We start from the raw sequence: 102,550 nt of genomic DNA, 5'->3' as shown, positions 1-102,550 counted from the left end.
CTCTCGGCCGATTTTTTGCATTGAGTTGATAGAGTAATTTGAGTTAACGAGCTCCTTAACGAGCTCGGTCTCAGAACGAATTAAACTCGTAAATCAAGGCCCCACTGTTCTCAGGTGTGTGGCTCAAGCACATGAGGGGCCCATGGTGTGGCCACCATCAGCAGACCTGGCCGCCATCTGCAGGCCCTGCCTCCAGCTTCCGTCACTTTCTAGCCTGTGACCTTGGACAGGTCACTTGACGTCTGAGCCTCAGCTTCCCCGTCTGTACACAGGGTTGGTAATACTGGTACCTGTTTCACCGGGTAGCAGGGAGGGTGAAGGAGTTATTGCAGGAGGACATGCGGGGTCCACGCTGGCCCTGACCATGCATGTGAGGCCGTGTGCCACGTGTGTGGCCCAGGCCTGGCACACACCTGCCCCAGAGCTGCCGCTGTTTGCACAGCACGCTCCACGGCCTCGGGACTGGATTAAAACGGGCAGTTTGGAATTCTTAAATCTCTGGTTCTAACAAATAACACCTAGCAAAGAGTGGTTGGCTGGGACTGTTTCCTCTTAGGACGTCCTGCGTGGGGGCCTGTGAACTCGGCCAGCCCGGTGTCAGATGGGCACCGGGACCCAGGGAAACCCACCTGGTGGTTGAAAGTGCACGGTCCGCTCCCCTTGGTCCACGGCCCGGGAGACAGCCCGCCAGTGTTCCCGGTGCTTTTCCCATCGTTGATTAAACACCCACCTTGGGAGACGAGCCAATGGCATCGCGGGGCCCTGGCGCGGGGACGGCTTTTCCCACCCTGAGCAAACCTGAATGAGCCTGGGCCTGCGGGCAGGCTGGAATTAACACTCAAGGCTCGGTTTCCCGTTTGTTAGCGGCAGAAAACTATTTATTGGCTTATTTCAAGCCAGACGGAGAGACGCCTGGGGCCTTGGAGCAGAAGGTGCCGAAGTCCAGTGTGCCCTGCCTGTAAGGTGGTACATCCCTCGCGATATCCCCACCCTGCAGTGAAGGAGGGTAGACCCCGCCACCCGAGAGCCCACGTAGGAGCCCTCGGTCCTGCTGTCCCCTGGGGTCAAGCGTGCACCCAAAACGGAATAGCGTTTTCAACCGAGGCCTTTCCTTCTCCTGGCAGGTGGCCCGACAGCTCCAGCCGTCCGTGGTGTGGATCGGAGACACGGAGAAAACCTTCTACAAGAGAGTACCCAACGCCGAGAGGATGGTGAGGCTCCCCCGGCGTTGCTTAGTCTGGGCTCTGCTTTTCTCCGAGGGGCCCCTTCCCAGGCTCCCTCTCCTTCTCAAGAAGGTCTTGCTTTTTTGAGGGAGGAAGGAAACGGGGCGGGGGGGCGCAGCCCTCTCCCTGGGCCCTCAGTGCTTGTCCGTGTCTGAAAGGACGCAGCGGGCTGATTTTATGAGGCATCGTTTAGGAGCAAATGAAGGGCTGTGTGGAAGGAGGGAGAGGGGAGCTAAAGCCCTATCACCTGCATCAGAGGGAGGGCACGTTTTAGGGAACTCGGCTCCGTTAGAGCAAATGGCGCACACAGGGGTTATTATTAGGACTTCCTATTGTTCATAACAACAAATAGCAGAGGGCCTGAAACTTAGGGACAAAGGCCATCAATGGAACTGTGAGAGCAGCGCCCGGGCCTCTGGGGAGCCCTCTTTCAATTGCTTCCTTCCTGCTTTTCTCTCCTTTCAATGGCCCCCACCCCCCGCACTTCCCCCCACAGATCACCGCAGATTTCCCACACGTTAAAAAAAATGTGCAGATATACATGATTGTTATTCCACATCAATTTGCTCCAAAGCAAATAGTGGTTAACTGCGAATTCCTGATTAAATTCGTAAGGATTTTAATCACTTTGGATCCTTATGTATTATGCATCCCTGTTAGCAGGTAGGGATGATTTGGATGAAGAATGAAAGCTCAATCTTTCCTTCCCCACAGGGGCCTTGATTGGCCTGTCATTTTAGAGACTCGGGAGGACTCGGTTATTATTTAGTCTGCGAACCTAGTGGTTAGCTCCCTCTGCTGGCGAAGCTGTACATGTGAAAAAAACCCACATAGAGGCCAACTGGAAGGCTGGGGTTACTAGGAACCAGACTGAATCTGAAGAGAAATGCCGGGCGGTGTTTAACCCACGCTGCCACCCACCTGATGCCATCGGACGCTTTGTCTCACTCATGGGCGAGGGCTACTCGACGTCCCACTGGACAGCAGCCTGGGGAGCAGGAGGACGGTGGGCAGCGGGGACTCGGGAAGCAAGGGTTCCTGGCCGGCTCTGTGTTCACCTTAGCGGGCTGTGTGTCCCTAAGCAAGTACCTTAACCTCTGCACTGGAAGAGTCTATCGCAGGAGGAATTCACTGCACTGACAACCATGGACCATGCCCTGGGGGGAACCCTAGGCCGCCTGATGAGCACAGCAGAAGGTTCCCTGAGCCCCATCATCACAAGGCCAGGCGGTGTCTGAGCCTTCCCCAGCACAGTGGGGTCCAGCCCCAGCGCCCCCTTCCTCCCTCCCGCCCCACCCCAGGAGAGCAGGGCCCCAAGGGGTGCTGGGCCTGCCCCTTGGAGAGCAGGGCTGAGGGGTTCCTGTTGCCTCAGGGACTCAGGGCCAGGGCTGGGCCAGCTCTGCTCTCCAGGCCCCCAGCTCTGACTTTTTCCCTCAGCCAAGTCTCTGGGCCCGGGGCAGCCATGAGCAAGCCAGCCACGCTCTGAAGGTGACCACCGAATGCCGAGCTGCATCACAGAGGAGAGCAACCACGAGGCATCGCTCGGCTCCTCACGGCATCACTCGGCGACCTCAGGAATTCATCTGTCCCGGCCTCTGCCCCACAGGCCCCCTTGATCCCAAAGGCACTGAGGCACAGAGAAGAATTCCACCTGCAAAGAAACCGGAGCGGCGGTGCTTCCCCACCCACACCCAGCCACAGCACAAACAGCACCCGGCAGTTGCCCCCTGGACGGGAGGGATTCCTGAATCGCACTGGGAAAAATCTCACCTGCAGTGACTGACTCCACCCTGGATGCCTCCACCGCAGTGAAGGTCACTCAGTGGTCAAATGCATGAGGCTCTCCGAGCCCTAAGCAGGGAGGCAGGGAGGAGAGCCAGGCAGCGTGCGGACACCAGGACGGCTGAGGCAGCCGCAGAGGCCCCGGGGCACCCCATCTGTGTCAGGGAAGCGGCCCTTCTGTTTTGCAGAAGAGGACGAAGGCTCTAAGGGGCACACAGCTGGCGGGGGTCGCCCTGGGACCCAGACACAAGTCTTCTATTTGGATGCAGAGGCCACACCTTTCTCCCCACCTGGACCGCACCTGAGCACCAGCACCTGGTTTCCGTCTGTCCATCCGCCCCCATCCTCATCCCTGGGGCCACTAGACCACATCCTGAAAACCGCCATGGGCCCTCTCGTCTTAGAGCCAGAGGTGCGGGGCTCCAGGATCCCCACATTCCCCACGACACCCCTGTCCTCCACACCCTGGAGAAGCCCTTCCACGCCTAGACTCTCAGGATGGCTCCCCGTACACCGCACCCTTGCCCAGGGGCCTGCACAGGGCCCTCCCCTCCTCCTCCTGCTGGGAGCATAGCCGTTCTCCACCCTCTGTGGCTCCAGCACAGCCGGTCAGCAGTGTTTGAGGCACAGGCAGTGAGGAATGAGGCACTGTCTGGGCTGCGTTTTCTGCACCATTACCCTTCCTTCCTTCATCTCGCAGCAGCCTTCCCGGCATCGCAGTGGGGCCTCCTGGAGGGACTGGCCAGCCTTGGAGCTGGCTGTGCCGTGGTTTTGAGGAGCTGACTGCAGAAAAGCACACTGCCATCGCTGTGGGGATGCTGGGCACTCCTTTGAAATTGCCCACAATGCCAGGTTTGCAGGCTGCAGGCTGCAGGCTAACGGCAGGGGCACGGCTGTGGAGTTTGCACTGGGATGTTGGCTAGTGTGATGGATGAGCATGAGGACATCCTGCATAATGGATGCAGCTCTGAACCAGAACAGGGGTGGCCCGAGTGCAGGGGAGCACTGACTGAATGGACTCACCTTTCACTCCGCCCTCCCAATGGGGCTGCGTCTCACCACCAGCAGGAATGTCACTCTGGACACAGCCCAGAATCAACATTTGATATCTAAACAGGCTAATTAAGTTCAGATGTCCCTGTCATTTCAGGACTGGTAGCAATACCATCTTCTGCCCTAAGAACAGGAAGAACTGCCCCATCGTCACCATGGCAACTAGGCTGCTAGAAAGGGGCTCAGACTGTGCAAGTGGGTCTCTATGCCCACAGAGTGGCAGTCTCCACCTTCGCCAGGACCCTGGGATCAGTTCTCCCACCAAACTCTGGGAAGCTCCCATGTGGCCCGTCTTAGATAGGACACTAAAAGCTTAAGCAACAAAAGAAAAATTAAATAGTATCTCATCAAAACTAAAAAAACAATGTTTGCTGTAAAGCACATCATCAAGAAAGTGCAAAGAAAACTCACAGAATGGGAGAAAATATCTACAAAATCATATACGGCTAAGTGACTTGTATCTGGAATACATAAAGAACTCTTACAACTCAATAGTAAAAAGGCAAGTAACTTAAGGAAAAAGTGGGAAACGATCTGACTACACATTTTCCCTAAGAAGATATGCAAACGGCCAATAAGCACATGAAAAGATGCTGAACTTCGTTAGCCACAAGAGAGATACTAACCAAAACCACCGCGAGACACCCCTTCACACCCACAAGGGTCGCCAGCGTTAAGTGATTGAGCCCACACCCCCACACCGCGCGCTAAGAGGAGCACCTGCAGGCGGCACTCAGGGGGGGCCACACACTGGTATTAGTATTATTACCCTTGGAGACTTACAGCTGACTGGCAGAATGGGTGAGTGCAGGGGGGTTGTTAGGGAGAACTGAGTCCCTGTGCTGTCCTTGGGGCACCCCAGGTGTCTGCAGCCTCCATCGGACTTCTCCCAACAGCCCCTCCACCCGGGTCCTGCACTTCCGGCCCAGGCTCTCCCTGCACCTGGGCAGCCAGACAGAGAACTTGGCCTTCTCCCAGTCAAGCAGGAAGGAAGAAGGTGAACAACCACGTGGCCGCTGCGTGGCCGACAGCCTCACAACGGGAGTGGGCACCTGTGCCCAGAGCCCAGTCCAGCCGCCCACCCAGGGCGCCCTCGCCTTCCCTGGAGGACTCCTCCCTCCCCTCTCTGCTCCGCTCCCCTGCCCTCCAGGGTGCACTGTCGCTGTGCAGAGCAGCGTGACCACCTGGGCCTGACTCCCAGCTCTGCGGGGCCGGACTCGGAGAGACACTGGGCTGCCCGTGGGCCTGCCATGGAGCAGGGTTCTAGAGCCCAGCAGTGTATCATCCCAAAGGCCCCACAAATCAAGCATAACTCTGCCCCCCTCACCTCCACCCCCGTACCAGCTCTGTCACCCCACCTGCTCTTCACTTTTCCTCCTGAGAGTGGCATTTATCAAACGCCCACTCCCTTCCCTGGGTGCCTGGCCTTTCCTGCAGGCAGGGCTCTCTCCCCAGGGGGTTGGGGGTGGGGGGAGGGGGGTTGGGGAGGCAGGGAGGGTGCGGACACACAGGACCAGACACAGGTGTGGTCTCTGCCGGGGTCCACAGGCCGCTGCAGGGAAGCCGTGCGTGGTCTTTAGCTCAACATTCGTATCGTAATTCACTCCATTGTCCCTGAACCAGCTGAGAGCAGAACTGGTCAGGACGGAGCCTGGGTGTCTGTCCCTGCGCAGACTGCTCACCCGGCGTCCTCCTCCTCCCTTCCCCCTGGCCCTGGGTCTGGCCAGGTTCCCTTAGAGCCCTGGTTCCGTGGCGACCTGGCCAAAGCTGGCCCCTGGGGTGGAGGTCATCCTCCCTGGGCCAAGTCTTGCTTCTCTCCCTGGTTAGTGCTGAGATGCCGCTAAAATCGCAGGTTCACGCGGTTTCCGAACTGCCGCAGAGGCAGCAGCTTCACCCTCACGTAACCGGGCGTTTTCAGACGTGAGATCCAGGACCTCGTCCCTCCTGTCCCTGCGGCCAGCAGAGGAAACCTCGGGGTCCCCTTCGGAACAGCTCAGGGGATGCGGAGCCCCGCAGGCAGACTGTCAATCCCAGCCAGCTCCCCTGCGCTGGGAACCCCACCGCCGTTTCCCGTTCTCAGGGCCGAGGTGCTGGAATGCCTTGCAGGTGCTTCCTTCCTACCCCTTCCAACTCCGCATGCCGGAGGCTGAGGACAGGAAGCGCCTGCTGTCAGGGCACCCAGACCAGGGAGCGGGCCCTGCAGCCCAGGCCAGGCTGGGGCGGCCGTGCTTAGAGAGCTGGTGTCACCCTGCCTAGGCTGCAGGGCCTTCCGCTTACCCTTTTCTCTGCACGTGGCTCATTGTCTCCCCTCTCTTTTCCCCAGAACGAACCCAAACGCCTGAAAAAACATCTTCCCAAAATCCTGAAGCTCCTGAAACCCGACGACAGGGTTCTGATCGTGGGGACCACACGCCGCCCTTTCGATGCCGAAATTCAGTCTTTCTGCAGAGTCTACCAAAAAATCATCTTGGTTCCCAGACCAGACTATGCGTCCAGATATGGCAAGTACCCCGGCCGCCCCTGAGCAGTGGCCGAGGCTGGGCTGTCAGGTGCTGGGAGGGTGGCCCAGGCACCCAGTCATCGCCAGGTGATGTCCCTAGAGTGGCGTGCGCACCCATGTCAGCTGAGCTCGGTGCCACGAATGCAATTCGCTGGGTCACAAGGGCAGAACGTGCATCTCTGCTCTGTTGTTAACACTTCTTTTTACCCGGGAGCTAAGGACACTGGGCAGCGATCAGCATTTCGGGCCTTGAACGTGACAAAGCCCTCATGGGTGCAAATGTTTCTCATGAAGGGTAGAGTGGGGTCACTCGTCTCGTGTTGTACCCACGGTGACGGTGTCTTTCTCGTATAAAACCATTTCTTTACACCGGGTCGCTCTTGTTATTTTTCAGTCTTGAAGAGTGAGTCTAGGAACATGTTGACTCACTTAAAATAAACACTAAATACAACAGAAGCTTACTTTTTCAATTTTTTTTATTCTTGAAAAGATACATTCAAATTCCACTTCTTTTGAAACGTTTTTGACGGGAACAATAGGAGGAAGAGACCCTGAGGGCAGTGGGGCCAGACTGGAAAGAGCCAGGACGGGCTCAGACAAGGAACAGTGGGGTGACCTTGACACCTCAGTTGACTTTTGAGACACCATGTTCTCTGCAGAGCAGGGGAATGGTTGTCTCAGGGCCGTTGTAGCCCCGGCCAGAGGTGGTTGGCAGAATGTCTAGCACCAAATCCGACCCCAGAAGAGCATGGGCTTGGTGATGGAGAGGGAGGAAGGCAGTCCGTGGGGTTGAGGAGGGGGGCTCTCTGCAGCTGTGAGTAACCTCCCCAGGGGTTGAAAACAACACGATCTGCTCTCGTCCTGAGGGCCCACAGGCTCAGCTGGGGAGTTCTCCCTGAGCTTCTCAGCACTTTGCTGTCAGATGTCAGGTGGGGCTCTGCTCATCGGGAGACTGGACAGGCTGCAACTCCGAGGTGGTTGGAGTTGACGGAGTTGATACTGGCCATCACTGGCTCAGCTGTCAGCTGGACAGCTGTTGCCTGGACAGCCTCTACCTGTCCTCCACGTGTGGCTTAGCACAGCACAGCCGCTGGTCCCAGGGGGAGCATCCTAAGAGCAGCATTTTGAGAAGTCCAGGCAGATGTGGAAGGATTCCTGTGGCCCGGTATCGGAAGTCACAGAGTCACTCTACCACCTCGGACTGGTCAAGAGCCACTCGTAGGGCCAGCCCACATTCAAGGGCAGTAGGTACACAGGTGTGAACACCACACATGTGGCTCATTGAGGGGTCACCTTCACCTCCCACAGTGGCAGGTGGTGGTGGTGAATTCGGTGTCGAGATGGTGATGGGGTGGCAGTGTGGCTGTAATGGAGATGATGGGGGTCACAGTGGCGGGAGAGGTAGAGGAGACGGTGGCCATGGTGACATGGTAGCAGTGTTTAGTATTCATGATAATTATAAAAAGGACTAGGTCAGACTTAGTTTCTATTCATCCTTAGCCAGTCACAGTAGCACCATCAAAATAGAGGGGATATGGGGTCCTTTCTGGTTGGTCTTGAACTCCTGGTCAGCTAAAAGCACAACTCTCTCCTCTCCACCTATTACAAACTCTTAGCTTAGCCACCCCATTTGCAATGTCGCTCATTTCTGTCTTGATAAGTTATGGTCCTGGCTTCATAAATCTATGTTATACAAAAAGTACAGGAGGACTCAGGTCCCAGTTCTTTCTCCATCCATCTAGTGACTTCTTCATCTTCTAGGACCTCCACTCAGTCCTTTGCATCCAACCAGCATCAAAGGAAAGGGAGAAAGACAGTATGGACGGTCTCAAAGGAGATTTTAGGTACCGGACCGGGAAGGCCAACTGTTCTTCCACCCATATTACATTGGCCAGAATGAGTCGCATGGCCCCACAAGGTTCAGGGGGGAGGGGTGTGCAGTCCAGCCAAGGAAGCGTCAGCACAGAAATGGGTGAGCACAGCCGTGTCAGCCCACTGACTCCGTGTGGAGGGCCCCATGCTCCTGGCCTTATGGAGCTTTCCCACTCATTCCTCACCCCCTTGGCCAGGTGTCCTTTCTTGCGCCTTTTTCTCCTCCTCCTCCTCCTCCTCCTCCTCTTCCTCCTCTTCCTCCTCCTCTTCCTCTTCTCTCTCTCTCTCTCTCTCTCTCTCTCTCTATATATATATATATATATATATATATATATATATATATGTATATATATACACATCGTCTTAATGTTATCTTAGTGGAATAAAATAGGGTATTATCCTTCACTTTGGGTTGAATAGTTTCTATTGTTTGACAAAACCATGGGCTCTTTAAAAGTGAAGCTATTTGGCTACAAAAAAGACAATTGTGTTCTTTTAATAAAATGCCAGTCACCCCTAAGGACTAGATCTGCAGATTCCCACCTGAGTCTCTTCAAGACAGCGTCATGGGGGAGGGAGGAGAAAGCGTCCCGTACCTGAGGGCAGGTGGCCATCCTGCACATGGGAGTTGTCGTGGGCCCAGAGCTCTGTCCACTACAGCACACGCTTCTCACGGATTTCCTTCTTGGGGGTGATTTGTTCAGGCCGCCATTTTTCAGGCATCACAAATGCTGCCCAACATTTCCTCCAGTGGCTGCGGAGTGTTCCTAGCCACCGCGGCTGGGACATCCATCTCACAGAAAGACTGTTCCTGTCTTTGCAGTGATCAAAAATGGTCTCTTCCAGCCCATAACGCACAGGCTGCAAATCCATAATGGGGGCCTTTGCTCAGCCATCCATCTCCCGGCCCAGAGCCGAAGGGGTAAGGAGCAGTCCCAGCCCCACCGTCACATCCTTGAGGCAGCATCAAGGAGTGACTAGGCCGAGCGCAGACGGGTGGGTCAGCCCAAGGAAGCGCAGTCCTGAAGGTTTACCAGATCTAACTCAGTATCTACCTTCTTGCCCCAAATCAAGCTATTTCCTCCCAAATGTCTCTGCAGAGAAAACCCACCCCAAGGTTGATTAATGCCTGTCTGGTCCCCAGAAATCCCTTTGGGCTTCCTTCTCTCCGCTTTCCTAATGCTGCTCCCCTTGCCTCTCTTCCCTGGGGTCTGTTTTGCTAATAACCCAATTCATCACAGGCCCCCATCCTGGACCTGGTGTCTGCTCGGGTGAGTCCTGCCCACATCTGATTTTCCTGGACTTCTAGGCTGCAGCGGCCAGAAGCTCATCCGTAGTATATTACTTACCCCTCATCCTTCTGCGCAATCCCAAAGAAACACGAACTTTAAGTTACTGTGTCATGGAGCGCCAGCCAGGGTGGAATCAGTTTGGATTCAGAAGCAGAAGAGGAGACCCGAAGCCCCGATGCCTGGTCCCTTCCAGTCCAGGGAGTGGGGAGGTGTCCATTAGCTGGAGAACTGAGGTGCTTTTTGCATCTGGGAGAGGAAAGTAAATAATACATCGCTCGGTCGTGAGGGCCCCTCTGCTGCCTTCAGCCCTCCCGCCCTCCGCTCCCTGGCCCCAGTCCCCACGGCCACGCTCATTGTCGGCCCTGGGCCTGTCCTGCTCTTGTGTTCTCCGTGGACTAAAGACTCAGCAGCCTGCTGGTGGCTCCCGCAGCCTCCATGCGCCCACCAGGCTGTGACTCACCGTCCTCGGCCGCCTCGCAGCCGCACAGCAGCTAGTTAAGGTCAAGAATGAGCCCGTGGCTTTGTCAAAGCAGTGAGGCTGTTCTTTCAAAGGCTGATACATCCAGTTCATCTAACATGAAAAGGACGTCAAACTTGGTTGCCTTTCCCTCTCTCTAGATCTGGGATCTAAGTATAGAGACAGCTCTGGGCCAGAGGGCAGTTCCCACGGTAACCGTGATGCACCCCAGAGCCCCTTACCGCGCCTCCATTAGACACTGGTGAGCCTTGAAGTAACCAGTCTTGAGGAATCTTGATCAAATTCTACACAAGTACCAAGAATCACACACTTAGATGGTCAATGGTGTGTTTACACGTACAAGCCAGACCAGAGTCTGTGTAGGTCTTTGCTCCACGGTTCATGAATCTTTACTTGTAGACATTCCTCATGTCGGAAGGCGGATGGCAGGGTCTGTCGGAGCCTAATGGTTGGCAGGGGTAGTGCGGAGTGTTTGCTGTTGGTGCCCTTGGCCAGTCAGTCCACTCTGTGCTGCAGGTGGGCATTGGCCCATGGGTGCCCATGGCTGAAGTAGTTCTGGGTTCCCAGCCTGGAGTATCCACCGGTCCTCAGCTTTAGGGACTACCCCTGAGACTCACCCATACAATGCGCTCCCTTCTCGGCGTCCAGTCAGCACTCCAAGCTGCTGCACTTTTTCAGATGCCATGAATTTGGGCAGGAGATAGGCCAGATCCCTGGAACGATGCTGTCTGTCTGTGGTGGTTTATTTTGACCATGGGCTGTGGCTTCTGGTGTCTCACCCTCCAGCAGTCATATTCTGATAAGGGCACTTCCTACCTCTGCAATCTGTCTTTACACAGTAGCTTTGAAATAGCTTTTAGTGTATTTTGCATGATTTCCTATAACTGATGTGTAATGAGCAGTAGGGAACTTTGGCACAAACCAGAATGACTAATAATAATTATTATTATTATTACTAAAACAACACTGACGCAGCTACGGAAACAACGTGCCCGCCCTGCGCGAGAGCAGCAGTCTCCCAGGTGCTCGGCAGACATCCTGATTTCTCACGCAGCCTTCCCCCGCCATGTTCCAGGGAACCCCAAGGCAGGCTGCAGCTCACACACACCCACCAGGCAGTAGGTCGGGGGAGTGAGATGTTGCTGTAGGGGCCAATTTGCGGCCCTTGGAGCCCTGGCTGCACCTCTTGCCCTGACTCTCCACCCTTGAAGCCTAACCTTCCACATTTTGGAGACATCGGCAGGCCCCGTGGCAGAGCGTCCCCTCCCAGCACCTCAGCTCACCACCGGACCGAGGACCCCCGCCAAAGAGGACAGTGGAGGTGAAGCGTTGGCATAACTCATGGCCCCAATGCCAGGCTCCAGTGTGGTCACAGTGACATTGGCCATCATTCATTCCTTGGCAGTAGTTAGAACTTTGCGTTTCACTGAGCTTTTTTGAATCCACCTGGTTGAATGACGTGGTCACTTCATAGACCCAACGGTGCTCAGATCAGTTGGCAACGGTCGCCTTTGTAAAAAGTTTTAAATATTCCTCCAAGAAGGTCAAAATGTTTTAGAGACGTTTGAGCAGATCTTTCCGGTTCTGAGGCAGGTGGCCTTGCTGTTGGCCTCCCGTCTGCCTGCGGGCGCACCAGTTACCATGACCCTCATGCACACCCTGTCTTTCCAGAACGGGCATGGTTCTCTAAGTGTAGCGTTATCTCCAATGGAGCGTGGCGTCCATTCTCTTACGTTAAGTAAACCTCAAGAGTCACTTCAAAATTCATGTCCACGACACCCTGTGTCCTGAGATCTCTCGGTTGCCCCGGGTCCCACTCACCCAGAGAACAGCTGGGCTCCCATCTGGTAGGTCAGTCAGGCTGCGTGTGTTCACAGTTGTTGGGGGCAGAGAATAAGGGTCGAATTGCTCTATTTAATTCAAGGTGTCTCACACCCACAGGAACCTGAGCCTATCCAGGCAACGCAGCTTTATGCAGAGAACCGGATTAATCCTGCCTTCTCTGTTCTCTCTGTCTTTCCCACCATCTCTGAAACAACAGTTTTGTGGCAGCAGATCATTCAGCGCCATGGAGGGGTCATTACGAGTGCCTTGAACATAAGTTGCCTGGCGAAGGTCACCGATGGCTTCACCCAGGGACACATCGTCCGGGTGGTGAGAAGTGTGCTCACTGACCGGAGACTCCGGCAGCAGCAGCAGAAGCCGCTCATCGCCATGGAGTTCATGGGGGCTCTCAGCACCATGGACCCCATATACCAAGAGGAAGAAGACAGCTTTAAGGTAAATGGAGCCCATAAGGTCTCAGCAGCCAACCCGCCCTGAATGGCAGGAATTTGAACTCTGCCATATGCAATGGAATTTGTGGGTCACAAAATCTTTCCATCCTTAGCAGTAAAACATGTGCCTTCCAAATTTTAAGAACATCATGGTCCGTGATCTTATAAATTAGCAGCCAGACTGCAGAATTGAGTAGCAGCATCAATACTATTGGGTTCATAAACACACACACTTGCACACATGCACACATGTACACACATGCCTGCACACATGCACCTGCACACACGCCCTGTCTTGTTTCTCACTGGTTTTTACTTCATATTTCAGGCAATGGAACAAGTCTCGCATAGAGAAGACCATTCCCTCTATTACAAACAATGCTGTTTCTGTCCCATACTTGCCGTGGTCCACTTGAATTTTCAGGCACCAGCAATAGGAAATCACACCTATTGGGAGAACACACAAAAATTTAGTTTTCTAATGTTTGAATACATTCTGAGATGTTCAGACTTCCCTAGATCTGGAGGACCAACTCTTCCCAATCTGTCTTCTATAGGAGGAAAGGGAGTCACAGAGGCGATGTCCCTCCTTATCCAAGCTCATTAGCAGCCTGCCCCCCGAAGCCAGGCAGCGGGCACCCCTCAAAGTGCTTTTCATCCAGAGGAATGCAATGTCCTCTTTCTGGACCTGCACATAGTTCTTGCCCGACTGGGAAGACAAGGGAGGAAAATGATACCCATGCAGTGTTGCCCACGCCGGTATCACACACCACCGTTAGAGAGAGGATCTGAATTCTCCCTCACCGCAGGCTCTGGAGCTTGAGATTAGGAAAAGTCCCTCACACTGTAACCCTGTCCCACCCACTCAAAAACTGTGTTTCCCTCCTGCTTTGCCACGAATGCCTCAAGGGAAGGTGGGAAGTAGTCACAATGCTGATCCCCTGGAGGATGACCTGGCACGGCGCTTGGCAAACTCTTCCCGTACAGCAGCTACTTTAGGCTTTGAGAGCTATGCAGTCCCTGTCACAACTGTCCGATTTTGCATCATGGCGCAAAAGCATCCACCCACAGTAGGTAAATGATGGACATGGCCGGGTTCCAATAAAACTTTATTTGCAGAGACAGGCAGCAGGCCAGATCGGGCTCATGGGCCATAGTTTGCTGAGCCACGTGCCAGCAAAACTGGAAAAAGATATTTCCACTCCAAGCTGAGTTTTTGCCAGGCATTTGCATTCCTATTCTTGTTAACTATTCAAGCCTTGCTGGTATTAATGATAAATATTTACCCTCTTCAAGGGATATATCATATTTTTCTCTGAAATTCCAAAATTTTCTTTTCCTTTTTTCTAAAATATCATTTTCTTCCTTATTTGGAGGAGCCAAGTTTAGGGTGATAAAGTACCTATGCAATCTCTGAGCCATGTTTTCCACTTTGCAAAATGATCCCTTGATTCCTGGGGCCCAGTAACTACCATATAACTGATCATACAACTCAAGAGAAGTAAATGCTACCATTTTATACCCTGGCATGAGCACACATAGGTTTCTCACATTCGTTCTTGGCATATTTGGTCACTTCATTGTTTAAGGAAACTATATCATTTTACCACCATCTTCCTCCCCCCCGCCCCAAATTCACTTCTGCTGCCCATTCATAGCTGCAGGGCTGGGCACAGTGCCTGCCCCATCTGCCTGTTAACAAACTTGTTTAGGGGCAAGTTTCCTGAGCAGATAGATAGATGGGGTGGCCCTGTCACACTCTTGAATAATGTGACACTGTGGCTCTAGCTGCTTGTAACCAGCCGGTCACTTCTGTCCTGAGAAACCTGACCTGTGCTCTGACAACGTGTCAGACTGAGGTCTCACGGAGCCTCCAAACGCGTTGTCCCTGCTCCGTAGACATGATGGAGGAAATACTGAGTGGTAACAGTGCAATAATCAGAGTACTGTTAGCTCATACATATTGACTACTTATGTGCCAAACACTCTATAACTCATTTAGCCCCCTATTTTACAAATGAGGAAACTGAGTGATGGAGATATGTGGGAGGCGGAATAGTGGCCCCCCAAAGACATGTATATCCTAGTCCCTGAAGCATGTGAATATGTGAGTTTACCTGGGAAAGGGAGATTCAGGGAGCAGGTCAAATTAAGGTTGCTAAGTAGTGGACCCTACAATGGGAAGGCTATCCTGGCTTGTCCTGGGAGTCCACTGTGATCATCAGAAGTAAGAGGAAGGGATCAGAAGAAAGAACCAGAGAGAGAGCAACAGGAGAAAGACTTGGGTGCCCAGTGTCACCAGCTTGAGGACGGAGGGGGGCCCACAAGCCAAGAAAGCGGGTGGTCTCTGAAAACTGCAGAGGGCAAGGGAGCTGCCCTCCCCTGGACCCTTCAGGAGGGAGCATGGCCTGCAGACCCCTGATGTCAGCCCAGGGAGATCCATTTTGGACATCTGACCTGCAGAAATAGAAGATAATGTTCTGTTTTAAACCACAAAGTTTGTGGCACTTTGCTACAGAAGAAAAAAAAAATAAGCAAGAGTCAAAGGGACTTTTGTTCCAGGTCACACAGCTAGAAAGGAAGAACTGAAATTCAAACCTTATTCCAAAGCTAAAAGCCAATTCCATTACCCATATTCTCTACTGTGTCCCAATGAATCATCACCTAAGTACTTGGCCACCTCCCCTTACATGTTAGCCAAAGTTCAAAGAAGGATGAGAAGATCCCCAGGCGCCAGAAACGAAGAAAAGTCTCCAATGCAGGAGCAGTCAGAAGCCTGGTGTGCAGCAAAGAGGGAAACAAGGCACAGAACACAAATGAGATTGAGTCGTGGCAGATGAAGTAGCAGCCCTGCTGCTTCTGTGGCTGGCTCTCTGATCTCCCCATGTCACCCAGGAGGACCCGCTTCCAGACGCCATCAGCATCATCATAAATTCTGTATCTGGGTTGAGAGGCCTGGGTAGGAACAACTGCAATACTGCTAGGGTGGGAGGAGTAACGAGAGAGGAAGAGACCAAAGCAAACCCTCCTACTCAGAATGCATCTGAAAATCAAAATTCCAAACATTTTAGGAAATATAATTCTAAGCATAATCTGAAAAAACTGGAATTTATAAATTCAGATGTTCAAGAAAATAAATGAAGGCATAACTTTCCATTAGAGGTATACACAAAGTTTTGAAACAAAGATGGAGAAATAGAATAAGAAGAGATCATTATGAAAACAATTGCAAAAAGAAAATGTAGAAATTAAAAATATAGTCACTAACATATATGGGGGAAATAAAAGAGGTATGAACTCTAGACTCGACATGGTCAAAAGCAAATTAGTGAACTGGGCATGGTCCTGGGCACTGCCCAGAAGGCAGCACAGAGAAACAAGATGCTAACACCTATGAAATGTAATCAAGAGCCTTTAAAGGCATTACACCCAACTAAGAGAAGATTTTTGAAGAAATAATTTGAAGAACAATAATTTTGAAGAAATACTAGCTGAGAATTTTTCTGAACTAAAGGCATGAGTTTCAGATTAAAAATATACTCCAAGGCTCCAGCAGAACAAATAAAAATAAATCTACTCCTACATCCATTATTGGAAACCTGAGAACAAGACCACAGACCAGTCTTAAAAGATACCAGATTACCTACAAAGAAACAACATTTAGGAAATCAGACAGCTCTCTGACCACAATAGATGCCAGAAAACACTGAGGTCATTTCTGCAAAGGGCTGCGGAAAAACAACTGTCAACCTAAAATTACATCCAGCTCAGCTCCCATCCAAGAGACGGGAGAAAATAACATCTCAAGACATACAGAGACTGAGGTAGTTTCCCACTCACAGCCGCTTCAGAGAGCAATCTGAACATAGTAAGTAAATTAAAGATGCTCATGACCTACAACCCCAGGAATCCGATTTCTATGTATGTGCCCTAGAGACGTTTTCTCATGTGTATAAGGAGATATGTAAAAGTTGTGAATTTCAACATCATTCATATTAATAAAAAATTGGAAATGACCTATATGTCAGCAACTAAAGCATTGATAAATAATGTATAGTATAGTCATTCAGTGAAATATTACTACTACAGCCCAGCCGGCGTGGCTCAGTGGTTGAGCATCAACCTATGAACCAGAAGGTCATGGTTTGATTCCCGGTCAGGGCACATGCCCAGGTTACAGGCTCAATCCCCAACATGGGATTTGCAGGAGGCAACCGATTAATGATTCTCTCTCATCATTGATGTTTCTCTTTCTCTCTCTCTCTCTCTCTCTCTCTCTCTCTCTCTCTGTCTGTCTCTCCCCTCTGAAATCAATAAAAATATATTTTTTAAAAAGAAAGAAATATTACTACTACAAAGTTTATAAACCAAAATGTTTCTCAGGTTTCAAACAAAATGTGAAGGCTGAGGAAAATGCCATCACAGGCCCGAGTGCAATTAATTACTGCTTTGTTGATATTTTGGCTCCAATATTCCTGCCATGTTTTCAGTGGTCTCCCTTAGAGTGTTCGTCTGATCTCCCATGGTGCAACACAGCCACCAGTCCAGCTTCTAGCAGCTTCTGTGCATCAGAGGGGCCATTCACAATAGCAAGAAAACCCACACCCTGGGATAGAGTAAGACCCCTGGGAGACAGGTGACTTCATCAGCAAGCGCTGTTGGTTAGATTCGGCCTGTGGTTCTCTGAAACCATTAACTCCTTGAGTAGAAGCCCCAAATCGTATAGAAATACCAGTGACAAAGAATTTGTATTAAACATACATTAAATGCCCAAAGTTTAATGGCAGCTTGCCCCTTCCATCTTAGCAAGATCTTCTCTGTTTTTTAAGAGTATTCCAGTGCATTCGTGTCATTTTGACATTTTCCTAAATATTTGTTTTGTTTCAGAACTGGTATGCCAAAACCCCTATGGGTAAAAAGCGTGCCTTGGCAATGACGGGAGGGAACACAGGAACTGCAAAGGATAAAGGACAAAAGAAGGGGAAAAAAGAGAAAAAGGAGAAAAAGAAGAAAAAGTAATGCCTTTCTGAGGAGCCATCCTTGAGTCTCTCTCGGGGATGATGGTGGCCCCAACTCTCCAGTCTGAAGAAGACCCACGCTCATGTCGCAAGCTCCTCAGCCTCTGACTCGCTTGGCTAGACCTTTGCTGGGCTGTACACCAGGCTAGCTGTCCGTGGCAACTGTTTCTAGAGCTTGTAATTGTTCCTTAGTCCATGTGAAGTTTGTACATAACCAAAACTCAGTCTTCACACTCCATGACGTTTTCAAGTTGGATACTTCATCTCATCAGTACTAGTTGCCAAATTTAAAATTTGATAGTTAGGAAATACTCTAATTTGACAACTAGTAAGTAACTAGAATCTATTATGAGAACACTAGCTTTTTATTAATCCATATATAATGTATATTCTCTTGCACATATTTTAATAAATTAATTCTTTGCTCTATTAATAGACCTTTTATAATGGAATAAAATTCTATTGTCCTTTAACTGACTCAGTGATTTGGTTGCTTGAGCTAAAAACAAACAAAAAGAAAACAAAACTTTAAATTTAACTGTGTCAATCTTCTGACTTTGAAGATGGGGAAACTAAGACCCAGAATCATAAAGAAATAGAATAAGAAGAGATAATTATGAAAAATATCATAGAAAGCTTAGAAGTTAAAAATATAGTAATTTATATAAAATGAAAAAAATAAAAGAGGTGTGAACTCTAACTAGACATGGTCAAAGAGCAAATTAGTGAACTGGAAGACGGTCCTGGGGGAATTAGCCCAGAAGACAGCACAGAAAAATAAAAAGATAAAAATCTATAAACTACAGTTAAGAATCTTTAAAGACATTGACACCCAACTAACCGAATTCCTAGAAGAAATATCAGAGAAACAATAATTTGAAGAAGTACTTGCTGAGAATTTTCCTGAAGTAAAAACATGAGTTCTCAGACTTTTAGAACATTGGGACTGACGTAATTGCTCTTTAGTTCCCTGTCTACTACTCTTGCAAAGCACCGGAACAGTGACAGGCCAATGCTAGATGAAAACTATGACATAAAAATAGGATAAATGTGGAGAAGAGAAAACCTAAATGAATAAGTAAAAAAAAGTTTTTTAAGCTGAATAAGAAACCAAATAAAGAATAGAAAAACAAGGATTCAAAAGGAAATTTGAATTTTATATGAATATGAAAGGAGTGGAAGATACACCCATTTCTCAATTGTGGTGAGAGCACAAGAAGGAGACTCACATGGAGGTGGGATGAATGTAATTTGAGATTTAGCTCTACCACAGAATGTGGTACAGTCCCCTCCTCTGTAGACCACAGTAGATGTCACAGTTTTCCTGGATTCCCAGGAGGTTGGGATTCAGTGCTCAGAACCACCAGTGGTTCCAGGTATCTCCTGGCCACCAGGACATGCCCCTCAGCGGTGTGTGTGCGGGAGACCAATGCCGTGTAGGACAGAGGGAGGCGGCCGCAGGCCACATGCTCTGGACACACCTGAGTGCACCAGGAAGCGCCTGAGTCTGTCCTCGGAACAAGCGCTGCTTTCCGAGGGCCCTGCCATGGACTTGCCTCTCACACCACAGGACCCCAATTTCAGGACGGCGGGCCTGACCGCCCCCCTGACCACTTCACACTGTCTCTGGCCAAGGCCCAGAGTGACCCAAGAGAGACAGACTTTCCACCCTGACCTCAGAGCGCAGTTTGGTCTCTCCTGGGCAGCAGCACCAACACCCTTCCCGTCATTCATCATGGGAATCAGACCCAGGGTTATGACCCAAGAAGAGAACTTCAAGACTCTATGATTTGATATTCTTTGCAAAATAATAGGATCTGGATAATAAAAATGGTATATTATAAGGAAATGGACATTATGAAAATGTTAAAAAGTAGACAATACCATTGAACTTGGTCTCAGTTTAATAACAAGTATACTTTATCAGAACTCATACAAAACTGCTAGAGCTGAATAAGCGGTCATTAATAACAAAACTTTAACCGAGGCTTGGGCTCTGGAGCAGCCCCACCCAATAGGATTCCTGCAGGGGGGACGTGGTCTGGATCTGTGCTGTCCCTTGGGGGTAGCCAATAGTCCCGTGTGGCCATTCAGCACTGGCACTGCGGCTGCTGCAACTGGATTTATTTTTTAAGTTAATGATCATTTGCATTTAAATCACTACATATGGCTAGTGTGACTGGTGGATTCAAACATGTAACTTGAGTCTTAAACATTGAAAAGATGGCCTCAGTATGGCCTGGGCATGCTTCCTCTCTCAGGGACCACTCATATTGAGCTGTGATCACACTGGTAGCTCTGTCTTCTCCCAGCTGTGACCGCTTGCCCATTCTATAGCTAAGTTTTCTCGCCAGGTTCATGGGTCACATCAGCCAGCCCCACCCTCTGGTTTCCAAGGACCATGATGTTGCCTCCCTCCCCAGCGGGCTTTGCCCCCTCCTCCCCCTGCCAACAGATGCCACCGACTCTGTGCTGAGCAGACCCCCTTTGTATGTCAGTACAGACTCCACAAGATTCTGACAGGCCACAACCCAGCACCTATGGCATTTACACCATGGCCTCCTATATTGTGAGGGTGGCAGCGATGTATAGATATGTGGACATATACAGTCACAGAGACATATATTCCACTTTTTAAACCTAAATGTAACATGTCCTACCCCCTTGCTCTTTTCACTCAATAATGTATCTTGGGGGTTGTTGCGTATCCGCACACAGATTGGCCTCGATTTATCTGAGCTACACAATCCCCCACTTTATGGAAAGCACATAATCGATTCGGCCAGGCCCCTCCTGGGCAGACATTTAGGTTGTGCCCACCCTCTAGCTCTCCTGTCAATGCCACAGTGAATTCCTTTAGACATCCTCTTTTGTGGGCATGTACAGGGAGGAGGATCTGCAGGATAAATTTCTAAAAGCGATGTTACTGGGTCAAATTACCTGTGGATTTTTAACTTTGGCAGCTCTGGCCAGACTGCCCTCTGAAGAGGTGCTCCTCATGGCCTTACACAGGCCAGGTGCCCCTTCCCTCACCACCCATGGGGCAGGGTCCCTGGAAGGGTGATGCAACAATGGCTGCGGCTCCCTGGCACTGACACGGAGACAGGAGACAGGAGAAGCGGCAGCTCTGATGTGAGAGGAGAGACAGGAGGAGCTGGCGTGGGGTGGGGTGGGGACTGGAACCAAGAAGGAGAGACGTGCTCTTCCTGGAGTTCTACCCGAGTCCGAGCTATGCTTGAGCCCGCGTGTGACAATTAGCTCCTCTCGAGCACGTTCTTGAGTGAAGAGGACAGTAATTAATGTCATTAACCCTCGTTAATGGAGCATTCGGTGGAATGAAACCTGATGAGAGTGGAATTAGAACTGGGGGTGGGGCCGGCACTCCCCGCCCCGGGACCAGCTGGCTCCAGGTCCGGGACCCTTGGTGGCAACGTGCTCCTGAAGAGCTGCCCGAGACCCGGGGCTTGAACACCTCCACCCAGGACTGGCACCGGCAGGTCACCCGACGCTGAGGAATCGACACCCAGAGGCAGTCACTGTGGTAGGTTCCCTGGCTCTTCACGGGACTGACACCAGGGAACCCAAACCACCCAGGGGCGTGGCCTCTGATGTCCTGAAGGAGGGGCAGTCACCGCTGTCATGCCCCTGACGTCATCACCCGCAGCGCAGGGCATCGGCTCGGTGATGAAAGTGAAGATTCTGATGGGAGAGAGGCAGGGCTAGTGAAAGGGCTATCACAGGACCCCAAAGCAACGGCAGAAGAGCTGGCAGCCACCTAAATGGTGAGATTCGGAAAACCAAAGGGACGTGGGCCCAAACCTGTGTCTCCAAGCACCGGAACCTTCCCCGTGAGCATCAGACATCTGCCGCACGGCCTGTCGCTGGAACCCGACAGGCTCTCTCCTCCAAGGAGCCCACGTCCCCGCCCAGTGGCAAGCAAGCTCTTTCTTTTGGCCTCAGGACTCAGCCTCTTAGAAATTAAGTCTAGTGTTAAGCAAAGGCCAGTCACCACCACTCTCACCCTGGCCGGCTCTGCACACACCACGTTTTCTACGCTCACGCATTCAGCCTCTGCCTCCCTGGCTGCTGCGAGGAGGAAACCAGCCAGGACCCGGGCCTTCCGCACAGCGCCTGGCCCACGCTCTCGGCAGCCCTGCGGGGGCAGGTGCTGTAAGCCTGGTCTCTGTTGTCAGGAAAGGCCCTCGCTGTGCTGCGGTGACGGAGGGCCCGGGAGGGGAGCTCCCGCCTCCTCAGGGCCTGGGCAAAGGGTCCCTTGAGAAGCAGGTGAGGCACAAGCTGGGGCCTCTCTGTGGGGACCCCCCACCACTCTTCATCTCCAACCCTTTCACTCGCTGTTTCCCTGTAGGGACCCTGAGCTCCTAGCTGGCCTTGCTGTGCCCTGTCCTCGGGCCTCAACCCAGGCTGACTGGGAAGGGAGACCAGCCAAGGAGCTGGAAAGAGAGCTCTAGAGTCCTGGAAGCTGGACTGTCCTGGTTCACAAACCAGCCTTGTGACCTTGGACCCGTGCGGTCACACACATGAATACGCATGCATATCCATGCGTGCACATGTATGTGCATGTGTGTATACACACCACACATGCACAATACAAAATGCATAACATATGCAACACATATATACATATGCAGACATATACCTGCGTGTACACATACACACATGCAACAAATGCACACTATACACCACATGTAAATGGGAACACACAGAGATACAGGTATACACACATCCCACTCATACACCCTACACAAACACACATATGTAACAAACATACGCACATTCACATGCATACACACACACTGCACATGCTGCACATACGCCTCCCACAGCCCCATTTCCTCAATAGAGCTGACAGCATATGCCGTGGCCGCAGCGTCCCTGAGCCTCAGGCCCACCGGGGGCCGTAGGACCAGAGCAGCAAACAGGGAGGATGCTCAGCAGGTGCTTCTGGGCCCCAGAGCGCGGGGGGGGGGGGGTGTTTACTGTCTACACCTAGTGAGTGTGCGCTGAAAACATCCGCTTCCTGCTCCTTGGGGAGTCGGGGAGACCCAGCTGCAGCAGGAAAGGCTGACGCAGACCCCGCTGCCCCAGCTGCATGGGGGTGGGGGCCAGGAAGGGCCGCTGCCGCTGCCCTGGAGAGCAGCCGAAGTACCTCTCCACCAGAAACCAAAACCACTATCCCCACTTACCCACAGGGCCCAGCGAGGTCAGGGGCCTGCTCAGAGGCACACAGCTGCTCTGACACCACAGGACAAGCACAAGATTTGGAGGAAGGAGCAAGAAGGAGTCTGTGTACCTGGTGATCCGGGGCTGGTCCTGTGTTCCCCGGGGAGCCGTGTGTATTTCCTCCTAAAGATGGGGTGAACTCCATAAAGGTCCTCCAAGCTCCAAGTTCCTGCGGCCCCGAGGACAGAAGCTTCCCAGAGATGACAGATCTGAACATCCTTACCCCCAACTGTGACCATGACCAAGGTCATCGTTTGTGAGAAGGGAGCCACGGTCAGGCTCACCACAGCTCCCAAACGACTGGGCTCCAATACATCCTGGAGGAGGCCCCCAGTAACACCGGGCAAAGTCCTTCCCACGCCCCCAAACGTGCAGCCCGCACACAGCCATGGAGCCAGCGTGGCCAGAGCTTTCTCCTGAAAGAGGCCAGACCTGGTGCTTCTGGGGAAGGGAAGCAGCAGGGCTCAGAGCTGGGGCGCTCCCCTTATTTTACATCCCAGAGTGACAGCCCTAGCGCTGCAGCCCTGTCTGGTCAGAGGTCACCTCGTCTTGGAGGGCAGGGGCCACATGTGTCCATGACACACTGACTGGTCAGAGCCGGGGACCCCACGGTGGGGCTCTTCGCACCAGCCTCGCCTCTTGCTGGCGCTGCATAAAACACTTTTAAAAACTATGACAAGCCAGTGCAAATTCAAAGAAAGGAAATCGCCATCTGCAAATGGAGGCTGGACCATGACAGCGCCACGTGTGAAAGGCTGCTGGCGAGACAATGGCTTTAGATATTCCTCGGATTTAAAAGATGTAGCAAAGCAAATTCTATAGCATCTCCACCTGCTGCCAATTTTAACGTTAATTTTTGTACTAAAACTTTAATCTCTACACATCCTCAGAGAGCTTATCTGGAATCCTAGGGTGAGTTTTTAAAAAGTGGATAACGTGGTAAACAATGAAAAATGTGACTTTTAAGGAATCGAGCAATGATGAGAAATGTAGGAAGCAAGCACATTTTACCCAGCTCAACAAAGGTCCGGAAGAGGACATGATCGCCCTACCAGATCCGAGACCAGACACTCAGGGGAGAAACAGGAGGAGAGGCCACCCTTTTAATCACTGGACACCCCACCTCAGCCCCGTCGGCAGCCACTGTCCCCTGCAGGCCTGGCTGGGCATCGTGTCACACTCCAGGCCTACAATCGTGTGTCCACGTGTGAGCTTACATCATAGAAGACACCCAGGGAGCTAAAGGGGGTCCCTAATAACCCCCCCCCACATTCCTGCCCAGCTGCCAACCCCACAGTCTGGCTGGTGCCAATTTCACGTCCTCTATGTGGTCTTGATTCTGAGCCCAGGTCTGCTTAACCGCGATCATCTCCTCCTGCCACAGCAGCCCTCACGCCTGCAGGACCCCCAGGCAGTGGGAAGACTGGATGCAGAGCAAGGCCACTGGAAGACATGGCACCAGAAGGATGTGACGATGAAGGGCCAGCCCAGAGGTGGGGGTGCCAGGCAGGGCCCCACCCCCCACCCTGACTCTGAGACCTGTGGCCTGCGATAGGGACAAAGTTGTGGACCCAGACCGCAGGCAGTCCCTACACCCACCGTGATTTTGCAGAACCACCCCTTGCAACACTTGTCCACTGGGTGTGGAGCAGCAGGGCCACCTCCAGTGCCATCCACCAGGGGCATGTGGCGCATTGCCCGTGTTTACAGGGCACAGAGGGTGGGGACACCTCATTGTGTGGTGGGCGCTCCAGCAGGACCGACCTGAGCAGAAGCTGATACTAACCAGGAACCTGGAGCTCCCTGGCTCACAGCGGGGCTGTGCTCAGCGGCCCTGACCTCGGGGGGCCCGGGCTCGCCCTGCTCACGGAGCACGCAGGAGAGTGGGGTGCCTGCCTCCACAGCCGAAGCAGGATGACATCCCACCTCTTGAAAGACAGATTTTACTCCAAGTGGAAATTAATTGATTCTGCCTCAGCAACTTTCCCAATTTGCGAGAATTCTACCACTGACAGACCAGCTGATGGGGAGTGTTGCCTTTATTATCAGCCAGTTAGCCACGGTCTTCAAAGCCTTCTCGAAGGCAAATTTAATTACATCCTCCCCAACCAGACATCCCAAACACCCTCACTTAGCTTTTGTGTGTGTATTTATACCAAGCACAATGCCCACGTCCTGCGACATTAGTATTTCTCTTCACATCATCGAAAATATGAGTACTTTGCAACCGGTTGGAGCAAATTATAATGCACCCAGCCAGGGCCCTTTGTTCCCGGGCCCTTCAAAGGGGGTGCCTGCCTGGCCCTCTGAAAGCCGGGGGACGACTGGGGTTCATTTGAGAACACTCTACCCCAAGTTGGTCTTGCAAATTATTTCTGCCCTATGCAGAGAGCCTTTTTCTTTTCCTCACGCATCCAGCGACTTTGAATCTTGCATAATGCATACTCGCGCACACTCGGGGACGGATTACCGTGGCGCCAGGATGAAATGATGCTCACGATAACGAGTGCCAGAAAATGGAATGACTGAGGTTTTGTGTCGGTCCCTGGAGCCCGGTGGTGCCACGTCCCCCGGGGAAAGAACCGACCCTCAGGACTGCCAGGGCTCAGGCTGCCCCTGCGGAATCCGGGCTGTGCCGCCCTCCAAACGCCCCGCCGGGTTGGGCTGCCTTTGGCCCCGGTGACGCCCATTCCTGCCTTTTCTCCGGGCCGGGGAAAGGGGAACATGGGAAGTATTACAGAGGTCAACCGATGCTAAGAGGATGACCAGACCACACAGGATGTCTGCTGCTACCGTGTGGGTCTGGCTTCCACGGGCCAACGCCAAGGCGCACCGACCCCACCCCATCCCCAGACCCTGGGCTCTGTGAGGAAGGGAGATCCAGCCTCTCTCCCATGGATCACTGACCAAACTGGGGATCAGCACCATCTGGGCAGCCCCGGAGAGCTCACCACGCCTGCGGAGAGAGATCGGCACCAACGCTTCTCTCTAGTGGCCAAGGACGTCAATGCAAAGACGTGCCAGTCCCGGGGCTCCCGGCCTCCATCCCTGAGGAGCATGGGAACGCCTCTCATTCCTCAAGGAGCACATTGGGAGAGAGAGTGACAAAGAGGTGGACGGGCCAGGCACCTGCCCAGGGGGTCCAGTTGAAAGGGACGCCAGAACAACGCTGGGATCACAGTGCCCTCAAGTGGACATTTGAGAGCACTGCTCTTCATCAATTTCCAGATTAGGAGCATGGAAGGTTCTGCACCAGGAATGTCTTACTCTAAGTTCAAAGATGGCGGTGTGTCATTTCATGAGTAAGTATGTTTATTATTAGAAAATAAGCTGTTCACCCTCTCTAATGAGTAAATGATGTGCAGACGTTTACAGAATGCCTGTATTTAGCCTTGTGGGGTGCACCCACGTCTCCCCTGTCCCTGCCGTCACGCCTGTTCTGAGTGTGCGTGCAGGGATGTCTCCTCCTGGGACCGTGGGACATCAGGGAGGTGGGCAGGTACAGGCAGAAGACGGAGGGAAGGGTGACCAAGAATGATAAGGGACTCATTGAACAAGCAATTCCTTTAGACCTATTTTGCACAAGGCACAGGTATCTCTCAACCTCTTGGCCCAGGGAAAGGCCACAGGGAGAGGCCGTGGGAAGGAAGGTTTCAGCCAACAGCTCAGCTGCTGCCGTCCGAGCCCCACCCTCCTCTGTCTGATAGGGAACACCTGTCCTCCTGTGTGTTTCATGTGGTCCTCCCCAGTGACATCTTCCATCCATGACTGTCACCAGCCAGGGGCTGCCCGGGAGGATTGGTTTAAAAGACAGATCAACCTGTGGCTTTTGCTGGCTGTTCCCTTGGCGACTGGAGGGCACATTCTTTCCTGAAGGAAGATCTGGCTGAGCTCCACAGCGGCCTCAGGGTTCTTAACCTCACAGCAGTATTATTATCAGCTGACCCGCTGGGCCACGGCCAATTACGCCACAACAAATACCCTTTCATGCTTAGCTTCATTCACCTATATCTGCTAGATTCCCAAAAGTGGCCCAGCTGGGTCAAAGTTCATGCATACAGCAAGTGGAGTGGGGGGGTGAAAGTCATACACTAAGGGGCCCTGGCCTCTAGAGGGGGAGTTGTCCGGGTCATGAACAGTGGAGGATGCCTGTCAATCATTTCTGCCATCACAGAAGTTGGCTGAGGCAGGTGGCTGCACATGGGACAGCAGGACCTCCTTGGAGACATTCTCTGAATCACCAAAGTCTCAGATGCCCTCAGGGGATTCCAACGCTGCCGATAGTTCTACCGTCTCCCAGGCCTCTTTCCAATGGGCACAGCAGGCCAGCCATGATGCTCGTTTTGCTGTGTGTCTAAAAGGCCCCAGATCTGAGAGGGAAGGAGGAGGGGCAAGGAAGCCATTGTCAGGACAAGGTTGACATAAATGCCAAATGCTTCCATCGAATTCTCGTTCCCGGTGGAATGAACCTCTCTGAGAGGCAGCTCCCTGGAAGGTTGCAGAAGGGAGCTGGGCACGTGTGCACGTCTCAGCCCTGCTCCTGATGGCTACAGAGGCAACCTGCCCCGTCACGCCCATCATGCTGTGGGATGCTGAGCTGGATTGGCAAACATCCAAGTTTAATGGAACTGAGGCAATGGGTGGAGAGAGAGGGGACTGGGGTTTTAATCAGAGGCATGAAGTTTCAGTGAAGCGAGGCAAATCGGCTCTGGAGATCCGCTGTACAACGCTGGCCTGTGGTCAGCAAGACTGTAACGAACACTTACATGTGTCAAGAGGGTGGATCTCATGTTACGTGTTCTTGCAACAATAAAATATGTTTTAATTCTCACCAAGAATATTTTTTCCATTGATTTTTAGAGAGAATAAAAGGGAGGGGGTGGGAGAGAGAGAGAGAGAGAGAGAGAGACATAAATTCAAGAAAGACGCATCAATTGGTTGCCTCCTGCATGCACCCCATCCTTGACCCTCGACCTTTGGGTGCTTGGGCCAACGCTCTAACCACTGAACAACATGGGACAGGGCTAAAATACAGTGTTTAAAATGAGGTGAACATTTCGACTACAAGAGCTAGAAAGTCACCATCTTGAGAATTCACAGTGAGGCTTAAAATACACTCTACAAATGGCATTTTAAAGGAGGGTCCCTCAAAAATTGGAGAGTGCTATACAGGGCAGCTAGCTCAAGGGACAGAGACCTGCAGTGACTGGCCCCTGCCTGTACCCCCTCCCACCCCCAGGCTGTGACTGGTGCACCCAGGATGGAGAGGAGATGCTTGATGGCAGCTCCGTGGGACTCTTCTCCTGCGAGAAGCTGAAGAGGCAAACCCTAGCCCCAAGAACCCAAGAATAGACAAATCCATCTAAAGCCATCCTCCTGAGGCCTGACCCCCAAGGGACTATATAGCATGTGCATCATGGGAAGAAGACAAAACCCCACTCTGAGGACAAACACTCTGACAGTCAAGGGAAGACGGATGCAAGCACGCTCCCCTGCCCTCCTAAAGACACCCCACTTTATTCCAGGGTGTGGGCTGTGATGGTGGGGAGAAGGGGCTGCAGAGGGAAAGAGTTATGCAGAAGGAGCGGGCGTAACCTACTTTAACCGCTGTGACAACTTACGCACAGTAATATTAGTGAATGAAGACTGCAAACACACATTTTTAAAGATATATTTTTATTGGTTTCAGAGAGGAAGGGAGAGGGAGAGAGAGAAACATCAATGATGAGAGAGAATCATCGATCGGCTGCTTCCTGCATGTCCCACACTGGGTATCGAGCCTGCAACCTGGGCGTGAGCCCTGACCTCCTGGTTCATAGGTCGACACTCAACCACTGAGCCACGCTGGCTGAGCCAAACGCCAGATGTTTTAAGAGGCGTAATGCTAACCAGACAGGCTTAATATTCAAATGATTTGGAAGAAATGAAAGAGAGTAGAAAACTTGACATCTGCCCCTTCTCCTTCTCTCCTTGTCAGAACTAGGGATCTGACATGCCTTCCCTGAAGCTAAATAAATCTGCGATGCCTGTGACGCTCTTTCTGTCTTGGCCAATTATGTTACAATATGACTGCTATGCTCACCTTACCAAACCATCTCACTGCCATCTCCAGGCGCGTGTGTATGCATGTGCGCGCACACACACACGCATCTCAGCTGACAGATATAATTTGGAAGCGTTACATCCTAATGACTCCCACTGACTGGGAGGAAGAGCTGGGGCCCCTTGAATAGCATGCATTTTTCAAAGCCTTCCTCCTGGTTGCCTTGGTGAAGCCTATGGAATGGAGATTGTCTTGGTGATGAGGGGAAGCCAAACCAGGAGAATGGAGGAGATATTCGTATATTGGGGCCAATAAATCCTCTTGAAGGTTGGTTTCTTAGAGACAAGTTGAGGACACCACAGTGCTTTCGCCCAGGTGTCCTGCTGGCATTATTAGGTCAATAAACTCTGCCCAGATTCTATGAGCCAAATGGTCTCTCCCTGCACATTCCCCCGGGAGCCCAGGGCGGATTTCCGTGAAGGGGAGGGGTGCCGGCGGCTGAGACAGATGCAGTGGGTGTTGCGTGGCCACCTCCAGAATGCCCCAGGGCAGCGGGAGGTCAGTGAAATGTCCTCAGACCCTGCCTGGCCCCGCAGACCTCTCTGCCTGCGGTCCCTGGAACTTGGGAGAGGACAGAGCTCACAAGGTGGGGAGGTGGGCCGCTGCACACTGATGCCTTTTAGCAGGGAAGAGTTCACAGGGGGCCACAGCAGAGTGGGGAGAGTTTATGCAGCCAGGAAACCAACCGCCAGGGAGGGGAGGGGAGGAGGAAGGGGGGTGGAGCATCAGGGTGGCCTGAAGGAAAGAGAATGAATGATCGAGATTGGCCTGGACGCACCTGCGCGGCGCCGGGGCACTTGAGGGCTCCTGGCAGAACCTGGTGTCTGCAGGATGGTCACCTGCAGCTCTGGGCGCCTGCAGGGGTCGCGCTGTTGCCTCCCTGAGCGTGGCCTCCTTGTTGGGTGTGCCCTAAAACCTCCTGAGGATTCTGCAGACATGCACACTCCTTGTCGGTGGGTCAGGGTTGGGCCCAAGATTCCACCTTTCTGACAAGCTCTCAAACAATGCTGTGCAGCTGGACCCAAAAATGCTATCAGAAATAGAGCAGCCGGGGCTCCAGCCCAGACCTACTGGATCAGAATCTGCAGCTCATTTCACCCCCAGGCAACTCTCGTGCACATAAAATTTCACAAGTTCTGTTCTAGGCACCACTGATGCTCTGGCAATCAGAGAGAGGGCGAGGGCATTGCATCTGTCCACACGGGACCCTCTTCACTGCTGAGCAGCGCCCCACGGCATGGACATACCGCGATTTGTTCACCACGTCCCTGCTGACGGACGTTTGGGTTCTTTTCAGTCTGGGGTGTTACAAGTGGAGCTGCTGGGAATGTTCGCCTACAGGTTTCTGTGTACCTACTTTCACTTTTCTGGGATAAATGCCCAGTGTAAACTGTCTGGGCCCACGGATGTTGCATTTTACTGTTATAAGAAACTAATGGCCTGGTGCACGGATTCGTGCATATTGAAAAGGAATCTGGTGCGGGTGAACCAGATTCGGGGCTGACAGGGCCCCAGCAACAACCTAACCTACTGGTTGGAGCGTCTGTCCCCTGGTGGTCATTGCACATCATAGCCACCGGTTGAACGGTCAAATGGTCAAATGGTCGCTTAGGCTTTTATATAGAGAGAGAGATTGCCAAACTGTTTTCCAGAATGGCGGCACTATCGTACATTCTCAGCAGCAGTGGGTTTCTCTGCATCCTCGTCAGCATTTGGTGTTGTCAGTATTTCTTATTTTAGCCAGTCTGATGAGCGTGCAGTGGTTTCTCAATGCCACTTGAATTTGCATTTTTCTGATGGTTCACGATGTTGAACATCTTTTTATGTGGTTGTTTGCCATCTGTGTCTCCTCTTTGATGAAAAAGCTGCTCCTATCTTTTGCCCACTTTCCCTTTTTTCTTTTTTTTTAACTAAATTTAATTAGCTAAAAAATTCAGTGCTGCTTCCAGAGAAACAGTCAGTCTGTATCCCTGCCAAGGAGAGGTGAATCCACCAACATCTATGAAGTGATGTACAGAAATAGCCACAAAAATCAGCTGAACTTACGAACAATGATTGCCAAACACCGAAGCCAAAGCCTCCATTGTTTGCCAGATTTCTGAAGGCTCTGGAAGAATATTGTCTATATTGCTCCTCAGCAGGTTGATATCTGTATGGATTAGGGGGTGGGTGTGTTCACTCCATGCTGTGTGTCCTAGAGGCTCTGCTAGGGTGGTGTCCTAGTCCTAATGCCCAGTGCTGACTCCCATACCCGGTGCTGCGAGCTGCACAGTGCTTCTATTTGGGTAGAAATGGACACTAAGGAACTGCTGGCTTATGGCTTCCGACCGCAGTCGTTTCTGCTCTGCTCTGCAAGACACCGGGGTGTTTGAGAAAGTGCATAGAGTGAGTGCTTTGTTCTAGAGAAGTCCCAGCTCTGGGAAGAGGCACTTGTGGGGCCCCTCTGAGCAGGGGGCAGGGGTCCACAGGGAAGGCCAGGCACAGGCGGGCTCCTTACGTGTGCATACCCGTATCCCCAGCAGCATTATTCACAGTGGCCCAGAGGGGAAGCAATCCAATTGCCATAGACGGATGAACAAAATGTGCCCCGCCCATACAGTGGAATATATTCAGCCTTAAAAAGGAAGGAAATTCTGACACCTGCTACCACATGGGTGAACCTTGAGGACATGATGCTGAATGAAACAAGCCAGCCATGCAAGGACAGATACTGTATGATCCCACGTACATGAGGTCCCTAAAGCAGGCAGAGTGAGAGACAGGACGTATAAGGGTGGGGGACAGGGAATTAGTATGTGATGGGGACGGAGTGACAGCTTGGGAAGATGAAAGAGTTCTGGAGATGACTGTGGGTGATGGTTGCACAACAGTGTCAAGGTATTTGCAGCCGCTGAGCTGAACATGTACAGATGGTTTAAATGGCACATTTCATGTTATGTATATTTCTCTCATTTTTAATGGGTCCTTTACTTTCAGACACGCTTTGACCTGGTCTTGCAGGTCTCTGCTCAGAAGCAGCCCTGCCTTCACCCCCAAACCTTCAGGAAAGAGCAAACCTGGCAACTGGTTCTCGTGACCTTGTGAGTAGACTGTTCTCCTGTTTGCCCGCAGTGGGTGAGCTCAATCGGGTGCCCCCAACAATGCTGCTGGCCGTGGGCGAGCACTGCTCTCATATCAATCACAAGAAAGTGCCAGGTTCTTCCCATTTTATGGATGAGACAACTGAGGCACCTGAATTATTGCAATAACCTCATGTCTCCCAGGTTCTCCCATCATCCCCTGCAGCCCACCCTGAGCTCAGCAACTAAGCCAGGTGAGTCACCTCTCTGCTTCAGACCCTCCGTACCTTCCCATCTCCCCCAGCAGGAGCCAAGGTCCTTACAATGACCAGTGAGTCCTCCACGACCTAGCCCAGCCGTGGGCAAACTACGGCCCACGGGCCGGATCCAGCCCGTTCGGCTGTTCTATCCAGCCCGCGGAGCCGAAAGAGCGGAGGGTTCTCTTGCTCTCCCCTCCACTCCTTCACCAGCAGCAGTGTTAACATGTATTAGTTCACACAAACACTCCATCCATGCTTTTGTTCCGGCCCTCCGGTCCAGTTTAAGAACCCATTGTGGCCCTCGAGTCAAAAAGTTTGCCCACCCCTGACCTAGCCCCACTCGCTCCTGGCTCACAGCACTCAGTGGTAACATGGCCATTCCCCAGGCACACCTAGCATGCTCTCTGCTCAGGGGCCTTTGCACCTGCTGGTCCGTTAGCCGAGGATGTTCCTCCCTGATATCTGCATGGCCCTCTCCTGCCCTTCTCTCGGTGTTTGCTCGCCTTGCCTTTGACCTGCTGTGTCAAAAGCATTCTCTACGTTTATGACCAGTTGTCCGGTTGCCTTGCCAATCACATGACAAAGCCTCAGGAGGGGGATTGTGTGGTGTTGCCATCTTCACTCTCCACCTCCTTATAGTGCTGGGAACAGGAAGGCATTGAGCAGATGGTTAAATGTGGTAACTCTCTGTTTTGCCCTGACCTCCACCCTTGGGTGGTCCCAAACTCTGGGGTAATGGACTACCACCCAGTCATGGTGGCCCAGGTCCCTGCAACTCCAGGTCATCTGGCAAGGTACCAGGAGAGTGAGCCCCCTTTTCCGCCCAGGCACACCGCCCTCCCCCAACAAAGGCGGTGGGTGGCTGGTAGAGGGAGGCAATGGCCCATGACCCTCTGGGCCCATCAGTCTGAGGGAGGCTAGGACCACAGAACCAAACACATGCTGCTCTTACATGTCTGTATGAATCCAGCGCCCCCTCCTGTCTGTGCTCCCTCTTCTGATTCCTCCCAACTCTCCCTGGGCAGTCTGGACCACCCCGGAGGTGCCCTGCCCTCCTCACTTCTCAGATGACTTTGTCTGGGGACAGGAAATGCTTGGTGCTGTGAGAGCTTCAGATTCACTCTACACACAGAGGCCTCGGCAGCCTTCCGCACTGTGCTCCGCAGGCCCCTGCCTGCTCCACGCTAGCTGTCCCTGCAGGCTGACAACAAGCCACATCCAAAAGGTCAGCCTCCCCCAGGAGGCACGAAGCAGCCAGGAGGGCGGATGAGGAGCGCAGTGGGAAGAGGAGCCACCTGGGAACCTCTGTGCCCTCAGGACCCTCGGTGGGAGCCACAGAGAATTCCGATTGCTGATTTGTGGATCCTTCCCTTCCGCCCTCCTCCCCTCTCACCACCAACAGAGAGGGAGCTTCGAGCCAGAATACATTTGAATGGCAAAATAATTTATGCTTAATTAGGTGCTGGATTTAAAATTAGACGTTTAAATGCATAATCACAGAGACGTTTAATCCCATTGTTTTGCCATCATTAGTCACCCTTTATAGATGTCTGTGACCCTGGAGCCTTCTCTTTTGTCCCAGGCTCCCCTTCCTCGCCTTCCTATAAATTATGCCAAATTAATCTTTCTAAAACACCATCCTGGTCATTTCACACGCTTCCTCTAAAACAGTGGTTCTCAACCTTCCTAATGTCGCGACCCTTTAATACAGTTCCTCATGTTGTGGTGACCCCCAATTTCATTGTTACAAATTGAACATAATTAAAGCATAGTGATTAATCACAAAAACAATGTGTAATTATATATGTGTTTTCCGATGGTCTTAGGCGACCCACAGGTTGAGAACCTCTGCTCTAAAACATTGGACAGTTGCTCATCAACATCCAATTCCTGGCCTGTGGGACCCTGCATGCTAGCCCGTGCCCCCTTCCCGCGGCACCTGCTGGCCTGGCGGTACCTCCTGTGGCACTTAGCCACCTGCTGGTCCCTCCACATCCTTTTGCTCACTCTCTCCCTCCGTCTGAGAGGGTATGGGGCGCGGCTACAGTGTTTGGACAGGTTCAAGCCTCTAATGAGAGGGCACAGTCCTCTCGTGGCCACGTGCAAGTCCCAGCTTGGAGGGCAGAGCCTTCCCAGCACAATTATAGCCAACAGCTAGAGTTATAAGCTTGAGCCTGTGGTCCGAACACGTGGCCCCACCTGCCTGAGTGATAGAGTTCAGGTGCATGTAGTTGAGTGGGACTGAAACCCACGAGAGTGTTATAAACATCTTGATCACGCTCCTACTTTGCCTCATGGCATCTGCTATAAAATAAAGACACGGCTTGGGGGCGCGGGCGCTGTCCATCAGAGGGGCAGCATCCCACCGAGACTCAGCTTTCATTCTCTTGTCTGTCTTTTCTAAGCCTATCATCGCCCCCACTCAGGGTCACTGAACCAGGCTGAGCTGGCGTGAGTATGCCATGGCCGTGCCTGCTCCCCACAAGAGGGATCTTTCTACCGACCCAAATTCTGCCCGTTCCTTAAGACTCCATTCGAAAGCCACCGCCCATGAATTCTCTGGTTGCCATCACAGTCATCTCCCCACCCCCTCCACCACTTCCTGTCCTGGCTGATCACGTGCTGATTGTGCATCCTTATCTCGTTTGCCTTGGAACCAGAAACCTTGATCTACTAGCCCTGGCAGCCTACACTAGGGGCTCCCTAAGACGATCCTGTGGATTTAGGGTAACCGAAAGATAGGCCATGTCTCTCCTTAACCCTTCGTGAAGGATCCAAGAACAGCAGACATGTCATGGGCTCGAGGCAGGCAGCTTCCTCTAGGCAGGTGGCCAGAGCTCTCGGGCTCTCACCGCCACACACAGTTTTCTCTTTGCTCCTAATCAGCTCCCTGTCCCATTAACCACACAGGTATTGCTAACTTTCACTCCCACGTTCAAGCTCTCCACCCAGTCGTCTCCCCCCCTCTCTCAGCAAAGGGCTTTGACTGTTATGTCACCCAAACGAAAGACTGCATTGGACCTCCTCCACCACCACGCTGGGCCTGGGACAAGCCGCCCTCCGTCCTGAGGGCACCTGGCCCTTCTCCTCCCTCCAGCTCCGGGCAGGGTCCTGCTCTCCGGCCCTTCTGCTCCATGTCCACGCCCCTCTCTGTAGCGCTTTCAATATTTCTCTCTGTGCGTGTTTACCTCCGAGAATAGGCACGTGCTCAACTCCGCGGCCCAGATACCCGGTTACACACGAGTTCTGGGTGAGTCTGTGAGGGTGCTTCCAGGTGAGATTAGCATTTGAACCTGAAGCCCGAGTGAAGCCGATTGCCCTCCCAGTATGAGCGGCCTCCTGCAGTGCTGAGAACCCGAATGGGATGGGAAGGCCGAGGAGGGAGAACTCGCTCTCTGCCTGGCTGTGAAGCTGGGACATCAGCTTTCTTTCCTCTCAGGCTGAAACTTACACCATCGCTTCTCCTGGTTCTCAGGCCTTTGGACTCAAACGGAAACTACACCAGCAGCTCTCCGGGGCCCCCATGTGTGGACGGCCGATCGTGGGATCTCTCAGCCTCCACAGTCACGTGAGTTAACCCCGTATAATCACTCTAGAGCAGCGGTCGCCAACCTTTCGGACCTCATGGAACACCAGTGGTCCGCGGACCACCGGTTGGCGACCACTGCTCTAGAGAGTGAGTCAGCTGATTCACGTGTCTGATGGCACCTGGCTAGGTGGCCTCCAGCTTCCATCTCACAAAATAGCTGGTGTTGCCGGCGGGCCTTCCCTCTGGGCGGCCAGAGAACGTCCCCCTGGGCAGGGTTAGGAGGCCCGTTAGCATCTTGCCTCTCTTGTCTTTTGCTGACCAACCCCCTGCTCATTGACTCTTTCTTGAACGTATAGGTTCAGTCAGTCATTTTAGAGCTGAGTCTTGCTGACCTGAAAACCATTCTCTCCTTTTTTTACTTCTTTCTATAAACTGTATGTGAACTACATCTATTATGTGTTCTCCATGCTCATTATAGAAAAATATCATGCAGGTAAATGAACAGAATAAAATAAAATACTTCCTTCATACATTTTTTTTTTTACAAATATTGGATCACAATATGCAGTTTTAAACCCAGATTTTCACTAAACAATAAACTGAAAACAAATTTCCGGGCCATTAAAAGTCTGTCATCACAGATGCGTACGGCTGTGAGGACCCCTAAATCAACGCCCCATCATTTATTAGCCAATTCCCTCTGCTGGAGATTTGGGCTGTTTCCAATTTGTGGGGGTCCTGCAAGCGGCCCCAGCCAAAGAAGAACCCCTCTGCGGACACGGCTTGCGAGCCTCCAGATGACGTTTCTCAGCTTCAACAATGCTAAGACCCCGGCCCACTGTGATCCACTCCTCAACCCCCTTCTCTGGGACTCCCACACCCACTCCACGCTTCTCTCCAGGGCCGCTTTGTACCTTCCCGGGAAGTCCCGTCTTTCACATGCTCCTCAAAGTTCTTTAAACTACCCTCACATGTGCATTCTTCCTGGAAAAAAAAAATAGCTTTCTCACCCTGTTTAAATTAACTATTAGGAAAAACGGGAATCATTGTCGCACACTCCTTCCCAGAGCAGAGATTGGAAGAGTATGGAGGAGGCCCAGCCTCGCCGGAAGCTGGTTGATGCGGGCTGGCTCCCAGTGCTGCGAGCCCGGGAATCCCACCCGTAGGCATCTCTGGCCGGATGCCTGTGAGTCTCCCACCTCACCCTGCCTCACGCTTTTTTCTCCGCTTATTTCAGGTGCATGTGTCATCAGGTGCAGTTGTTGGATATGTAGGTTCATATTCTCACTATAATAAATGATGGTGCCAGGAACAAAGAAAGTAGCTTTTTCAGAATGATTGCCAAAGTAAATTTTTTTATTGTAGAACTCTGTGAAAATGCAGATTTTTTAAAATACTCAGAGATACCGCTGTTACTATTTGGAATCCATCCTTCCAATCGTTCTCTAATCATAATTAGGTGCATAGTTTACAAAAAATCCAATCAGGCTACACTCTCTGCCTCCCAGAAATGCTATACCCACCAGGAAGGCATGTCAATGCTCCTTCCCCTGGAATCATCTCAACATACAAACACGTACATTTTTAAAGCTTTGTCAATTTACTGTCTTATTTTACTGTGCATTTTGTTGGGTATCAGTGAAGTTTAACATTACTTTAAGAGACCTATTAGCATGTTAGCTTATATTTTTATGTGAAATTGCTGTAAATGTCATTGACCCCTTTCGTCATTGGAGACTTAGATTGTGCTTATTGAATATTAAGAAGCCCTTTACATAGGAAGGTGTGATCCTCTGTTGTATTTTTCTTTTTTTAAAAAAACACATTTTTATTGATTTCAGAGAAGAAGGGAGAAGGATAGAAAAATAGAAACATCCATGATGAGAATCATTGAATGGCTGCCTCCTGCACGCCCCCTACTGGGGGTGGGGGTGGGGGGGATCAAGCCCACAACCCAGGCATGTGCCCTTGGCCAGAATCGAACCTGGGACCCTTTAGTCTGCAGGCCAACACTCTATCCACTGAGCCAAACCGGCTAGGGCTGTTTTTCACAAGTAATGTTCGTTTTTAGAGTTTTTTGATACTTACAAGTATAAGATGGCTTGTTTGGCCAAATCTATCTTCTTCTAGAATCTGTCTTTGTTTTGATACTTAGGGAGCCCTCTTTACCACCAGGTAATAACATCTGTATCTCTGTTCTTCTTTAGTGGTTATGTGATTTCATCTTCATTATTTAAATTTTTTAATCATCTGGGACATCCTTTGGTGCATAATATGACAGATTTAACTTTGTATGTTCCCAGTTATCCAAACTCCACTTATAGAACATCCTTTCATTCCTCGTGAATTAAAGGCTATTTTATAACCTAAACCTATTGCTGACTTCTGTTTCTGAACTTTCTATTCTCTTCTGTGAATTTTCCATCATTTCTTTTGCCACCATCGCCCTTGAGAATTATTGTAGCTCTGTTATGTATTTTGCCATCAACAAGGCAGGCTTTCTCTCTTCTTCTTTTATTGAATTTCCTGAACGTTGGTATGACCATATTTCCCAGGATTTTCTCCTGTGCACCTTGTCCAGGTCTCTAACTTTGCTGGTCTATAGGAAAACTATTCATTTTGCTCATTTGGGAGGGCAGTAGGCTGGCTTCCTGAACATTTTTGTTAAGTTCTAATTAATATCTTTCCATTGGTTCACTCGGATTTTATACAGGTATCATCTGCAGATAATGGTTGATCATTTTGATTTTTTAAAGCTATTTATCGTTCTTATTTCTTGCCCTGGCTTTGTACTGGCTAAAATGTCTCAAAATGTGTAGAATACTCTTAGAGGTCCCCTTGGCCTTGTGCGTCCATAGGCATGAACTTGTACCGTGTGCTGTGCCCAGCCTCCCTCTAGTCTCATCTCTTTCTCCTTGGAAGACCTTACTAGGCCCTCTGGGAGGGGCTTGCATAGCTTAGCACCTTCTGGATTCTTCTGGGGTCTGCCTGTCTGAGGAGAGGGTCGTCTTGGTTTCTCTGCGTCCTGAGAAGGGTCAGTCCTGGTGGGCGAGGTGGGGAAGGAGGCCCAGCACTGCCAATGATGTGTGTGGTGCCTGATCCAGGGATTGACGGCAAGCTCCTCTGGCTTCCAATCTGAAGACACCTGTTTCAGTGGCCTTGTCAGTCATGAAGCTGACACTCTGAGCCCCTCTGATGCCTCCTCTCGATTGATTCCAAAATGAAACAGAGAAGTGACCACAGCTGGCTGGACTGCATTGTCCTTGGCCACAGTAACCATCTGTGTCTCAGCATTAAATCTGACGTTGGCTGTTGCCTTTAGAAAGAAGGTCTCTATCATGTAAGAGAGCATCCTTTCGAGAAGCTCCCAGCTGGTGCCCTCGGGGGCCCGCCTGTGGGCGCTGCACAGCTCGCCGACTTCCACACCAGTCTGACCTCGTGGGCGGCAAAGCACGCGACATTAAAACTTCCACAAAATACTCGTGCCTCTCGGTGGGGATCTGTGTTATCGGTCCTCTACCTAAACACATCTGTGAACATAACCTGACATGAGTCACAATCAATATGTCACTGAGAATACGTGAACTAGGGGACCCTCCGATGATTGCTGAAAAATTAAAGCAGAACAATGAAGTGACCTCTATCTGCCCCAGGGAAAGCCGGGATCCGCTTGCCATTGATTGCTTCAATGTACTCCACACCTTTCAAGGACAATCGCAGAAGGAGAAAGTCAAATATAAGATTTCTAAGAAGTGGAGGGGGAAATATTGGTGTCGTGGGGGAGGGGAGGATCCCCATGAGCTAATCAAACAAGAAAAGATAAAGAAATAGAGATTAGAAGATTTCACACTGGAATAGAGAAATTCATGTTGCCTTAAATATAATTTGTGTTAGTTACATTTCAATTCCTAATTTATACATAGCAGGGTTGATAAAGAATTGCATTATAACGAAATTAGCCGGAATAATTAGCATAGCGTATGTGCCTCTGATTAAACACCCAGCAGATCGCTTGGTAATTAAGATCAGCGAGCGCCGCTATTCCAGGCTTTGTCATCTTATTATCTGCCTCACAAGTGCTTCCTCTTCACCTCCCTTCTGATTTGAAGTTGGGTAGCAATTGCTAACCATCCCCGGTTTATTTCTTTAAATTACCTTGCCCAAACTCCGACCCTTTTCCCGTGGTCACTGCTCCCCCTCTCTTTGTGTTTACACCAATGTGCTGGTGTCAAATTTCTCTCTAAGGTAAGGCATGCGATGCTGCAATGCAAAGCATTTGTGCTTGTAAATTCAGGTTCAAAACTATCTCTCAACACCCATCATTCGTTGGCTGAAGAGAGAACCAGGGGCCAGCCACACTCTCAGCAAGCTGGCCTAATGCCTGAACCGAAGACTGAGCCAGCGGGTTCATATCTCTTTTCCAGGCTGAGCCGGCGGCCAGTGGTTCCAGGAATGTGGCCATCTGGGGTTGTTTTCCATCCCTGTGACACTGGAAGGCAGTCCCTCAGGGGCCTGGCTGCCTGCTCACTGATGACCTCAGGCCGTGGCCATCGTTCCTCCACTCAGGGACTCTGGGGCTGGCTGCTGTCCCTGTACCAACAGTGAGATAATCATGGAAGGCAGGAGCCCAGTAACCAAAGCATGGAAACCTCGGGGGATTAACTCACATTCTCAGCACAGGCTGAGCCAGCTCTGCGGCCTCTCTCTAGACTGAAGCCAGGACATGTCCATGATTTTAATGGCAGCGTGAACAGAGTGCCCTCCCAGCCAGGAACATCTGCCACTGCACTCACAGTGAGCACCTGGACAGTTCTCTCGGGATACAGACAAGAAGTCCAGTGGTTGGCAGCCCAGAACCGGGACAAAGGTTCAGAAATGTCATCGAGGAGCCATCTCGCCCCCTCTTTCTGCCCCACTCCCCTTAGGTAGTGATCCTCCATCTCAAGTGTGTCACCTCATCACGGTGATGGGGCTGCCCCAGCTCCACACACCATGCCCAGGCCCGAGGGAAGAAGGAAGGGAAAGGGAGGCGCCAGCCATGATGTCCCTTTCCATCAGGAAAGCAGAAAATCCCCCACAGGCACCAGAGCAGGCCATGCCCACTCTCACTGGCCAGAACTGGGTTGCAAAGGAGACTAGGACTGACCCTACTGACTTCAGTATCATTTATCACAGGGGCCGGGCATGTTGTCACAGCAAGGAAGACCCAGGCTCTGTGAGGTAGGAGGAAGGAGGACAGACAAAGATAGGAGCCCAGGGCTGGCTCCTCAAATGCAGGTGCCAGACATGTTGCAAAAAGCGTCAATGTTTGGAACAGAACCTGCATAGAGGCACCTGGGAGCTGGGAGAAGGAGGGGAGTATTAGAGAAAAAGAGGCTTATTTTAAGGAATTGGTTCATGTAACTGTGGAGACTGACAAGTCTAAAACCTGTGGGGTAGCCAGCAGGCTAGAGACCCAGGAGAAATTGCAGTGCAAGTCCAAAGGCCGTCTTGCTTGGGAGGCATCGGTCTTTATCCTATTCAGGCCTTCGACTGATTGGATGAGGCCCACCCACATTATGGAGTGTAATCTGCTTTATTCAAAGTCCACCAACTTCAATATTAATTCCATCCCAAAGAAACACCTTTGCAGAAACATCCAGGATAATGTTTGACCAAATATTTGGGCACTGAGGCCCACCTGGGTTGACACAAAATTAACCATCACAAGGGGAGATGAGGAAAGGAAGAGGTGGTAGGATAGGGGTGCATGGTAGAGGAGGCTCTATAAAAGCCACATGAGGAATGGAAACGTTTTTAAGGACACAAATTGGCAACTAGCAGATAAATAAGTCCTAGGGAGTTAATGCACAATGTAGTGACCATAGACAACAATATCCTATATAATAAAAGCCTAATATGCTAAGTGTCTGGTCGTCCATTCAACCAATCAAAGCATAATATGTTAATGATATGCTAAGGCCACTCAACCACTCGCTATGATGTGCACTGACCACCAGGGGGCAGATGCTCCAACTGGCAGATTAGCTTGCTGCTGGGGCCCAGCAGATGGGGACTAAGCGAGATGAGCCAGACATGCCCTGGAGCCCTCCCGTGGTCCCTCCCTGGCTGGCCAACCTCCCACGTCCCTTCCCAGCCCTGATCATGCACCGGTGGGGTCCCTCAGCCTGGCCTGCGCCCTCTCCTAATCCAGGCTGAGGGATCCCCTCCCCACACCCGCTGCACAAATTTCATGCACCAGGCCTCTAGTTGTATTATAAACACCAATCTTGCTGAGAGACTGGATCCTAATTATTCCCACCACAAAAAAGAAACGATAATGATGTGAGGTAGCAGAGGAGTTAGCTAGCACTACATGGTGATCATATTGCAACATGTAAATGTACCAAATCAACACTACTGCACAGCTTCAACTTACGCAATGTTATACAGCAAATATATTTCAATTCAAAAAAGAATCCAAAAGTGTATTAATTTCTTGAAAGCCATATGGCGCAGCCTGGGCCCTCAGGTCACCACAAAATACAGGGAAGTGCTGGGGCAGCTGGGCTCTGTGCCCCGTTAATGTGGGGGTCCAGGACCAACAGAAATAGAGGTCATGAGAAAAAAGCCTCCAACCCCCCCCCCCCGCCCCCGGAATGCACAGAAACCACACGAGGGGCGTTGTACTTCCACGGTGGTGGAATCAGGTACTTTAAGCCAAGTTACCAGCCCTGAGGGGTGTGGAGACACCACCAACACATAGGTTACTCTTTCCTGTTCACTTATGTGGTGCGTTTGTCTTTTTGACACCAGCCAGTCGGTCTCTGAATTTGGAAACCAAAGATTTCCCTACATTCTCTCCAGTTCAGAGTGTGTCCAGTTTATAGCCAGGCCGACTCTCCTTTCAGATGAAGCGAGGAAGCCGTCGGTGGACATGCTGAAGTGCCCCTTCCACAGAAGGAGGCTCCAAGCCCAGTCTTTAGAGTTTCAGGTAGAGTCTCTCTCTTGATCAAAGAAGACGGGGTCTAACAGCACCGGTGAGAACTTCCTTCTCAAATATGCCCCCTCTTGTTCCCGACCCCCTCACCAACACATCTACTGCCCCTCTCTAGAACAGTCTCTCCTGGGGCCTCAGGAAGATGAATCCCGCCTCCCTGTGAAGGAGGGGGAGGGAGGGGGTAAAGCAAGCCTGTTTCTTCTATTTATAGTGTCCCCACACCACAGCTGCTAACTCTGGACTCAGCTGAGCAGAAAAGAAGCTTGGTCAACACGCAGACGCCATTACAATGTCCAGCTCTGATTGCCTCCCGGACCACCCGCTCAGCTCAGACTTGGTGAGGAGGCTGAAGTCCGCGCTGGACGCCAGGGATGAGGAGACGGTGCGCGCCGTGATCTGCACCCAGGTCAGGCACGTGGACGCCGTGATAGAACTGGCCAACGACGACTGGATGAAAGACCCCTCGGCCCAGCTGCCCCCCGGGGTGCTCCTAGGTAACCAGTCTCCTGTGCTTGAAACTATACCCATCACGTGTGCATGTGACATGACGCAGGTGGGCCATTCCCGGAGCTTGGAGGGAGGACGGTTGAAAAAGCAAATGACAGCTCTTGGCTGTGTGATTCTTACACCCCTACACGCACACGTGCAGCATAGACTGTGGATATCCACGTGTGACACAGGCAACCGTTAGAGCCCCATACAACACGCTTAAAAAGAGAAAGGTGAGCCCAAGGCACCACCATCCTAACATGGTGCCTGTCTTCATTGCTGGTCCCTTTGCAAGTCAATGGCCCTGCTCAGAACCAGGTTGGAGGTATAATCTTGTGTTCTGCTGCGTAGAGTTACTGTATCTAAAGTACTTTTCACGGTGCTTCATAGTCATCTTAATTCAATCACAGACTAAGGTGATCCATCACAAAATACGTAAACCAAATGCCTACAAGAAGGGGAAGCTCTGTGTACATTGTTGCTACTATCAATAATGCTGTAATTAGCATCTTTATTAGCATTCCTAGGGCTTTTTTCTGATTTGGGTTATATTATATATTAGAAATTCCTGAGAGCCATATTACTGCAACAAGGATATAAAAGTTTCCAACTTGTGTTCTGAAAGGACTTCTATTCCCTCTGAGCATGAGTGCCCGTGTCTTGCCACACCCTGGACATGGCTGCTGATGAAAGCTGGTACTGAACCTCCACTTGAATGTGTGCGCCCTGGTCGTTCTCCGTGCCTGCTCGCGGCCTTTCTCTGCTTCTCTGCTGCTCAGGACAGTCTTGTCCGCGGGGTTTTGTTGTCCTTGTAGACCTCTTCACACGTGGCTTGTCTGTTCAGGTCCATGGGCAATAGCTCCCATTTCTTTGTATGCTTTTTGTCCCTTTTGAAAGACTTCTTCATGTAACATATATATAAAATCACTTTGTCATACTCGCTGAAAATATTTCCCCTGACCTGAGGTTACTTTTAGTTGTTTGTGCTGCTTTCCAGCTGGTCAGATGTGCCCTCTGCTCACCTAGGCCAGAACATACCCTGTCCTTCCAGACCCGCACACAGGGCCACCTCCCCTGGAAGGCCACTCCTGCTGACCCGGCCAGCAGACTCACCTCCTCCTCCACCAGAGCTTAACGCTCTCCGTCTCTATCAGTCACAGGAGCACACGGCCTTGCCGGCTAATTTTTATAACCCACTGACTATTTCACACCCAAGTTCAGCCTCCGCAAGGGCAAGATCCTTGCCGAACCCTTGGTGGTATCCAGCCCCCGGCACGGAGTCTTCGTCCTGAGAGGGAGCTCAGACTCTGGGTGCCCCGCCTGGCACGGGCGGGCCAGCTCCTTTGTGATCATTCGGCTGAGTGGGCACAGACTGCCTTTCCACAGGCGCTTCTGGGCCTGGTCTTTTGGCAAAGAACTATCTAGTTCTCCTTTCTGCTAATGCCAAGCCTCCGCTGCTTAATATCAGTGACAGTTGCATTGTTTGTCCTTGCCTCTCTTCTGTGCCTGTCAGCTCAGCAACCACTGAGAACACGGGGAGGGAGCAGGGACGGCTGGGGGAGGGGTGGCGAGACCCTTCTTGCCCCCAAATGCATCGACCGTACAATTTGGTAACCGGTGTAATCAAACTACTTAAGGAACAACTGATTACTAATTGCGATTATTAAGGATGTCAGCATTCCATGGTTTTGCTGCTGATACAGTATATACAAGTCAAGATGCTACTTGAATTCTTGATGGAAATGGAAAACCAGGGGCATTGTGTTGTGTTTGGGGCAATGGTACTGAGCATCTGGAGGCAAGTTAAAGAAATGCTAATTGGATTTTTATTAAGAGATCTCACCCAGCAGTGTGGGTGGGTGGGGCATGAGCGTGTGTGAACACATGACAGGCACATGTATGCACGCCAAGACCGGGTCATTTTTGGAATTCCATTTCTCATTCAACCTTCGCCCCAGAGGCTTGACGCTAAGCAGCCCTGACATTAGAGCCACAGCCATTGCTCCTGGCCTATTCGTGGGGAGGACCTTCACCCGGGGCAGACCAACAGTCAGATGTCAGGTACATGAGCACAGCCCCTGCCTTAGAGGACTCCGTGGCACCAATGACAAGAGCATGCCCACTGTGAGTGGCTCTGAGACATGAGTCGTAATGGGAATGGCAAGAGAATAGCAGTGAAGTGACCTGGTTCTTGCCTTGATTCCACCACTTCCTGTATGGTCTTGAACCTACCAGTCCATCTCTCTGAACTAATTTTCTCATTGAAACAAATGGGCCAGCCCTGGCCAGTAGCTCAGTGGTTAGAGCATCTCTCTGCACATCAAAAGGTTGAGGGTTCAATTCCCGGTCAAGTGCACATACTTGGGTTGCAAGTTGGGGGGGTGTGCAGGAGGCAACCAATCAATGTCTCTCTCAATCAATGTTTTTCTCTCTTGCCCCCCTCCCTTTCTTCCTTCTATTCGTTCTAAAAATCAATGGAAGCCTAGAGGGTTGCTCAGTGGTTAGGGCATTGGCCTGCACACTGAAGGGTCATAGGTCTGATTTTAGTCAAGGGCATATACTTCAGTCGCAGGCCCAGTCGGGGCACATGCAGGAGGCAACCAATCAATGTGTCTTTCTCACATGGATGTTTCTCTCTGTCTCTCCCCATCCCTTCTACTCTCTCAAAAAATCAATGGGAAAAAATATCCTTAGGTGAGGATTAACAACAACAACAAAAACTCAATGGAAAAAAATATCCTTGGGTGAGGATTAACAAAAAAGAAAAAGAAAAAGTGGGCCATCTCTCAGGGTCTTTACAAATCAGACCAGCTAGGGTTCCAGGTCCAATGACTCGTGTTTGAGGAGTGAACAAACCCCCGCTGCTTTCACAGGTGTGGTGCATCCGAACAGGCCTGTGTGGACCGGCCCCGCCTTCAAGGGGAGGCCAATTGGGCAGGGAAGGAACTGCCTAGAAGGCTGGGGAGACTGGTTTATGAGCTCCAATGCTCCAGATAAGCAACAGCATGGCCCAGGGCCAGCCCTGTCCTTGTCGTTAGGGAGAATAAGTCCCCAAAGCAGAACATGTGAGAAGTGGAATGAGCCCTGAGTGGAGGCAGAGTAAGGAATCACGGTTCAGGGAGGACTTGTCATCAACGTGCATTTCCCAAGGGGCTAAATGAGGCTCAGAGAGGTTGCGTTACACCCTGTGGTCCCACAGCCGACAGGAGGTAGAGCCCAGTGCTCTTCGTGGTTCCCATGATGCCTGTAGTGTATCCTATGGCTGCGTTTTACAAGTGGGACATTGAGGCTCACATCTGTTCCCTTACTGATCAATAGCCAGTCAGGAGCAGCATGTTAACCAGGTGTGTTCCTGACTTGCAGTCAAGGGCTCTTGATACCCACCCACCCAGACACGTGTTGCAGGAGGACCCACGAAGAAATGTCCCCTGTGAACTGTGTACAACCCTTTGGTTTTACATTATACATGCACACACATGTGTGTGTATTACATGTGCACCCACGCACACATGTATGCATGCAGGCAGGCACACGCATACACAAAATATCAATAACATGAGTCCCTGACTTCAAATAAGAGTATCAAGAAAAACATGAGTGTGAGTGGGGTGCTCAGCTGCAGAATAAAAGCAGAAATGGGGAGCAGACGGCCATCAACGACAGGGGAAAAAAGAAAGGAAAGCTCTCAGCCATCTCGCCTGCACACCCTGAGCAAGGAATGTGGGGGCAGGGAGACCCTGCTCCAAGCAAAATGAAATTAAACCTTTCTAAGTACTTATAAATCAGCACCTAATGACAGTATCCCGCCACCAGCCAGAGCATTGCTCTTATTACTTTGATTCACAAGCCAGGAAAAGATCTGGAATTATGCACAAATTATTGTCCCATCTTCTTAATTAACACTGATTGCAAAATTCTTGCTAAAGTCCTTGCTAACAGACTCAATTATGCGCTGCCTGAATTGATTCACCCAGATCAAGTGGAATTTATTAGAAATACACTCTCCTACAATAACATCAGATTATCTTTGAATATAGTTAAATTATTTAGGAATAAAATGATTCCAGTAGCAGCCCTTGCTTTACATATAGAAAAATATCTCCCGCCACCTAGAATGAAGACGCTGCTTTTCTTCCTACCAAACACCCTGGGCTCTCTTTTCCCCAGAAGCAGGCGGAATCGCTGCGACGAGATGAGATGCCTGCCTTAGAGCTAATGGTCCAGCTTCAAAGCAGATGAGCAGGAAGAAAATCCTGCAGGGTTAAGGCTCTGCTCTCTCCAATCTGAACTCTCGCTGCCTAAGGAACACAGTGAAACTGCAATTAGACTAAATCAGGATATTTTCAGAATCAAAACTGAGAAACAAGCTAATAGAGAAGTAATGTTTGCTGATGACATACTTCTGTTAGCATCACTGCCAGGCTCGGTGGAGAGGTGTGAAAGGACAAAAGGGAATGAGGGTGCAGTGCAGAGGCTGCCTCCCTTCCAGGGTGGTGGTGGCTCCTGCAGCCACGGGCTCTGCTTGGGATAAACACTCCAGGTGAACTGGGAATGGCAAACACACTTCCTACAGCCTGGTTCTACCTCCCAATCCCATCGCCCGTCGTCTTCTAATGCCCAATCCAGCCACTGAATACTGGACAGGGACCGGGCGTGTCCTATTCACCATATCCTAGCACACAGTAGGTATATAATAAATATTAATAGGCCAAACGGTATATGGAGGACACAAAAATCTCCTGGGTTGACCCTTCAAAGATGAGCGTGTTTTTAACAGTCTGCGATTGAAAGGAAGGGGCTCCTGCTAAAGGCAGCAGAGTGAACAGATGTGGGCATGCCTGGGAATGGGGGGTGCAAATCAGAGGAGAGAGAGGGAAAGCCAGGCAAGTAAGTGGGGACTGTATTGTGTGAGGTCACAAATTATAGACATAGGTAGTTACTCTTGTTGGAGAGTCAATGAGGAGCCATTCAGCAATAAAATGAGATTGTCTAATTTGGAGGGGAAAAAACTTTCACATACATGGGAAGGATAGAGGGGGAGAGTCTGGTGTCAGGAGACACAGCTAGCTGTCTTCACTAATTGTCTCTGTGGCAATGCAGTGGCACCACCTCCCTTGAAACTAGGGCTGGCTTTGTTCTCATCAACAATGGGCTTTGTTCAGTCAGCAGCAGACTGAAGATGACAGAAGAAAGAGTCAGCGAATCTGAAAACAGATCAACAGGAAGTACACAATCTGAAGAACAGAGAGTAAGATGGTTGAAAATAAAACGAACAGGACTGTGGGCAATAGAGCAGGTCTGGGAAACTCAACTGGAGTTCGAGAAAGAAAATGGATCAGAAAAAATGTTTAGAGAAATAATTACCAAACATTTCCCAAATTGGATGAAAGATATAAATGTACAGATTCCAGAAGCTCAGCACACTGGGAGCAGAGGCAACATGAGAGAAAGGAGTCAAACACGTGTCTGGGTATCTGGCTGCTCTGCTGACTGTGACCTTCCCGTCACTCTCAGACCTTACCTGCTTCCTCATCATCACACCCATCCCTCTCCGGAGTAGTGATTTCATCCCTCACACTGGCTAATGGTTGCCCCACGTGTCTCCCCTCCCTAAAGGCGAGGATTTCTGCTCTATCTACCCAGGCTTCTATGCATGAACAATGCCCTGTACATGTAAACTCAAGAGAGAATATTCCCCCTCTGTATAGAAATTTACCCTTCCATGTGCAAACTACGAGAGCCTCAGTATCACCAAACTCTTCCAAACTTGCTTTTTTTAAAAATCTATTGCCATTTCTTAGGAAAAGATCTCTTGTTATTTTAACTTGCATTTTAAATTAGTAAAATTACAAGCAGTGCATACGTTCAATGGTCGCTTATACTTATTATAATGTGTATTTCCTACTTTCTATTACAAGTTCAAGGTGTTCCTATTTTGCCAACAGAAAGATAAGTAGAATGGTCTCGGAATCCCCCAGATGACACTGGCCTCACTCGGCTCCATGCAGAGCTGCCAAGCAGCTGGGAGACCCCACCAGGAGCCCACCCTCCTTTGCGGCAGGATAGGAAACGTTTCGTATCTAGAAGGGACGTAAAGAGGATTAGGTCATAGCCATCAGGCCAATCCAACTTCAAGCGATATTTTGCTCCCCTGTGTGAGACTCATAAAAAACAATCAGTCTGAACACGCAATTTGTCTCAAGAGGTAGGAGCTGCAATTTTATCATGTAATTAAATCCCCATGACAGTTGCAAAGAAACTCCGCGGCATTATCAGGGAAAGCGTCGATGATGTGCTTCCCCGCCCGTCCCCCACGCCGGGAAGCGTCCTCCCAGGGCTGTGTACGTGGCATGTGCCAGGGCTCAGCCGCTCTGTCTCACACTGGGCCGCAGGGACTGCGGGCACAGGGCACCCTTGTTTATGAGCTTCCAATGCACCCTCCTGGGCCTCCCTGAAAAGGCAGCACTTGCCCTAACTGGTTTGGCTCAGTGGATAGAGCGTCGGCCTGTGGACTTAAGGGTCCCAGGTTCGATTCCCGTCAGGGGCATGTACCTTGGTTGCGGGCACATCCCTAATAGGGGGAGTGCAGGAGGCAGCTGATGGATGTTTCTCTCTCATCGATGTTTCTAACTCTCTATCCCTCTCCCTTCCTTTCTGTAAAAAATCAATAAAATATATATTTTTTTTTAAAAAGGCAGCACTTGACCTTCGGAGAGGATGGCATCCATAATGAGACGTGGCTTTGTTGTTTTGCAGGAAAATACGTTCGAGAGGTGTTTTTCCTCCCTGTATTGTCTTCTTGCACAGGATGGAAATGAGATTTCTTAATAACACGAAATCAGTGCAGACAATTTAGGTCATTATTAATAGAGGCGCCTGATCTGAGGAAGTACATGTTTTAATGCTGAGCTCAATGAGGTGTGCTGTGCTACCGTTGTGATTCAGAAAGAGGTGGAGGTACCTGAACATTTTTAATCTCTCTGTGTATGGGGCAACCTCAGAGCCTTGCCTGTCCAGCTTACTATTTTTATTTTTTTTTTAAGTAAAAAAACTGGAGGGAGCCCAGCCGGCATGGCTCAGTGTTTGAGCGTCCACCTATGAACCAGGAGGTCACGGTTCGATTCCCAGTTAGGGCACATGCCTGGGCTGGGGCTCAATCCCCAGGGTGAGGTGTGCAGGAGGCAGCCGATCAATGATTCCCTCTCATTGTTGATGTATCTATCTCTCTCTCCCTCTCCCTTCCTCTCTGAAATCAATAAAAAGGGAAAAAAAAGAACGAAAAGCTGGAGGGAGCAGGAATGAAGGAGGAATGGCCTTTAGCAATTAAATAGGGAGAATGAGAATCGAAGAAGGCGTGCAAGTACATGTCCTGTTAGAGCTGGGCCACTGTGCCGGGCGCTGGTGCTGGTCCGACGGGAGTGAGCACACGGCCTGCTATAGGAATAGTTCGTGCAGGAAGCACAGCGCTGGCCAGCGCGACAACGAGCGTCGGCCTATTAGAGAAGATGCACAGAATCTCCGACGTCCACAGGGCCGGCCTCCTGCCCGGGCTTGTCCGCCTATCGGACACCCGGCCCCAGAAGGAAGCACACATTTGCCCGATGGCCCAGGAAAGAGCCCGCACACTCGCCAGTCCCCAAGAACACATTCCCCAAGGAAATGTGAGCGGCCTGCAGCCTGGATCTCAGGGTGTGAACCTGTGGAAAGTTTTCTTCATGGAGAAACAGCCTGAGCCCGCCCGTATTTCGGGCTCAGCTGGGTTATTCCACAGACATGGGCAGAGCGCATCTCAAACACTCCCGAGGAAAAGAAAACCGCCCGCCGATTCCCTGGCAGGATGCCAAGACCTGGGTAGTGCGTGAAGACAATCATTACCACTGGAACACCACCATTTGTACATCTCATATCATCTCAAGGTGGATTTTACTCTCTTCCTCTCATTAGATACAGAAGCAAAAACTCCCTCTCCTTAGCTACCTACACGACAAGCCTCCATTTGGAGAACCAGTTTTTATGTCTCTTATAGACAAAATATTATGCTTATTATTTACATCCCAAAAATACTCTTTATGAAATTATATTCCAACCCCCTGGACTACCTGGCTAGTGGTGAGAGGTTAGGTTTGTTCCCTGGGCCGCCGGAGGAAAGCTGGCTGTCCTCTAGTGCTGGGATTTTTGTTTTCTCCGTTCACTCCACCCTCTGCAACAAAAGGCCCAGCAGTTCCATTTCTTTTGTACTCCAATGTGGCCCAGCTAAACAAATGAGGTTCTTTCATCCTCCATCCAATTGGCACCATTTGAGAGTTTATATAAAGAACTAAAAGTATTAAACATACTGGTTTAGAGAAAATCATATTCACCAGAATCTCTCTCTTTCAAGAAGGGCACTGTATTTGTTCGGAAACATTTCCATGACCAGCTCCTGGGAGTAGCAGCGACACGGCCAGGCCTGAGGATGCACGAGCCACCCTGACAGGGCGAGGGGGGAGGTTTCCATGGTTGCACCAAAGGGAAAGCAGAGATGGAGGAGGTGATACGCTGCGCACACCGTGGCAGACCTTCACATCTTCAGTAGAGTTGCCAGACTCACTCAGGGATGCTGTCCGTAGGCCAGCTTGAAAGCAAACAAACAAACCAAAAAAATTAAACAAGCTAATTGTGTGCCCTGGCGTGGGGGCGAGCAGATGCGGGTCCAGGGACATGTGAGAAGCAAGCCCGGGGCTCTCGGGATTCCAGGCAGGGCTCTAGGCTTTGCAAAGCCGGGGTCCCGCTGAGTGAGGGAACTTAAAGGGACACCAGCAACTGTGCAGGCATGCTTTCAACGTTTTTTAAAAAAGTCAAATAATTTGCTGCGCTGATGCCACCTAAATTTGGGTCAGAACATCAACACATCCATAGCACACCTCACCTCTGAGCTTAAAAACAAGGAAAAGAATCTTCAAGTGCCAGCAGCAGGGGAGCCCCCAGCAGCGAGTGGCAGCTTCAGCCACTTGATTCACAAGGACAACAGGATCCCAAGGGCCTGGGGTTTGAGTGTTGGTTTGGGGCTTTGATGCAAACAGCCCATTGCTCTGGCCTGTTGAGCACTTTAGGGATCCTGTGTCATGCTCCATGTCACCCACCAGTGGGAGGCCCACCCTTCCATGCATTCACTCAGATCATTGACAAGCATGCTGTGCAGGCTCAGGCTGAAATCAGACTCCACCCTTCCAAGTGCGCCGCGGTCCTCAGCCATGCTGCATGCCAGAAGCACCTGCGGAGTTTTCACCAGTCCTGCTGCTCAGGCTGCTCCCTCCAACCCATCACACCAACCCCATCACACCAACCCCATCACACCAACCCATCACACCAATCCGTCACACCAACCCATCACACCAACCCATCACACCAACCCCATCACACCAACCCATCACACCAACCCGTCACACCAACCCCGTCACACCAACCCCGTCACACCAACCCGTCACACCAACCCCATCACACCAACCCATCACACCAACCCCATCACACCAACCCATCACACCAACCCCATCACACCAACCCCATCACACCAACCCATCACACCAACCCCATCACACCAACCCCATCACACCAACCCGTCACACCAACCCGTCACACCAACCTGTCACACCAACCCGTCACACTGGACTCGCTCAGGTTGGGATGCGGGTGATTCCACTTGACAGCCAAGGTGGGAACCAGCACTCTGCAGGCACCATGGGTATTGTTTCTCCAGGGTGAGTTTTTAAGCGAGAGTTTCCTAAAGAAAGACCCATATTTTTTCCATCTTCTCTAAAAGGTTTTCATGAAAACTTCCATTGCAGATTGAAATGTGCATGACTATGCCTACATCCCTCTGCATATCTAGGAAGCGACCTCATCACAAAAGAAAACTCTTTGTGTCCACCCTGACTTATTCCTAGTGACCCCAGAGTGCCAAGTGCCCCACTCCCATTTCTAAATACCCCCAACCCATCTCTTTCCTACTCCATTTAGGGACCTTGCCCAGGACTGGTGTCAATTTAAACTTGGAGAAGTCAAGTTCTCTTCCCATTTGAAACATAAAACTCTGGTCTTCTGCTCCTTCTTCTGTTTTATCAAAGATTTCAACACTTGCTCAGCAACTTCATACACAGATTTGTTCTTGGAAGAAGTTGAGTTTATTTGGACTGAAGTAAGCAGAGAAGATGGCATTTAAGTTGTATCTTGAAGGCTAGGCACTGGCTTTGACTAATCGTAGAAGGATGAGGATGAGAAAAGTGAGATTAAAATGGCTTGATCCCAGCAAGGTAGGATGGGCAGGCCTGGTGTGCAGCAGGCAAGGAGCACAGCCAACAGCACTGGGTCAGGGGACGGTGTTATCCACCCATAACTAAAGAACCTCGCCCGGCTCGTGGAAAGGAAGACTGAAGAACTCCTGTGTTTGGGGGTCTTCTGGTCACTGTTTTTTCCTGTGTGATCCTTGAAGGCAGGATTATTGTTTTGTGTTGTGTTTTGTTTTTTGTTTTTTGTCTCAGAATCCTAACAACACAACTTAGAACATTATAGTCCATAAATGCTTATTGAACAAATGGGTGAATGAATGGATTGGTTTTCTGAACAAATAGATGGATGAATGGATTGGTTTTCAGGTATTTGTGGAGGGTGTTTTTGTTGTTGTGTGGTTTTTAGTTTGTTTTATTTTTTATGTTTTTTGTTTTAATGTATAGTCACACATATAGCTATGCTTGTTCTTAATTTTTAAAAAAGGACACCTCTGCCTTGCTCCCGGAGTAATCCACATGTCCTACTTGTGAGACCAGCACTGTCTACCGTGAGCTAGTCTAGAAGCTTTCACGAAGAACCACGTGTTCTTTGTGACTACTATTCCCTACTCACTGAAATCCAGCTTGGACGTGTAGGGTGCTGTTGACAAATACCGTGCTTGGAAAGCTAAGTTTAGCATAGAACGAAGGTGGAATGGCTCCTATCCCTGGACTCACCCCAGTGTCCCAGACCTTCTCAAAATAACCCGTGACAAAGGGTATCAGGCACAAAAGACTGGTCCAGTTTGAGGTGAAGTACAAGCTCACGTTGGACCAGGTATAGCTGTGTACGGACAAGTCCTTCAGAAACGGATCTAACTGCAGTCTGAGGGAAAGACCATGGGAAAATGGTGATGCTTAGAGAAATGAAATAGCGAAGAATTAGCATTGCTACCGAAATGGAGCAGAGCAAGTGCAGGATGTGTAAGTGATGGGAGAGCAGACTTCACCGCAGGGGACAGTGACTAGGGAAGTGGCCCCCAGTGTTTCTGCTCATCGTTTTCTGTACCCACCTGCCTCTTACATGCGGTGAACTGTGCATTCCTTGCAAACATGGTCTGCATGCTCTCTCCCCCCACTGCGTGTCCCACAGCACCCAGCAGGGTGTTAGGCACGGAGTGGACCCTTGTTCCCATAAAGTTCCCTGCTGTTCCCATCAACACTAATGCTGTCTTCACTTCTGTTTATACCTCACAGGGGGTGGGGGGAGTGGGCGGATAGCAACCACTGTACTGTTGCAGCTGCTCAGAGCAGCCAGTAGGGGGCAGGGGCTGTGGGAGGCAGATGCCTTCCTGCCCGGCCGCACCACCTCCCAGCTGAGGGGCCCCTGGAGCAGCCTGGGCCTCTTCTCCTTCACCTGGTCCAGATGGGGTGCACATTTCTGCCAAGGGCTGGGTGGCAATTCAATCAAGAATGCCAACTGTTTGAATGCTTGATGGATGTTTATTTTTTGTCACATACCTCCCCGCCCTGAACACTTGCATGCTCAAATGTTGCAATTTCAACTAGACATCAATGCTACCCATGGCCTGAATCTGCCCCTCCTTCCTTTTCCCTCCTTAGTCTCCCAGCCCTGAGATCTGTGTTTTCCGATGGCACACCTGTCTGACAGGAAACTAGGGAGTGCGGACAGAGAAGGGGCGTGAGCTGCCAGCGGGGAAAGGGCAGCCCAGAGAGTGGTACTGCCGCAGCCTTGGTGCAGGCGAGAAGCGGGTGGGCAGTGCTCAGGGCCGCTGGAATCTTGCTTCCAGCCCAGCTGCCTGTCTTCCCTCACAGCTGGACCAGCAGCCCCACACCTCTGCCCTCTCTCGTGGGAGGACTTCCTGGTGGCCAGGGCCAGGGGATGGGGGCGCACCAAGCAGGGTCTCAGTGGCTGGCCCCTGGGTACAGCATCCCAGCTCGAGTCCCAGGAGAGCCCTGGCATGATGGCACTGATGTTTAGAAGGACGTGCCCATGGGGAGAAGCCTGCCTCCGGGTTCCTCCTGCTGGCAGAACGGGGACCCGGGTGGGAGTCATAGGAAGCTGATTCAGGCTTTCTGATCCCAAGAACCATCTCAGAACCCTGTTCTCTTAAAGGCTAGATGCTCAGCACCATTTCCTAGGGCCTGGACAAGGGAGCTGGCCCTAATCTAGGGCTGAGCTAAATGCCCACCACAGCCCCTTCCCATCGTTCCATGGGAAGACCTGGGCATTGGGGCAGGTGAATGGAGCTGCTGGGAGGAGGGGGAGGGGGGCTGAGAACTCCGCAGGCCCTAGAGAATGGAGCACCCGCTTCCTGGCCCCTCAGTAAGTAGGTTTCCTCCTGCAGAGAAATGAGTGGAGTCCAGAACCGGGGGCTGGCCCTACAGGAATGTAGGTCATTGTCATCAAGGACTCTACCCATCCTCCCGGCTCCCAATCAGACACAGTCTTCACTGGGAAAGCAGTCCAAACCCGTGCCAGCCACGTCCCCTGGGCATCAGGCCACCATCATCCGCCACCAGGACACGGGCCCCCACACCATCCCACGGAGCGTGCAACAACCTCCAGGCTGGGCCAGGGGACGTGGGGCGGCCGGCACTCTGCAGGAAGGTAATTATGAGTGGCCTTTCAGAACTGCGCAGCATGGGTCCCAGGAAGGAGGTGGCCTGTGAAAGGGTCTCCTCCGCAGCTCATTACAGACACGGTATCGATTCTTCCATCGTTATCAGAAGGCATGCCTGCCATGTGAAATCCTGTCCCTTGAAGTGTATTCGCCAGGGACTGCTTCCTCCATTTCCACGAGCACTCCTGGCCGCTAACAACCTTCCACGGGCCTTTTGAAAGCCCAAAGTTTTCAGAGAAGTAAAATGTATGGCACCGCTCCATTCATCCTGCAAGAGAAAGCAATCTATACACACGCACACACGCGCACACAAAACCCTAAAAAGCGCAAAGAAACAAACCAGAATTGTGCCGAATGTGGCCGACCACATCAAAGTGCGCTTCTGAAACTCGCCACTTCCAAGGGGCCTAAACTTTCCGAGTCCTTTTCTTGAGCAACGTGGGTGCTGTGGGTCAGTTTGTTTTGTCTGCTGCCTTCTCCTCTTAATGATACAGGGTACATTAGGGGCTGGATGAGAGAGAGCTGGATTCCAGAAAAATCCACAGCTCACTTGCCTCCTTTAAGCTACCCTTCATTCAGAACCTGGAAAATGTGAATTCCTCTCTTAAATTGTCCCACAATGACTGGCCCGCGTGGCTCCGTGGTTGAATGTCAACCTATGAACCAGGAGGTCGGGGCACATGCCCAGGCTGCCCCTCGATCCCCAGTAGGGGACGTGCAGGAGGCAGCCGATGGAGGATCTTCTCTCATCATTGATGTTTCTAGCTCCCTCTCTCTCCCTTCCCTTCTGAAATCAATAAGAAAATTTTTTTTTAATTGTCCCGCTGCCCACCCTGTTTGGTCATCTTTTCACTCCCCCAATGGCACCGTCACCCCCATTGTTCCCCTGCTCTGTTTCCATGTGTGTGTACTCTCCACCGCCCCTCTTCCTACACTTCTGTTTTCCCTTGATATCTCTCTGACCCTCTCTGGTCTCAGCCTCCCTAGACACCCCTGCCCCCTCTCCCTCATCTGTGTGCCTGCCTGGATCTCATGGCTTTCTCTGCCCCAGCCCTCTGCAACTTTGTATATATATATCCCCGCACACGCCCTCCTGGTACCTAATTTCAAGAGATGGTTTCACCCCATTTCAGCCTAATGGGCACCGCCTCCACCGGTGCTCCCCACTCACCTTACCTCTCCCTCCCCCCTCCTCCAGGTCTCTGGACCCTGGAGTACACGCGTGAGCTCACCACGCCCCTGTGCATCGCCGCAGCCCGAGGCCATGCGGCCTGCGTGAGCCACCTGCTGGGTCGCGGCGCCGACCCCAATGCCAGCCCCGGAGGCCGTGGGCCCCTGCACGAGGCCTGCCTGGGGGGCCACACGGCCTGTGCCCAGCTGCTGCTGCAGCACCGCGCCGACCCCGACCTGCTCAGCGCCGAAGGCCTGGCTCCCCTGCACCTCTGCCGCTCGGCCGCCTCGCTGGGGTAAGTGACGCGGCCACCCACCACCCACCACCCACCACCCACCACCCACCACCCACCACCCACCGGACCGCGCCGGGGCTACTGCTCCCGTCGCTGGCCACGCCCCTTCATCCACGCCCCGCCCCCAGGACCCAGAGGCCCCGCCCCGTCCCCCCGGACCTTGGTGCCGCCTGGGCCTGGACTGGGACTCCTGACACCGCCCGCGCTCTGACCTCACCCAAGCCCCGAACCCAGCCTTGGCCTGCGCGGCCCCTCGCTGACCATCAGAACCCACAACGGCCACACCGCCCCCTCCACCCCAGGCCCCAACCCGGACCCGGACTCCCGGACCCCGCCCCCACTCCCGGCCCCTGGACCCCGCTCGGCCCTGCCCCCGCGCGCGCGGGTGTAATTAGCCTTGATTGCGAGCGCGAGGGGGGAGGCGCCACACCGAGTAATGAGCGGGGTGATCACGGCCCTCAGACGCAGTGCTGAAGAATGCTAAAAGGCCACTGGCGGGGTTGGGAGCTGAAAAATTAGAGTTTTTAATGATAATTTTATGCAGAATAATTGTCACAGTGTGACATAAATGGCTAGCTCCTCGGGCGGGGCTCCGCAGTTCCTCTAGGAAGCCGAGCTGGGCCTGGCATTTTTCGGGGAGCAGCGGTCCCAGCCCACCGCCCGCCCAGGTGTTGGGGTTCGGGAGGTTCTACAGCTGCCGCGTCCAAGCCGCGTTTGTCCTTGCAGAGTCTGTGCCCACGGGGTCCGGTAGGCCCAGGAGAAGCTGTGAGCCACCATGTCATTGCACAGGATTCATGTTCGGTTTCTCGGCTTGCAGTGCGTCATCTTGACATTTCTTTTAGTCACAATGTTCCAGCCCCTGCCCTGGGGGTTGTCATTTCTTGGCCTCTGTCTCTGTGGTGAGGATCAAGTAAAATCACCATATGAAGTGCAGCAGGCCTACTACTGGGCTCTGGGTCACCAAGGTGGGGCCCCACCTGCTCATGTCACCTGAGTTCAGAGCGGGGACTCAGCAAGGCAGCAGGCCACCAGTGGCCTGGAGAGTGGCAGAAGGAAGCAGAGTTCTTCCAATGTACTTTTTAGGACCTGCTTTACGGAGGTGTAACTGCATACAATAAGCTGCCTGTGTTTGAAGTGTACAATCTGATAAATTTAGACAGACGTCTGTGTGTTCATGAAACCATCCCTATTATCAAGACTGACCACACCCATCCCGGTCAAAAGGTTCCCTGGCCCCATTATTATGTCCCCACCCCCCTCCTCCATTATCCCACTGATCTGCTTTTTGTCACCGTAGTTCAGTCTGAATTTGCTGGAATTCTATATAAGTGGAATGTACTCTTTTTTGTCTGGCTTCGTTCACTCATCATAGTTACTTTGAGATTCATCATATTGTGTGTGTCCATAACTCACTCGTCGTCGTTGCTGAGTGGTATTCCATGGTGTGTTTCTCCATTCGTGTGTTGAAAAGCACTGAATTGTTTCCAGCTTCAGACTGTTACGAATAAAGCTGCTATGACCATCTGTGTGCCAGGCTTTGTATGGGCATGTGCTTTCATTTTTCCTGGGGAAGTACCTAGGCTTAGAACGCAGGGGTCATATGATGTGATTGAAAGATAACCTTTTATAAACCTGCCAAACTGGTTTCCAAGGTGGCCGTGCCATTGTGCAGGCCCACCAGCAATGTATGAGGTCTAGTTGCTTCACACCCTTGCCGTCCTTGGTAGGGTCGCTCTTTCATTGTAGGCACTCCATCCGTGTGTGGTTGTGACTGGCATTCCCCTAATGACAACTGATGCTGAGCACCTTTGCATGTGCTTATTTGCCACCCATATGTCCTCTTTGGTGACCACATGCCTTTTTAAAATATTGTGCCCGGTTTATTTATTTATTTATTTATTTATTTATTTATTTATTTATTTTTACTCTTACCCAAGGATATTTTTTCCATTGATTTTTAGAGAGAGAGGCACTGATGTGAGAGACACATATCAATTGATTGCCTCCTGCAGGTGCCCCCACTGGGGTTGGGATCAAACCTGCAACCCAGGTATGTGCCTTTGACCAGGAGTCAAACCCATGACCCTGCCATGCTCGGGCTGGTGTTCTAACCACTGAGAACACTGGCCAGGGCTCTTGTACCCATTTTAAAAAATGGGTTGTTTATTCTTAAATGTTGAGATTTCTTTACAGTCCCTGGATGCAAGTCCCCTGTCAGGCATGCAATTTATAAATATGGCCTGTCCATCTCTGGATTCTATTTTCTTCTCTTAAAAGTGTCTTTTAAAGAACAGAAATTTTAAAGTTGGTGGGATCCAGCTTATCAATTTTTTTCTTTTAGGATTTGTGTAGGGCTATCTTATTTGGGAAAACCTTTGCCTAATGCATGGCCACAAAGATGCCCTTCTACATTTCCTCAGTAAATTTAATAATTCTATATTTTACATTTAAGTCTATGAGCCAATTTGAGTTAATTTCTGAATATGGTGTGAGGTATAGATTGATGGATTGAAGCTTTTCTTTTCTTTTTCTGCATGTGGATATCCAATTGTTCCTGCACCATTTGTCAAAAAGCCTTTCCTTTCTCCACTAAATTGACTTTGTACCTTTGTTGGAAATCAACTGACTACGTATGTGTGGGTTTATTTCTGGACTCTTGTCAGTACACACAAGACAGGGCAAGGTCTTACCGATTCAACAGATAAAGTCCCGAGTTTGATTCAGACCATTTATCTCCTCCATAAACAGTGAAGAGGAGAACAGCCAAAGGTGCCAATTCCTCACGGTCCCTGCCCCACACACCACAAAGGACCACACCTAAACAAAAGGGACCAGTTGGTGACAATATGAGTCGTAGTGACCCCGTTGCTAAGCAGCCAAATCTAGACTTCAGCTGAGCGGTTTTATAGTCTGCAGCTGTATTCTGAGCGGGGCAAGGCAGGAAGTCTCAAACCTCATGAGAACCCAGGAGGCGATGAGAAACTGTCTCCTGAACGCCTCCCAGGAGACACGGGGAGGCGAGTGGCCTTCGGCCCCTGAGCAGCTCCTTGCCAGCCTCCCACCCAGGAGGATCATGGGTTTTCTGCCAGGACACAGATCAGCAGTGGTTCAAGCCTCTGTTTGCATGGCCCGTGTGGATACATGCCAGCTCACCAGGGCTCCATGGCAGCGCCATTCCTCCCTCGTTCTGTTCTGTTTTACCGACGTATTTGTCTGTTGTGACACAGTACCACGTGGTACTGACAACTGGCGCTGTAAGGAATCTTGACGTCAGTTCAGTTCCTGGAACTGAACCAATGTTAAGTTCTTAATTTTGACAAATGTACCATATTATAAGAGGTTCACTTTAGGGGAAGCTGGGTGAAGGGTAGTTGGAAACTGTTCGTATTAGCTTTGCAACTCTTCTGTAAATCTAAAATAATTTAAAAATAAAGAGAGTTTTAAAAATCAAGTTGGCTTCACGCCTGGAGCGCCAACCTCCCACTTAGATCGTATTGGGAAAACATGGCTTTTTATTAAGAAATGAAAATGCAACACAGATTCGAAGCATACGTAGCATGAATCCTGACAATGTCCCTAATGCAGGTCAGTACATTTGGGCATCGTAAGGGCTGAGGTTTACATAGACCATGACAGCTACTCGGCTCATATACTATGCAAGAGGCTAATTTCCTAGCTTCGGTTGGATTTTCAAAAATCACACAGGTCCAGGACACTGTTTAATAAGGACTTTTGAAGTGTCTTTGTATTGAAACGGGGCTCTGGGAAATCGCTTTTCTTTTGTCTTCCTCCTCCTCCCCCTCTTTCTTCTTTTTCTTCTCATTTTCTCTTCTGTGTCTGTGGTCCCTCTCTGTGAATCTATCCATTTACTTTGACAGCCTTGGCTCATTTAAATCCTGGTTATTGGGGGAAAGATTAAGGTAAGTGACGAACACACCAGAAGTTCAGGCAGAATCCTTCCATCTCACTGATTAGAATGAAAATGCTGCCTGATTCCATGGGCCACGCCTCCAACGATACAGCCAACTACTTTGAAGAATAAAAAGTTAATAGATGTCAGAAAGGGCTTGAGGTTTTGACCAGCGCTTTTCAGCTTTGAGAGTCCCCCCAAAGTCAGAGTCCGGGGAGGTCTGGCTTCACGTAGTATAAACATTATCACCTTGACAAGAAAGAGCTACTTTCTACATGGTAGATTGTAGGTCATCCTTAATTTTTTTTTTACCTTTCAGTAGAGAGGGGGTCATTGACCTACATACAGAGCCATTTCATTCTCTTACTCTTGATGACAATGGTCTCCACACCTCGGGGCCCGGCTCTGCTCCGGCCCCTTTCAGCCGGCAATTCACCGTGGGTGCAGGACTTTCAAACCTTTGAGTCTCTGAGTTCCTGGGACTTAAAAAAAAATTGTCTGTGCTTCCTTCCAACCAGCAAGCTTCTGAATTCAGAATTCAACACACAAAAAAGGAGATTGGAGCTTTAATCTAGGAGCCTTTTGAAGAGATTTTCCCAGAAAGAAAAAAGTTCCAGTAAAGTTACTGCTCACCTTAGTAGCCGGCATGCCGGCCTCGCCCTATTTATTACCTGGTTCCTCTCCTTGACCCTAGTTCACATTCTGAGATGATTAAAATGAGGAAGGAATTAGCAGAGCGCCGATTCTTATTCTCGCCTAACGCTGTCTTGATTTAAGCCGAAGTGAGGCGGGCTTGCTTCCCCCACGAACAGACGAGTATGAAGCATACTTTTTTTGCCCCAGCTGTGTCAATTCAACTGAATGAAAAACCATTCATAAGCCGCTGTTGGGCCTGTGAAAGCAGCTATCCTGGGAGGAAAGGGGGGATCATTGAAGAAAGTCATGGGGCAATTCTTTTCCAGTTCAGACCTGGCAGGCTGAGATCTGGGCAGAGAGGAAGGAAGTACTGCTTTTCCTTCGCAAGAAAGTCAAGGAAGGAACAGGTCCAGGGGAAGGAGCTACTCAGAGTCCCCACCGCAGCCGCAACCCCAGCATCTCCCTGATAGCAGGAAGTTTACCTGCCTGAGGCGCCAGGCTCACGGAACTTGATAAATAACTCAAAAAGCAGTTCACAAAGATAAATAAGTAAATAAATAAAAAATAAAATAGAGAGAAACAGAAAGAAAAAGCAGTTTACTCTTCCGCGTCCCAGGGGGGTGACTGAATTATTATTCAAGTAGAGGGGCGAAAACATGGCCTGGTTCAGTGGGAGCCTGAGGCATCGTGTGGAATACTAAAGCATGAGGTGCAGAGAGGGGCTGTCCATTAGATGCTTTGATATTTGTGCTTCACACATTCCTGAGCACCTGCAAGGGTCTTACTTGCTTACGCTCCTCCCAGCAGGCCAGTAAGGCGTGGTTATGCCCAGTCTACAGACTAGAAAACTGAGGTTCATGGAGGGCCCCTATTTTGCCAGTAAGGCGGCACACCATGAAAATAGTCAGAGCCAGACTCAAAAGCCCAGTGTCGTTGGAGAGATCAGTGCTGAAAGATGGCCTCTCCTTTGTGAACCTAACGTTTTCCGAAAGCTGTGTATAGTCAGGAAGTAGCTCTGCTCGGCCCCAATCACCGCCTTCCAAACACTGCCAACCACTGGCTTTGCCCCTTCGCTGCCCCTTCTTAGCATCTCAGGCAGATTGCTCAGCTTTCTGTTCACTTGCCAAGTCCCATTTGAACTCCCACCACTCAGGTCAGGAATTAAAAGAAGTATTCCAGGCCAAATCCAACCTTCACCCTCCGGGCAAAAGCCTCAGACAGGCCAGGAAACAGACAAATGGCCAATAAGCAAATGAGAAGGTGCTCCATCCACATCATTAGTCATGAGAGAAATGCAAATTAAAACCACAAAGAAATATTCACTATTTCACACCTGTTAGCATGACCAAAGTCAGAAAGGATGACAACGGCCAATGCTGGCCCAGATGTGGAGGGCCTGGAGCCCTCCCACCTTGTCGCCGGCAATATACAATGATGCCATCACTTTGGAAGCCTGTTTGGCAGATTCTTTTAAAGTTAAATATACTCCTACCAGCAATTTCACTTCTAGAGAAACATATGTCCATAGACTTATTCAAAAATGTTTTCCCATCGTAGCTTTATTCATTATAGCCAAAATGGAAATACCCAAGTGTCCACCAAATCAATAGGAGAGTGAATGTTAAAATTGTGGTATATCCATACAATTAAATATACCCAGAAATAAAAAATAATGGGTTACTCTTGTATGCAACTGTATGGACGGGTGGATGTCAGACATTATGTTAAGCGAAAGAGGCCAGGTAAAAAAGAGTAGAAAGTTCTAAAAAAAGACAAAACTAAACTAAACCACTGTGAGAGAAATCAGAACGTGGTAGCCCAGTGGTTCTCAACCTTCTGGCCCTTTAAATACAGTTCCTCATGTTGTGGTGACCCCCGACCATAAAATTATTTTCGTTGCTACTTCATAACTGTAATGTTGCTACTGTTATGAATTGTAATGTAAATATCTGATATGCAGGATGGTCTTAGGCGACCCCTGTGAAAGGGTCATTCGACCGCCAAAGGGGTCGCGACCCACAGGTTGAGAACTGCTGTCAGGTAGCCTGTGGGGGGATGACTGACTGGTAGCAAACACAAGGAACTTCCTGGAGAGATGGAAATATGGCACCTCTTGATTGGGATGTTGGTTACAGAGGTGCATTGCTTTGTAGAAATTCACACAGCTGTACTCTTAAGACCTATGCATGTATCTGTATGCAAATTATAGCTCCCTTAAACATACATAAATACAAACACATCAAACTTTTCTCGGTCCAAGTCAAAGCCTCCCCCCATTCTACCCCCACCCCTATCACTTTTCCTGACTCTTCTCCCCTCTGGCCCTGATGTTTCCAGTTTTCCTCTTGATCCACTGTATTGGGACCAGAGGTAGAAAAAGTCGCCCATTTCTGCTTCTAGAAGCTTCCAGAAAGTCAGGTGCTACTTCATGGGCAAGTAGGGCAAACGGTGGAGCTGACTTCTCAACGTTTATTCCCTAAATCATTTTTCAGTTCACCAACATGCAGGGTTCCATTTACAATCTGGGGAGAATGTGCCCAAAATATCACTAGCCACAACCATCTGACACTTCAGGAAAAAAAAAAAAAATTAAATGGCAGCCACTGCCCCGGACAACCTCCCCTCTTCACGTAAGGGTTAGTCCACTCACAGCAGCCATTTCAGTTGTAAACATTAATGCTTGATCGTCTCAGAGCTTAGCTTCTGGTAGAGGGGGGAGTGGTTAAAGGGAGAGAGAAGAAAATGCAGAAAGAAAGGAGTGGGTGACAGGTCCCCAGAGGAGACGCTCTGCAGAAGGTCCAGGGAAATAAGGCAGAACTGCTGCTCCATCAAAGTCAGGGCGGTGGCTTCCATCCTTCATGAGGCGCCAGCTGGTGACTGCACAGGAGGGAGCCTTCTTGCCACGGCTCCGTTAGAAAACAGGCTGTGTCTTCCTCCCAAGCCTCTCCCCCGTGTCCCCTGCCCCCACAGGCTGGCACCTGCCCAGCATCCAGACAGATGCTCTGCCCACATCCACGACCCAGCCTTGGGGCTCCAGCCGCCCTGCCACAGGACAGTGTCTCCAGCCCGCTTGCCCTCAGGACAACTCCAAGTGGGGGAGTAGCAGCCGTGATGACTGAACAAGACTGGTTCCCAACACCCGTCACTCTCCCTGGGCACGTGGTCTACGAGTGGGAGGGGTTCAGGCAGCAATCACATGAGGATAGAGCAGGGCAGCCCGCTGGTCCAAGGACTCCAGCAACTGGGTGGAGCTGCTGCTCGGGAGAGATACCTGTGAGACCTCACAAAGCGCTTTGGGCGCTGTCCACTTCGCCCACACAAATGAAGCGACTTCTTTGAATCTTGGATTTAGCCTTATTTTCAATAGTTCCGTGTCACTGTTGTAAACTGCTCACTCAGTGGATGTCCTGGTGGTTGCTGGACCAGGTTGTTGTCCAGTGGTAGCTGGGTTCCACCCCAAGAAGATTGCTGGCTGGAGGGTCACCATCATCTCCCTACCCTTAAGGTCACTGATCGAACCGCAAAAACTGAAAACTGGGGAGAATGAAATCTGTCGGGCAGGGTTGCCAGCAGGACTGGGCAAGTGATTGAATTCTTTACTCTTCTGTAAATCTAAAAGAGATTTCCCAGAGCCCCTGCCCCACAGCACCAGGTCCAGCGTCTTCGCTGTCCTGTCAGCGAGTCTGTCCAGAAATTTGTGGAGGACTCAGAGTAGAAACACTTCTCCCTGCCTTGAAAGGCTGTTGTTGAATGGAGCACAGATGATGTTCTCGAATGAATGGATGGACGTTTAGAGATGACAGGGAAAATGCCTAGCACGGTGACTGGCTCATAGAAGATGCTTCACCAATAATATCAGTGGGAAGTGTCAGCAGGTGGCAGACAAAGCCATTGAGGCCTCTGCTATGCCATGTCCTGGCTATTTGACTTCATGTAAGTCCCTGGTCTTTCTCAATTTCTCCACCTGTAGATTCTACCTACAATGCAGATTTGTTGCAAGAACTAAAGGTAACATTAAAAATAAATAAATAACAAGATCAAGTAGTATGGAAGCAGTGAGCTCCCAGCTCAGGACCAGCGTCTGAGGAATACCACTTTTTATTTTATTTTTTTAAAATATATATTTTATTGGTTTTTTTACAGAGAGGAAGGGAGAGAGATAGAGAGTTAGAAACATCGATCAGCTGCCTCCTGCACACCTTCTACTGGGGATGTGCCCGCAACCAAGGTACATGCCCCTGACCAGAATCAAACCTGGGACCTTTCCGTCCGCAGGCCGATGCTCTATCCACTGAGCCAAACCAGTTACGGCTGAGGAATACCACTTTTGAGGGCTTTGTGTGAATAGAGTGATGGACGAAGGGAAGGCAGATGAAGGAGCACCCTCAACAGGCTGTCTCGTGGGATGCAGGGAGGCCTGGCAGACGGTGGGGAAGGGACAGGGAAGAGGGGGACACTAGGAAAGCCCAGGTCAGGGCATTCACATGGACCTTCTGCACCTGGTAGGTGACAGGGAAGGCGGTGCTTCAGGAAGATGCTGGACGGTGTATGGGAGCAGTGTGTGGGGTGTGAGCTAGAGTCCTACTTCCCCCTTCAGAAATAAGTTAAAATGACATTAATTCAACAGCCCTTGATGGGCTCATCCCTATTAACTCCTGCCTTTGGCTCAAGATACTTCTTCTGTGTACTGTCAACCTTGTGCCCCTGAAACAGCCTGTCATCTCGGTCATTATCAAAGACGAGGAGGAGGAACTGTTCTGACGTCCTCAGATGGGAACCTACCCTTGGCTTCTGATCGTGACTGTCCTACAGTGGCTCCAGGCCACCCTGGCTTGCCTGTCCATCAGGGTAGCAGGAAATCTAACAAAATCTCCCCTAGGAGGACAGGGCTCGGGCGCAGCTGGGGCACCCGCAGTCCTGCATAAGCCTGGGCTGGGACACTTCTCCCACTGCGGACACAGACACATACAAGGTCAGGTCCAGGAGTCCCGAGACGGCTACTGTCTCCCTGCTTATCACTGAGTACCTCCCACCCACCCCTGCCCTCTCCTCTAGGCTCGCCTTCTCATGGGCACTGCTGTACAGCCTTTCTGAAATCGCTGCTTATGCCTGGGCAGATCAATGGAAAATTTGAGAGCATTCCGGGACCCTGGAAAGCTAAGCTAACATTCTCAGAATCCATGTGCTGTGGCTGTGGCTGGTGGTGGATGGTTTCGTTATTCATAACCTCTGTCGTGCCTCTTTCAAACTGTAACTCTGATTCCTTTTGGAGAATGTGAAAATACAGGCAGGCAAACAGGCAATAAAAGCACCCATCAGCCAGAGGTAAACACACGCTGGCCCGTGTATCTCTAGGCTTGCTGTCTATGCGTATACATCTCTGGTGTGGTTTTTAATAGGACTGTTCAGTGCTGCTTGGTAGCCTCATCTTTTCACATAACTATTGCAAATAGCTTTCCGTGTCATTAAACAGGCTCCCACACCTTCGCCTTTAATGACTGCCCAGTGTGTGCCAGCAGAGGTGTGCCCCAGTCAATTGGTTGTGTTGTTTTTTCTCGTGCCTGTGGTCTGCAACTCACATCATTAACTGCTGGAAGAAAGTGCCAAGGTTTCACCAATTAGAGGCTCTTCATTAAAAATGGAACAGGCACCCGAAGCCCTCCAGGGGGTGGGCCACTGTCCTTGCTCTTCTGAAAGGTATCCCCGTGGCAAACTGCAACCTGGTCCATCAGCCAGACAGGCTGTGGGTGTGGAATAGAGGACCACTTGTATTTCCCTATGGCTGTCTCTGGAGAAGGCGGGGCTGCTTTAAAAAAAAAAAAAAAAGGCAGAAGCAAATGTTTTGTAATTGTTTTCAAGCTCGTGCGGGCTCAGTGGCAAGAATGAGACGGAAGCCTTGATTTGTAACCGCCTGCTGCACTGTTTGAAATGCCTCCCCGAGAGGCAAGCAGGAAGCCAGTCTGAAGCACTCCGATGCTGAAATCTGCATCCTCTCTTAGCTGGTTATTGTCCCAAAGGACATTTCACATCAAATTGTACTTGTTTGTAAAGATCTCCCACCCAACACAGACCACTTCTCAAGACACTGCTGATATGGAAGCTAAAGATATGCAAAGAGAGAATGAGAACCACTGCGCGTCCCTGGGTAGAAATATAAGCAGATTTAACGGCGGCCGCTGGCAGCTGGAAACCCTCCATGGACGATCGTGTTCAGAGCTCAGGGAGGCAAGTAACAGGAAAGCCAGCAGTAACTGGCTACTCATTAAGGAAATGCATTTGTTCGAGCTTTTCGGGAGAACCGAGAGCAGGCTGCCCTGCGCTGGGCACCAAGAAGCAGAGGTAAATAGCCCCCCACTGACACACTCAGGGCTAACGATCTAAGAACATCTGAAACACGGTACCACGGGCGCTGCGCCCAGGCACTCATGTACAGGGCATATGACAACACAGCGTCGTGACCCTCTGCTGGTGGCACTAGGGTGGCAGGAGCCCAAGAGGCAGAGGACGTAGAGATAGAAGTGTGTCCGCCGTCCTGGGACACACAGGCACGGGGGCATGAGCTGCCAGGATGCATCTGAGCACCTGATCAGATAGAGGTGAAGCAAAGGATGGAGCCTCAGGAAATGAGACCGGTGAGGCCCGCAGGAGCTGGGCTCTCGGCATCCCGCGTCCTGGGGACAGGGACCAGGCTCTCTCCAGGGGGCACGTGTCATCTGATCCCCACAGGAAAGGCTCTTTCCAGCTGGTATGGAGCTTGCGAGATTGGAGCAGAGGACAAATTAGGAGACTGTCATTACCATTCAGGCAAGAAATGACTTGGGTGTCCACAAAGCACAGTGACCATGGAAAGGAAGGAAAAAGCAGTGATTATAGGTGATGCAGTCAACAGGGCTGGTGGCCCACTGAAGGGTGGGGGGAGGTAGGCCAGAGAAAAGGCAAAGGACAAGACCCCCAGGAAGCAGAAGAGGACTGCACCTGGGGCAAGGTGACCGAGAGGGCCTCCCCTCCCTGGAGGGTGGAGAAGGTGGGAACAATCGCTGCAGGAGGTGACTGAGAGGGGGAGAGGAGCCGCAGCACCACTGGAGGATGGCAGTGACGGCCGTGGTGCTGCTGTGGGCGGGATGAGGAGCTGCCCTTCAGCACTGGACATTGTGAACCGAAGGCCCCCGAGGCCCACCTGAGACCGGAGGCCAGTCCACGAGTGTTTTCCCAGCAGCACTCAGCGGCCAAAGGGAAGGGAGAGGGTGGATGACACATGGGTTCCAGGTTGGATTTGGCTGTCTGGCACGGGGATAGCCATGTCCCCTGTTCAAGGGAACCTAGGATGCCAAGAAGACAGTGTCTGGAGTGCTGCCCAGGGAAGGAACGAAGGCAGGAAGAGCTGAGAGAATGAGGCGTCAAGGACTCAAGTCTCAATAGAGCAGAGATGAGAAGGGCACCAACAGGCGTGGGTGGCAACAGGGACCAGAGGCTGTGGTCTGCAGGTGGCATGCTGAGCCGTCAGCCTCCAGAGGGGAAGCAAACACATGGATGGCCATGCCCAGGAGCTGACCCGGGAGCAGGTCACTGCAGTGGGCTGGTGTTTTGGCAGTGCCCTCAAAGGACAAGGGCCAGCAGGATGAAGGAGGGGCTGTGTGACTGTCCTCCCACATTCCGGCTGGGGAGGACTGTTTCCCACCAGTGTCTGGGCCCCGAGGCCCAGCAGCCTGGTCAGCAGCCTGCGCCTGAGCTAAAGTTGAGGGGTTTAGTTCTCCCAGGTGTGGATGGCCCCGAGGAAGCTGCCATCCTGGGAGAGGCCTTAGTGCCTGAGGAGGGGGCAATCTTGGGTTCCAGTTGGTGGACCTGGAGGCAGCAGAAGGTGCCCACCTCTGGGGGAGACCCCTGTCCCCCAAAGGAGCTATAGGCCCAGGAGGCCAGTGGGAAATCCAGGAACAGCTAAAATCCATTCTGATCAGCAGAGCCTGGTTGAAACAAAGGCCATCGCACAGTCAGGCATGGCGGTGTGTTCAGTATGCGTCCCGCCCTGGGGCACCCCAATGCCAGCCTCTGTCAGTGCTGGGGGGCCGGAAGGAGTCCTCCCATGGGAGCAAGGCAAGCCCTGCCTCACCCTGTCCACTTGTCACCGAAGCTGAGGTTTCAGAAGAGGCACATGGTGGCTGAGAAAGAACCTGACAGTCTAAGGGACGCTCCTTAGAACCGTGACTGCCAGGCCCTCAATTGCCACGTGTGACAAAGAGCCCAGGTAATTACTACCTCAGCACTGTCATCTGAACCACATCACCTCCCACGGTAGCACCAGGCAGTTACGAATTACTCCTAAGTCTTACACTCTGCTATAGACTCAGGAAGTCTCCTAGCCATGTCCACCATTCAGTAACCGGTGGGCCTGGTGTTCTCCTTGTTTTGCCATATCTCTTTTTATATATATTTATTTGATTTCAGAGAGAAAGAGATACAAACATCAATGATGAGAGAGAATCATTGATTGGCTGCCTCTTGCACGCCCCCTATTGGGAATGAGCCCACAATCCGGGCATGTGCCCTGACCTGGAATGGAACTGTGATCTCCTGGTTCATAAGTCGAGGCTCAACCGCTGAGCCACGCCAGCCGGGCTTTATTTATTTATTTTTTTCCTACCTCGGTTTATACTCCGCAGCCTGGGCACAGATCTGAACTTACGTCCTTTCTCTGCGGCTATCCTTCCTCTTCAGGGAACCCACTGTCCCCCTGGGGTGTCCGAAGTCCCCGAAACAGCAGCCAGGGTGTGGCGAGTCCCGTGGCAGGGTGTGGGGGTCGGGTGTCCGGCCCTGCCCACCCGGTGACCGCTCCCGGCCTCCCCGCAGGTGCGCGCAGGCGCTGCTGGAGCACGGCGCCTCGGTGCATCGCGCGGGCGGCGCCGGCCTGGACACGCCGCTGCACGTGGCGGCGCAGCGCGGCCTGGACGAGCACGCGCGCCTCTACCTGGGCCGCGGGGCGCGCGTGGACGCGAGGAACGGCCGCGGCGAGACGGCTCTGAGCGCAGCGTGCGGCGCGGCGCTGCGGCCCGAGGAGCAGGAGCGCGGCCTGCGCCTGTGCGCGCTGCTGCTGCGGCGCGGGGCGGCGGCGGACGCGCGCGACGAGGACGAGCGCAGCCCACTGCACAAGGCCTGCGGCCACGCGCGCCCCGGCCTGGCGCTCCTGCTGCTGCGGCACGGCGCCGACCCGGCCGCGCTCGACTACGGAGGCGCCTCGCCGCTGGCCCGCGTGCTGCAGGCGGCCGTCTGCACGCCCCAGGCCGCGCCCCAGCGCACGGTGCAGGCGCTGCTCAACCACGGCTCCCCCGCCCTGTGGCCCGACGCCTTCCCCAAGGTAAGAGGTGGCCGGGCACCTCCCACCCCACGCTTTGCATGCAGCGCTTCTCACTCTTCCGGGGACTCAGAAACCCCCTGGGGACTTGGGAAGCGGCAGATTCTGACTCCGTGGGTTTGGGTGGCAGAGTCCCCGTTTCTAACAGTTGCCAAGTAAGGCCCAGGCTGCTGGTCTTGGGACCATACTTTGAGGAGCCAGGGCCCGGAAAAGTGGCTTCCAGCCACTAGAAAAGAAAGAAGTTGGGGTGTGAACAAGCATGCCTGCGTGTGTCCTTTCAAAGTAGTCACCTGGGGACTCCACACACTTATTTCCATGACGCTGTCATGCCTTACGTGATTTTGGCAGCTCATCTTTTGTCATTTTCAGAACAATGAAAATCGATTTCTATGGCATCTGGCATTTGATCTGAAATGAAATCCCCAACCTTGTTAATGAGATTAATTACACGTTTGCAAATTCCCTCATTTTCCTCCTCATGTTTTCCTGTGAAATACCAGGCAGGTGTTTCTCCTTCCTGGGTTTCAGCCAGGTGAGGGGACTTTTCCAGAGTCAGGGCTGTGGAGACCTCAACCCCGCTTTGCAGGCTTGCCTCTGAGCGGTTCGGCACCTTCCCCATGGGTCAGATCTCGCTTGAAATAATAAAGAGGAAGAATAATGCATTCTCACCAGAGAAAATACTCAAAAGACGGGAAATATTTCCAAATGAAAAGTTCCCAAAATATTGGTTGGAGTAAGAGATTGTCTTTCCCAAAAGACTTCACCGAAGGGAAGTCATTCCATTAGATGTAAAAGTGGGTGTGCTTAATTTAAAAATGATCCCTCTTCCCCACGCTCACCAATCAGAGGCAAGAGACATGCCTGACAAGTTTTGAATGGGTGAAAGGCTGTCATCCAAAAAGAACAGTGTTCTAGATGGTCTGAAATAGCGCGATTCACACATTTCCCTCAAATGCTAACTTGGCATTATAGATGCGCGCAGAGTAAAGTTTGTGTCTAAAAACACAGGTGAAAGTGGGAAGCCCACCCAAACAGCTCCCTGAGCGTTGCGTTTCCTTGACAAACATTATGAGTGTCTTGTACTAACTCTCACATTGTCTTTGAGCCGTTCTCACGTGGTTCTCACGTGGCACTCTACTAATACAGTGGCTCCAGGAGGGTGGGCTCTGGAAAGGGAGGGAATGCCAGCAGCTTTATATTCTATAACACTTACCTGTTATCTCCCTAATTTGCATTTTAACATGTCCCAATATTAGCAGGCTTAGTGCATCAACCATAACATGGAAACAAGACCCACTCGCTGCCCCTCCGGGTCACACGGTGTTTGCCTTAAACCAAGATGCACACGTCAACTATCACCATATGAAATTGCATAAAGAAAGCAAAAGAAACAGGCTTTACGCGATGGGCCACCAGTGAAAAATACCTGAGGCAAATTATTTTTGTTGTTAATCCTCCCCCAAGAATATTTTTCCATTGATTTTTAGGGAGAGTAGAAGAGAGAGGGAAAGACAGAGAGAAACATCGATGGGTTGCCTTCTGCATGAGCCCCGAGCAGGGCCCGGGCCAGGGAGGAGCCTGCAACCAAGGTATGTGCCCTTGACCTTGGAATCAAACCCGGGACCCTTTGATCCACAGGCTGACGCTTTACCCACTGAGCCAGACTGGCTAGGGCTGAGGCAAATTATTTTAAAGGAAAAAATATCAAAAAAAAGAAAAAAGAAATAAAAAGAAAAAATATCAGTGTATTTCAGCAGTGACTACAAATAATCCTTTGTTGGCCTTGAAGTCACTCTATTTGAGTGATTCTTTACCCAGGTTTCCAAGTCCCAGGGGCACCTTCCCTGAGGATAAGACCTCTAACACCTGAACTCTGTCTCCAGGGCTGTGGGAATTACCCCGCCTTGACCTTGACATGCAGGGCAAGCAAAACACAGTGGCTGTCCCTCTGGGTCTCCAGGGGCCCTATCCTGGGTCTGCCACACAGGAACAGAGCATGGTCAGTGGAGGTGTAAATTGGGTTTAGGTTTGGGGGGAGGGTCCTATAATGGGGGTCAAAAGGCTGTGAGAAGTGTTCAGCTCCTAGAAGTGACACTGACTCTCCCAGCAATTGTAGAAGGAATTAGAGTTTCCTTGAGAAATCAGAATACTTTGAGGCTTTCACCAAAAAGCATTGCCCACCATTGCTTTCCTTGCACATGCACAGAGCTGACCCCTGCACACCTCAATGTTGAGTGAATGAAGGAGATTCCAGCAACTCCAGGGCACACCACTTGCTGTTAAGTCCTTGGAAATGGACATGGGGATCTGAGTTCTTTGTGCTGAGGTCGACCTCACCTCTAGGGGGCGCCCATGGCACTCCTGGCTGGGAGCAGGGTGCGGCCCAAATGCATTTACCATACTTGGCGTCCTCTGAGCCAAGTTACAAGTGCCTGTGATGTTCTAGCCTGGGCCCAGGACAACCGGGGCGCACACTGGAAACCTGGCTGCAGCATCTTCCTCCACCCAGGCCACCTGCATGTTCCACCAGGAAGAGTTTAATCACCACACGAGACATCAAAGGGACAGACCAGCTCTGCTCAGCAGCCCCGTGGAGTGCGCAGCAAACACACTGAACCAGGCCACAAAGATACACTGCAGGCGAGACTCCACACCGTGGCGAGGGGTGCACAGAGGCGCCGGCAATGTCACAGAGCACGCGGTCCGTGGGCAGCAGCTGGGCTTGAAATAGATGTAAAGAGATACCCACGGAGCTTGGAATTACTGAGGCAAAAGGTTTCACAGCGAGCTTATGACATAAATCACATTCCCTCAGGCCCAGACAAAGGCACCATGGCCGCAGCAGGCGGACTCCAAGCATCCACCGCGCCGAGGACAGTGCTCTGCGGTGAAAATCAAAGTGGTGTCACTGCTTGGGAAGCAAGCGTGTTGACAATGCCAGGCCTTTCTGCCTGGCTGACCTCTAGTTAACACCAGTCAGGGGTGGGGGCACAAGGGCAGGTGGCAGGCAGTGGCCAGGTTTGAATTCTGGAAGTTGTCAGCACAGGTGGGGCTGGCCTGGGGGGAGAGCAGACAGGAGGGCAGAGAAACACACACACGCACACACACACACACGAATGTGAGCCCAAACTTGCTTTGCCACTGCACTAGCTGAGCTTGTGGGTTGGATGCTTGGTCTGGAATAAAGGGCTTTGCTCACGGTTCTCTCTCCTGCCTCTCACCTGGAGGCCAGATTCATGAGTTTGAAGAGCAGATTTTGGGCTGGGCCCCAGAACAGAAACAGCGTTCCTGAGGGTGTGGGAGGGTAAGTCAGCCCCGCTCTGGGATGGGAGAGGACCTCCCCAAGTCCCAGAGCTGGGAGGTAGCACCAGGACAGAAGCCCCTGGCCTGGGGCCGCCCTTTCCTGCCTCTTCCATGGGTCACTTGTCCCTCATTATATAAAGGGATCCCCTCCTCAGAGCACTTCTCATTTGCAGTCAGCTCTCATGCTTAACGCACTCTGCTTCCTCACCCCTGTTCCTTGTTTTGTGCCCTGTTACCTACGGGGCAGAGGCCAGCAGCACCCGGCGGAAATGCACGCGCGGAGGCCGTAAATATTCACACTCGTACTTGCCCACGAGCGGGGGAGGTGCAGGGACAACACCAGCGGTGCCCTGTGTCCCCCAAACCACATAGGCCATGCTTCCCACGGGCATGTATTTAGGCATTTAACACACATTCCTAAGGCATTGCTAAGCCCCGTGCTGGAGTTACTGTGTTGAACCCGCCCTCATGGCACTGTCCCTCAGGAGGGTAAGACAACCACACACACACACACACACACACACACACACACACACACACACATACACACCCATGTGATGTTGCTGTGGTGAGAACAGGTACAGAGCAAAGACCCTCCACACCTTGAAAGTGCCAACTAGGGGGCTTGACCTAGCTTGGGGGGTGGGGAGGGGGCTCCACAGGCTCCCCACCGCATGTGCTGAGTGAGCCCAGACCTGAAGGCTGAAGCCTTTCTCTGTGAGGAGGGGAGGAGAGGCCATCCAGGCAGAAAGGAGCAGTCCAGGCAAATGTCCTGGGGCAGAGGGAGCTGCCACCTGTGCGTCAGAGAGCACCCAGTCGCTGGGGAGGCAAGGGCAGGAGGGAGCCAGTTGAGGCGGGTGCTAGGCAGGGCCCTTGTTCAGGGTTTGAGCCTTTGTCTGGAGAACAATGGGAATCAATGGCATGCTAAGCAGGGAGGTGACATAATCAAATGAGCTCTCTGCTTAGGTGCAGAGAACAGCTCGGGTAGGGGCCGGGGAAAGCCCCACAGACTGGTGGCCATCCAGGTGAGGACTGCAGAGAGAGGGGCAATGGAGGTTGCGGACGAGAATGACAGATTCTAGAGACATCTGCGAAGCTCTGGTCTTGCCTCACCTCCTGGGCATTGCCCACGTTGAAAATCCAGGTGTAAAGTTTTCGTGTTTTCTTTTTACACAATTACAGAATTCGGTAAGGTGGCTTCACCCTGCTCCCATGACACAGGCTTTTAGGGGGCAAATCCTGGGGGAGCAATAATCAAAACCCAGGACTCCATTTCCTGTCTCCACGGGGCCGCCCGCACCCTGTCCCCGGGGGCAGGGGGAGGAGGGAGGAGCAAGCATAAATGGCGTGCCTCTGTTTTTCTTGCTCATTTTATTTCCCGTCTACATCTAGAGCAATGTGCCTGTGTGATTTTTCCCCTTAATTTTCTTTCTGCCGCCTCATTAGCCGGAGAGGGTGCGCGCGGACCCTAACGACATCAGCGTGTCAGTGATGTGGCGGCCGCCCCTCCGCAGACGCGGAGGCCGCCGAGGTTTTAAACTGTGTTGGCGTAAAAATAATGAAGGCAGCCAGCTGCCTGGCAAACACGAGGGCACAGCGCGGAGGGCGTGGGGAGGGCCCCGAGCCCCAGAGAGGTGGAACCGAGGAGAGACAGGAAATGAATTCCCAGAGACAGGCAATAAGGCTTTGTCACAGTCTGTGACCCACCGACGGGGCGGGGGAGGGGCGCTGCTGCAGAGGGAGGGCCGGGAGTCCTGGCGCTGCAGGCAGCCACTGGGATGCATTTCACGTTCCGCAGAAAGAAGGGAGTGGGCCAATCGCAGGGTCGCTGGACTCCAGGGTAGGCTGAGGAAGCAAGCATTGCCTGGAGCTCCATCTGTATGTGACCGGACTAGAACTGGGGGTGCAGTGCGAACCCTCATCTTAACGGCATGGTTCTCCCAACACAGAAGAGGACAGTGGGTGTCTGAGAGGGCCATGCTCCAGGAGCTGGCAGGCTAGTGGCAGCTGTGTTAGCAGAAGTGTCAACACGGCAAGAGCACATTGGGGTGAGGCGGGAAGGGGGGGGGCAGGATGTGCCCGGCCCCAGACCCATGAACGTCAAAAAGGATGGAATTACCGTGACTGGGTTAATCAAATCATTTGGGGTGTTGGGGAGTCAGCCCCAGTGTTCATGACAAAGAACTAATGTTAAAAGCTATCCATACAGCAATGAAAACCAGGCTGGACCCAGATTTCTCTGCTGCAGTATTGTCCTAAGACAACGAAATGTCTACAGATTTTTAAAGGAAAACTTTGGACAGAGGATTCTAACCTCAGCCAGGATGGCTTTCCTTTTGATGGTGAAAGAAAGACACCTGCAGATATCAAGACATAAGACAAGGCTTCCTAATGCATTTTTTAAAAAATAAAAAGCTTTCTTCTATTTATTTTATTTATTCAACAAATATTTATTGAGTGCTAGGCAGTAGGAGTGGATAACGAAAAAGCAGTACCCCTGCCCTCATGGAGCTTACATTCTAAAGGGAAGACACCGTAAGCAGTGAACATAATAAATGGACCAATGAAGTGATGAGGCCTCAAGAGAGAAGCAGCTGCAGTTTTAGGTGTGGCACTGAGGGTGGGTGAACTTTGAGTCAGGACTTGAGAGAGGTGGGGCATGGGCTGTGCGGATGTCTGTCTGGGGTTGGAGCAGCCTGTCTGTGGCCCTGTGGCTGGAGCGGGCCTGACCTGTGTGCAGACAACACTTTTCATGATCTGACCTGCTTTCCTCTCCGATCTCTGGTCTCTACTCTCATGAGCCAGCCAACAGGTGTTGGTCCTTCTCACCTTCCAAGTTTGGTAACTGTGTTCACCTAGAGCACTCCTGCCCCCAGAACTCTCCATACCTTTTGTTGCTCCTACTCTGTAGCCAGATCTTAGCTTGAATGTCACTTTTTCCAGAAGTCTTTCCCTGAGCAACTCACCACCCCATTGCAAGCCCGGGTCTGAGTTAGGTGCCATTTCTAGCACCTCCGCAGGGCTGTGGCACTCACTGCATATTATTATTAGTGTTTGGACTGTGTTGTTGGGACTATAAAGTCCCATGAAGGCAGGGCTTGCCATTGTATCACACAGACCTACACACTCCTAGCTTCTAGTAGGAGCTTGGTAAATATCTGTGGAATGAATGGCTTAACGGACAGGTGGTAAGCATACAACCCAGTGAAAAGAGAGACAAATAATTGTAAGGCACGTTGTAAAACTAATGAAAATACCAAAATTATTTTCAAAGGAGATGTAAATAGGAGATATCTCCTGTCCAGATAGAGGGACACACAGACCAGGCTCCTGCCCCCTGCCTTGCTGGGTTTGGCCAGTGCCATCTCTCAACTGCAGGAGGGAGGGGAGAAAAGTGAGGTCAGAGGATGTATTCACTGGGCCTGCTGTCTGCTGCAGGCTGGCTGTGTGTTCCCCACCAGGGATCACTGCCCCAGGAGGACAGCCCACCCCATCTCCACCCTCTGGCTCAGGAATGGAATAGTGCTGCTACCAGCTCGCTCCACTATCATGTGCTATCCCTGGCAGTTCCCCTGCACTCACACTGAGCTCAACAGCCCCTGTATCAGTGCACCTTCCTGAAATCATCCTATATCAGACATGCCTTCTGTTTCCCGCTGGAACCCTCACTGATACCTGTGCAACGCTAAATGTCTGTAAAGTGAAGATCGTTTCCCAGGAAAATATAGACTCACAAAGTTGATTCAAGAAGAAATGAAAACAAAATATGCTGGTAACCAGGGAAGAAATAGAAAATATCAAATTATTACCTGCAATTAAATGACAGGCTTAGATAATATCAAGTGCAAGATCAATCATGTCTTCTTAATTCAATAATTACCTACTTTTTAAAATCTTTCAGGGTATTAAAAAAGATAGAAATTTTCTCAGGTACTTTTATTAAGTTAACATATTAAAACCTGACAAAAATAGCTCAAAAAACTAAAACTGTTAACCAAATTTAGTTATTAAAAGAGATGCAAAAATCTTAGTAAATTAAATCTTCCATTATAATTAGAAGAATAGCAAATAAAGTCTGTTTTATGAAGGCAAAAGTGAGTCAATATTGGAAAATCTTTTTATATCAACTTGCTTTTTTAAAAAAAAGGCAAAAAATAAAGTTAAATCCTGAAATTTGTAGTAACCTAGGAATGGAAAGATATTTCCTTAACTTAGAACAGAGTATCAATCTGAAACTAATATCCAAGATTATATTTATGATGAAACATTACAGACAATCCTATTAAAATTAAGAATAAGATAATGATGCCTGCTATCAATTTTGTTTAACATTGAACTTGAAGCTCTAGCCAATGTAATTAGACAAGAAAATTAAATAAGAAATATGAATAGTGAGGAGAAAATACCATTATTTGAAAAAATGATTGTCTCCATGAAACATAACCTTCATAAATAAGGTGTATTTACAAATCAATGAAAAGACTGAACACACTATAGAAAAAAGGAGCAGAAGACATAATGTAACAATTCAGAAAAGAAGAAAGACAAATGGTCAACCAAAACAAGTGTAAACATTCCATCTTGTACCTATCAAATTTAAATAATGAATGAGATGATTTGGGCAGGGAGAAAGAGGCACTCTCATACTCAATTCTTTAAGAAGTGTAACAATTTACACACTCACAATTTGACAATATCCTTTAAAAGTTTGAAAATGTACCTACACTTTGACCCTGCACTTCTCCTTCCAGGAATTCAGTGTAGGAAGGGGGTAGAATTATTACCTAAGAATGGTTTGGGACAGCAAGAGATAGACTTATGTTCAAGATTGTTCATTGTTTATCATTTCCACTTAGGGTAGTTAATTTCACTGAATACATGATGATCCATTCATAAAATAATATTATATGGCCACTAAAATGATGCTCATTTATCATTTTTGTTCACAGTCAATTTTGAGTAGACAAAAATCAAGTTTCAAAATAATATATAAAGTATTAGCCCATTTTTACATATATTAATGTTTTGTCTAAATGCATAAAACGTGAGTATACACAATATAGGGTTTATTCTGAACAAAAGACCTATGAACTTTTGTTTCTCTTTTTTTAATATATTTTATTGATTTTTTACAGAGAGGAAGGGAAAGAGAGAGTTAGAAACATTGATGAGAGAGAGAAATATCGATCAGTTGCCTCCTGCACACCTCCCACTGAGGATGTGCCCGCACCAAAGTACATGCCCTTGACTGGAATCGAACCTGGGACCCTTCAGTCCGCAGGCTGACACTCTATCCCAGTGATGGCGAACCTACTGACACGCGAACTCATTTTTTGGGTTGATTTTTCTTTGTTAAATGGCATTTAAATATATAAAATAAATATCAAAAATATAAGTCTTTGTTTTACTATGGTTGCAAATATCAAAAAATTTCTATATGTGACACGGCACCAGAGCTAAGTTAGGGTTTTTCAAAATGCTGACACGCCGAGCTCCAAAGGTTCACCATCACTGCTCTATCCACTGAGCCAAATCAGCCAGGGCTGTTTCTCTTTTTTAAAGGAGGTTTAGATGTGAAGGAACCTGGACAGGCTGTAAGGGAGCGGCCATCCCGAGTGACTTAAATACGGTACCTTTTCCTGTTTGACTCTGTGCTCAGGGAGCCCAGGGAGATGGTGCAGCCGGACTTAGTTGCTGGCTCTCACTATTGTCTGCTGTAGGTATTTGCTGCCTGGTCTTAGAAAAATTGCTTGAACTCCGTTTTTCTCAATCTGAAAAAATACAAGGAACAGTTGTATTACATTCAGTAAATCTCAAGCCTCAAAAACAGAGAACTGAGGTTCCCCGCCCCCAAGATCAACTCTGAATGTGATGGAGCTTCCAAGTCCAGCTACTCACAGAAAGCAGCGGAGGAGCAGCGCGTTCCAGCACCCACAGGGACACACCCGCAGGACCCCAACAGTGAGAGACTCCGGGACAGATAACCCAGTTTCTTCAGCAAAGAAACAGAAAGTTCTAAAACTACATCATATCAACTAACCTCATGTGTTTAGATTCTTATTCGAACAAATTATTTTTAATATAATGGCATTGAAGAGAGCGCTGTGAATTTAATCACTGACTATATGATACTAAGAAAGTCAGTCTTCTTAACTTATCAGGCGCTATAGTGATACTGTGTAGATATTTCTTCTAAAGGGTCCTTTAGGAGACAGTAAAATATGTGCAGGTGAAATGGCAGAATGCCCGAATTTGCTTTAAGATAATATGAGGGAGAGGGGCTGAGGGTGGATGGGGCAGGATTCGCCATGGGATGATGCTGGGTACATGGGGGCTTATCATACTATTGGGTCCAGTTTTGTGTCCATTCAAATTTCTTTGTAACAACAACAAAAAAGTTTATTTTTTAAAAGCAAAGTGTTCCCACCTTTATGATAAAGCTGGTGAATTTTAAATTTGCAAATAATAAAACAGAAGTCCTTTGACCGTGGGGACTGTGAAAAAAAAGAGAAGGGCCAAGTAGAGGGGAAACTCCACAGCAAAGCAGTTCTCTTCGCCAATGTCCTGACTTTAGAAAGTTGAGGTGAGAAGTTGGGATTACTGTCCGGGCCACGCGCTCCCAGCAGAACCTCATGCTGTTCCCTGAGCAGCTCTCCAGAGTACCCCCGTCCCCCCCGCCCCTCCCCCACACTTGCTCCTGAACCCGGATGCTGAGTGCTTTGCCCAGATTTGCATGATGGCGGGACAGGGCCCCTTGCCCGGCGCGGCCTTGTGCTTATCTGTGAACTCACTCCCGCAGCCCTTCACCTGCCCAGCTGTGCTGCCACTGTGATCGCCCCTGTTCCCAGAGGGACTGAGGACAGTGGGGTCACAGACAGTCATGGGTGTGAACACACCTCCATCTCCCTGCCCTTTCCGCACTTGGACCCCAAGCCCAGTCAACCTGAACGTGGCCTCCCCACTTCCCACAGGTGCTGCAGACCTGCGCGCCAGCCCCGGCGGTCATCGAGGTGCTGTTCAACGCCTACCCTCAGCTCCACGTGTCCGAGTCCTGGAGGGAGGTGATTCCGGAGGAGGTGTTTCAGGTGAGGGAGCCGCCTGCCTTCCGTGTTGGGGCAGAATCGCCGTCTGTTTCTGTGCGGGGCCAGGCGTTCTGCTCTCCTCTCCAGGTGGGTGTAAACCTCTGGAGAAGGAAAGCGGAAGCGACCTGGGGGTGCATCTGAGTCCCGCTGCCTTCCTGTGGGCGCTCAGCATTCACACGGCCAGGAGCTCCTGTTACAGTCGGGGTGCTGTCCTACAAGGAGCAGGAGGAGCAGTCCCACGCTGACCAGAGGGACGGCAGGGCTCAAGGACCTGGTGTCCAGACCAGGGTGGGGGTCCAGCACCTGAGTCCACAGGTGTGGCTCCTGTGTGTCCGCTGGTCTCACACTGACGTCCTGCCTTCCTTGCCAGGCACACCGGCCTTTCTACCAGTCTCTCTTCGCCTTGGCCGGCAGCCCGCGCCGCCTGCTGCACCTCTGCCGCTGTGCCATTCGCAGACGGCTTGGCAAACAGTGCTTCCGCCTCGTGCCTCTGTTACCCTTGCCGGCGACCCTGCAAAGCTACCTCCTTTTGGACCCAGAGGGTGTTTTGCACTGAAAACCAGAGCATTTGGACTTGTTCTTGGTCTCCTCTTTGCTTCTGTGGTGGCTGGGTGGTGATGAGAGTGCCCTGGGTGGGGACCTGCGGGCCTGGTGGGACCTCCCACTGGCCGGAGCAGACCTGCCTGAGCTTCAGGCCCCTGGGAATGCGGTAAGAGCCCTCACTGCCTCTCAGGTTGCTTGTGAGGATGAACATCGTGCATCGCATAGGACTTGTATCAGAAAGTGCCTAAGGTGTACCTGCTGCTGCGAGGTTTGTCTCCTGCCCGGAAGGGGTCAGCAGCATGCACGCTGCCCCCAAGGCTTCGGACCCACTGCCTCCTGGGCAATGCCCCCTCGTCCTGAAGCCCGGCCACCTGGAAAGACTGTCCCCAAAACATGACAGATGTGCATACTGAGGGAGGACATCGGTTCCATGATAAAAGCCCCTTCCCCAGAGCCCACTGGTGCTTCCCAGCGCAGGGGGCCCAGGGCTCCCCAGAAGGACGCTGGAGGGGCTGTGAGCCAGACATGTTTACCCCATGCGGGTCTTCTGTCTGACATTCTCACCAAACCCAACCCATCCAGCTCTAGGGCGTGGTCCAGGAAGCCACAGGCCGATAGAGGTTGCGCTCAGCTCAGCCCAAGCATCTGTAACAGGAGAGATGTTCTGACGGTCTAGGACTGTAGTCACTTGATTTCCTGAATTCTGATGCTTTGACATCTGGGGCTCTGATGACTCTGGAGAGACTCTGCCCTCACACCCGCCCCCGCCCCCACCAGGGTTATCATTCCTAGAGATAGTAAACAACTTGCCAGCCCAGCATGCTTTTCAAATGCAAACCAACCCAGAGCGCACACCCCAGCCCCTCCTTCACTGGGTGCTCATGCCCCAGGACGCCAGCCACCCCAGGGCCAGGTACCAGGCAACCCTTCTGCCCCAGAGCCCGCTGAAGTTATTCTGAGTAGCTAACCCTAAGCCTAAGCCTAAGCCTGACCCATCTATCCTGCCTCACCCGTTCCTTCTGTGGAAACCACAATAAAGGCTCTTGCCCACCCCCCCACTTCTGACCAACCCTGGTGCTTCCCCGTGTGGCCCCCATGGCGAGGCCTGTTCCATCTCTGAGGAATGAGTAATAAACTATCTTCTCAATGGCAATCATCTCCTGATTGGTTGGCCTCACTTGACCTCAAGTTTGCTATTAGACACCATCCTATATAATAAAAGGCTAATATGCAAATCGACCAATCGCCATGATGCTCACTGACCACCAGGGGCAGGCACTCAATGCAGGAGCTGCCCACCCCCCCGCCCCGGGTGGTCAGTGAGCTCCCATAGGGGGAGCGCCGCTCAGCCAGAAGCCCTGAGCCAGGTTCCCAGCTGGCTAGCGCAGCAGTGGTGGTGGGAGCCACTCCCGCCTCCACAGCAGCACTAAGATGTCCAACTGATGGCTCCCAGACTGCAAGAGGGCACAGGTCGGGCTGAGGGACCCCCAAGTGCACGAATTTCGTGCACCGGGCCTCTAGTATTTTATTAGAGAGACTGCTCTGGCCCTCCTCTGCAGACAGCAGTGGCTCTGTTTTCGTCCAGTCTGAACCAATGCAAGGCACTCCTGAGCAATCTGAGAGGGGGCAGGGCACCTCGTCCCATTGTTGCAGTCTGGAAGGGGAGTTTATACCCACAAATACTGCAGGATAAGGCAAGGTGTTGTGTGCACTATGAGTGAAGCCCACTGGAGGGGAGGGTGAGCAGGGGGAAGACACTGAGATGGGCATTGTGATGGGGGTAGTCTGGCTGAGCCTTGGCTTGGCCAATGGTCAGATTTCAACACAGAGGGTCTGAAAGGGAGTGACAGGGCAGCAGATCCCTCAGCTGACCACCCACGTCTGTCCCTTGAGCCCAACAACTCACCTGCCCTAGAAAAGGCTACACAAACATGGCTGTCCTCAAGCTCCTCCCAAACAGACAGGAGTCACCACTGTATGGAAAAGTCAGGGGTGCGGGACAGTGCCAGGCAGGAGGTACAATGACATGCGACGTGTCCTCTGGAGGGGAGGGTCACTGAAAGGAGTGCAGATGGGAGAGCCTTGGTTTTCAGACCAAGGATTCTTACCTTATTGACAAGCAGATATGGTCACAGTGGGACTCTAGGAGGGTGACTCTGTCCTGGAAAGGGATGCAGCGTCCTGGAGGGCGGGGAGGAGCCTGAGATGATACCTAGAGGTGGGCTTCAGATCCAGGCTGCTCTGCTGAGCAGGAAGAGTCATTTAACCAAAACCAGCTGCGATCACCTGGAAAATGAAGATTTCTGTGCCTCTTGAATATGGCTGGGGTGACGCCCCTCCCCCAGGGTGGCCCCACTGAGCTGGTCCAGAAAAAGAACTTGGTAAGTAGTTCCTTCTAGTACTATGATTGTTTTTACTATTATTAGAAGAAAATAGCCTAATACTGGGAGAAAGACTGTAGAATATGGAAAAGCAAAGCAGTGTTATTGTTGAGGACAAATAAAAGGGCAAAACCGATAAGAACTGCAGCCACAGCCCCGAGCAGCTCTGTCCTCACTGAACTTTGCAAATCTGAATCTGAGCGAGCAACTCGCCATCCCTGCTTCAGCCACCCCATCCCGTCTCTCCCACACACCTTAGGAAACAGCTTGCTTGTTTTTCTGAAATGCATTAAGTTTAAATATGTTTGGAGTCCTAGAACAAAGTAGAACTCTTTGAAAACATGTTAACATTATATTTCTGAAAATCTGATGAATAAAGACTCATATTTAGTTTTTCAGAATTGAATTGCTAGCAATTTGCTTTATTAATAAAGAAAAATTTTTAACTCAAAAATGTGTTGTTTTGATGACTGCGTCTAACTGTACTCTACGCTGCATGTATTACGAGGTTCTAAAATGAAGGGGACTTGCATCATTCCATCTAGATGAGAAAGAGAAAAAGGGGAGGGAGTAGGGGGAGAAGGAGAGAAGGACAAGACTAAGAGAAGGGAGTGAGGAAGGGAGGGGAGGAGGGAAGTGGGAGGAGGGAGAGAAGGAAGGTACTTGAGATAAACCTCCAAAAGACATTCCTCTTTGAAGCTAGAATTACCCTGGCTGACGTCTTTCCCAGTGAACAAACTATACCTGGGGATTTCTCTTATTACAGGCTCTAAAAATGTTTCCTATTCTTTCACAGTATTGGAGACTGAGCCCAAAGCACAGTCATGTGCCCGACTAGGAATCGCACTGAGACCTTTTGGTTCATGGGTCACCACTCAACCACTGAGCCACACCAACTTTTGTTGAATATCTTTGTACTACTTGTCATCTGACCACAGAGAATTCCCAAACACAATTGAGGTTCTACACCAACTAAGGACCTGAGGAGGTCTGCCTCCCTCCATCCTGACTGCCTCCCAGACAGGAGGAAACGCCCCAGCCCAGCAGGAAGGCCAACAGTCACCCTCTGACGCAGCACCCTGTGACGTATCACGTTTAAAACTCTGAGCACAGCGTTAGGCCTCTCTTTTCAGCATATTTTGTGTCCAATGAATTTTAAGTTACATGATCATCATCAATTCAGCCTGTTGTGAGGAAAATCGAAACCTCTGACTCTTTAAGAAGCATTTGCTAATACCAGTAACTGTATTTAATCGTCACACTTCCAATTTCCGAAATCTCCTTCTGATGACACAGGTTGAAGGGGCAGGCTGTTGAACTTTGGCAAAGAACACTTAACACTCTCCCCAGATGGTGTAAAATATAGGCTTGGAGAATGAGCTGGTCGGCTCCCGTGACCCGTCCTGACGCCGGGCATCGAGAGGAAGCTTAGTCACTGCCATTGCGGATGTCATTAGCTCGCCAAGTGCTTCTCATCTCTTAAGGGCTGCCCAAGGACCAAGTGATAAACCAGGAATATGGCATCTTTTATTCCATTATTTCAAGAATAAATTATCCCTTAGACAAATCTTTTTCTGTGCTCTTGGAATATCCAGAAGCCCCAAAGTTTCAGCTGGGATCAGTACATCATCTTATTTTTTGACTGAAGCATAGTTTTCAAATTCCAGGATTTTTCTTGAAATTGTCATCATCTGTTTCAAAGCAAATATTGATTTAATTAAATTGCTAAAAGAAGCCTGAGGTTGCCCTAGCCTAGCCGGTTTGGCTCAGTAGATAGAGCTTCAGCCTGTGGACTGAAGGATCCCAGGTTTGATTCCGGCCAAGGGCACATGCCTGGGTTGTGGGCTCGATCCTCAGTGGGGGGCATGCAGGAGGCAACCAATCAATGATTCTCTCTCATCGTTGATGTTTCTATCTCTCTATCCCTCTCCCTTCCTCTCTAAAATCAGTAAGAATATATTTTTTAAAAATATATTTTTTTAGCCCTAGCTGGCTTGGCTCAGTGGATAGAGCATCAGCCTGCGGACTGAAGGGTCCCAGGTTCGATTCCGGCCAAGGGCACATACCTGGGTTGTGGGCTTGATCCCCAGTGGGGGGATCCAGGAGCAACCAATCAATGATTCTCTCTCATCATTGATGTTTCTAACTCTCCTTCTCCCTTCCTCTCTGAAATCAATAAAAATATATAAAAAATAAAATAAATAAATAATTTTTTTTTAAGAAAAGAAGCCTGAGGTTACATTTCTAGAGCCTGAGAGGATTGCAGTATTGACACTTATTTTCATGGAGCCCTGCAGGTGGCACCACAGGCAAACCCTTCCTTCACCAACCTGTTCATCCCAGAATTAGAGAAAACAAGATTTTAACTCACATGATAAGGAGGAGGTAGAGAAACTATAGAATCGTGACGTGTCATATAGAATTGTGCGGCTATCATAAAATTTGAGTAATGAAAATATTGATTACAGAATTGCCTAGTTCCTTTGTATTAAATATGAATGTTTTATAGGCAATGTGTTTATAAATAATATAATTTTAAGTTGATTCTTTTATGATGCCACAATGACAGTCCAATCCTCATCTCTGTGTTAAATGTGTTCTCTAACAAAATTATACATAGTCACCGCGGCCGTGGAACTAGCCGGGATGTCTGCCTCCATCTAATCTTTCAGAATGGTACTTCTGCAGCCCTCACACTCTGCTTAATCACTCCAATAAAAAGAGTAGATTTCTTTGTAATGCAATTTGTAAGCAATAAACATGATTGAGAATGCAGTGTTTGCTGTCGAGGACGTTTAATGCAGGGTTTTAATTCGGTGTGTAATTATTCATCCAGTAGGCACTTCTCTGCTCGCATCTCTTCCCCCTGCCCTTAAGTGGGTGAGTTGGGGAGAACCTTGGGGAAACAGGGTTTCGGGTACTTTCTGCAAGCCAGCGTTCCATGCGGATGTTATGGAAAGAGAACTTTTTTTTTTAATCTGCTAAAGACAGGAGGTCACATTAACTCGTAATACAGACACATAAAAATGTGATTATGGGTTCTAAACAGAACGCAGTAGGCTCCTAGTTAACACAATGAGATTTCTAGGAAGTGATGCATAAATGCTTCAAAAATGACACATTTCTCACGTTTCATTCCAATTAAATTACTGAGGCAGCTAACAGCGATGAGCACAAAGCACGGGGGTAAAATGAGGGTTTTCTTCTAACTGTATCTCGGTGAAAGTATGTTTTTATGAGAAGCAGTTAATATTAAGCTATTATTTTTCAACTGTGCTGGAAGGGATGTCTTGAGCCTTTCTTGCGGGGCTGGCCCTAGAAGACTCTGTTCCTTTGTTTCTCGGGTTTGCTGAGAGGTGGGATGGCTCCTCTGGGTACCACCCCACCAGGGCCTCTGGGGTGAAGGGGATCAGCCCGCAAGGAGGTCCCTGCCATCAGTGCCCAGGGTCAGGCCCAATCGTGGCCCAGAGGCCTGTGGCTGCAGGACTCCAGAGCGCGGGGGGGGGGGGGGGGGGGCGGGGAGGGGGCGGGAGGTGCAGAGATATGGGGCTGACACCCACCCGCGATCCGCGATCCGCGAACACGCGGGGTTCATCGTCCCTCCCGCCCCGCGGCGCCCCCCACCCCTCCCCACCCCGCGCTCTGCTCAGGTCTCCGGACCTGAGCGCCTCACGCCTCAGCCTCGCGGTGGGTTCTTGGTCCAGCATTGCCGCGGGGGGGGGGGGGGGCGCCAGGGGGATGGGAGGCCGGCTTGGGCCGGGCCTGGGGTCCGCGGAGGTCCACCCCACCCCACACCCAGCCTCGCTTTAGACGCGTCGGGATTCAGGGCTGCTCCGCAGGGAAGGAGCCCGGAGGCGCGGGGGGACCGTGGGTGGGGGCGGGGGCCCGGGCGTCGGAAGACAAAAGGATGTGAAGCTTTAAATTCAAAAAGATGTTTTGAAAGCCTCGTCCTGGGGTTTGAAAGGCGCAGGGAGGACAGCGGCAGAGCGATCCCAATCAGAAATGCGATTTGAAGTCCTAATGAACTTGATTGCGTGAACATTTATAATCCCCCGTGGCCCTAAATGAAATCAGATATAATCAGAAGATACAGAGAAGGGAGTGTTTACAGCCGACGCCGGGCGGCTGCGGGACGAGGAGATGCGGCCCCGGTATTGATGTCGAAAATGATGGATAACGCGGGAATGGCAAATATACTATTTGTCTAATGGCTCGGCAATTAAATTCCCCTGTAAATGACCCATGCCTCATTTCATCCTAATCTATGGAATTTTGATTGAATTCGTCAGCTCTAATTGAAAAATACTGCACTTTAATGTCTGCATTGCAGTTTCAGGAGGAGAGTGGTTTTAATGAGACAGTGCCCCCCTGACCCGGGAATATTTGAGACTTTTATTCGGAATTTAAAGCCAGAAGATTGCTCAACTAAGCGCTGCGATTTCCTCTCCTGTATCCACGTCCATCTATCTCCACACACGATTTAATAAACGCACTTGGGGATAAATGCGCCCCGGACGCTCAAGCCTCGGTGGCACCCAGGGGCCGCCCCTCCCCGGGAGAAGAGTGGGCGGGGGCTAGGGGCGGTGCAGGGGCGGGGGCAGGGGGCGGGGGAGGGGGGGCGCACTCAGCGGAAGGGCCCGTCCCCTCCCCGCTGCCCTCGCCAGTGTCCTCGCAGACCGTGGCCTCCGCCTCCGCCTCCGCCTCTCCGACAAACCCAGGCGTACCACCCGGAGGAGGAGGTCTAGCTGCCTGCGACTGGTGCAGCCGGAGTTGGGTCGCCCATGGCTCTCTTTATATGCAAATGCCGAGGCGAAGCCACCCCTGATAAATTAGCTACTTGCTGAAGTATATTTACTAGATTGAAATGAGTTAAAGAGAAACATTTTAAGTCGTGCAAACGAGATAATTGGGCCACATTAAAATTGGAAATGTCTGCTCCTTCCGCCCCACCAAAAAAAAGGAGGGGAAAGCTGAGTTGGGGTAAAAGCGCGCCCCCTACACCAGGGACGAGGAAACGAGGCCCTGGCTGCTCAGAGGCCGGAGGTCGGGGAGTGCGTGGGACCGGTCCCCGCATGGACCTCGGCGCGGGGCTGCTCGGCCAAAGTCGGGGCAGAGCCGCTCCTCGGCTCGGAGGGGCCGATCTCGACGGCGGCCCGCAGGCGGCGCCCTAGAGCTAACGTCCTGCCTGGAGAGCGGAAGGGAAGGGACGGGGAGAGGGCGGGTCAGCCCTGGGTCCTTTGCTGCAGCTTGTGTCCGGCCCCCTGGCTTCGTCCGTCCCCCTCCCCCCTTCCCCCTCTCTCCCCCTCCCCCCCGCGGTGTTCAAACGTTCGCCCCGGGTGCCTCGTTATGGGATCCCTGGAGACGGAGTTTGGAGTGAAGAGGACAAAGTGCGCAGTTGCCGCCCCCCTCCCCCAAAGAGGGATGTTTTTGAGATTTGTTTGTTTAGCACCTAAACAGATCTTTTATTTAAATAAAATACTCTAAAGTGACCTAGAAGTTGTTTCCCTGGAAGGCAGTGCCTTCCGCCCTTCTGATGCTCAGCTTGGACCTGAGAGCGACGGCCGAGGATGCCTCGGGGACGGTCTGGACCTGACTCGGGGGCGCAAAGGGAAAGCCGCCGCGCCTCGCAGGGGCGGCGCTTCGGGGCCTCTTCCCGGGAGCCGTCGCGCGTTCTGAAATGCTAGCCCGCGTCCAGATCCGTGGGCGGCCCGCGGTTTGTTCTTAATGCTCGAGAGCCGAATGAGCTGAGGCTGCCTCAAATTCATGCCCTCCCTCGGAGCGCACCGGCTGGCGCCCCTGGCGGCCCCGCGTCCACCCGGCACCTCCACCTCCAGCATGGCTGGCGTGCTCGCTGTTGAGCTAGCTTCCCCGTGCCTCTGTGCCAGGAGCCCCGCTGGAGTGCTACGTGAGTGACTTCACTTCCTTGCCACAACCATGACATAATATTAATTATTTGCGTTATAGGAACGTCGTCGGGCCGCTGGTGGGAGAGGGCCGGGATTCCCACCCATTATGCGGATGGGATAGCAGAGGCCACGGTAAGCTCAGCGGTGCGCCCAGGCCCCTCAAACTCAGATGTCAGAGGGTGTCTTATCCATCCGCTTCCAGGCCCTGTTCAGGGTGAGTCAGAGTCAGGAGACCCTTAGTGGGTCTTAAAGAAAGCCAAGGTGAGTTTTCTATGACTATGTCCGAAATCTGATGGTATTCATGTGCAATCATGGAGGTCTGGTGTTTTTACCTTCGTTTGTGACAAAGGCTTCTCTTGTGGCCTGGACGTTTACAATGAAAAGAAATTGGGGATCTTTTCCTTGTGCAATTGTAGGCATAAAAAAGATAGACGTCTCGGCCCTTGTCATTCCGCGATAAAGGGGAAGTCCGCAGGCGTGTACTTCTTGGAACCACGGAGTCCCAACAGGCTCTACAGCAGATGCCATTGGCTCTACACGGCCAATAGGGGGCGCTCTGCATCCCTGAGCGCTCTCCACACCCACGTGCTTTTCAGGCTAATACTTTTTCTTTTTAAATTTTCTTTTCTTTTTTTTACAGAGAGGAAGGGAGAGGGATAGAGAGTTAGAAACATTGATGAGAGAGAAACATCGATCAGCTGCCTCCTGCACACCCCCTACTGGGGATGTGCCCGCAACCAAGGTACATACCCTTGACCAGAATCCAACCTGGGATCCTTCAGTTCGCAGGCCCACGCTCTAACCACTGAGCCAAGCCGGTTAGGGCCGGGCTAATACTTTTGAAATCGTAAAGCCTTAAATAAAACTGTTTCCTGCCACTCCCTCATTAATTTATGAAAATATATAATACTTATATGAGTTCTATTTACAGATATGAGATAACCTCATTAGAAGAGTAAAATAAAGATGTGCAATGTAAAATCTGGCTTGTACAATAAATTATTTAGGTTATTACATTTTAAAGTATAAATGTCCAAATAAATAACACTGTGCTGAATGAACTAAATTTGAAGGTTTGAGGGGTTAGAACGAAATTGCCTTTAAGACATCTCTCATCTCTTTAGTTTTGTGGGGTTTTCTTGTTTTGTTTGCACTGTAAGTGGGGCTGAGAGGAACTTGAGAAGGCGGGATTATAGTAACCACAAGATAAGCTAGAAATGTCACAGCAAGAAACAGATTCTAAAGTACTTATCTGCTGCAAATGAATAAACAAACAAGGGGACATGGTTCAAAAGGAAGGGAGGGGGGAATCCCTGAGCTCAGGGAAGGCATCACACTGGTCACAGGTGTCCAAGGCCCTTCACTATGAGCCATCACGATCAACTTCCACTCCTTCTGAAGCTCATGTTCATTATTGTCACAGACTTCAGGGAACAGAAGGGTTGTCCAGGTGGAGACATGCAGGACTGCTTCTGGCTTTGGTTCATTTCCCAGCAGAGACTGGGAAAGAGAGCTGAGATGCAGGTGCCTGCAGGAGGCAGCCTCACTTGCCCCGTGTAGGGATGACACTGTCTTTGATGACCACTCTGCTGTGGCCTGGTCAGAACAGGCATCTGACACCCATGGGAGCCCTTCTTATGGTGTCAACAGCAGTGCCCCCCATGGGGAGCACTCACCCCAGCATGCCCCCCCCCCCCCAGTATATAGGTGGGAAGAAGCTACAGGAGTAACTTCCCCTTTTTCAGGGGTGTTTTAGAGTTGTGAAGAATAAATACTAGATAATATGAACACTAGATAGTATGAACACACTTTCATTTAAAAAAAGAAGAAGAAAGAAAAAGACTCAACACAAACACAAGGGCAACATGCCCCAGACATAAAGCTTTCATTTCCTACAAACCCCAGAAGTGTGCCCTAGGGAGGTGTGGGGAGAGGGGACCGCATTCTGAAGTTTTCTGGACTGGACTCTTCCCAGGGCGCCTCAAATAACTCCTCTCCTCATTCCTTCTCCTTTCTATGTGGTCTGCACCCGCTCTAGCAGGTTGGTCCCTCAGTGAAAATCCTTCGGGATGTGAGTTTGCTCTCTATCCTTGCCCTTGGTTCCTCCTTTCTCTAAGGTTTGGGGATCTCAGGCTGCACAGATAAGGAGAATATAATTGTTGGCAGCAACATCATGCAACCTCTGTATTTTTCCAGATGACAAATGGAACACATTCAAAGGTTCTTCTGTTTCAAAGGCCTAGGAGGTCACCATTTTCCATCTCTCCTGTGGTCACCACCACGTAGGGGCTGTATATGGAGGGGACCTGAGGCAGTAAGGACAATTGAGACCTAAAAACAAGGCTGTCCCTTCTCAGGCAGGGGCAGAGAGCGGTAAGGACAGTGGTTGTGGAGGATTTAACTGGGGAACCATTTTGGATTGTCCCAGCCTGACAGATGCAGGTGCCTGTCTCCATTTCATTTCTCAGGCCTCATTAAAGGACACTGGCTCACCCCCTGGTGGCCCATGACCTACACCAACCCTCAGGTCAGTGAGCAAGGGAGCACCTGGTAGCTGAGGGTTCAAAGAACCTAAAGGGGACAGGGGGGGAGGGGGGTTAGTCCTGTGGCCAGCCTCTACCCTGGGCCCTTCTCATTGGCTCTGGTTCTCAATGGCTTACAGGCCCCTCAAACAAGAACCAAAGATCTACACTGGGATCTCCCTCCAATGTAGAATGGGCCCACCCCAGCGGATTTGGAGACGGTGAGACTGTCCCTGGGGTGTTCCTACTTACCTTTTTAGAGGGGAGTGGCATCTATTGGTATCTGCGTTTCACTGTTAGTAGAATGGCTCTCTCCCTACCCCATCAGCACACACACCCTCCTGGCCTCTCCTTGGAAACGTCTGTCCTGTGAGACAGTCCCTCTGAGCAGCTTTCCTAGGAGTCACAGCTGTCCTTGGCTGGTCAGTTATAGACATACCCTACCCTTGCGTTCCCCAGGCGAGCTTATTGCTCAGCCAACTTTCTACAGCGACTTTTCCCCGGAAATCCAACCTCCCGCCCCATTTAGCCAGCATCTCTCCCTTCAGCCTGCACCCACACCCTTGCCCCGCCCGTGACATCCTTTCGGCTGCCTGGTTTCTTAACCGAGAGCGCTGTGACCGCGGGAGACGCGGGCCCTGCTTGGCAGGTGTGTCTGGAGGACGGAGAAATGGGTTTTGTCAGGAGCCCTTGCAGCTTCATGTTGGGTCCCCGCAGAAGCGGAGCCTCCTGGAGTGGCTGTCAATCCGAACACCCTCCTGCTCCCTCCAGTGTGGTTTCTGGAGGGTTAAAAGGATGAACTCGCGGTAAGCCCGTCCTCTTTAAAAAGACAACACCCTGCAGGGGGGCGCTCCCTTGGATTTCCGGGGAAGGGTCCTATTCGGGCCCTGTCCCTGGCCAGGCTCTTCCCGACACACGGTGTCCTCCCGAGCTGGGAAGTGCGCACGGCGGGGCCCTGGCCGTGGTCGCTGATCCGATGCCTCCTACTTCATCATCCACTGAACGCGGCTGCAGCCAGCCTGGGACCGGCATCAGGATAAGGCGGGCGAAACGGGCCGTCCATACAGTGGTCCCCAAGGCCCAGCCGGGGCCGGCGCACCCCTTCACCCCTCCGTGCCCTCTGCCGGCCTCCCAGGCCAGCGTCCGCGCGGCCCCGGGATTAGCATATCTGTGAAGGCCCGCAAACAATGCCTGCTGTGCGGAGAGATGAAAGTCGGGCGCCGAGTGGCCGGGGTGCGTTTGAAGTCCGCGAAAGGTGGGGGCGCGGGAATCCGAGGGGGCAGATGGAGGAGATAGAGCCGCGTGAGAAGCGCCTTGGCCTGCGCCTCCACCTCCAGCACCCCAGCGCCTGGGATTCGAGGACGGGCGCAGCCTCCCGGACTCTGGCCAGTGCCCTCGCTACCCCTCCACGCCTGCACCCCAGGCCTCCGCCCTCAACTGCAGCCTCGGGCCGGCCTCCGCCAGATGCTCCCTCTCCCCCGAGGCGGGCAGGCGGCTCAGTCCCTGCCGAGGAGCCCCCTTGGCCGGGGCTGGGTGCTGCCGAGTGAGCGCGGGTTCCAGGGCGAAGGCGCCTGGCGATCCAGCCCCCACAGTGGCCACGAACTCCCTTAGGGATGTTCCAAAAGGGGACTAGGACCCCGCTCCATAGTGGAGCTGGCGTGGGGTGCGGGGGAACCCGGGCTCCGAGCGCTCGCAGCGGGCGCCTGGGTGCGCCGTCGGGGTCCCGGGGGGTGCCGGCGCGGTGCAGGAACCCCCCACCCCAGCCCCCAGGTACCTCGGGGACTCCGCTGGCCCGCCGAGCAACTGCGGCTCCGCCTGCTCCTCCGCGCGGGGGTGGGGAGGGCAGCGCAGGTGTGAAGGGTCACGTTGCCCCGCCTCCAGGCCTGCGGAGAACGTTTTCCTACTCCCCCGAGGAAATGCAAGAAAAAAGAAAAAAAAATAAAAGAACCCTCCCCCTCACGCTTCAGGTTGGCGGTTTTGTTTGTGCTACTGTCAGGGTGGGGGACAAAAAGCAAAACTTTCTACATAAGAATGTGGCCGCACACCGTCCCTTCTTCGGGCGCTTTAGAACAAACCGTGTCCCGCCTTCTGCACGGTCAAGGAGCGGAATAATGAAGCAAAGACTTTTATTTTATAAACCACTTGATCTTTGCTTGGGAAACTCCATTAATTGAATGGGTTTGCCTTTTTTGCCAGTCCCCTTTATCATTATTTATGGGCTTTAAATTGTTTAAAGTCCCCTTGACGTTCAATTTACAAGTTTGGGGACTTTTTTTGTTCTGCCTTTTGTCCTGGAGAAAGACATCGTGTTGGAAGTGCTTTGAAAAGTCAAACATGAGAGGTTGGCAATGAAAGGGAAGCGGGCGAGATCCCTTTTAATTCCGTCCTGTTGGTGAATGGCTCTTTTACATAATTGCAGGAGCTATTTCAAAGCCAGCCAAGGGCTGACTTCACTTAGAACCACATGGAGTCTATTTTGGGCTTTCAGATTAAAAAAAAAAAAAGCTGAATAAAATAGTTTAAAAAATGAGGCTTCAATGCTTTCTGCTACTTGCAAATTGGTGTGTCTGAAGGGGAATTTTACACAAGCACCCCTTTGTGAGTGCGTCCTGGGCTGGGGGGAAGACTGTTCTGGGTTAGCTGGGTGTGAATCCCAATTGCCCTTCCATAAATAAAACCCATCCCAAGCTATTTCCCAGCTATTGCCAGCAGCAAGAGCCGAGGCAATGACCGAATGATCAGGCCACTCAAAGTCCCTATAAATAAAAACAACGCGGTTACCCAAGAAACCAGCCTGTCGCCTGGGGCTGGGCGGCGGGCGGGCGGGCGGGCGAGCACGCGGGCCCCATAGACCCACGGGTTGCTCCGCACCCACCGAGACCCAAACTCGGGGTTCCCACGCTGCCCCCTCTCCACGCCCACCCGCGACCTCGCCCCTGGCGGTAGCCCGGAAGCGCGCGGTTTGCGCTGCTCCCTCCTGCGAGCTCGACTCGGCAGGCCCGCGCGGGTCTGTTGCGTGGATGTACATTTATGTGTGCGGTCAGTACTTTATTCGGCCTGCATACACCTGCAGGCCGCCGCTGACTGGGACAGCCCCCAAGCGTGGAGACAACTTAATTACCATCCCTTTTACTGACGTCTGAGGTTTCAAGTGGCTTAAAACGATCCTGACACCAGCTTGGCACCCGCCAAGGAAAGTGCCCAGGGGCTGGGCCAACTTCAACCCGGAGGAAAGTTCCCTGGAAAAAAGTTCGCGGAAGTTAACCAGAGTTGGAGGACCCAGCTCTCCTGTTGGTGCAGTGCGTCTGTCATTCTTGCTAATCCGAGGGAGGAGAGAGGCCTCTGAAACCAAAGCTGCCAAGATCTGCTCTGGGTGGTTTTCCCGCGCAGCCGGGGCCAGCTGAGGCGCCCAGGGCTCCGCAGTTTCAGGCAGTGGCGAGCAGAGCAGGTAGGAATCCGAAGGCTAGATAAGCCATGTACCTGTCGCTGCTGCCCATATGTCTCTCCGAGGAGCGGAGGGGAAAGGCTAAAGGCTTTGATTATCCGCAGTCCCCATCCTCCTAACGCCATGCAGGTAGCTGAGGTGCCCGGAATGACTCTTGTTAATCACTGCGAAACACAAGGACCCTTTTATGACGCGGGCAGTCGTTTTCTAAGCAGTTAAGCATCACATGAGAAACTATTACTGCACTGCATTCGAGAAAAAGCACACTAGTAAATAAAATTCATATTGATGAGGATTCTCTGAACTCACTAATAAAAGAAGATTAGTATTATAACCCCTGCAGTCAATACTTTGCACGGCAATTTATGGATGCAAATAATATGCCATCAAATTATTTCAAGTGTAGCTATAATTCAACGGACCTAAATCTTCTTGCTCAACTATAAATGCAGAATTGTCATCAAAAATAATCAAAGGGATTCCTGGCTTTCGGAAGGTAAGTCCGTAGAACAATATTTTCACTGTGAAATAGCAAAGTGCATGAGTAACAGCCTACACCGGCGTGCGGAGTCAGGCAGGGAAGGCTGTAGCCATGTAAATCAAGCCAGGAGTCCAGGGGGGTTCCCTAGTATTGGAAAAACAAGTTTACGAGACCTGGACCTCGGTGACTGTAGCTATCTCATCGTGAGAGGGAATATTTATTATGCCATAAAGAAATCAGCCTTTTGCCCTGGGCTTCAGTTTTTTTCCTTTTCCTTTTCTTCTTTTGTAGGGGTGGATAAAGAGGGGTAGAGCTTAGAGACCCCACAGATATCTGCATCCCGGTGGATCCTCACAGGAATCCATTTCCCCCACAGGGTCTCGGCTTCAAGAGAGTGGAGGAAACACAGGCAGCGTCCTAATGAATTCTTTTCAAACCTCCTGCTGCCGGAGCCATCCATTACTGCGGCCTGGAGTGGGGAACCGCGCTCCAGACGTCGTCTTTGTCCGGGTGGTGGTGGTGGTGGTGTGTGTGGGGGGGAGGTGGCGAGGAGGAGGGCGGCTGGCGGCTGGGCCAGGGAGTTTTCTCAGCACCCTCCAGGACCCTTCGGATGGGCAGTGGGTGTCCAGCCAGACTCGTGGATGAGGAGGTGATTTGGGATTAAGACATCCCCCGGGGGCCTTGGGGTGAGAGCTCTAGAGAAAGGAAGAGAAAGAAGAGCTTCAAAGAATCGGGTCGATAAATTCATAAAGATCGATTTATCTTTATCTCCCAATTAAATGTGCTTTGTAAGTGATACATAACACACGTCCAACACCCATCACGGGCCAACTCCCCAACCACTAGCTCGTCCGCGTGACCTGATTTTTAATGGCCGGTGTAACAATGCCCTTCGCGCCTCTCCTCCAGAGCCGGTACTTGCACATCTAGACCCGGGAAGTTGGAGCCCAGGCCCCGGAGGCGCGTGGAAGCCCCCGAGCGCGCCGGCGCGCTTTGCATGGTCTGCCCTTGAGAGGAAATGATTCCATTCTTAAACGGAACACGAAAGCTGAAAGTTTTGGTTTCATCTTGGAGAAAGGGATATAAACATTCCTAGCCCCACCCCCTCCCAGCCAATTCTCTTACTCCCAAATTCTGGGGTTTTACCATGGTCGAGACGAGAGAGAGAGAGACACCTGGAGGGAATGGGCTCCATTCTGCAGGAGGCAAAGAGGAGCCGCGCGCCCTCCAGTCCTCGCGCTGGAAACCGGGCGGCGGCGCTGGGGTGAGCGCTCCCTCCGTTCTCAACGTGCTTAATTAGCGCCTATTTACAAAACGCAGCTTTTATTTGAGCAAACATCATAAAGCTTTCATCAAGATAATCTCACGTTATACAATCGGGAGGCACAGTAACTCCCCCTTCCTCCCCCAGGATGGAGGAGATGAAGGACTCGCTTTATTATCATAATTATCGTGGCTGTTATTTTGATGCGCACGGGCAAAGTGTGTAAATAGGTGCGATGATTAAGAATGTCATGAAAAATGAGAAGGGATCGCTCACGGGAGGGCCCAGCGCGGGATGGGGGAACCGGCAGCCTTCCCGCCCCGGCGGTGCAGGAGTCAGGGCGCAAGAAGCAACCCCCAGGGTTCCCCAAGGCGGGCAGAGGCTGTCAGCTGCCTGGCAGCGCCCCAGGGGCAGATCTGAAGCAGCAGGACCATGCCCCCAACTCCAGGAACCTCGTCGGGACCCCTAGAGCAGCAGCAGCACCCAGAGCTAGGGTGAGCCGAGAGCAGGTTTGTTCCAATGCAGCTATAAAAGAAAACGCCCTCGGCTTAGCAGTGGCGGGCTCTAGCCCCGGAAGCTGCCCTTGAAGGCGGCCTTGACCAGGCTCCCGGGCCGCGGGACTCGAGCCTGGGGGTGCCAACCGCCCCTTTCAAGTTTGCGCTGAGCGGCAGGCTCAGGCTCTCGGGCCCGCGCGCTCCGCTGGTGGTGCCTGCAGCCCTCTGGCTGCCAGCCTTGGTGGAAGGGGCGGGGCCCCACCTTCCCACGCCCCTCCTGGCGCAGCCAATGGGCGGCGGCGCTAGGCCCCACGTGACACGAGCCCGGCTGGGCAGCAGGCAAAATGTGAATGAGAAAGAGGAGCGCGATTTAAAGGTGCTGGCGGCGCCCGCGGAAGACAAGTGCGCCAGCTTCGCGCGGTAGGCAACGGACTGCGGGACCGACAGACGGACCCACCGACGGCTGTGAGCCGGGGCACAGGGTTGCGGTCGCGACGCGCGCGGGCTTCGACGGGCAAGCGGCGGCAGTGGCTCCAGCGAGCCTGCGGGGCCCGGGCACTCTCTTCGCTCCAGGGCGCACGACCTCACCCCGCTTACCACCCGTAATCGCTGGGTATGCAGCGGGTCCAGGACTGAGGGGCAGCGGCGTCTGCTCTCCGGATACTGCTCCCGCTGCCCGACTGTACTGCAGGTGCCCGGCGGGCTTCCTGGCGGCGGCGCGGCGCAGGGACTTTTCGCCTCTCGCTGGTCTCTCCCGAGCGCGTCTATGAGCGCAACGTTCCCGCCGTCGCTGATGATGATGCAGCGCCCGCTGGGGAGTAGTACCGCCTTCAGCATAGACTCGCTGATCGGCAGCCCGCCGCAGCCCAGCCCCGGCCATTTCGTCTACACCGGCTACCCCATGTTCATGCCCTACCGGCCGGTGGTGCTGCCGCCGCCGCCGCCACCGCCGCCCGCGCTACCCCAGGCCGCGCTGCAGCCCGCGCTGCCTCCCGCGCACCCTCACCACCAGATCCCCAGCCTGCCCACCGGCTTCTGCTCCAGCTTGGCGCAGGGCATGGCGCTCACCTCCACGCTCATGGCTACGCTGCCTGGTGGCTTCTCCGCATCTCCCCAGCACCAGGAAGCGGCGGCCGCCCGCAAGTTCGCTCCGCAGCCTCTGCCGGGCAGCGGCAACTTCGATAAGGCAGAGGCGCTGCAGGCCGACGCTGAGGACGGCAAAGGCTTCCTGGCCAAGGAGGGCTCACTGCTCGCCTTCTCTGCGGCCGAGGCGGTGCAGGCGTCTCTTGGTAAGTCGGCGGCGCGCGCGACGCGGGCGCGGGGGCGGGAGGAGGCGGGGGCGAGCCCGCTCCAGCTTCCCGCCGGGGCCCGAGGGTCGCGGCCGAGCCCCCGCCCTAGCTACCCCAATCCAAGAGCGGGAAGACGCGGCCCAGCGGAGCCGCGGGGACTCGGAGGCGGGGAAGGGACGCATTTTAGAGCCACGCGACATGCATGGTCTCCGGATTGGGGGGTTGGTGGCATTTAGCTCCCCCGGGCCAGCTGCTGTACAGGGCGGCCTATCTGTCTGGCGCTGAGTTTGACGAAGTCTCGCCCCCCGACCGCCCCCGCCCCCCTCCCCGGCCCTACGTGAGTTCCGGGTAGGATTCTGCCTTAAGGGGTGTCGCCTTGGCTCCGAGTCTCAACAGTGCTTGTGCCTAGGGTTGCCCAGACCTATTAAACCTTTTCACCGGGCTTGCTGTTTGCCTTGGACAATCGGATTCCTGGGAGGCTGTGCAGCTGCTTGTGTGTATTGGGGTGTCTGTTGGGGACTCTCCTTGGGCTACCAAACTTCCCTTTGATGAGCATTATGTCTCCCAAAAATGCATAGCGTGGGACCTACGCCTCCCTAAGTGCCCACTGTGGCTTCGACGAAATTGAAGTTCACAAAATTTTCCCTGGGGTGGTGGAGCCCTGAACTTCCCCTCAGCCCTCACCCGGCCCCCACCACGGGGGACAAAGAGGAAGCTCTCTTGGGCTTCACTCTCCCTGTTCCTCGGGCCTTAAGCTGCCAGAGGCCGGGAGGGTGCCCAGGAGGCACTCGGGCCTCGAGTCCCTTGCTTGTGCGGTCTCCTCCTCTCTTCTGAGCGTTCTCACGCTAAGGCGCCCGCCCCCGCAAAGGCCAGGAAATCACAATGTGTTACTGTCACAGAAAGACCATTCGCTAAGGGGGGAAATGCCCGAGTGACGGCGGGAAGGGGAAAGGAAGGCCGTTGTGCGAAATGTAATAAAACCCCGTTTGGTTTTGCTTTCAGCCGGGGCTGTCCGAGGGCAAGGGAAAGACGAGTCAAAGGTGGAAGACGACCCGAAGGGCAAGGAGGAGAGCTTCTCGCTGGAGAGCGATCTGGACTACAGCTCGGATGACAATCTGCCTGGCCAGGCGGCTCACAAGGAGGAAGACCCCAGCCACGCGCTGGAGGAGCCCCCGCCCAGCGGCGGCGCCTCGGGCAGCACCACGTCCACGGGCAAGAACCGGCGGCGGCGGACTGCCTTCACCAGCGAGCAGCTGCTGGAGCTGGAGAAGGAGTTCCACTGCAAAAAGTACCTGTCGCTGACCGAGCGCTCGCAGATCGCCCACGCCCTCAAACTCAGCGAGGTGCAGGTGAAAATCTGGTTCCAGAACCGCCGGGCTAAGTGGAAACGTGTGAAGGCCGGCAATGCCAACTCCAAGACAGGGGAGCCCTCCCGGAACCCCAAGATCGTGGTCCCCATCCCCGTCCATGTCAGCAGGTTCGCGATTAGAAGTCAGCATCAGCAGCTGGAGCAGGCCCGGCCATGAGGGCCCAGGGAGGCCAGGGCCTGGCCTCTGCAGGAACACCACAGGCCCCTGCTGGAGGGAACCCCGGGTGGGCTGTGCCTCATGGGAAGCACCCCAACTGTGGACACCCCAAGTAAAGTGAGAGTCTATTCATTACACAGGCTTCAAAGACTGCTTTCGAAGGGGCGACAGCTACCGTGGAAGACACACTAAATATTTATTATACTACCCTACTTTGTACATAGATATCTATATAGACTGGATCTCAGCTGCAGTATTTTGAAAGTTATATAGGACCAAACCACCCAGTAATATTCTCCACTCACATTCCAGAAGAAAACAAACTTCTGCTGTAATCCGCCACCCATAGCAGCCACCACCTGTCCATACTTTTCCAAAGGTAAACATGACATGCGAGAGCACACACTGGGGTTGACACTTTTGTTTCTGTTCTGGCTTTTTTAGTTGACTGAGAAGCAGGGTTTGGGGGCGTCTGGGAATTTGCTTTGCTTTGGTTTTGCCTGGCTTTCTTTCCGGGGGGTCCCATATCCTACCTGAGCCATGTCTGAAGCACGTCTCCGTTGTGTTTAATTTATTTCAGTGTAGCTTATTTTCTTATAAGTTATAACATTTAAACAATCTCAGTCTTGTGGATAATAAAAAGGAAAGAGAGAGGGGGAAAACAAAAGACCAATGCCTGGGTCTCCTGAGTGTGTCCAGACTTGACTGTTTGGGGGCACCCACAGCGTGTGGCTGGCAGTGGCCTGGAACCAGTACCGGACAAACGTCCCCTCGCCCATGCTGACTGGCTGCAAGCGAGCCACACGGTGCTTTACCGGGTTTTCAGTTGGAGCAGGCGCTCCAATTGGGCAATAAATTCAAGAAAACCAAATTTTCACCTTAGAAATCTAACACCCCCCTGTTTGCACAGCCT

The 102,550-nt window shown here is 51.6% G+C and overlaps 3 protein-coding genes across 3 annotated transcripts in view; all 3 read left to right on the top strand.

Moving 5' to 3' along the window:
* Window positions 1–17,956, top strand: part of IQCA1 (IQ motif containing with AAA domain 1) — a 117,934-nt gene extending 99,978 nt beyond the window's left edge. Inside the window, exons 16-19 of the mRNA XM_059703636.1 lie at window positions 1,125–1,211; window positions 6,382–6,559; window positions 12,242–12,480; window positions 17,364–17,956. Coding sequence (XP_059559619.1) covers window positions 1,125–1,211; window positions 6,382–6,559; window positions 12,242–12,480; window positions 17,364–17,495 — 636 coding nt within the window. The 3' untranslated portion in view covers window positions 17,496–17,956. The remainder of the gene's footprint in view (window positions 1–1,124; window positions 1,212–6,381; window positions 6,560–12,241; window positions 12,481–17,363) is intronic.
* A 24,972-nt stretch (window positions 17,957–42,928) lies between these two features.
* ASB18 (ankyrin repeat and SOCS box containing 18) lies at window positions 42,929–83,098 on the top strand. The gene is made up of 5 exons (XM_059702478.1): window positions 42,929–43,159; window positions 57,242–57,509; window positions 70,900–71,404; window positions 81,676–81,789; window positions 82,157–83,098. Exons 1-5 carry the CDS (start codon window positions 42,955–42,957, stop codon window positions 82,340–82,342), a joined length of 1,278 nt encoding a protein of 425 aa, XP_059558461.1. The 5' UTR covers window positions 42,929–42,954; the 3' UTR covers window positions 82,343–83,098.
* A 16,111-nt stretch (window positions 83,099–99,209) lies between these two features.
* GBX2 (gastrulation brain homeobox 2) lies at window positions 99,210–102,265 on the top strand. The gene is made up of 2 exons (XM_059702477.1): window positions 99,210–100,111; window positions 101,114–102,265. The coding sequence occupies exons 1-2, from the start codon at window positions 99,589–99,591 to the stop codon at window positions 101,635–101,637; spliced, it is 1,047 nt and encodes a 348-aa protein (XP_059558460.1). The 5' UTR covers window positions 99,210–99,588; the 3' UTR covers window positions 101,638–102,265.
* The last annotated feature ends 285 nt before the right edge of the window (window positions 102,266–102,550 follow it).

Source organism: Myotis daubentonii, chromosome 7 (genome assembly GCF_963259705.1).
Source record: "Myotis daubentonii chromosome 7, mMyoDau2.1, whole genome shotgun sequence".
Classification (NCBI taxonomy): domain Eukaryota; kingdom Metazoa; phylum Chordata; class Mammalia; order Chiroptera; family Vespertilionidae; genus Myotis; species Myotis daubentonii.
Note: the sequence above shows the minus strand (reverse complement) of the source record. Positions and strands in the feature narration are given on the sequence as shown.

Excerpts from the sequence above, each read along its gene's own strand:
- ASB18 (XM_059702478.1), top strand. The coding sequence starts at position 42,955 with ATGTCCAGCTCTGATTGCCTCCCGGACCACCCGCTCAGCTCAGACTTG. Across the intron at positions 43,160-57,241 it reads GCCCCCCGGGGTGCTCCTAG|GTCTCTGGACCCTGGAGTAC; the intron begins GTAACCAGTCTC and ends CCCCTCCTCCAG. Across the intron at positions 71,405-81,675 it reads GGCCCGACGCCTTCCCCAAG|GTGCTGCAGACCTGCGCGCC; the intron begins GTAAGAGGTGGC and ends CACTTCCCACAG.
- GBX2 (XM_059702477.1), top strand. The coding sequence starts at position 99,589 with ATGAGCGCAACGTTCCCGCCGTCGCTGATGATGATGCAGCGCCCGCTG. Across the intron at positions 100,112-101,113 it reads GGCGGTGCAGGCGTCTCTTG|CCGGGGCTGTCCGAGGGCAA; the intron begins GTAAGTCGGCGG and ends TTTTGCTTTCAG.